Genomic DNA, 124,549 nt, shown 5'->3' with positions numbered 1-124,549 from the left:
TGGGTCCGGGACCTCCACGTGCCTATCCGGACCCCCGTGAACTCTCGGCTAATCTAGCTGCTCAGTAGGGGTCCGGAGCCGCCACGTGTCCCGCAGACGCGGGCGCGGGCTTAAGCCTTCCGCTGGAAGCTCCCTCACCCACCCGCATTAAGTACGAGTGGTTGAGGCAGGCTCTGCTGCCTCTGGGCACGGGGCAGCTTTTGTCAGTCCACACTATGGATCGCCAGTTACCGAGGTGGCTCGTCAGTTACCAAGACAAGCATTAAAGACTCAGCGCCGTGCGCATGGGCGACGAGTCATGATGACCAGCTACTGACTGGAGCAACAGTGCACGCTGCTACAGTGGACTGAGTCAGTAGTTCGGCGCTTCATCATGACCTCGACGCGCGGCTGCAGAGGCTAGACTCTACTCTGACTGGACAACTCAAGACCATCCCTGGTCAGAAGCTACGCACGGAAGGCGATGACAAGATCTCCGGATTTGAGGCATAGAAGGCCAAAGTGTAGTTTATAATACATCGCCGGGTCCACATGTCGGGGCCCCGTTCAGTGTACGTGCTCTCATTGGACATATAAAAGGGAGAGCACGCCCGCTAGAACACATATACACACAGATCCTTAGACTCTCTCGAGACTCAGCTGAGGATACACACAAGCTCACCCAGACTCAAGCAATACAACACACAGTGGACGTAGGGTATTACGCTCCGGCGGCCCGAACCACTCTAAACCGACTGTGTTCATCGTGTTCTTCCAGGTGATCGAACTAGTCCTAGCTAACCCCCGAGTACTAACCCTCTGGGCTTAGGCGGGTGCATTCCGCCACCCGGCTGTGGTTTACCACTCCCCGACATTTGGCGCGCCAGGTAGGGGGCTTTAGCTAGTTTTAGCTCATCTCTTGCCCATCTCCATGGCTCGGGTGGTTGAGCACTCCCACAACGACGACGACGTGGAGATGACGGAGGGTGTGGCGTCATCCGCGCCACACGCCTCTCGCCTTCATGCGCCAGGGGCAACCGTGCCCGTGGAGCAGCCACCGTCGGCAGCGACACGCGCTGCACGTCGGCAAGAGTCAGGCGCCCGTCAAGGGCCCCCTCACAAGCTGCGAGCGGCGGAGCGATAAATCCCAGCTCGCAGCATACCTAACTCATGTGAGGAAGCCCGCTCTGGCGGAAAGCCGACTCCGGTCGCACCAAGCCCGCTCCGGCGGAAAGCCGACTCCGGTCGCACCAAAGCCGCTCCGGCGGAAAGCCGACTCCGGTCGCACCAAGCCGCTCCGGCGGAAAGCCGACTCCGGTCGCACCAAGCCCGCTCCGGCGGAAAGCCGACTCCGGTCGCACCAAGCCCGCTCCGGCGGAAAGCCGACTTCGGTCGCACCAAAGCCCGCTCCGGCGGAAAGCCGACTCCGGTCGAACCAAAGCCGCTCTGGCGGAAAGCCGACTCCGGTCACACCAAGTCCGCTTCGGCGGAAAGCCCACTCCGGTCGCACTAAGCCGACTCTGGTGGCTCTCTCCGGTGGAAAACCGACTCCGGTCGCACCCCCGACTCTACATCTCTGTAAGTCCTACTCTTAGAGGCCCAGCAGGGAATAAAACCTTTTCCTTTGTAACTAGGTAGTACTTCCGTGTGGTCCAGTCCGGTGAGCCTCCCCCGTGGAGGGGTCCGGACCTCTGCGAACTAGGTTCAGGGAAGCGTACTCACCCTCCGGGGAGGTCCGGAGCCGTGTAGCCGCTTAGCCTGGTTCCGTACCCTAAGCCTGCATGCTCTATCTCCCTAGAGCGAGTACCGTAGTACCTAAGACTGGGGGCCCGGAGGTCCGGACAGCTCCGGCCTCATAAACCCGTGTTCTGGCTTACATCTCATGTACATCTAGTTATAAAAGAAAAGTTTATTCTCAGTTCGCCTCTAAGGATGTTACATTCCAATTTCAATCTACGCATTCTGTTTGCGCTAACCCCCACGTGGCTTCTTACTCTTGTGCGGTGATTGTGGTCCGAATTGAGTTGGCTAGTTAGTGACTTAGCTCGAGACCCCTCATGGAAGAGAGGGGTTCGGACCCATGGGAACTTGCAGGTTCAGGGAAGCGCACTCATTCTCCGGGGAGGTCCGGAACCGTGTAGCCGCTTAGCCTGGTTCCGTACCCTAAGCCTGCACGCACCACCTCCTGTGAATGAGTGCCGTAGTACCTAGGACTGGGAACCTGGAGGTTCGGGCTTTCTCTTAACCTAAAGGTCGGCCCCTTGAGCTCCGTTCACTGAACCTAGCTGTCTATCTCAAAGGATTACAGCCAACAGGATTTGGGACCCGTGGACACGCTACTAAGCATCTACCTTGAGTCATGTGCAGGTCCAAACGTGATGATGCAGCAGGTGACCCAAAGGATGGACGACGCAGGACAAGACCCTTGCGGCGCGCACCGCTGGGCGCCAGAAGCAGCCAAGTTGCTCACAGTAGTGGCCCCACCTGCGAGTTCGTTGCCTCTCCCGAGGCGGGCTCGGGGGCCTCTGTCGGTACCCTGCAACTGGGGTACCCACTCTTACTGTGACAAGACTCGCGTAGTTATCCGTAACTACGCCCTAAGGAGCTGAGCAGCCGGACCCCTGGGGTCCGACTCCATCTCACCGGACCAACGGTCCCGGACCCGCTTCCCGCTCGGGGACGGGTCCGGTGTCACCACGTGTCCTAGAGGTGGAAATGCTCAGCACCTATGACCGCGGACCCAGACCCCCGCAGGTGGGTCCGGGACCTCCACGTGCCTATCCGGACCCCCGTGAGCTCTCGGCTAATCTAGCTGCTCAGGAGGGGTCCGGAGCCGCCACGTGTCCCGCAGACGCGGGCGCGGGCGCAAGCCTTCCGCTGGAAGCTCCCTCACCCACCCGCATTAAGTACGAGTGGTTGAGGCAAGCTCTACTGCCTCTGGGCACGGGGCAGCTTTTGTCAGTCCACACTGTGGATCGCCAGTTACCGAGGTGGCTCGTCAGTTACCAAGACAAGCATTAAAGACTGAGCGCCGTGCGCATGGGCGACGAGTCATGATGACCAGCTACTGACTGGAGCAACAGTGCACGCTGCTACAGTGGACTGAGTCAGTAGTTCGGCGCTTCATCATGACCTCGACGCGCGGCTGCAGAGGCTAGACTCTACTCTGACTGGACAGCTCAAGGCCATTCCTGGTCAGAAGCTACGCACGGAAGCCGACGACAAGATCTCCGGATCTGAGGCATAGAAGACCAAAGTGTAGTTTATAATACATCGCCGGGTCCACATGTCGGGGCCCGCTCAGTGTACGTGCTCCCATTGGACATATAAAAGGGAGAGCACGCCCGCTAGAACACATATACACACAGATCCTTAGACTCTCTCGAGACTCAGCTGAGGATACACACAAGCTCACCCAGACTCAAGCAATACAGCACACAGTGGACGTAGGGTATTACGCTCCGGCGGCCCGAACCACTCTAAACCGACTGTGTTCATCGTGTTCTTCCAGGAGATCGAACTAGTCCTAGCTAACCCCCGAGTACTCACCCTCTGGGCTTAGGCGGGTGCATTCCGCCACCCGGCTGTGGTTTATCACACCCCGACAGTCTGTGTAGGTTTGTACTTCATGCATCTATTGGACTTACGTATAATTTTATAGTTAGTTTTAGATTCAGGAACAAAAATTTGTGCTTATGTATATAATAGTGATGGAAAATTAATTATTCTGAGTCATTGGATCTGCAGCCTATTATAGATAATTATTTGTCCATGTGTATTGTTATAGTTTTAGGTTCGGTGAAAATGTGCAAACCATGACTTATATTGCTTTCTTGAAGATTCAAATGATGATTTGATTTTTATTCTTTTTCTTAATACTTCTGTAGCATCTAATAAATATTTTTCCACCCGTGATTGGTTGGGATTGCTAATTGTTTTGTCCGTTGCAATGGAACGCACGGGCACGAACCTAGTCATGAAATAATCAGCTTGTACTTGGAAGACATAAGTGTGATAGAAGACAAGCCAGCTTCAATTGCAAAGCTTTCCTTTGATATTAGGCCTACTGTATCATGCTAATCGTGATACTGAATCAAAACAACATTTTTTGATGGCAGAGGTGCCCACCTGGTTCCTTGTCGATGGGCAGGGAGGGCGGGGCGCAGCGGCGGGGGAGGCTACCAGCGGTCGGGGCGGAGGAGGGGGGTGGTGCCGGAGGCGGCGAGCCGGCACTTGATAGAATCGGCAAGCGCCAGGGAGGCAGAGGCAGCGACGGCGGCGGCGGCAGGTCGCCCTGCTGGCGGCGTGGTTGGCGGCGCCGCCAAGAGGCACCAGCAACAGCAACAGTTCGTGGCGGGGGGGGGGGGGGGGCGACGACGAGTACGCCTCCTCGCCGCGAATGCTGACGTGGGGGCGGTCGCTGGCACGACGGATGAGGCTTCTGTAACATCCCAAAAATCTAACAAAAATAAATCACGCGCTAATCCTTGTTTTGTCGTTGAGCTCGATCCCTTCTTGTTTCATCTTCCGCCTGACTTCCCGATACCCCGAGGAACCGAGCCGGCACCCAAATCTTCCGCTGTCCCATCCCTGTTTGGCCCTCGGCCTGCGCGTCGCACGCGGCTGACACACGCGTGGCCGACCGCGGCCGTGATCAGCGCCGACGCGCTCGCCCCCTCTCTCTCTTTATTTCTCTCCCCTCCTTTTCTTTTTCTTTTTCTTTTTCCCATTTTCTTTCTCTTTTCTTTTCTTTTCCTCCTTTTCTTTCTTTTCTTCTCCCCTCTCCTTCCCTCTTCTCTCTCCCCTTCCTTTCTTCTCTGCCGCTCGCGCCTGGCCCGCGCCTTCTCCTCCTGCCCCCCCTTGCTCCACCCGGCCGCGTCCTCCACCGGGGCACGCCGCCCCTGGACCCCGCTCTCGGCCGCCGCTGCGCTCGGCCCGACCCCGCCCGCACGCCGCTCCAGCACCGCCCATCCTCCCCACGCGCGCGCCCTGCTCCGCACGCCCGGTCCCGAGCGCCGCTCGCCACGCGTGCCCGCTCACCCCGCCTGCCCGAGCGCGCGCACACGCGCACGAACGCGGCACGCCACGCCACGCCGTCGCCTGAGCACCCCTCTGCTCCGCTCGGCCGTGCGCCCGCCTGCTCAGCCCGTGCGCGCGCCCACACCACGCGCACGCGGCCGCGCCGCGACCAGCGCGCCCGCACACGCCACGCCCTGCCCCCCCTCGTGCCCCACGCCGCTGCTGCCCGCCGTTGACCCCCGAACAGCGCCGCCTATGCCGGACGCCGCCTCGTCGACGCGTCACGTCCCGCCTCGCAGCGCACGCCGCCGCCCTGTGCGCGCACGGCGCCGGCGACCCTTCTACAGCGCCGCCGTTGACGCCGCCGCTGCCCTGCTCCCCGCTCCACCGCCTTGGCCGCCTATAAAGGAGGCCGCAGAGCCCCTGAGCTTCACACCCACCACCTCCAGCCGCGCCGCCACCCCACGCCCCCTCTCCCCAGCCCTGCAGCCCCGCCGCCGCCGTCGATCCAGTGGAGCGGACCCCTCGCTCCTTTCTAGCCCGAGCCAAGGTGGGTAATCCAACCCCCACACCACCCTCTCCCTTTTCCCCCGCCGACACCCGCCTCTGGCCGCCCCTACCGCGCCGCCCACGGCCGCCGCCGACCCACCACGGCCATGGCCGCCGCACTCCTCCCCGCGGGCCCTCTCCTCTGAAATTGAGGAGGGGAATCGAACCCCAGCGTCGCCCTCACCCTTTTCCCCTATTTCCCGGCCGTCCCCGAGGCCCAGGGCCGCCGGCCGAGCGCCGCCGACGCCCTGGGCGGCCTCCCCTGCTTCCCAGCGTGGGGGGAGGAGGAAGAAGGGGCACATTTGCCCCTAGGCCCTCCCCTTCCCTCCTAATTGTTTAAGAATCCTTCCACCTTTAGGGCCTTTTGCACATAAAGCCCTATCCTTTATTATATTTCCAAAACAAACCCCCACCATATGAACTTAATTACAAATAAAACCCTGACCCTTTTAGATTAACCCAAGAAACTTTTAAAATATAAACCAAGCCCTTGCTTACTTAATTTTAATTACAATTAGGTCCCTGAACCCCTGTTTAGGGCCTAAACGCTCCCCTGACCTATCATTTTATGTGCCTAACGACCCTGGCTTAACCTAAAATTTTACCCCGCCTCTCCTAACTCAGTTTTGGCCATACCATTCAGAAACCATTCAAAAATAACAATCTATGCTCTATATTTCATGTGTTCCCGTTTCGAGCTCGACGACAAATCTTTGTTTTGATTGAATGTTTGTTTGTGTGCGCTGTAGACCACAGAGTGAACGAAGGAGAACCCGTTGACGAGCAGTGCTGTGAGCAGGTGGACGAGGACCCGTTCCGCGACCCCGAGCCCGAAGGACAGGACTTTCCCGAAGGCTTTGAAGACGGCAAGTTCAATCCCATCCTTTGACGCATGTTTCTGTCCTAGTTTTATAAACACAACCCAATGGCCTGTTTTATAAATTGCATATGTCTTACTTGCATGAAAACACGGTTGGATAGCCACCCCTTGATTTGTGACGACCATTCCTTGACCACCTAGATTAATGTCTGATTTTGTTTGGACGTTAATCGATATTAGAATGCTTAGGACTTTACTCATAATACTATTGGATTTATAAAGAAAATGTGTGCGTGTGGGAAGGGATAAAATGTGGATTTTCGAAAGATGAGTATGGGCGAGATGGACGGCATTTCTGTGCGATTTGCCGATTGGTGTGCTTATGCCTGTGTGGCAGGGCAAAGAAGGGAGATATCCATCTTGTCGCGTCTAAGGACCGAGTTGGTGTGTCATCTCACCTAACTCCACTATCGTGCAAACCACTCGACCGTTGTATGGGCAACGGCGTAGCATAAACCCCACTAGTTGGTGTGATAGCCGTCAGGAGAGCTGAGAGCAGCGGGTGACTAAGGAGAAGGGATAAGCCCCGAGTGACTTATGCCCGGTTATACCTAAGTGAACGGTCAATGACCCCTTGGTGCATCCCGTGATGGCTAGTCAGGCTTAGCTATGGTGGGTAATGGCTATGTTAGGATCTACTCCGACACGACGGTGTTCGAGTTGTGGTATCCTACTTGTGGGTAAAGTTGCACACCTCTGCAGAGTTAAGAATCTATTCGAATAGTCCGTGCCCACGGTATTGGGCGAGTTATGGTGTGGTCACATAACTAGTGTTTTTTTGGATGGGCTGGTGTGAGTTGTTTTGGAATTGGTTCCGGCAGTTGTGCCGTGTGCTACGACGGACGGGGAGTCCGGTAGCAGTTTTAAAACCTGAACTCTGTGTTACTGCAAAAACTGATTTCTAAAAGGTTTTTCATAAAATAAACCCCTGCATAAAATGTCATTTTTCTGCAAATTAAACCGTAACCTTATCTTTGATTTACCTATGCATATTATTCTGTTATAACCCCCTCCGTGGGTGTGGTTGGACTTGCTGAGTACGTTTGTACTCACCCCACTCTTACTTTTTACAGAAGAAGACCCGGACTTCGTACCAGACGACGCCGAGTAGGGTTATTGTTCTACACCCAACCTTGCCTGTGGAACCGGCCCTGTTGAGATGCCTCCGCTGTCGCAGTACTCTGAGCCCGTAGTAGACCCTATGTGGTTCGCGGTCTGGTGTTATGTCGTAGCCTGGTTAATTATTATTATCATCTGTATCGAGTGTCCGCCAAGGTTTGTAAGGTTTTGAACCATCTGATGTAATAAATGTGGCATCAGCCTTCTGGGACTGATGTTTTGTATCACATTTAAGTCTTCTCTTATGAGGGGACGCTTCAGGTGGTATCAGAGCCGTAGGTTGGCCGTAGGACGTGACCCTAGGAGCGAAACCCTTTTTCAGGACCTATCACCTTAGGACTTTTCTATCCTTAACCCTTTCCTCACACAAACACTTACCTTTGGTTCTTGCCCTGTTCCAGATGGCTGACAATGGATGGATCGGCGGAATCTGTTTCGCAGAGCCCGGCCTTCCTAAGTTGTTGATACTCAGCCTGGAACGCATTGGAGTTGTGGATCCGCCAGAGTTTCTTTACCGGGAATACGACTCCAAGGGCACTCTTCGGTGTGACCTGATGATCTTCATAGCAAGAAGCACCCGCTATCCTGATGTGGACCCTTGGTTCATCTCCACCACTGGATTCCGTTTCCCGGATACCTATCGGAAAGCCGCCCGCAAAGCCCTACGACGTCTGCGTGTGATCTACAGGCATCACCTCCAGCGGACTCCTATGGGATTTTTCCCGCCGACTGAAGGAAGAGGACGCACATGGATTGCTAGGATGAGAGGACTTGGAAGAGAGGAAGAGGACCTAGAAGACACGGTCTCTCACCTATCCATCTATCTCGCCGGCCTGGATGAGCTCTATCGCGAGCAAGCAGCACAACTGAAACAGCAGGTCCACAGAGCAGAAAAAGCAACCCAGGAGATGGAGGAACAACAGTCGAGGACTTTCCATGCCGAGTATTCCCTAGCCGCCCTCCAAGTCCAAATGGATGAAAAAGAGGAAGAACTGGAAGAACAGCGAGCAAGAGCCACACACGCCGAGGACTCGCTAGCCGCTCTCCAAGCTCGGATGCGGAGGTACGAGGCTCGCTGGGGAATAGGCGGATGGATAGAAGAAGACGCAGAAGAAGAATCCGAAGAGGCTCAATGGGATGTAGGCATTCAGGCCGAAGAGGAAGAGCCCATGGAAACCCATTGGGATGTTGGAACTCAAACTGAAGAAGAAGAACCTGAAGAAACCCACTGGGATAAAGGAACTCAGACCGAGGATGACATGATGGATCAGTATCTCCCACTGAAGAAGCGCCCTTTAGGATCGAGGAAGAGTCTCCATGATAGGAGTTGTCTCCAAGCTAGGACCTTTGCTCTAATAATAATCATGTACCCATGAAGTTGTACCCCCCATGATGCCATAAATAAAAATCATCTACCCCTTTTGTGTACCTCAAATAATCGTGCAAGATCTTCACCCTATCTTTGTTTTCAGATGGCTGAGGAAGGATGGACCCAGGGCAACTGCCAAGCTGCACCTGGCTTCCCCAGTCTCTTGATCAACGCCCTGGAAAGCCTTGGAGTCACGGAACGCCCAAGGTACTACAGCAGAGAGTACGAGCATCATGGCACTCTCCGCTGCAGGGTGATCCTAGTCGTCGCCAGAAGTGACCGCTACCCCGACATCCTGTCATGGCGAGTGACTGCTACAGGGTTTAGGCACCAGGACACCTATCCCCTAGCCGTCAGGAAAGCACTTCGTTATCTGTGCCGGATTTTCGAAGGACACCTCACCCCCACACCAATGAGGTTCTTCCCACCAGCCATCAGGACACCAGTTTGGGAAGCTCGAATGAGAAGCCTGGAACGGCGCCGTCATGAAGAAGTCCTCCTGTACCAAGTAGCTACCTACCTAGCCTCCTTGGATCAGCTCTTTGACGAGCAAGCCAACTTACTGAGGGAACAGACCCATCGAGCCGAGCAAGCAGAGCTCGCGCTAAGACTGCAGCAGATCCGAGCAGTCCAAGCCGAGGCAAGAGCCGCAGCCGCGGTCAGCAGTGAAGCAGTTGCTCAGGAAAGCCTCAGGCAAGCCCGGGACCAGCGTATGCAAGAATGGACTAACAGTGGAACCCCAGTCCCGGCAATAGGAGAAGACTATGTTCTGCTCGGAACGCCCGTCATAGGATGGGGACCACTCGTTGGAAACCCACTAGCCCCACCCGAGAACCCTGGAAGGTCTACGGCCGCCGCCGCAAGAGAAGCCGCAACGCAACCCCGGGAAAACGGAGGTCTAGAGGATGGCGAACCGGGACCACTCGTTTCCCCGGAGGTCGTGTGTTCCCTTCCGAGGGAGGCACCCACTCAAGCCGATGAGTCAGCCTAAAGTGTTAGCGACCGTCAAGGAATGAAGCCGTGTGGTCCGAAGAAGATCAGTGCCCCTTTTCTTTTGTAGTTGTGTACCCGGGCGTGTAGTACGCGTTTGACCTTGCCCCTTGTTGTACCACCCTTGCTGTAATAAAGTTGCTTGTGCTTGTTGTTTGTGATGATTGCTTGTTGATTGTGTGCATGCCGGCAGTAAATAGATACTGCCTTTTCAAAAATACGACTTAACCAACTTAAACATCTTAGTCCCAATCCGCTCGTTCTGCAGATGGTTTCCCGGAGCATCACAAGGGCCTCCCGAGTCAGGGACCCTGCAGCCGCTGATGCAGGAATACACCCTGACGGGCAAAACCATCCTCAGGAGGAACAAGAAGTGAGTCAGGGCAGAGGAGAAAATCATGGTGCACAGCTGCCACCACCACCACCACCACCTTTCGTGGACCTGGCACAAGTAATCCATAACCAGACTCTCATACTGGAGACACTGGCCAATGCTCTAGTGAACAGGCAGCCACGAGAGCAGACCTTTAATGACAAGCTGACAGCTTTTCTGAGGGCCAAGCCACCCACTTTTGCCGGATCCAGCAACCCCTTGGATGCAGATGACTGGCTCCGCGTGATCCAGAGGAAGCTCGAGCCATTTGGGTGCCAGGATCGAGATAAAGTTCTTCTGGCTGCACATCAACTCACCGGGACTGCTTTAGCCTGGTGGGAGAATTACTGCGCTGCTGCCAGAGATGCCTCCACCATCACCTGGAATGAATTCGTGAGGGAGTTCCGCCGTTATCACATCCCCTCGGCCACCATGAAGCGCAAGGCAGATGAGTTCCGCGCACTTCAGCAGGGGAATATGACGGTGGAAGAGTATACACACCAGTTTATGGAGCTGGCTCGATATGCACCCGAAGAAGTGAACGACGACGAAAAGAAACAGGACATGTTCAAGAAGGGACTAAACCCAGAACTCAGGACCTTGCTCACCCCTCAGATCTATCCGGATTTCAACACCTTGATGAATAAGGCAATCCTCACTGAGAAGGCTAAGATTGATGAGAGGAAGGAGAACAAGCGCAAGTTCCTGGAGAGTAAGTCACGCCAGCAGGATTGTTTCCAGAAGCCCAGAAACTTCAGCTACAACGCACCAAAGTCACAAGCTCCAATGCAGTACAGAACTCAATCTCAAGTGACAGGACCACGTGCCCCTAACACCCAGCTCAGAAGCCAGAACACCATGAGGGCCCCTCAGAGTAATGCAAGCCAGGTCACCAACAACAACGGCAACGTGAGGGCCTGTTTCAACTGTCGTGAGACGGGTCATTTCATCGCCGACTGCCCCTATGCTAAGAACAAGCCGGCTACATCAGCTTTTTCCAACACAGTGAATGGACCCAAACCAGTTCTGACCGGTGCCAACCGAGTGCCCCTCCGCGGCAACAGCAACAACAACAACAGCCAGCAGAGGCAGCCCCAGCAATCTTTTGGACGAGCCCGCGTCAACCACATCGACGCACATGAAGCTCAAGGAGCCCAGGGCGTAGTACTCGGTGAGTACCTAGTTAGCTCAACTCTTGCAATAGTACTGTTTGATTCTGGAGCATCACACTCATTCATATCCTCAAGTTTTGTGGAGAAACATAAAATACCTACAGTACTACTAAAAACACCCCTATTAACCCGGACGCCCGGAGGAGACATCAGGTGTCAACTGGGTTGTCTACGGGTAAGGATCAATTTAAGTGGGGTAGAGTTCTTAACAGACCTAGTAGTACTTAAGTCAGAGGGGATAGATGTGATCCTCGGAATGGACTGGCTAAGCAAACACAATGGCCTCATAGGTTGTTCGGACAAGGTAGTGCATCTAACAAACCCAGAGGGAGTCCGAGTGACCTGTCACACCCGGGAGAGTGGTGCAGACCCGATGGTGTTTAACATGGAAGCCAAGTCCTTGGAAGAAGTCCCAGTAGTGAATGAATATCCCGATGTCTTTCCCGAAGACCTTCCCGGTATGCCACCAGATAGGGACATAGAATTTGTCATTGACCTTGTCCCTGGGACTGCCCCTATAGCCAAGAGACCTTATAGGATGGCAGCCACCGAGTTGGCAGAATTAAAGAAGCAATTAGAGGAACTACAACAAATTGGCTTCATCAGGCCAAGTTCGTCTCCTTGGGGAGCCCCGGTTCTATTCGTCAAGAAGAAGGACGGAAGTATGAGGCTATGTGTCGATTATCGGGCACTAAACGAGGTCACTATCAAGAATAAGTACCCCCTTCCCAGGATCGATGATCTTTTCAATCAATTAAAAGGAGGCAAGTACTTTTCCAAGATTGACCTAAGGTCCGGATATTTTCGGCTCAAGATTAGGGAAAGCGACATCCCGAAGACAGCCTTTGTCACCCGATACGGACAGTTTGAGTTCACAGTGATGTCTTTTGGACTGACAAATGCACCTGCCTATTTCATGAACCTCATGAACAAAGTGTTTATGGACGAGCTAGATAAGTTTGTCGTAGTCTTCATTGACGACATACTTATTTACTCGAAGAGCATTCAGGAGCACGAGCAGCACCTGAGGGTAGTTTTGGAAAAACTGAGAGTGCATAGGCTATACGCCAAATTCAGCAAGTGTGAATTTTGGCTGGAGAAAGTAGCCTTCTTTGGTCATATTTTGACCGCAGAAGGAGTGGCAGTAGACCCCGAGAAGGTCGAAGCAGTATCCAACTGGCAGCCGCCGACCAATGTGAGTGAGATCAGGAGTTTTCTTGGATTAGCTGGGTATTATCGGAGATTCATTGAAGGGTTTTCTAAAATAGCCCGGCCCATGACAGAGCTGCTCAAGAAAGAAAAGAAGTTCACCTGGACGGAGTCGTGCGAAAGGAGCTTCCAGGAGTTGAAGCGAAGATTGACGACAGCCCCAGTGCTAACCCTGCCGGATATTCATCGGGATTTCGTCATCTATTGTGATGCGTCCCGACAAGGATTGGGTTGTGTACTGATGCAAGATGGGAAAGTCGTTGCATATGCTTCCCGTCAGCTTAGGACTCATGAGCAAAATTACCCGACCCATGACCTAGAACTTGCAGCCGTAGTGCACGCACTTAAGATCTGGAGGCATTATTTGATTGGAAATAAGTGTGAAATCTTCACCGACCATAAAAGTCTGAAGTATATCTTCACCCAGCCGGACTTGAACTTGAGGCAAAGAAGATGGCTAGAATTAGTCAAAGATTATAATTTGGAAATTCATTATCACCCAGGGAAAGCAAATGTAGTAGCTGATGCTCTAAGTCGGAAGTCTTACGGGCCTAAGAATGACCATTTACAAGAAGAAATGGCACGATTAAATGTGCACATTGTCCCTCAAGGCTCCAGCCAAGTGCTGAACGTTCAATCCACTCTGGAGGAAAGAATCAGGAAAGCCCAAAGATCGGACAAAGGACTGATGGAAATCCGGAGGCAAACCGGAGAAAATAAGGCCCCAGACTTTCGAGTTGATAATAAGGGAACGTTGTGGTATAAAGACAGAATTTGTGTGCCCCAGAAAGGAGATTTCAGGCAGATGATCATGGATGAAGCCCATAACTCGGCCTACTCAATTCACCCAGGATCCACCAAAATGTACATGGACATAAAACAGAAGTATTGGTGGAATGGGATGAAGGCAGATATTGCACGATTTGTCGCCCGTTGTGATACTTGCCAGAGAATCAAAGCTGAACACCAGAAGCCGGCAGGATTACTGCAACCCCTACCCATCCCGGTGTGAAAATGGGATGAAGTAGGAATGGACTTTGTGGTGGGCTTGCCCAGAACCCAGAAAGGACATGACTCCATATGGGTAATAGTGGATCGCCTTACTAAATCAGCTCACTTCATACCCGTACGGACCAACTATGACGGGGAGAAGCTAGCTAAGCTCTATATAGAGAACATAGTGAAATTGCATGGTGTGCCCAGCCGAATCGTCTCAGATAGAGGGACCCAGTTCACCTCTAGATTTTGGAAAAGTTTGCATAAAGCTATGGGCACCAAGCTAGAATTTAGCTCCGCTTATCACCCACAGACAGATGGTCAGACAGAAAGGGTGAATCAGATCATGGAGGATATGCTGAGAGCATGTGTCCTCACTTATGGCAAGGATTGGGAGCAGAGTCTACCCTACGCCGAGTTCTCATACAACAACGGGTACCAAGCAAGCTTGGGCATGTCACCGTTTGAAGCTCTCTATGGAAGAAAATGCAGAACCCCTCTGATGTGGTCAGAAGTTGGAGAACGTGCCCTAGTCGGCCCCGCACTCATAAAAGAAGCCGAAGAAAGAGTCGCCGAGATTCGAGAAAAGCTAAAAGCAGCCCAGTCCCGACAAAAGAGCTATGCGGACAAGAAAAGACGGGAAATAAGTTTCAACCCAGGAGATTTCGTGTATCTCAAGGTATCGCCTATTCGAGGAACCCGAAGATTCCAAGTACAAGGAAAATTGGCCCCTCGGTATATTGGACCATACCGAGTTTTGAAGAAAGTTGGAGCGGTAGCATACCGTTTGGAGCTACCAGAAGAAATGTCGGATATCCACCCAGTATTCCATGTCTCGCAGTTGAGAAGGTGTTTGAGGATACCCGAAGTAGAGCATGTGCCGGTTGAAACGATAGATCTGCAGCCAGACCTGCGATATCAGGAAATACCGGTGAAGATCCTAGACACCGTCACCAGGAGGACCAGAAACTCCGAAGTACGAATTTGCAGAGTTCAGTGGAGCAGACACGGAGTAAAAGAAGCTACGTGGGAACGCGAAGATGCTCTGAAGAAGGAATTTCCCCACCTATTTAAGGATCAGTCGAATCTCGAGGACGAGATTCATTTTAAGTGGGGTAGGTTTGTAACATCCCAAAAATCTAACAAAAATAAATCACGCGCTAATCCTTGTTTTGTCGTTGAGCTCGATCCCTTCTTGTTTCATCTTCCGCCTGACTTCCCGATACCCCGAGGAACCGAGCCGGCACCCAAATCTTCCGCTGTCGCATCCCTGTTTGGCCCTCGGCCTGCGCGTCGCACGCGGCCGACACACGCGTGGCCGACCGCGGCCGCGATCAGCGCCGACGCGCTCGCCCCCTCTCTCTCTTTATTTCTCTCCCCTCCTTTTCTTTTTCTTTTCTTTTTCCCATTTTCTTTCTCTTTTCTTTTCTTTTCCTCCTTTTCTTTCTTTTCTTCTCCCCTCTCCTTCCCTCTTCTCTCTCCCCTTACTTTCTTCTCTGCCGCTCGCGCCTGGCCCGCGCCTTCTCCTCCTGCCCCCCCTTGCTCCACCCGGCCGCGCCCTCCACCGGGGCACGCCGCCCCTGGACCCCGCTCTCGGCCGCCGCTGCGCTCGGCCCGACCCCGCCCGCACGCCGCTCCAGCACCGCCCATCCTCCCCACGCGCGCGCCCTGCTCCGCACGCCCGGTCCCGAGCGCCGCTCGCCACGCGTGCCCGCTCACCCCGCCTGCCCGAGCGCGCGCACACGCGCACGAACGCGGCACGCCACGCCACGCCGTCGCCTGAGCACCCCTCTGCTCCGCTCGGCCGTGCGCCCGCCTGCTCAGCCCGTGCGCGCGCCCACACCACGCGCACGCGGCCGCGCCGCGACCAGCGCGCCCGCACACGCCACGCCCTGCCCCCCCTCGTGCCCCACGCCGCTGCTGCCCGCCGTTGACCCCCGAACAGCGCCGCCTACGCCGGACGCCGCCTCCTCGACGCGTCACGTCCCGCCTCGCAGCGCACGCCGCCGCCCTGTGCGCGCACGGCGCCGGCGACCCTTCTACAGCGCCGCCGTTGACGCCGCCGCTGCCCTGCTCCCCGCTCCACCGCCTTGGCCGCCTATAAAGGAGGCCGCAGAGCCCCTGAGCTTCACACCCACCACCTCCAGCCGCGCCGCCACCCCACGCCCCCTCTCCCCAGCCCTGCAGCCCCGCCGCCGCCGTCGATCCAGTGGAGCGGACCCCTCGCTCCTTTCTAGCCCGAGCCAAGGTGGGTAATCCAACCCCCACACCACCCTCTCCCTTTTCCCCCGCCGACACCCGCCTCTGGCCGCCCCTACCGCGCCGCCCACGGCCGCCGCCGACCCACCACGGCCATGGCCGCCGCACTCCTCCCCGCGGGCCCTCTCCTCTGAAATTGAGGAGGGGAATCGAACCCCAGCGTCGCCCTCACCCTTTTCCCCTATTTCCCGGCCGTCCCCGAGGCCCAGGGCCGCCGGCCGAGCGCCGCCGACGCCCTGGGCGGCCTCCCCTGCTTCCCAGCGTGGGGGGAGGAGGAAGAAGGGGCACATTTGCCCCTAGGCCCTCCCCTTCCCTCCTAATTGTTTAAGAATCCTTCCACCTTTAGGGCCTTTTGCACATAAAGCCCTATCCTTTATTATATTTCCAAAACAAACCCCCACCATATGAACTTAATTACAAATAAAACCCTGACCCTTTTAGATTAACCCAAGAAACTTTTAAAATATAAACCAAGCCCTTGCTTACTTAATTTTAATTACAATTAGGTCCCTGAACCCCTGTTTAGGGCCTAAACGCTCCCCTGACCTATCATTTTATGTGCCTAACGACCCCGGCTTAACCTAAAATTTTACCCCGCCTCTCCTAACTCAGTTTTGGCCATACCATTCAGAAACCATTCAAAAATAACAATCTATGCTCTATATTTCATGTGTTCCCGTTTCGAGCTCGACGACAAATCTTTGTTTTGATTGAATGTTTGTTTGTGTGCGCTGTAGACCACGGAGTGAACGAAGGAGAACCCGTTGACGAGCAGTGCTGTGAGCAGGTGGACGAGGACCCGTTCCGCGACCCCGAGCCCGAAGGACAGGACTTTCCCGAAGGCTTTGAAGACGGCAAGTTCAATCCCATCCTTTGACGCATGTTTCTGTCCTAGTTTTATAAACACAACCCAATGGCCTGTTTTATAAATTGCATATGTCTTACTTGCATGAAAACACGGTTGGATAGCCACCCCTTGATTTGTGACGACCATTCCTTGACCACCTAGATTAATGTCTGATTTTGTTTGGACGTTAATCGATATTAGAATGCTTAGGACTTTACTCATAATACTATTGGATTTATAAAGAAAATGTGTGCGTGTGGGAAGGGATAAAATGTGGATTTTCGAAAGATGAGTATGGGCGAGATGGACGGCATTTCTGTGCGATTTGCCGATTGGTGTGCTTATGCCTGTGTGGCAGGGCAAAGAAGGGAGATATCCATCTTGTCGCGTCTAAGGACCGAGTTGGTGTGTCATCTCACCTAACTCCACTATCGTGCAAACCACTCGACCGTTGTATGGGCAACGGCGTAGCATAAACCCCACTAGTTGGTGTGATAGCCGTCAGGAGAGCTGAGAGCAGCGGGTGACTAAGGAGAAGGGATAAGCCCCGAGTGACTTATGCCCGGTTATACCTAAGTGAACGGTCAATGACCCCTTGGTGCATCCCGTGATGGCTAGTCAGGCTTAGCTATGGTGGGTAATGGCTATGTTAGGATCTACTCCGACACGACGGTGTTCGAGTTGTGGTATCCTACTTGTGGGTAAAGTTGCACACCTCTGCAGAGTTAAGAATCTATTCGAATAGTCCGTGCCCACGGTATTGGGCGAGTTATGGTGTGGTCACATAACTAGTGTTTCTTTGGGATGGGCTGGTGTGAGTTGTTTTGGAATTGGTTCCGGCAGTTGTGCCGTGTGCTACGACGGACGGGGAGTCCGGTAGCAGTTTTAAAACCTGAACTCTGTGTTACTGCAAAAACTGATTTCTAAAAGGTTTTTCATAAAATAAACCCCTGCATAAAATGTCGTTTTTCTGCAAATTAAACCGTAACCTTATCCTTGATTTACCTATGCATATTATTCTGTTATAACCCCCTCCGTGGGTGTGGTTGGACTTGCTGAGTACGTTTGTACTCACCCCACTCTTACTTTTTACAGAAGAAGACCCGGACTTCGTACCAGACGACGCCGAGTAGGGTTATCGTTCTACACCCAACCTTGCCTGTGGAACCGGCCCTGTTGAGATGCCTCCGCTGTCGCAGTACTCTGAGCCCGTAGTAGACCCTATGTGGTTCGCGGTCTGGTGTTATGTCGTAGCCTGGTTAATTATTATTATCATCTGTATCGAGTGTCCGCCAAGGTTTGTAAGGTTTTGAACCATCTGATGTAATAAATGTGGCATCAGCCTCCTGGGACTGATGTTTTGTATCACATTTAAGTCTTCTCTTATGAGGGGACGCTTCAGCTTCTGTGGCGGGGCGGCGGCGGGAGGGAGGACCGGTTGCTGGAGGACGCGGCGGCGGAGGTGGGAACGACGAGTGGGAGAGAGGTGGGTGGGTTGCTGAAGGGATGGTGGGGTCCAGTTGTCAGTTGGAAAAATGGAAGTCCAATTTACTCAGTCTGTTGGAGTGGAGATTCATATTTGGGTGAGTAAAATTTAGAAGTGGGTTTCTAAATGGGTTTTTACTCGCCCAAATTTAACAGTCCTACTAGAGTTGCTCTAAACATAATAAGCTGGGCTGGGCTGAGTTGCAACTGATTTAATAGTATTCTATGAAGCAGAATACTCTCTTGGTCCTCAAAATAAATCATCTTGGGATTTAAAATTTATCCTCAAATATAAGACATTCTAGGTTGATAGTGGACTCAGCCATCTTAATTATGTATTATTTTCGGATATTTTCTAGTAGAAAGATGTGTATGCAATCATGTATGAAGAGGTACATATGGGGAAGGTGCATAGAAAAAAATACTAGTTTAATTAGCACATTTTCATTGCTTAATAATTAGGAATAGGAAGATCTTTTCTACACAACTGGCAACCTGCGGAGAACTGGAGAAGCCAGTGAAGCCGGCAAGCGGCGGTGCACCGCGGCGGCGCACGAGCGGCCGAGAGGCGAGCAGGCGGTGGCGAAGTGCACAGCACGACAGCGCGTGAGCAGTTAATGGTGGGTGGGTGTCCATCGAAATACCGTATGACATGTCACTCTCTTCGGCTGGCGTGACTGGTGTCTGCTGTTTAATTTGCTGTAAAAAAAATACTGACTGGTGGCTGATACTAACGCCTCCTCCATTGGGCGGCGATATCGTCGGCCTGGTCTCACGTGGTGAGGAGAGAGAGTGCAAAACCTCTTGCGCTGTTGTTTGCTCGCTAGCGTATAGCACGTTAGCCAAAGCCACCATAGAGCATGTTTACCGGATCCACGGGTATCGAGGAGCATTGATATAAGTTTTTTCATTGTTTATTGTCTCTGAGTTTCACATCGGTCGGCGACCACCGCGTTGGGTAGTCTGGAGCTTGAGGCTGGAGGCTGGAGCTGGAATAGGGTGACAAAAAAATACTATTGGGCTAGCTGGAGCTGGAGCTGGTGGCTGGAGTGGTGCGAGAGAAAATTACTGTAGCGCTGGAGGAGTCGTCAAGCTTACTGGAGGCTGCCTAAGGGCAAGGGCAATGATTCTGGTCGGTGACGTTGTCAAGCTTACTGAGGCTGTCTAAGGGCAAGGGCAATGATTCCGCCGGCTAGCGGGCGAAATAAAGCTCCAGCGTGTCTAGGCCTTGTTTGGTTGGAATTGCATGGAATTTTTTTTTCACCTTTGATCACTAATTTAGAGTATTAAATAAAGTCTAATTACAAAATCACCTCTACAACCCCCGTGTAAATCGCGAGACGAATCTAATGAGGTCTTTGGCTGCGGCATTAGAGGATGGTTACTGTAGCATCACTGTAGCAAATCATCAATTAATTACCATCACTAGATTCGTCTCGAAAAGTTACACCCATTCCTGAAAAATTTTTGTAAATATACTTTATTTAGTACTCCATGCAAGCAAAATTCTTTTGTAGAAAAATATGCGCGAAAATAACCAAACACGGACTAGGTAGCAGCATTGAGAGCTGTATAGCAGTACATGCAACTAGCGAGAAGAAGCTCTGCAGCGCATACGGCCAATGGGAAAGCTGTTCGCCCGCTTCAAACCGGCGTTCGCTCGGCATTCTCTCTTTTTTCCTATGTGTCAGTAGGGATTCAGCCTAGTCATAATACTTACTCTAATTTGTTGAGACAAAAGCAGCTACAAGTTGACAGCAGAAGAGAGTGTGTTCGCCGCGCATCTAACTTCCACGCGTCCGTCCCAGGAGCTCGGGCATCACTCAATGCAAAGGGCCCCCCACCTGGTCAATGGGAGCGACCCGGCTCTTCTGCTTCCTGGGGGTGGGAATCAGAAGGAAAAGAACCCCGGCCTTCTCCTCGAGTGCTCCGCAGCACTAGGTTCCTCGACCTCGAGTGCTCCCACCGGAGCCCCGCAGCACTAGGCCACCCACAGGTCGAGCTCTTCCTCTCCAATCAATTCAAGAATACAGGCGCATTCATCTAGAAGGCGATCCGCCGATCCGGCTGGCGATATCCGTTTCGCCACGTCCCGGACGACCGGGTTCTTGTGGGTGGACTGTTCCCCGTCTCCTGGTGCCTTCTTATGCACAAGTAGTATTGTTCATTTTACTATAAAAAATAAGTATTGTTCATTTTTCCCCTAGACTCTAGAGTTAGGGTTCTTGATAAGCTTCGGTCTTTTGTTTGAGTGATTTCTTGAAGATTTCTCCTTTTTTTCATGGGGTTTTGATTTCAAGCAACCCGTCTTGTTTCAGTGCTCTTGCTCTGGTACTTTCCCTCTCATGTCTAGGTGACCCATATTTCTGGTGGCTTCATTGGTTGATCAGGGGAGGTAACAGAATCTGATTGCTGGTTGGAGTTTCAGAGGATGAGCGGTGCTAGTGCTACTCCTGACAAGGCATGCGGGAAGCGGCCGAGGAATCACGACCGCGCCATGATGAAGATTCAAAGTGATGACAATGAGGAGGGAAAGAAAATGAGGGGTGGTGTCAGTGAGGTGAAGAACCGGAAGACATCCATAGCTGCCTTCTTGGAGAAGGGGAAGCAAAAGGAAGGGAGAACCAGCAGCAACAAGAATGTGATGGCTGATGACCGGGAGAAGGAAGAGAGGATTATATGGAATGGTCACAATAAGGTGAAGAGTATGAAGAAGGTGTCCCCTGCATCCCTTGAGAAGATGAAGAAGCAGCAAAAACTTCGCAATGCCAACAAGAAGAAAATGCAAATTGATGTTGACGAGGAGGGAAAGCATAGGCATCATGGGGACCATAAGTTGGCGAACAGGAAGGAGTCCCCCACATTATATGAGAAGGAGAAGAATAAGGAAAAGATGAACAAAACACACAAAGAGAAGATGGGGGCTGCTTACCGCAAGGAGAGGAAGATACTGAGCCACCACAATAGGGTAAAGAGCAGGGAGGTGTCCACTGCATTCTTTGGGAAGGAAAAGAAAGGAAAAAAGTTGAATAAGGCCAACAATGAGAAGCTGCAGAACGATGAAGATGAAGAAAACGCACCATTCACACCTGCTGTTAAGGAGAAGAGAATGAGGCCCAGTGAGAGCACGGAGGCAATGTTGTGCCATGACAAACCAGATAGGAGAAGTGTGCCATCTATTGTATCCAAAGAGAAGAAGATCGATACATCAAGTGGTTCTAAATATAAGAAAAGGAAGATGGATCACACATTACTGCAAAAAGGAAAGAGGAGTGATAATAAGATTCATAGTGATAGGGTGCAGGAAAAGAAGATATGCGGTGGTGACAAGGAAAAAAATAAGCATACTCCCTTTGCATTCTTGAAGTTCATATACAACAGGTTCGAGGAATTTCTGGTAAGTTTCTGTTTCTTTCTGTTTTGCTCAAGAGCTTATCATTTTTCTTGACGTTTGGGTTAGTAGTAGTATCTTTTCTTTTTTGTTTGTGTGTTATGTCATGGTGCCTATATTAAACATCACGAACCTGTGTATGTTTCTGCAGCTCATACCACCAGCTGTTGCACACAAGTTGGCAGATTTGACTAATCAACATGTCTATCTTAAAGATTCAGAGCAAAGACTTTCAAAGGTGAGGCTATCTGTGGTGAACGATTCCCTCGCTTTTCATCAGGGATGGAATATTTTTGTTTCAGACCATTCGATTAAATGGGGGGAGTTTCTTATGTTTGAGTACACTGGTAGGAATACATTTTCTGTGAGGATTTTTGGCATGAACTCTCATGAAAGGTCGAATTTCAAAAAAGACCCAAAAAGAGTTGGACATGGGGTTGGGTCTGGACCAGCGCCACTAGATAACAATAATGAAAATGATGCATGCATGCACAGCCAAAGAAAAACAGTAATTATGATTTTGGATTCAGGAGCTTCAACACATAATGAGGATGTAGTGAATCTCACAACTTCAGATGCAGATTCAACACATCATGTGACTATTAATACCAACGAAGACATTGAAAGAGTTGAAAGTGGCGTTGGCAATTTGCCTGATGGAGAGTGTGGAACCAAGTGTATTTCAGCAGCATGCAGTGAAGGAAAAACAAGTTCTGAAAAAGTTGTAAATGATGCAGCTCCCTTAACGCATGAAAATGATGCTAGAGTGGGGCATGAATTACAAGTTCACGATTTGGATGAAGATTTATTAAGGAAACAAGGGATAAGTTGCATTCCTTTAGGTTCTATCATAGCTGTGGAGAAACATCAGATACATAACAATATCAATATCAGCCAAAACTTCTGCAGAAAATATGCAGTTCCTGGAGGTTTTCGATGCTTGGAGAAGTGGTGGAGGGCGGGTATTGTGAACATTCGAGCAGCTCTTGATGGCTTTGTGCTGATTGAACCTGAAAACACAAAAAAAACTGACAGTAAATTGGTTGATAGTTATGGTTCAATTGGGTTAAACACTGTGAATTGTTCTGAGGGCAATCATACACATGTCCCACCAGTATTCACCATGACTGTCAAAGAACCCTTAGGTGCTGACAGAGTATCCAAATGCAGACTTGTTGAAAATGATATCGACCATAGTATCAATGAGAAATGTGGAGGTATGCTTCAAATCGTAATTTTCTATAATTGCTGCTGGTATCTGTTGTCAAAAGTTTTTGTACTGTTTCATTAAAAAAAGAGTATATTGTGGAAGTAAGTGATTATTATGTCATGTATTGATGTCTATTTTATAGGAGCTGCTGTTCAAATTGAAACACAAGGGGAACAACTGAAACCCGTGGGAAGCATTGTAAATAGCCAAAGCAATAATATCCCTGTGTCTGCTAATGCTGTAGTTCCGGGCAAGTACAGTGCAATAGGACTAAACCCTGTTGGACCAGAAGTAACTCGTACCTTTGCCGAACCAATGCTCACAGTGCCCATTGAGAAAGCCTCGACTCCTGATGAAATATCCAAATATGGAAGTAGCAAGACAGAGATTGATCATAATGTCAGTGGACAAGGTGGCATTTTACTCTTTAACTTCTCTAGTACCACTGCAACATATTTTCTTTTGTAAAATCACTTGGCTATCTATTGTGAAGATACTTGTTATATGTAGAATATAATGAATCTATATTTGGTAGGAACTGTTGTTCAACTTGAAACAAAAATGGATCAAGTGGAGCCAGTGGGGAGCAGTGTATGTAGCCAAAGTAGCAACAATGCTGTGTATGGCAACCATGTGGCTGCACAAGTGTCCGGTGAGCTCATTTTATCTAATTTTGTTTGAATATAAAATTAAAAGGAGCGGTTTTCCAGTTGGATAGTGCATCCCTAATTAGGTTGTTGGATTCTCCCATGCAGAAAAATGTTTCTCCAAACAGGAAGGTAGAAAGTTTATTGATTGTGTGGTCCCAGAGTCTTTGTTGCCTATGAAAGACAAAATTATGGAGTCGGATGATCATTCTCTACTAAAGTTCAACTTGCAACTTTGCATTCCTGATACCACTCGGAAATGGCTTGTGAGTTGTGTAGGCTCTGTAAATAGTCCTCTTTCACTACTGTTCTTTAACACATTGTGTTACTATATACATCTTTTCTATTGGCTTAATCAAAAGCATCCTTGCAAAAGGAACAAAAATATAAAATTATGAAGGAAGAAGTCCATTTTTGGCCATCGAACTATTGTCCGAGTTCGGTTTTGACCATTGAACTCCAAAACCGGGTATCCTTGACCACTCAACTCTGCAAACCGTTTACATTTGACCATCCGGCTGTTTTGAAGGGTGGTTTCGCTGGCGTGGTTGACACATGGCGGTGGGGCCCACATGTCAGCCCTCATCTCTCCTCTCCCTCCCTTCTCTCCTCTCCTCTCACCCTGCGCCAGCCGCCGCCCTCCCTCCGCACCTCTCCAGCTCGCACGGCCAGCCGCGCTGGCCCGTGGTGGAATTCCAGCTCGCTGGCCCGGCGGCGCGGGCCCGCGGCGGAGCTCGAGCTCGAGGGCCGGCTGCGCTGGCCCTCGGCAGACCTGCAGCTCGCCCGGCTGACGGCGCTAGCCCGCAACGGAGCAGCAGCTCGCTTTCCCGCCGGCGCTGGCCCGCAGCGAAGCTTGAGCTCGCCCGGATATCGATGGCGCACTCCCGCCCATGCCCTGCCATCCCCTCCTCCAGCATCACGATCGCGCCCAGCCTCGCGGTCGCCGCCTCCCGCACCGCGGCCACGACCCCAACCGCCGATCTCCTTCCCCTCGGCCGTGGCTTCTCTTCCCTCCCGCCGGGATCCCTCTCCCACGCCGCCTAGCTCTGCCCTTGTCATGGTTCTTAAGGCGTCGCCTAGGCGTCGCCTAGTCGTCCAGGCGCTCAAAAATCCAAGGCGTCCGCCGACGCCATGCCAAAAGAGAAGCAAACTGAGAGGGAGGGTGAGGGAGGAGGGAGAGGAAGAGGAGGGGAAGGATTTCGACGATCTGCGGGGGAAGGGGAACAAGAGGGAGGGGGTGGCGGCCTACTTGGGCATGGTGAGGAAGGTGGGAGAGGGAGCGCCGACGAGCTTCGGCGGCGCGAGGGCCTGGCGACGGCGCGCGGGTCCGGTAGTGGTGTCGCGCGGGGCCGGCGGCGGCGTCTGGCGGAGCAGCAAGGGCGGGCCGGCGGCGGCGTCGGGCGGAGGAGCGGCGGCGGGCCGGTGGCGCGAAGGGAGAGGGAGAGCTGAGAGGGCAGAGTGCTGGGCAGAGGGAGAGCTGAGAGGGCCGGCGGCGGCGGCGGGATGAGGAGCCATCGAGTGGGAGAGGGTTGAGGGTGGAGATGCTATTGTTGGGCTGGGCCTAACTGTTGGGCTGGGCAGCAGCCTTACCTTGCCCTCTTCTTTGCCTTTTTTACTCTTTTTATTTCCTATTTCTTTTCATTTCCTCCCTGTGGCATATGGGTAAGGCGTCGCCTTGCTCGCCTAGGCGTCCGCCTAGGCGTCGCCTCGCCTTGCAGACGGGGTCGCTCGCCGTGCCTCGCCTTAACGCTTTAAGAACAGAGGCCCCTGTGCCGCCAAGCTCACGCCTGAGCTCCGCCTCCGCACCATCTGAGCTTCCCTCCCCTGCTCCCGCCACCTGAGCGCTGTCCCTGCTCTGCACGCGAGCGCCGCCCCTTCAGATGGCCGGCGGTGGGCTGACCGAGGCGCTGCGGCCAGCGGGCGGAGCAGGGACCGGCGGGAGGGCGGCCGGTGAGTTGGCGTCGAGGCCGTTGTGGTGCCGCACGGCAGCCTGACAACGGCGGCGGCGGCGGGCTTGAGCAGTGGCCGGTGCACGAGCGGCGGCGGGCTTGAGTAGCGGCCGGTGCAGGGGCCGCGCGAATCGAGCAGCGGGGACTGCGCGGAGCCGTCACGGTGGCCGGGGCTGGGTGCCGTGGTGCCCGAGTGGCCGCTGGGCCCCGCAAAGCCGGCGCGGCGGCTGGGGTTGGGGTGGCGTAGGCGCAGCGGCTCGCCGGATGAGCGGAGCCACGCGGACCGCGGCGCAGTGGCTCGGCGGAGGAGCGGGGCAAGGCGAGGCGAGGCGGAGGTGCGGGGCCTGCGACGGAGACAGGGGAGGGCGGCGGCGGTGGCCGGAGCTGCGCGGCACGCGGATTGGGGAGAAGGGGAATGGAGCTTGACGTGTGGGACCCATCTTAGTCAGCATGCTGACATGGCTAGTAGATCCAGCGTGGCAGTGAAAACCGGGGTCAAAACCACTTAAGAGGGGGTAAATGGCTATTTGTAAACAGTTTGCAGAGTTGAGTGATCAAGGATACCCGGTTTTGGAGTTCGATGGCCAAAACCAAACTCGGGCAATAGTTCGATGGCCAAACATGGACTTTATCCAATTATGAATGCCCGGGCAAAGATTGTTGATCCCACTTTATGCCACTATTCTAGATGCATATCAGATTTTTTTTTCAGTTTTAGCAGGTAACTAGCATTAAGCATACCCTCCCATCTAGATATGTAGGGCCTCACAAATGTTGAATGACACATTTATATACACAACTGAAGTGATTAAATGTACCACTTTGCATTGAGGACAAATAAATTCCCGATTCAATCAATATAAGAAAATTCCAAGAAGTATTTTCATCAATTGCGAGAAAAAGGGAAAGATCTAAACTACTTGCTTTAACCGATAAAATATATTACTATATTAGCTAGATATAAATAGTATAGTTGTTAAAAATTGTCCAGCAAACACAATCTGTTTGCGATCATCCTGATTAGAATGTTGTAAAGCAAATAAAATTGTATCAGTAGGTGATTCAGATAGTGTTGTGAACTTTTACTAACCATGGATGATTGGTTCAGCAATATATTACTACCATAAATTGTACTGTAATACTGTTTAAACTTTAGAAAAATCTCCTTGCCTGATAGTACTTAGTGTTTCAGGCCTGGAGTTCATGTTCTTTCTAGTTACCTTAATCTTCATTAGGTTATTGTATAAACATGTCCGTCTGCTCAGATTTAGCGTGGACTTATGTAGCACTGAACTTCAGTTTTAATGTTGCCAATAGAGAGTATGTTGTGGTAAGTATCAATATGTAACAATAGTAGATATATTTCTTTAAATATTTTTTTGAGATGAACAGAAGGGGCAAGCCCCTACTGCTTATATATTAAAAGGAAAGAAGTCCAACGAAAAACTCGACAACAAAGAGAAAAGAAAGAAAAATAAAAGGGGGAAAGAAAAGTAGAACTAAGCCAAGGAGGAGAAAAACTAATCCTAGGAAAGAACGGGTCTTCTCAGGGACCAAATGCATCCTAGTTATTTGTCGAGGCTATTAGATTAATTTGATTTGATCCCTTCTCGACCTCGTTCACATGTTCATAGTTTTTACTTAAGTGAAATTTCTGGTCTCCGTGCTAAAAAGTAGTTTATGATTAATATCACATACCATTAAGCTCTTGTTCTTTTGATCCTATTCTAGGGGCTGCCGAAGTCACTTCCCAATGCTATTAAACAGAAAAGGCATGCGTCTGACCGGAACGTTAACATTATACTGCTGAAGGATCCCATGAAGAGATTATGGCCGGTTCTTTACCAAGAGAACCCGGTATTCGTGGGCTTCACCGCGGGCTGGAGGCATTTTGTCGCAGCAAACAACCTTCAGGCGGGGGATCTCTGCAACCTCATCGAGGAGCCAGATGATGACGAGCCGGTGTACTCCGTTCTCATCACACGACAGTGATCTGCGATGTGTGCATGGTGTATATCATCTTTTGCAAAATCCTAAAGTCCGCCCCATCCGTGCACTTCTCTTAGGTGGGATCGCACGCCATGGTTTAACCTTTTTTACCTATCATTCGATTGATACTATAGCTGACTCTTCTTTCCCAAACCCTGTGCAGGCATCCGCAAGCATGCTTCAATTGATTATGTGAAAACCGTGTGGATCTGCCGTTTGGGATCTACATCGTACCGCCGCCGTGGACAGTGATTGGTGGACTTTTGACGATCTGCATCCTAGAAATATAGAACTCAGGCTGAAGTATATATAGGCTGAAGGTTACATGTATCAGACACTGGAACTAGTATCATGAGTTCATGACGCTGCAGCAGCGGTAAGAAGTGCGCTGACCATGTTGCGTCTTCCGCAGTGCCACTTGATCCTGGTAATATTTGCCTGAACTGGGGTAAAGATTTCAACATAATGTGCTGGCAGTGTTGCTCTCGCCTTTATTCGTCAATGGCATCGAGTCTGTTTGCACTATACGATCCTTTCCTTTGTGCATAGAGAGCAAGCACGTTCGCGTCTGAAGGAGACCTTGTCAGTTGGACTTACCTTTTCCCCTTTTACCTTTTCACCTCCCGGTCACCTTTTAAGAACCTGGCTTGCAGATTGCAAACAGAACAAAAACCCTCTGAATCGCCCAATCAGGACGGAGGTGCCCGAAGAGCAAGCAGCCATAGCTCAAGCCACGCCACTCTTTTTTTTTTTTTGGCTGTTGACAAGCCACGCCTTGACTTGGCGCTGACCGTCACGTCACGGCGACGTGGCCATGGATCGCGAGACCAAAAGCCCAATCGTAGCCCTTGTTCCCCTTGTTCCCTCGTGCTCTCGCTCTCGGTGTCTCCGTCCGCCGCGGCGCCGGCGCTCGCCCAACACCCCCCTGGCCCGGACACCCCCGCTGGCCCGCCGCGCGGATCCCAGCCCACCACCTGCCCGGATTGAAGCCGCGTCTTTTTTATTTTTATATTTTTTAAAATCATTTTTTACAGAAATATATTTTCGATTTTATAATTTACAGTTTTGTACCCCTACCGCCTGTCTGCGGGGCGGCAGGGTACCTGCCGTCAACTGGCGGGGCGATAGGGACCTGAATGTAAATAAAATTTATTTTTAATCGCATTTTGACCCCTGGGGGAGCCTGCCGCCCCCCTGCCGGGCGGCAGGGTGCCTACCGCCAACTGGCGGGGCGGTAGGCAAGGCAAAAAATTATTTTCTTTTTAGTTTCCAAAACAGTGAATTTCTAAATTCAATTAAAAATTATAGAAAAATCAAAAAAATTCAAACTAAATTTTGTTAGGTTTATTAAATCAAGATCTACAGATAAAAAATACTCATGCATGTGAAATGTCAATTTTGCCCCTCTAAAATTTTAGGTTGTGTTTAATCTAGTTTATTTTTTTATCTGTTGTTATGTTTGTCTAAAAATCTTGAAAATTTTGTGGTAGCCTAATTTTTGCATGTGTATTTCCCTGGAAAATTTTCAGGTGCATAGCCTAGGTGCATGTTTGTGGATCTATTATTCTACTGCTAAATGATGGAAATCCAACAATAATAGATCCACAAATATGTAATTAGGCTATGCATCTGAAAATTTTCCAGTGGAATACACATGAAAAGAGTAGGCTATCACAAAATTTTCAGGATTTTTAGACAAACAGAACAACAGATACAAAATAAACTAGATTAAACACAACCTAAAATTTTAATAGGGGCAAAATTGACATTTCACATGCATGAGTATTTTTTCTCAGTAGATCTTGATTTAATAAACCTAACAAAATTTAGTTTGTATTTTTTTGATTTTTCTATAATTTTTAATTGAATTTAGAAGTTCACTGTTCTGGAAACTAAAAAGAAAATAATTTTTTGCCTGGCCTACCGCCCCGCCGCCCCGCCAGTTGGCGGTAGGTACCCTGCCGCCCGGCAGGGGGGCGGCAGGCTCCCCCAGGGGTCAAAATGTGATTAAAAATAAATTTTATTTACATTCAGGTCCCTACCGCCCCGCCAGTTGGCGACAGGTACCCTGTCGCCCCGCAGCCGGGCGGTAGGGGTACAAAACTGTAAATTATGAAACCGAAAATATATTTCTGTAAAAAATGATTTTAAAAAATATAAAAATAAAAAAGCCGCAAGCCGAGTGGTTTGAATGCCGCGTGGCCCGGCACGGCGACGGCCCCAGGCAGCGTGGCGCGCCGCGTGCCCGCGACCCTTTCCCGTTCGCGAACCAACGGACCAGACCAAAAACGGGGCTTGCTCAGGTTGTTGTCTGTCACCAGTCACCACCGCGACTGCACCCGGACCCGTGTTCCGCAGGCGCCGGGCGCCGGCTCTGCTCGCCGTCCGGCCACCGGCCGGGCCGTGCCATGCCGGGGCAATTAAGAGGGGAGGCGTTGGCATCTCCGCCAGCCACCCGCGACTACCGCCTCCAACGCCGCCTTTAATTTTAGCTCATCAAACTTCAAACCCCAGCGCCCCCGCCCTCCCCTGCCCGTCGTCTCCTTCCGTCAAGGCCTTCGCGGCAAGTCAGCAGCGCGCGGCCAGCAGTGCAGGACGCTGCTCCCGGCGCACCGTGGACTCCGACCCGGATCTGCTGCCGCCGCGCCACGCCCAATGGCAAACCGATCCCCTTGCGTGCCCACGACCCATCTCGAGTCGCCGTGGAACTTGTTGTTGGGGTGAGCCCATACCAAACACGCAAACGGTTTCGTGGATAGGTGTTAAAAGTAACATGGGTAAAGAGTGTGGATGGACTTGGCTTTGAAATTGAAATCCCCTGCCGTGTGCATGAATCCGTCATCCGTCTCATCTAAAGATTGCTCCTTGGGCTTACTTTGAGCAGACTCCACTAGCATATTCAGGCCCCGTTTGGTAAAACGTCGCGGCAAGATTTCACAAAAGACGAACTTCCGCATGAACTACTAAATGTAGTTTATTTGTAAAACCTTTTCAGGGACGGATGTAACTTTTTGAGATGAATCTAATGATGGTAATTAATTGACGATTTGCTACAGTGATGCTACAGTAACCATCCTATAATCACGCGGTCAAAGACCTCATTAGATTCGTCTCGCGATTTACATGAGGGATTGTGGAGGTGGTTTTGTAATTAGACTTCATTTAATACTCTAAATTAGTGGTCAAAGAGCTAAAAAAATTTCGCGAACTTTTTTTCAGCCTTAACCAAACACGGCCTCGATGCCCCGGTTGGTTATGCGAAAATGCTCCACGGAGCGGCTGCGGCAGCCTCTCCAAGAAGCGAGGCAACAGGCATCCGGGTGCGTTATTGCGGTTTTCTAACCTCAACGGGTTTCCTACTCCGACCAAACATGGTGACAAGACACCACAATCAAGGAGAAGACAAGAGTGTGGTCAAAGAAGCGAACTGCCCTGCTTCGTTTCGATCCAGAAAGAAATGTCGCAACATACTGACAAAGGCGTAGCAGCCTGTTAGTTGCCGTTTGGCTCATTCAGGATTAAATCTGAGTTTCCAAGAGCAAAATTAAGTAGAGTCGCTACATTTAGCGAGAACAGTGATGACATTTTTTTATAAAAAATAATTGGATGAACCACGTAGAAATTGGCTGCAAGATGCCCAACCAAAATATGTTGTGTTCTCATGTCCACCAACCAGGTACTTCTTTTTTTAGGAGTGCATTTCATTAATTTGATAAAAGGTTTACAATCAAGGCTTACAAGCTCATGAACACAAGAAACATCCTTCAAGTTCAAGGAGAAGAAACATAATCGTTCACAGCAATGGCATCATATTGATTGTGGTGGTGGTGTGGGTGCCCATGTGGTTTGAGAAAACTACCAACACAAATGAGTTTCAAAGAAAACATCGTTCAAGTTCAAGGAGAAGAAACATAATCGTTCACAGTAATAGCATCAGCATATTGATTGTGGTGGTGTTGTGGGTGCCCATGTGGATTGAGAAAACTACCAACACAAATGAGTTTCAAAGAAGTGTAGCCGAATGGCTCGTGTACATCTGGTTACCAAGTATCAATAAACTTTTTTGCAAGTGAGAAATATTATTGGCCCATCAAAAAAAATAAATATTATTAGTGATACTTTGAAAACTAAATATATGAGCCATTTTAATAGACTTTCGTCTTTCAAAAAAAATAGTGGAAGAAATGCTAAATTATGGTAAAATGTTTGTGGATTTTACCCAGGTACCAATGTTTCTCACTGGATTTTTCAGAAAAAAAAATCGTACGAGATAAGAAAACACAAAGCCGAATACAATCGGAAACTTGTTATGCCCAAACAAGATGATCCTGGAATCCGATTGCAACTGTTCATGGACACGGCTAACTCGAACGCCGTATTTAGTTCCAAAAAACAAAATTCCAATTTTTTTTCCGGCATCTGCATGAAAATTTAAATCTAGACGAAATAAAAAACGCATTGCGACTGCTGCCTGTAAATCGCGAGACGAATCTAATGAACCTAATTAGGCTGTAATTAGACGCTAAATTGCTACATTAATGCTACAGTAAATAACCTCTAATGATGAATTAATTAGGCTCACTAGATTCATCTCGCGATTTACAGACGAGATCTGTAATTATTTTTGTGATTAGTCTATGTTTAGTATTTCAAATATAAAAATATATCTTTTCAAAAACTTTACGGAAGGCAACTAAATATGGCCCAATATTCGGTTCGTGTTCGGTTAGTCTTGGTACACCAGTTCTACCCACCGCTGGAAAACGCCCACCCCCCTCTATAAGTCCCCGGCTCGGCGGCACAGCACGGGCACCGCATCGCATCGAGCCACTCGCTGCTCCTAGTCCCCCCAGCCCCCCGAATCCGGCGACGCCATGGCCGGCACGTGCGCCCACGTCGAGTTCCTCCGCGCGCAGCCGGCCTGGGCGCTGGCGCTGGCCGCCGTGGGCCTCCTCGTGGCCGTCCGCGCCGCCGTCCGCCTCGCGCTCTGGGTCTACGCCGCGTTCCTCCGCCCCGGCAAGCCCCTCCGCCGCCGCTACGGCGCCTGGGCCGTCGTCACCGGCGCCACCGACGGCATCGGCCGCGCCATCGCGTTCCGCCTCGCCGCCGCCGGGCTCGGGCTCGTCCTCGTCGGCCGCAACCCGGAGAAGCTGGCCGCCGTGGCCGCCGAGATCAAGGCCAAGCACCCCAAGGTCCCCGAGGTGCGCACCTTCGTGCTCGACTTCGCCTCCGAGGAGCTCGCCGCGGGCGTGGAGGCGCTCAAGGAGGCCATCCGGGGCCTCGACGTGGGCGTGCTCGTCAACAACGCCGGGCTGTCCTACCCGTACGCGCGCTACTTCCACGAGGTGGACGAGGAGCTGATGCGCAGCCTGATCCGGGTCAACGTCGAGGGCGTCACGCGGGTCACCCACGCCGTGCTCCCCGGCATGGTCGAGAGGAAGCGCGGCGCCATCGTCAACATCGGCTCCGGCTCCGCCTCCGTCGTGCCATCTGATCCGATGTACTCCGTCTACGCCGCCACCAAAGCGTGAGTTCCTCGTGTTCTTGCTCACGGATTACTGCTTTGCTTCGTTTCCATTGTTGATTACTGTCGCAGTCGCACATATTATAGCTTGAATTGGCTCGATTTTAGGATAGATGGCGTTTGTGGAAGTAAAATTGACTGACTAAGAACAAAGAAACACGCCTTTGTTACCTGTCTGTACTTGCTTATCCATTTTAAGGTGTTTGTTAGGATCTGGAACTATTCTAGTAAGGCTGTAATCTGAGGAAGCGTCTTTGGTGTGAGTATTGAATTAGCTGGGCGCTGAAATGCCATCAGGTAGACTACTTCAGATCTGCAGTTTGTTCAGATCTGACATTCTGACGGCTGGTCACTCTATTAGGAGGGAATGAAAAGATAGTTAAGTAGTGAGTTACTTGTAAGCAAGAAACTTAGGACTACTTGCTTTTATATGCATGATAACTGAAAACTTTTGATGAGAGTCCCTTCAGCTTGCAACCCATAAACACTGAGGTATAGTTATGTGACATACTATACTTTGAGATAAGCAATTGGTGCATTTCTTGCATCTGTTCTCTCTCTCTCTCTCTCTCTCTCTCTCTCTCTCTCTCTCTCTCTCTCACCGGAAAAATACAAACATAATCTATTCTGTAACCTTCTTTAGGAAATTAAATACTATACAGATATGCACAATCCCTTCAACTTAGCAAGTGCATGCTAAATGTTATTTTATCTTTAATTCTCAGGTATGTTGATCAATTCTCAAGATGTCTTTATGTTGAATACAAGAGCAAGGGTATTGATGTGCAGTGTCAGGTAACAACTATTCTCTCTATGCAATAGATGTATCTTGCTTCTCTGTTGAACCGAATTGTACCTATTTTCAGTCTTTGCTGGTTGATCAATTTTGAATTCGTTGATTTTACTAATGCTGCATATATCCCGTTAGTGATTTTGTATTATATATGAACTTCTGCGCTCATAGCTTGTCTTCTTCAATCTATACAGGTGCCTCTGTATGTGGCAACAAAGATGGCATCTATCAGGAAATCCTCCTTCATGGTTCCATCTGCGGACACCTACGCTCGTGCTGCTGTTCGCCACATTGGCTACGAGCCTAGGTGCACACCGTATTGGCCACACTCCGTCATGTGGTTCGTGATCTCCATTCTTCCCGAGTCCCTCATCGACAACTTCCGCCTAGGCATGTGCATCAAGATCCGCAAGAAGGGGCTAGCCAAAGACGCCAAGAAGAAGTCTCTGTGATGTTTCAAATATTTGCTGGACACATGTTGCGATTCACACTATTTCTTCATCACCTTTATTGGACATGTGCTTCTAGCTTCATTGTAGTCACTTTATTTAGCTACAGTTACCTCCTGAATCTGTTAAAAACGAGAATATTGTTGTTCCTTACACAATTGTGAAGCGAAACCATGTGGTTCTTCATTTCAGAATGTAACACTAATGCGGTTAAGGATGGAATGGATTAACTTGAAAAGTTGTTTGTGTAATTCTTGTTCTCTAGTTTCTTTGCCTCCAAATAATTTGAGATATATTTTGTTTCTCTAGACGGGGATGTATATAACTGAACTTCATGATGTTCCTTCTCAGCTCCTCAATCTCAAGAGAATTCCAATGCGTTTTTCTGTCAGATCATTTTTGATTGGCAAATATAACGCAAGTACTGAAGTGCCAAGTAACAGGAACTGAGAATGCTCGTCAGACATCCAGTTCAGTGAGCACGAACCAGCATATCTAACTGGTAGTACGAGTCACGAGTGAGAAACTGGCAATGAATCTCTGCTTTTCTAATGCAGGGCGTTACTGTATGTCTAGACAGTCCAAAACAACTTGTCCAGAATGATTGAGGCTAACTCTTCATACAGCAGAGTCGGCTCTTTCTTCAAATCAGCAAAACTAGGTCAGAAAAAATAGCTATAGAGAACTTAGCTTCAATAACTTTTTTTAGTTGAATACGGTTTCAGATTTATCATGCAGTGTGAGCATCACTTGTCAACTGGGCCCCATAATCATCAAAACAAACAGCTCGTCCAGGACCAGGAGGGACTGCGGCAGACTGACTGCTATCCATCATCCTCGGCAAGACCTTCTGCGAGCGCCTTCATGAGGGTGTCGAAACGGTATTCGGATGTAGGGTAGCTTGATATCAACTTTGTGATTCCTTCATTCCTTGCAACCTTGCAGTAGAATCAACAGAATCAGAAAGGGCTCATTTTGTTTAGTAACTGAAAAGCAGCAGTGAATGGAAGTACCTTCGAGCAAAATGCAGGAGAGAGTTTATGTAGTAACTTCAAACTGTTTTCTTCTCGTGTGCTTTTATATAATTATATATGCTTACCAGGAACAAGTTCCAATGAATAATTCGTTGCTACTGCTCAAGTACGCTCATCATATCAAACCAGAATAAGACATGCATAATCACAAAATGCTAGTGAGCGCTTGTGGAAATATAGGAAAATTAATCATTTATTGCTTGTTTTGTGAAAAAAATAATACACACAACACCACACCAATCTGTAAGAAAAAATAGCTCAGAATACAACAGTCTTCTTCAGTTCATATGGTAAGACGCGGAGCTCGCAGTATGACTTAATAGCCTCTGCTAGGCACTGCTTCTCAAGGTTCTCAGACTTCACTACAAAACTCCATAGTGTGTCTCTGTGAGAAACTCGTTCAACCTGTATAGCAGCAAAAACAAAGACAGAAAGACTAAATTTTCAACTGCCTTCTAGAAATTGCCAAGACTAAAAAGAAATTGCTCTACTATATTTTCACACGTGTGAATCTTCACAACACAATAAATGGTGCACGATTCTGATGTGAAAGTGGTCAGGCATGATAGCAGGGTTCAATGAAGGCCAATGCTAATTAAGTCCCTAGGGGTTACAGTTACACTAAAATAAAGGGGATTTGAACAACCAACTGCTTGCCAAACATCAACAACCAATTTCAATTGATGATGTGATCTATCAATTCGATACTTAGGTCAAATGTTATGTGAAAAGTATGAATACCATCTGCTCAATGATTGGCCCAGCATCAAGTTCGGTAGTGACAAAATGGCTAGTTGCACCGATCAACTTTACCCCAGCATTGAAGGCCTGAAAGGTGGTACTTATTAGCATTTGATATTAGGTTCACAAATAAAATCTGGTAACTTCGATACCTGTCTGGAAGGATGGCCCCCCTTAAACGAGGGAAGAAGTCCATGATGAATGTTAATAATATCTTTACCATATGATTTTAAAAAGCTTTCTGACAGTATCTGCGAGAAAAATGATGTGTCACAGATATATATAGGTGACAAAAGTTTGTAATAAATGTTAATCTTACGAAGTCTATGCACTGGATGATCAGACAGTCCATAGAAAGGACAGTGATATATCTTAAAATTTGCATAGCTTATTATCAGCTCTATTGCAAAACTGAGTTCTGATTGCATCAGTTCAGAGAGGAGTAGACATAAATGAAACAGACAAGTCTCAACAGCAAGCTAGATTTTAATACTGTGCCACAAAATATGAAGACAGAAGTCTAGAGAATATATAAGTGTCAGTCTCAGCTTTGTATGCGTTATGACATGCTAACACTCGTTCCTGGTCAATTTTTTTGCCATTCTTAAGATGAAGTAAGGAGGGGAAAAAAGAAGATAGTGAAAAACAATAAGTTTACCTGCATATATCTTGCCAGCACAACAAAATCTGTGCCTTCAATCAATTCTAGTATCTCTTGCTCTCGTTTGTTCCCAGATGTGGTTGGTAAGTAGTGATATGGAATTCCATGCCTCTCAAGAAATCTTCGCACATGATTATCTTCTGGCCTATCGTGGTTGCTGTAGAGGAAAAAAAGAAGGATGCGTGACTGAGTGACGCTTTTTTTCTTATTTATTATAAGAAGGAAATAGGGACCTGATATTGTCGTCACCTTATGACACAATTAATGTCAACTGGAAGCCTGCCTTCTTGCCATCTATACAATAAGTCAAACAAACAATGGTCCTAGAAGGAGAGGGGAAGATAAGATACTTTGATACTACTATACTATCAAAACAAAAGAACATGAGGCAACATGCATATATAGTTTGGAACGTGGTATTGAATCCCGAGCAGTTTCTCAGCAGCTGCTAAACTGTACCAAAGGCAACGATGCGAAATCGACAGACCTGCTTTGAAGCGAGGACTGAGATCTTGTATTTGGGGTCAAGATCAGGCACTCGTACGGTCGACCTCTGCGCACTAAAGCAGTGTGACAGGTTGAGGAAATCCTTGTGCAGCTCGTCACGCGGCCAGAGCCTTGGGTTGTAGGTGAATTCACTGGAAAAGCTACGCACGGTTTAGGCAACCGAAGAAGGGCGTTCTGGCACGTTCTGCAGAACAGAATCCGACTGAGAGGAGGAGTGAAAGGACCTGCGGGAGTAGAAGACGCGCTTGTCGTCGGGGACGAAGACGTCGACGCTGTGGATGTTGCCGCCGCGGGACGCGATGCACTCGGACAGCTTGGCGACGATGCCCACGGTGTCCTGGCCGTTTCAATTCGGCCGCGGTCAGTCGAGGCGGCGGCGGCGGCCCCAGATGGAGCGGCGGGAACGGGGATGAGGTGGGGAGGAACTGAGGAAGGAAAAGGAGAGACGGGCGTACGGGGCACTGGAAGAGGTGGATGCCGAGGAGGTTGCCGGCGGGCACGGCGGTGGAGAGCGGCCGCCGCACCATGGACAGCATCTGCCGATGAGCCGATCGATCTTCTCTATCTATCTATCCTTTCCTGCTGCGAGGATGGATGGATGGGGTGTCCATCGGTGGGCGGGGCGGAGCAGATGGAGATGAGCAGACGATGCCAACCGATTCCCATCTCCTCCTGACCGAATCACGCGCGCCGCGGTTGGTGGAGTGACGTCGGTTGGCTCTCGCCTCCTGCGCCGCACCGCACTGGACGGCGAGCTCGGTGATTTTACAAATGCTGCCTCTCAACTGCCACTAGCCAGTGATGTACTAGGCAAAGAACATTTGCACCTGAACGTGGCGACAAAGATGGCATCGATCAGGAGATCCTCCTCCATGATTCCAGGCTTCTCAGCCCTCAGGATTGTTAAGGTTTTTCTGCTCATGTGGAAACTGAAGACAGCTGAGGCCTAAGGCAGGCTACTATGATCATTTCATGGGCAAACACAACGAACGGCAAACATGCAACAGCACCTAGTCGCAGGAATTGAAAAACATGCTCGTCAGGCGTCCAGTTCGGCAAGAATGAATGCAACGTGCACACCTTACTTGGTGGTAAAGTGAGAATGAGTGTTTCCTTTCTAATACAAAACAGCTAATCCAAGAGAATTATCGGGGTCAACCCTTCATACAGCAGCGTCAGCTCTTTCTACGAAGTTAGCAAAAATAGCCCGGAAAGGGCATAGGAGAAAGCTTCTCTTTCCACTAATTTTTCAGTTGAAATCTTTTTCTTCCCCCAAAACGTCATTCAGTGTTAACATCACTTGTCAGCTGGGCCTCATGATCATCGCCTCGGATGCCTGTTGTTTTCCCTTGTGATCTCTGGCTAAGCATCCGGACAATACCGCTTCTCACCTTCCGGACTCGAGATCCATTGGCAGACTGACTGCCACCCATAGTACTAGCAAGTTCCTCCGAGAGCGCCTTCACAAGGACATCGAAACGCCGCTTGGATGTAGGGTACCTTGACATTGACTTTGTGATTCCTTGCAACCTTGCAGTAGGATCAGCAGATTCAACAAGGGATTGCACAGGCTTTAGTAATTGAAAAGAAAATTATGAACGGAAGTACCTTCGGGCAAATGCTTCTATTTCTGCTTGTTTTTGCTCGCTTAACGATGGCAGCCGAATGAGATTCTCCTTGACACGCTTTGGATCACTGATCAAGAGTACATGCTTCTCAAGGTATGCTTCCTCTTCTTCTGTGAAGTTCTCAGCTTTGATTTGATCTTTGATGACCATCAGAGGGTCGAAAAACCACTCGAAAAGTTTACTTCTAGGCCTATTGTCAGATGTTATCTCAGAGCCATCACCTGCATATTACACATGAAAGTCTCGAAGGTCAAGAAAAGTGACCATAAACCTTTTTAGTGATGAAGAAAGGCACTCTTACTCACTTAGAACCAAACCATCAGAATTAGCTCTTGCAGATCGGAGGAGTGCTTTAAGAATAACATATGCCGGTAAACCAACATTAAGTACCCCAGTGCTGACTTTGTCTGCCTTTGTTCCTTCTATATCTTTTGGGGTTATCACTCCTTCAGCGACCAGATCCTTGCCATGGTGATTACACTCTATGAACAAGAGATCTAGCAACTAAACAACACTTTTAAATCAGTTATACTGCACAAATTTTCAAATACCAAAGGATCATAGCAAGCTTTCAAATTCTAAATAAGATCATAAAATATCCTACTATAATCCCTAAATTGTAAATGGAGCGTCAGTATTGAGAATTCTTATTTACTGGGAACCAGTGAAATTTCAGTTTTCCAGAAAAAGATAACCTTGAATGGATTGAACTCATCAAAGCTACTTTTAAATGATGTAACACGCTGCGGCGCTTTCTTTACATCATGATTGTCCTTGAATGAAGTGGGCCTCGAGAGTGAACCACCATGTGAAGAAGCTTCATCTTTTCGGTATTTAAACCTAGTCATGGAAAGTGAAATTTTGGATAACTTGCATATTGCATTCCCAAAATGTACAGTTTAAGGACAGCATTTCAATACAGAATACATCAGTTATACCTAGGAAAGCAAGATCCCGGTGCCATGTCAAGCACATCATTTGTATATTCATCAAAGATGGATACTGATGATACTACGTAAGACAGTCCCAAGGAAAGTGAGGATTCCTGGCACAGGAACAAGATTGCCACTGTAAGCTTCATGTCTCCACATCTAAGGAGTTAAATCAGGTAACCTTTTATCATAATATTAGTTTAGGCTAGAAATGAAAATTCCCATTGCCAGTCCAAAAAGATTGTTGATACCTGATAAACCACCACAGCAGCATATGCGCCAAAAGGAGCACTGCAGATAATGGAGGCTAGAAAAGCTCCTATAACTGCAAATGGCCAGAGGAGAATAGCAAGACCAGCGAACGGAACACAAGCTGTCTCAAGGAAAGGTCCTTCTCTGCCGACAAGATCTTCAATCAACCGCTTCCATCCTTTGAAAAGCATAACAGGGAACTTGTACAAGGCAATTAATGTGAACATTAATGCATCCACTACAAGTCCACAAGCAGCAGCAAGTATTGCACCAGGAATGTGGAGCAATCTGGGGATGTAAGTTATTATTTTCATTGTTAATACAGAATTATCAACTAGAATAAAATTACTACAATGGTGTTTAAATATTAGTGATAATATCAGGATTTAAAACATAGTGAACTTCACTTTACACGGGGCAGTCCCGCATATCATTTCTTTCCTAAGCAAGTTCACAAGTATGAAATAATTGTGTATTTCATTGTTAACCTGAGTTGTTTTAGGTTAAGAAAAGATAACCAAGATAACAAACAAACAAAATGTTCCATTTTAGATAGTTACATCAACTCATAATTAGGGTCTAACACTTATCAGGAAGAATGGAAAAGGGTGAACAATAACAGAAATAGACCTTATTTCATATGGCTTTCCATCTGGAGGTGCATGAAGATGAACTTCATCCATGATTGAAAAATATGAATGCAACAGCATGTCTTTCACGTCCCTGACTACTGTACAGCTTCCTGTGATAGTGCTCCATGTTCCATCCTGCGTTTCAAGTTATCTAACCATGTTAAACAGGTAAAATAAGAATGAAGCCAATATCAAAGTGAAACCATTGCAGGTAAGTTGTACCAGAAAACAGTGAAGAAGTAGCTTTTCTTTTCCTTCCCCAACTGCATCAAACGTAGCCATTGCTGGTGCCAAAAAGCCGTAAGCCAAACCAGCGAAGATGCTTCCCATGATGCCAATTATTAGCCATAGAACCAAAATCACAGTTACAGCAATAAGCAGCAGCAGCTTTATGATGGGTCCAAACATCTTGGTTCTGCTTTCATAATAAGGTGATCAGCATTATCCAAATACACCACATTGCATTACTTCTCTCTTTAAGACTGTAAAACTGCAAACACTACCTGATGATGCAGTAATATGTCCAAATCACATGCATAGGCCACAAGCCCAGAATGAGTGCAGAAATTCCAATTGTCATGATGAGCCATGCCCATGGGCCAAACAAAGCACCTGAATTGGCAAAATTAGCATGAATCTAAAGACAATAAGAACAGAGATCAACAAAATTACCAGGTACTAAACCAATCCATCAAATGTAGCCAAGGTATTAATATTTACCATCAGAACACAATGGATTTCTAGTATTAGCAGACATTTAATTTTCTCAATAACTTCCAAAATCTCATGCACCCACATTTCATTACATGACTAGAAATTATGGTTGCAACTACTGCAGAAATCAGTTTACACCACACATGAAGCAGGACTGTACAACTAATAAGTAAAAGATATGGCATGAAACAAATCTGTAAATGCAAAAAAATGACATGTACATCAACTCATACAAGGAAGGAAAAATTCATTAGTGATATTAGCACTCATGCAACCATACTCCAAGGCACCTGATTTCTTTTTCTTTTTTTTGAAAAGGAACCAAGGCACCTGATTTCATCATTACTGAAGCCTACAGCAATGGTTTAAAGGAGCAACCAAGCAACAGTGCAAGCATCAAGCATTTTCGAGACAAAGATCAGTACAAGCACCCATTCTTACACAGCAAACTAGCAAATGCAGCACAGAACATGAACTGATTGATTGAATATGTGAAACAAACCATCCTCCAAAACAATTCCAGACCATACTTCTATTGCACAAAAAGGGGAGAATGCACTAAAACAGCAAGCGATCTGTCCACCTTTGATGATTCCCAGGAGGAGAAGCGCAAAGAAGAAAGGCAGGAACTTGAAGAAGCTCCAAACAGATATCCAAATCCCAGCCGCCATTGAAAACCTTGGTCAAAGAACCTCACAATCTCAGTCTCTTCCTTCGAATCCACTCAAAGCCGTCCACCCCGGACTGTGCAAAACGGGAAGAGAACCATGTGAATGCTCCTCATCAAACCCAGAGCCAGAGAGGGGGACTGAAACTGGCACCAAATAGGAACCCAGAACAGCCAAGAACCGGGCCTGGAGATTAGATTGCCGGTGGTTATGGGCTGTTAACTAAACAAAGGGACGCAAGAAAAGTAACCAAGAAAAAGCAGACCTGACTGGGCAACCGCCTTGCGCTGTCAATTGCTGCGTGGGCTTGGGACCTGACTCCGTAGAACGAACTTGCGGGAGGCCGGTGGTGGAGCGAGGTTGCTTGCGCGATTGTTTATTCAGAGATTTGGGGAAGTGAAAAGGAGCTCGCTTTGCTGGTGGAGTGGAGGTCGGCGTTGCTGGCGAGCGGAGCGGAGCAGAGCCGGGGGCTCTGCAGCTGCCGCAGGCGGGGCAGGCAGGAGAGGAGGAGGAGCGGAATGAGCCAGACAGCCAGCGGTCGGCATTGGCCAGCTGTGTTCTTCACTTGTGTGGCACTCTGGCCTCGTGGAACACATGGCACTGGGAAGGAGACAGAGGGAGGGACGAGGGAGATGACCGGTGTTCGGCACTGGGAAGGGTACTAGGCTGTAGCTGAGTACCTGTAGCAAATGGACTCAGAATATTTCTAGATCTGGACTCGGTTCAAATTTTTTCTCGAGCACGTTTTTTCAGAAGATAAGTGGATAAGAGTCTGTTCAAATATCCAATTGCAAATAAAATTTTAGGTTTCACAGGTAAATTCGTATGAACTCCAGCTGAATAGACTATGATTCAACTGAATTTGAGTGCACTGTGATTTTATTTGAGCAGGGTCAGAACTCAGAAAGTGCCGGATGAGCGGTACTCTGAAAGAGCAGTACCTTTTTTCAGAAAATGAGTTTTACTTTAGTGTCATGCGCTTTTTTTAAAAAAGAACAACTTCAGATGATGGTTGAATTGAAAACCTATAGATCACTTCAAGGTACGTCAGGGTGTGTTTGGGGTGTTCCACATGAATTATAAACATTTTTTAAAGGCAAACCGTCCTGATTGGCTGCCTCTTCTGCTCATGATTTCTAGTGCATTTGAAGGCCAATTTAAGTGGGAGTTTTATGGACACAGATATCTAGACTGAGAACTAGATAACCGTGCCAGATGAGTTTTATGGTGATAAAACTCTTCTCAAATCCCATGAAACTTCATCCTTCTCCCTTCTTACCATGTCAGCAAAATTGATGATATTTAATGTCATGAAACCCTCCATGAAACCCCACTGAGATTGGGCTAATAGTTACATTGGTGCCCTCAACCAAGATGTCAAATTGGGAGCACTGTTATGTCACCAATTCCTTTTTTGGAAGGAGATCATCTCCGCTTTTATTGAAAGCAATTAATTTGAAATAGGTGAATATCAGTCTGCACATGCACAGAGGCACAGCACGCACAACAGCACAATAGTCCAACAAAAGCCAAGCCATGCTAACCCCTGCATTTCTACAATCTCCGTGTTCGCCTGGCAGTTCTTCTTCCCTTCTCCAGTAGAATGCGCCAAGCGCCATTTATGCAGGAATGAAATACCAGAGTAGATCGCTAGGAAATCATTTCCTGGATGGCCATTTTGATTTTGTTGCGCATCTGCTGCCGGCCTCGCAGAAATAGCAAAAAGAGAGAGACCCCAAATTTGCTGGGCAAGCAAAACTTGGCCCCCCACAAGTTGGTTCGAGAAGTTGGGAAACCATACCAAACAGAGAGAAAGAGACGATAATGGGCTTTCCTGGATGGCTGTTAATGGGCTTTCTCTCCAACAGATGTTGGGCAGACCGACGACTGCGTCTGGCTCAAGGCCCAAATGAGGTGGGCAGGTGACGGCGTGCAGTCCCCTACCTTCCCCTCGCCGCCGGGGCACGCCGGCCTCCCGCCTCCGTGTTGCCGCCACACGCGCAGGCGGAGAGGCGCGCCGCGTGCGGCCGCGCGTCCCTGGCTCGGGCCGACGAGGTGACGAGGAGAAGGAGACCACCACGGATCACGCATTCACGCGTGCGGGTGCGGCGCGCTGCTCCATGCAGATGCGCGTGATCGTTGCTCCAGCGGTAGTCGCGAAAGGAAGTCAAGCCGCAGGGCCTTGCAAGTTATCAGAACGCGCAGCCTCCTCGAAAGGTCAGAAAGGGCGGCGGCGTGCGCGCCGACTGCCGAGGGATCAATCGATCATGGCTCCTGTCAGACAGACCAGCTCGTCGCTCTTTGAAGAAGCATGGTCCTGGTTTTGGGTCTTGTTAGTTGCGTAAATTTTGAATATAAAATACTGTAGTATTTTCGTTTGTATTTGATAATTATTATCCGATCATGAATTAATTAGGCTCAAAAGATTCGTCTCGCAAATCACAGACAAACTGTGTAATTAGTTATTTTATTTAACTACATTTAATATTTCATGTGTTTAAAAATTCGATGTGACGGAGAACCTTATAAAATTTTTGGAATTTTGGGTGTAGCCTTGGTCTGAGTCTGATCATACCAATGATGATGGGCTTTTTGCTGCGTCAACAACTTCTGCGTTGGGAGACCGAACTTGAACTACTGCAGTGGCAGACAGTTGAGCACTACAAGGATGTCAGAGTTTCCTGTCTACAGTACACCTTCATCATGGGTCCAGGACTACGCAAAGCGCCTCGTATCAAAAGAACACATCCTTTCACTTTCAGTTGTCAGATAATGTCCTCTGATGCGAATAGACATGACACTAACTGTCTACTTCCTCATGGCCTATTCGTCGCCCAAAGTGCTGGCTGCCTGGCTCTGCTGGCATTTTTTTACCATTTGGATTTGCAAGCATCAGGCCCTGTACGAGTTCCTTTCTTGCGAAGCCAAACAGCCTTTGCGCTTTGCCTTGATGCTGACAATCCAAGCACCAAAGGAGGTGAGTGCGAGCAAGCAGGTGCAGGTTGCCACTGTCCGCGAATGGGGAACAAACCGGCGACCGATTTGTACTCTTTGGCTCGCTGCAGTCCGCAGCTCCTGATCTGAAATCTCAACCACCAACGACCCTAGCACATGAGATCAGAGGCGCAGTTACAAAAAAGGGAAAAATGGACTCAAACTGTTCCCATCATAAAGTTGCTTTCCTTGAATCTGAAGCGTCACAATGATTCACTCTCTATGCGGACAGACATCACAGTCACATGTAGGTAGAGTGGGGGCTGCTACAGTTAGACGAGCTGACAAAAGGATTACTGAACTGTTGACTGTATGCATTCGATCCTAACTCTGGAGTCTAGATCTTCAGTAAGATAACCAATCTTGTTTGTCAGTTTGTCACTGCCCTTTTCTTCAGAAACCTTCAGTTTCAAAAGCACATCTACCATCTCGCTGTTACTTCGTCGTGGCATCTGGACTTGTAAGTTGCAGGCATGAATTCAGCTCATCTCTTGATCCTTTATTCAGTTGTGACGCAGATATGGTTAAGCATGGAGTACTAATCCCTTCGTTCTGAAGCCAAACACCTTTTTCTACCTGCAATCTGCATTGATAATGACAAGCATGCAGGTGAAGGGTGCCGCTGTCTGTAAATGGGGAACACATCAGCGACCAAACTGTACTCTCAGCTCACTTCCACTGCAGTCCAAAAGGGCTTGATACGAGGCACTGTTTAGTTGGTGAAAAGTTGTTGATTTTGATACTGTAACACATTTTGTTGTTACTTGACAAATAATATTCAATCATGGATTAATTAGGCTTAAAAGATTCATCTCGTGCTAATTAGTTAGATTGTGTAATTAGTTAAAGTATTTTTTAACTGCATTTAGTGCTCTATGCATGTATCCGAATATTCGATGTGATGGATACTGTAGAATTTTTTTTTGAGAACTAAACAGGGCCGAGCGCCAACCACCATGTTATCCACTGCACAACCATGGCACAGTCACAAAAAGAATGGATCAAAAAAAAAAGAATGGATCACATTGTACTGTCCACCCTTATTGCCAAGATCGTGCACATCTTAGGTTCCTTTTCTTGAATCTGACGCATCAATATGATTCGTTCTCCATGCAGACATGGCAACCACACCCTCAAAGATCAACAAAAGGAGGAAATTCCATCATGGAAAAGGGACACACGCTTGGTTTCATCCATTCATTGGGAACAGGAACACAAGATACATACAATCTTTCTCATTCCTATCCATGACCCATGCTGGATTTGTTGGAATGAGAAATGACCAAAGTAGTAGGGACCATAAAAAAAGCCCAACACCAGGCTTAACATCACATCACAAGTTCACAACCAACATGGCTGGCTCTTGTAACTAACTACATGATTAAAAAGGCTCTCTCACTCTCACCTTCAGGGATCCATAGCCCTTCCATGGAGCGGCACTAAGAGTGGACTAAGAGGGGTTTGGAGAACAAATCCCTCGGATTCCGGATATAAAAAACCTTCCAGAAATTAAAATTACCTTCACGATGGACTAAATAGTACGGTACATGATCTAGTAAGTAGTAGTGACAGTTAGAACAACGCCGGGCCAGGCGGACTACACTTGGATAAAAGGCTGGCACGGGCTCTGCACGACTTGGCTGCGAGAGCCTGGAGCTTCATGTCCTTGAGGGCAGGGTCCTCAAGAAGAAGCACCTTGTCCTTGTCCCTCACCCCGACCATGTGGAGGTGGTCGGTGTCCTCCCTCTCCTTGCCCCTGAATAGCAGCCTCTGCTCCCTGGGCTCTAGACCAGTCACCATGGACAGCATTAGCTTCAGCTCCCCTGAAATTTCAGAAAGAAGTTTGTTAAGTGCTGGAGTAGAGTACAACCAAGGAATATTATAAAATGGAATTGCAAACTTCAGTGCACAGATCATTTAGAAAACGATGGAAAAGAAAATCGATGAAGGTTCCAAGTTTCCAACATGTGTGCAGTATTGGCTGATTCTCAGGCCTGTTGACAGATGGTAGATGCCTGCAATTGCTTGTATGAGCATGAGCTGGCAGTGCCGGTGGCAGCCATTAATAAGTAATGAGCGTGTACGCCCATGTTAGGGTGTAGGATTTTCAAGTGTCTTCGCGTCAGCATTGCTTGTACAGTCGTACAGATACGGAATTTGGAATCGAGACTATTTTGGTTTCGTTCTGAACTTTTATGGCCATGTGAGGAGTAAATTTGGGAGCAGAGCTGTCCATAGACAAATAGACGAATTTTGCATAGAAGTCGGTCAAATACAGGGACACTGCTGTACATGACAGTTCACACAGGTCATGGGTTATCTTAACTGCATCCAACGACTACCAAACAACTGCACTCCCTAATGTGAGGGAAGAAGTGAAGTTTTCCTTGTTCTTCTTCTGCTCCTGACCTCCTTTTCCTTTTTTTTTTAAATTCCTAGGATTTAGGGGAAAGTTAAATAAACCTATGTGCCTATGTGATGGAAACTAGAGAGAAAAAATTCTAGAAGTAAAAGCAACAGACATATCACTGGATGCTAGAGTGATGGAAACTCTGTCAACAAGAAAACTATGCCAAACCAGGTTCCAGGATCATCAAACCGCTAATCTATCAACAACGACAAAACAAATCACATAGAAGAACCATCAGATTCAAGAAACGCGTACTCACCAAAAGTGGAGGTGGCTCCGATGGACACATCATGCCAGGAGTAGCCGGTGGACACCCTGACCACGATCACCTCCTCGCCGCCCTTCCCGTCCCTCTTCTGCACCAGCATCCCCCCCGGCCTCACCTCCCACTCAATCTCCCCAGCTCCACCGCCGGCGCCGGCCGCGCCGCCATTGCTGCCGCCGCCGCAAGCGGCCGCCTGCTTCGACGAGGGGCTCCTCTTGAAGAGCCTCTTGGAGTACCTCAGCTTGATCATGGTTGCACAAGTGGGAGCAGCTGCAAGTTTCTCGCTTCAATGGCCGTGCTTGGCTAGCTCCTCCTAGTAGTTGCAGTTCTTGTACCAAGGCTTGTGAATGGGTATGCGTGTGAATATATAGGACGAGGAGGAGAGGCCGTTGCAGAGGGCTGGCTGGCTGGCACTGGCAGGCAGGCTGGCTGGCTTTACAAGCGTGCGCCTGTTCAAAGTTAAGGACATCCGAGGAGCCCGGCGACGAGGCATGCCAATGCAGCAATGCAATCTCTGCAAAGTCCAAAGTGTAGGACCCAAATCTCTCTCTCTTTTTTTTAAAAAAAGTTGCCATTACAGTACTGCTGCAGCGGCCAATCTTTGAAATGTTTTGAAAGTTGCATTGCGTGGAGGTTTATTTGGGGCGCACATGGGAGGGTTGGCGCCAAAAATGATGAGCCTTCGATGGTGATGACGGTAGGATTGGGCGGAGGACATGATCATTGGGGGTGGTCGGCCATCAGTGATCAGCCGGCCGGCCTGCCGATTAGACTGTTGATGGGCGATTCGGCAATTGGCCGGCGTCGCGGTCGCCCACCGCTAGTTTATCGTTTGTTTTAGGTGTGGCTCGATCGGGGCCCTGCCATTGGTTGCTGCCCTTGTTTTGAACGCAAGGTAAGATTGAAAGATGACGACGACGATGATGGTGAGAGTTGTACGTGCACAGTGTGCGCATGTTTTGAGTAGGACCGAAGGTATGCGTGGGTTCAGTTTTGGTGGCTTCAAGGGTGGTTAAGGTGTCCTCCGCACTTATCTTCCCGCTGCCTCGCTGTTACAAGTCTCGTCACTTGTATTACTATTTCTGTGTGCACGTTGCGCCGACCACTCCACGCTTGAAAGCTTAAGCCAGTGCGTGCGAGGACGGCACAAGCAGTATCCAATGGTTTAATTTATTCTACTCAACCATGGCTAGCTGACAGGTGATTAAAGAAAACTGGAGAAGTGTGAGTACTGCTCCCATTCTAGTGACTCATTCACACGATGATAAGGCCGGCCTGACGCCGACGCCAATGATGGCGGATCGAGTCGGCGGCTGGAGCGCAGAAAAGAATCTGATCGCGCGTGCGCGCACCCAATTGTTTTTCTGTCACTGTTTAGTTCACACCCCATAAACGCAAAGAAAACGTCACATCGAATGTTTCGACACATGTATGGAGTACTAAATAAAGTCTATTTACATAGTTTTTTTTTCATAGATGGGCTGTAAATCGCGAGACGAATCTAATGATGCTAATTAATCCATTAATTAGCATCATTAGATTCGTCTCGCAATTTACAACTCATCTGTGCAAAAAGTTTTATAAATAGACATCATTTAGTACTTTAAATTAGTAAGATGCCAACACACATTTTTTTTTGCACTGGAACTAAACATGGCCTTATTAAATCCGGAGAAATTTCCCTGCATCCGCGGGCGTCGCGCCATGTCGTCGCGGCGGAACGTGCGCGGCGGCGAGCATTTCGCGTCGGCGCCGCCATTATTCTCGCACGCGCCGGAGGCCAACCCGTTGGTGACAGCGGAGGCCCCCGGCCACATGGCGCCGTCGTCGCCGCTAGGATCGCGATCTCCCCGGCGAGCGGCGCTGCGACAATCTGGGGTATCCGGCGGATCGCGGCTTTGGATCGATGCCCTCGCCCGGCATGTTAGGGCCGGGGCTCGGATCGCGCGGTGGTGACACGTATCTGTGTGGATACCGGATCAGGCCGTTAGCGTTGGCTGCAGGTGGCGGTTGCTTAGCCTGAACATGGCTCATCAGCATGCATGTGCTTGCTGCTTCATTGCTTGGGGTTTGTCCGATCCTTTCGCGACACTGTTTGTTTATTGTTGTTTGATGGCCAATCTCAGCTTGCCAGGTCAAGAGCGAGAGAGGGTAGTCAGGCCCTGTTTGGTTGCGTGTAGCACAAGTATCACAAAAATTTTGACCAATAATTAGGGGTACTAAATAAAGTCAATTTACAAAACTAACTCCACAACCCTGCGCTACTTCGCGAGACGAACCTAATGAGGCCTCTGACCGCACGATTAGAGGATGGTTACTGTAGCATCAATGTAGTCAATCATCGATTAATTACTGTCATTAGATTCGTCGTGAAAAATTACACTCATCCATGAAAATGTTTTGCAAATAAACTTCGTTTAGTACTCCATACATGTGAGATTCTTTTCTCGAGAAATGTGTGTGCTACTCATGCTACAAAACCAAACACGGCCTCAGTCTCACTGGTCGGTCACCGCCGTGCACTGGAGTACCCGATTGTTATTAAATCCGGAGAACTTTCCCTGCATCCGCGGGCGTCGCGCCATGTCGTCGCGCGGCAGAACGTGCGCGGCGAGCATTTCGCGTCGGCGCCGCCATTATTCTCTCGCGCCGGAGGCCAACCCGTTGGTGACAGCGGAGACCCCCGGCAATAGGGCGCCGTCGTCGCCGCTAGGATCGCGATCTCCCCGGCGAGCGGAGGACAAGAAGAATTTTGCTAGCGACAAAGGTGGAGACGACGAATTCTCCCGGTGGAGAACGTCTTCTTCATCTTCGGAGGGCCGACGACGAACATGACCTCCCGGCAGCGCAAGCGTGAGTGCCGGAAAGTCTTCTCCGTCACCAAGGCCACGCCATCCTATCTCGACTGGTCGAAGGACACTATTTCCTTCGGTCGCGAGGACCACCCCGACTACGTCCCACATCCGGGACGATACCCGCTTGTTATCGACCCCATCATCGGCAACACTCGCTTCTCCAAGGTGTTTATGGACGGAGGCAGCAGCCTCAACATCATGTACGCTCACACCTTGGAGCTCATGGGGATCGGATTGGACAAGCTCCGCCCCAGCAAGTCGCCATTCCATGGCGTTGCGCCGGGAAGCGAGTCCAACCCCTCGGCCAGATCGACCTACCTGTCTACTTCTGTAACACCCCGGGGGTTTGCACAGTAATTAAAAAGGTGTCTGCACAGTAGTTGTGTATGTTTGCTTTGCGTCATGTGCTAGAATTGCTTGAAAAGGATCTTTTTGTAATTATGAAAGGTTATATGTGTAATTATGATTTTATGCAAGGTCCTTTATATAGTTATTTGTGAATATAGCTTTTGTGGAGGATGTTTTTGTAAAATTTGCAGTGCATTTAATGCATGGCAGCCAATTTTGTTTTTAAGTCTAATTTTGAAGTGAATTTGCATTGAAAAAGACAAAATTCCTAGAATTTAAAATCCCTCTTGTGTTTTCAAATTTAGCTCTCTATCCTTTGGTCAAATAAATTTTTGCACAACATCAAAGTTGTAGATTTTGAAAAATTGAACAACTTTCATGTTGGGCACTTTTCCATTTGAGTTTCAGTTTAAAAGTTATTGCTTGTTTACAGTTTAGTCCCTTGAAGTTTTGGAAATTTCAAATCGACCCTTATCTCCTTCTCCCACCTCCCTGCTATGTTCCGCGCCGCCGCCCACCGACGGCACCGACGCCGCCGTCGTGGAGAGGCTTCCCGGCCGCCTTTTTCCGTCGCGCTGGCACCCACGCGTCGCGGACGACCTCCTCCACCGCCCTCTAGCCTCGCGCTGGAGCCTTCCCGGCCGTGCCACGCGCCCCGCCGCTTCCAGAGCCGTCCCACCGGCTGCCACCTCGCCGCCGCCGTGGAGAGCCCAAACCAGAGGCCCAGCTCTCGATCTTTCGCGCGCCTGAGCACTACAAGAAGCCCCGCGCGCTATTCCTCTCTTCTTTTCGCCAGTTCCCTAACCCCACACCCCAGAACGCCGCAGCCGCCCCGCTTGAACCCCGGCGAGCTCACCCCCGCCGCGGAGCCGCTCCTCCACCCGCTCTGACCCCCTAGCAAGCACCGCCTCGCCCTCGCGCAACTTCCCGACCACTTTCCCTCGCCCAAACCTCACCGGAGCTACCCCGCCGCCGTGCTCCGAGCCCGCAAGCCGCCGCTCGCCGTCGACACTCCATCTCCGACCACCCTAGCCTCGATTCCAAGCACCCAGAGGTGCGCCTTGGACTCCTTTAGCCCCCACTCCTGTTTCCCCTCGCCGCCGGCGACCCCCTCGTCGGGAAACGGCCGGTCAACCGCCGCCTCCCCTCTCTGACCCGGCCAAGGGCGTCGGTGTTTGAATTTGAAAAACCCCAAGGGGTTATCTGCGTAGACAGTGACTCATAGGAATAGTGTCCGCAGGGACTTGTTTGTAATAGTTTGCTGTGATTTTTGAAATTCAATATCAATTCGTACAAAATTCGTAAAATAGCAAATCTTGATGTTTTGGAATCCTCTTGAAGAGATCTATGAAGTAGAACCATAATATGTTAGGCTTTAGTTGCAAGTTTTTTCTGTAGATTTTGATTTGTGTTACTAGTGCTTAAATATTAGTTGTTTTCATCTTTTTCTTAACTACTGCATAAAGCCATATCTTGCAGTGAAACTTTTATGGTAGTTCACTCTTTTAACACTTGTTTTTCTATAAAAATTTCATGATCAGTTCTTTGGTGTAGCTATTTATTTGATTTAATCCTTGTTTAATAGACTTTATTTATGATAAATAGTTTATGTTCTTGATAAATCCTGATTTTATTCCTGAGTGTTCATATGGAGTATATTAGCTTGTCTAGGAAGTTTGAGCTTCAGTTCATGAGTATAACAGGAGCTAAAATTTAATCTTGCTAAACTGATGTTTATTTTGTTTATTTTCTCAGAGTTATTTCGTTGTAGATAAAATCATGAAAAATTCTCTGTAGTTAGTTATTTTCTGTATCAATCTCCTGTTAAATTTTGAGCTTCTGTTTTGCTTTATTTTGACCTGTATAATTCAAGTTTGTTCTATGTGCTGCCTGCATGAATGATTTGTTGTGATTATTTGACTGCAAGTCTTGGCATGATTTTTGCAGGCTAGCTTAGTCTGTTCATGTTCTGTTTAGGGTAATTTTTGCTAAATTTATTGTTGCTTGTGATCTGAGTTGTTGATTTAATTAGCAAACCTTGAGTTAAATGCTATAGGAACCAAACACCACTCATTTTAGGAAGTTAGTCAACTTCTTTTGTGCTGTTGATCATGATGCCTTGTGTAGTTAGTTTTGTTATTTAACTACTCTACAAACAATTGCCCATGTGTGCTTATAATACTGTTCTTGCATTACATGTAGACACGACTGCCTTATCGGACGGGACGTACGAGCTGATTCCGGAATCTGACGGAGGTGATATCGAAGCTCAAGTAAACACTGCGGAACTAACTGAAGCCCCGGACCAAAGTTCGGAAGAGCCTAGGGCTGAAATAGTTAGCAACTACCGAGAAGGCAAGCCACGGACATAACCTATATTTCAAATTAATATCATTTATTGTATTACTTACTTGTGCATTTACAGTTCTTAGGATTTGAATTGAAACCCTAGATGCATGATCCTAGGAACCTATGTACTGAACACTAGACTTGAGTTCGACTACTTGCTAAGCTTATAGGACCGGTAAAAGTCGAGTGATTGCCTGTCACTCGCGAGCTTTATAGGAATTGCCTGTTTACTTCCTGTTAACAATATAAGGACGACGGACGGGGTTGTGATCGATATCATAACTTCAGGTGAGACCCCGTCTGTGTTAATGAACTTACTAAGGTCGCGGTGTGTGGTAGCGTTGGTTAAGTCTTTGAAAGTACTAGCCACATGCCGTCAATATGGTACGCGGCAAGCCTAGTAGCCGATTGGACCGGGGAGTGGATATACCTGATACTCTCTCTTAGGGATAGGTTTTATTTTTATGTTGCGCAACACTGCGACTTCAAGGGACAAGGGTGGACCTCGTAGAAGGGTGGACCTTGGAGCCCTGTAGTCGGGGAGAGTGTTCCTATCCACAAGCCGGAAAGAAAGGTCAACGGTTGTTTGGGAATGACCCAACGGTGTTCCAGACGTGTGTACTAGGTTACCATTGCAAGGTTGAATTTCGATTCAGAATCGTCCGCCTCTCACGATGAAATGAGACTGCTTGATCTCTTTGCCACACAGAGTAAGAAGAGCAACAATACTTTAATCAATCTTGATGTTTGCTTAGATTTCTACCATGTTTGGATAGTAGTTGCTTACATAGAATGGTTAATCAACTAGAATCTTGAAAGCTAAAACTTGAAAGTAAGGACATACTCTTTATTGCTTTTCAGCAAAAGGAAAACCAGAGCCTCACAAAACCTTGCATAGTCTAGTTAAAGTGGGCTACTTATACTCGTTGGCGGTTAAGTCTTGCTGAGTATTAGAATGCTCAGCCTTGCTGTTGGAACCCTTTTTCAGGTATGAGTTTTGAGGATCAGATCGCTAGCTTGACCTATCCTTGCTCGTTGCCTCCTGGCTGGTCCGTAGAGTGGGGTACGTCTTCGGCCGGCAATGACTATGACGAGTGATACCATGCTTGGGCTAGCCTGGTATCCTTTTTTTTCGATGTGTTGTAGCCGTCGTGTTTTACCTTCCGCTGTTTAAACTCTGAACTTACCCTTATGATTTGTATAACTGTTTTACTTAAGTTGGCTTTGTAAATAATGTTTTGAACTGGCTTGTAATCTTTACTATGCCTGTGTTGTAAAGTTATGGTTGTAATATCTCTGAACTCGCCTTCGTGCGGGGTATGCTTGTTCGATCCGAGAATCGGTGGTTGTATCGGGACGTTACCCGACAGACCAAAAATTGTTCCGTTTGAAGTGCATTTAAGCTAATGTTGCCTTTATGGTGATGGCCTGCGCACTTGAGCCGGGATAATTTAGGCGGTTCTGCCACAACTTCGGCACGGCAGCCAACTTCCACAAGGGAGTGCTCCCCTTCGAGGTGGTGGGGTTTCGGGGAGCCTACCACGCCATCCTTGGCCGTCCCTTCTACGCCAAGTTCATGGTCGTCCCTGCTACGCCAAGTTCATGGCCATCCCCAACTATACCTACCTCAAGCTGAAGATGCCAGGTCCGAAAGGTGTCATCACCGTCGGCTCCTCGTTCGAGCACGTCTACGAGGGCGACGTCGAGTGCGTCAAGCACGCGGAGGCTCAAGCGGAGGACGAGGCCCTCGCAGCCACCCTCGACAAGATGGCAAGCGAGGCCTTGAACTCCACGCACCGGCACGCGGGCAGCTTCAAACCCGCCGAAGGTATCAAGAAGGTGCCCCTCAACCCGAATCACCCCGACGACAAGGCGTTGTAGGTCAGCGCCACCCTCGACAACAAATAGGAAGTGGTGCTCATTGACTTTCTCCGCGCCAACGCAGACATCTTTGCGTGGAGCCTCTTGGACATGCCGGGCATACCGAGGGAGGTCGCCGAGCACTCCCTTGACATCCGACCCAACTCCAAGCCCGTGAAACAGTGCCTGCGACGCTTCGACGAGCTCAAGCGATGGGCGATCGGCGATGAGCTGCAGAAACTTCTGGTGGCCGGATTCATCAAGGAGGTATTCCATCCCGAATGGCTAGCTAATCCTGTATTAGTGAAGAAAAATAATGGAAGTTGGAGGATGCGCGTAGATTACACTAGTTTAAACAAAGCATGTCCGAAGGTTCCCTTTCCTTTGCCACGTATTGATCAAATCGTTGATTCAACTGCGGGATGCGAACTTTTATCCTTTCTTGATGCTTATTCTGGTTACCACCAAATCAAGATGAAGGAGTCCGACCAGCTCGCGACCTCTTTTATCACACCATTCGGCATGTATTGCTATGTCACGATGTCTTTTGGCCTCAGAAACGCCGGAGCTACATACCAGCGGTGTATGCTCCACGTGTTCGGGGACCATATCGGGTGGAACGTAGAGGCATACGTCGATGACATCGTTGTAAAATCCAGGAAGGCGGACGACCTGGTCGCTGATGTTAGGATCGTGTTCGATTGCCTAAGGGCCAAAGGGGTAAAACTCAATTCGGAGAAATGCGTCTTCGGGGTACCTCGAGGCATGCTCTTGGGCTTCATTGTCTCCCAGCGGGGCATTGAACCCAACCCTAAGAAAGTCTCGGCCATCACTCGGATGGGACCGATCCGGGGCCTAAAGGGGGTACAGAGGGTCATGGGATGCCTGGCGTCCTTTAGCCGATTCATCTCGCGCCTCGGCGAGAAAGACTTGCCTCTGTACCGACTCCTGAGGAAAACTGAGTGCTTCACATGGACCCCCGAAGCTCAAGAAGCCCTCGACAGGCTGAAGGCATCGCTCACTCATGCCCCCATTCTCACACCACCCATAGACGGCGAGCCCCTCTACCTGTACGTAGCTGCTATGACCCAAGTGGTCAGCGCGGTGATCATTGTCGAAAGACAAGAGGAGGGTCATGCTCTACCTGTCCAATGGCCGGTGTAGTACATCAGCGAAGTGTTGTCCGAAACCAAGACACGCTATCCGCAGATCTAGAAGCTGTTATACGCGGTGGTCTTGGCTCGGCGCAAGCTGCGCCACTACTTCGAGGCCCATCCCGTCACCGTGGTCTCGTCTTTCCCTCTGGGAGAGATAGTCCGCAACAAGAAAGCCGAGGATAGAATCGTCAAGTGGTCCGTGGAGCTGATGGGAGAAACTCTCACCTACGCACCTCGCAAGGTGATCAAGTCCCAAATCTTGGCCGACTTCGTCGCTGAGTGGACGGACACTCAGCTGCCCCCACCGCAAATCCACGCTGAATGCTGGACCATGTACTTCGATGGGTCGGTGATGAAAACTAGCGCCGACGCCGGCCTCCTCTTCATCTCACCCCTCGGAAAGCACATGCGCTACGTAATTCGCCTATACTTCCCTGCATCCAACAACATGGCGGAGTATGAGGCCCTCCTCAGTGGTCTCCGTATCACCATCGAGCTCGGCATCAAGCGCCTCGACGTACGCGGTGACTCTCAGCTTGTCGGGTACCATGATTAGGGGCACAATAATCAGGGGACTAAAATCGCCCTAAAAACGCAAATACATGTTAGGCAACCGGGCCCACGAAGGCCTACAGCCTCCTTCCAATCCGGAAGAAAGGAAAGGACTCAAATAAACCCAGTACACGGCCACGTACACAGTGTGGCCCATCCAAACCTCCTCGAACCCGTGGGGCGATCTCCGCCTCGCTCAAGGGCTCCCCGCCGAGACCCTCGACCGCGCCTCGCGTCTCCGCCTCTCTCGAGGGTAGCGAGCCTACCCTCGAGAGAGCAGACCGACTCCGCCTCGCTCAAGGCCACCCCTCGACGGAAAGGACGAACGGCCCTTCCGCTCACCCGCCCGCCGTACGGAGGCATTAAACGCCAACTACTCCTCCACAGCGCCCGGGTCAGACGGTGTCAGGCCGCCATTCCCCACAGTGACTGTGACCGGAGTCCCGTCCGCCAACTTCGGTCACTGCTCCGCCATTCCGGAAGCTGTGGCGACACTGTGGGAACCTGCGATGCAGTGCAAGACGTGCTCGGCGCTGCTCCGACCACTGTGCTGCCAACTCCTCATACCTCCTTCATACTTTCCTCTCCGCTGAGCCCTTGAACGGCATGGGCACGACCCTCGGAAGCGGCTCCGACCCCCAGGCCGGGACAAGACCCTGGCCTGCAGGACCCTCGGGACGTCGCCACGCCGCCCGCTGAAGCTACAAGGACGCCGGCGCGATCTCCGCAAGACCAAGGACAATGCCCAGGACAGCCACCATGCCCGGCGCCACGCTCTCCAGTGCGGCACAGTGTACTTTCTACAGTAGTCACCCACTGCGCGCCCCCAATCCAGGGAAGAACGACGACTTTAGATCTCCCCGTACATGTACTCTGCCCCTCCTTGTGACTATAAAAGGAGGAGGCGGGCACCGTCTTCTGGATGACCGGATCCTTCACACGCACGTAACTCGCAGAACACGCACACCCGCTCCCCAGAGCACGATATTGGCACTCGCCTCAATCAACTCATCCTCTAACAAGGACCTGGGAGCTTCCCTCCATCTCCCGCCTCGCTTGTACTCCCTACTACAGGCACCCCCGGTGCAAGACAATACAGTGCCCTCGCACACCCCTTTGCTGGACGTACGGCCACACGGCTGGAACCAGGATAAACCCATGCGTTACTGTGTTGCCTCTTGTATCAACCATCTGGGACGAGGAACACGCAACATCATTACTAATTGGTGCCGGACCCCCGGGTCAGGACACCGACACATATCAAAACTAACCGCCTGTGGCAAATAAATGAGGATATATAATTTTTTCACGATACTGCTAATTTGAAAAAAAAAGAAGCACTATGAGACGAGTACTGATATAGTAGATGTAGCAGGTTGTTTGCTTGCCGGCTGCAGGTTTTGATTTTTAGCTTGTTCTCTCTAGTGCAATGTTCCACAAGGCGCTATTCCGCGCTCGCCTGAAAGGCCCTTGTTTGGTTTTGGTAATTGAGTGACAACTTATGTGGACTAATAAGTGTTTATGTTGAGATACACAGGAGATTAGTCCACACAAAGACACTAGTATGAGCAACATGTGCCATGGAGGAGAAATGGCTAAGTGTTGATGCTATGCTCATATAGTGTGATCGAGGAGCTCATTGCATATGAGACATGATATGGAGTTATGTGACCAAAGTGGAGAAGATCAAGACAAGGCTTGGCTTGATGGACCGGTTGCAATGGAGAAGGGCAAGTCAAGGCTTTGAAGCGAGGGACCGCGAGGCGGTGAAGCTTGGGCAAGATTTGGCGCCGATGGACCGAGGCAACGGTGAAGAACGAGCAAGGTCAAGATCGATGGACCAAAGAGGTCATGTGATGATATGGAGTGGATCATATCATTTAAGAAAGATCAAGCCAAGTGTTGACTCATAATGATGATCAAAAGGCTTGATGGAGTTTGGTGCTTGTGTGGCATCAACATTTGGGAAGATGAAATGGAATGCGCAAGGCAAAGGTATGACTTGTAGGACATTTCATTTCACCGGTCAAAGGTTGTGTAGAGAAGTGCATGACCGGATTTAGGATAGATGGCCGTACTATCAAGAGGGGCAAACTTGTTTGCATATCGGTCATCTAGTGCCACTTGAGCGATCTAACATTGCGATGTTGCTAGGATCGAGTGGCGTGGTGAGATCAAGTGAAAATCCTTTGAAAATGATTGTGAAATGCTAACACACATGCACATGGTGTTGTTCACGTGGTGGTGTTGGCACATTTGCAAAGGAGAAAGAGTTGGAGTTGATGTTGATCAACTTTGGGAAGCAAGAAAGGTCTTTTGGTTTTCTCCGAAAATTAGGTTGTCTCTTGGAGTGGAATACTGCTTTGATCCATTGTGTTTTGGATCAAGAATTCAGTTGGGTTGTGTAGCCCTCTGAATTAGCTTTCCATAGAGTCCAAGATCACCTAATTTGGACATCGGAGCTAAGAGTTATGGCCGTTTTACCGAGGTACATTTCTGCTGGAAATAGACCTGCGGACGGTCCGCCCTTGAGGGGCGGACGGTCCGCCGTTATCTCGGTTGAGCTCAAACAGAACCGTTTTTGGCTCTGTGGGTGGTCCAAAATGACCTGCGGACCGTCCGGTCTATGGGGGCGGACGGTCCGCCTTTAAAAGCTGAAACGGGCGCAGAAACTTGGTTGTTCTGTCTTGGGTGCCCAAAATGACCTGCGGACCGTCCGGTCCTTGGGGGCGGACGGTCCGCCTCCTACTGAAATTTCTGGGACAGAAACACTACGGTTTCTCTGTGTGCTCACGTTTTGAACTGCGGACAGTCCGCCCCTGGGGAGCGGACAGTCCGCCGGTAACTTCCAGATTTAGTCAGAGACGTTTGCAAATCGGTTGGTTCAAAGTTTTGAACCGCGGACAGTCCGCCCCAGGGGCGCGGACAGTCCGCCCGGGGCTCTAACGGTCGACTCTGACACATAATCATTGCAGTTCTAGCCGTTGGTTTTAAATGGCGGACGGTCCGGTTTTTGTGAGGCGGACAGTCCGCGAAAACTCAGTTTTCACAAGATTTGAGTGTAACGGCTAGTTTGGGGCCTCCCTCTATAAATAGAGGGTGTGGCCGGCCATTTGAGTGGTGAGAGCACCTTGGGGACTTAGTGTCCATGTGTGAGAGTGCTTGAGAGCCCTCTACTCACTCTAACTTGATAGTAATCATCCGATCGAGTGAGAGAGCGATTCTAGTGCGATTGCTTTGAGAGATTGCATCGAGTGGCACTAGGTGATCGTGTTGCAAGCCGGTGTGCTTGTTACTCTTGGAGGTTGCCACCTCCTAGACGGCTTGGTGGCAAGAGGCTCCGTTGAAGCCCGCAAGAAGATTGTGCGGTGCTCCGGAGAAGAGATTGTGAGGGGTATTGTGCTCACCCCGCGGGAGCCGCGAAGAGCAACTCTAGTTGAGCGAGACGTGAAGAGCAACAAGTGGTTCGGCCGGATCATGTGCTAGAGCTCGGTGTGAGCACTCCACGTGGGAGAGTGTGACTTGAGAGTCACCACTAGCAAGAGGATCGGCGGCAACCTTGGAGCTTGTCTCAACGGGGATTAGCTTGGTGGTAACCAAGTGAACCTCGGGATAAAAATCACCGTGTCAACTTTGTCTACTCTTCTCGGTGGTTTGCATTCTCCAAATCACAAGCATTGTATTTACATTCATATATATCTTGTGCTTGTGTAGTTGCTCTCTAGTGATTAGTTAGCTTGTGTAGCTTGCAAATCATCTTCTTGCTTGTGTAGCTAGAAGTAGAGATCCTAGTGTAACTAGTTAGCTTGTGTAGCTTAATTAGTTGCTCTTGCTTAGATTGTGTTGTTAAGCAAGTTGAGCTCTTGGATTTGGATTGTGTATCCTTATCCTTGAAGCATCTAGTGAGTTTAGGTTTTGGCTTTGTGCTTTTGCTCATTAGAATTGTGTAGGAGCTCCCCCGGTTTGTGAAGTACTAGTGCTTAGGCTTGTATGACTTGGCATTAGAATTATTAGGAGAGCTCTTACTAGCTTGGCACTCCATTTGCTTTGTGTAGGATCTTTTTGGAGGTGCCTTAGAGTCATAGTTAGAGGGGTGAAGTCTTGGCTAAGCGAATAGTTTCAATTCCGCATAAGTTTCGGTTAGCCGGCGTAATTAGTTTTTAGAAAGGACTATTCACCCCCCTCTAGTCCGCCATCTCGACCCTACATCGCCTAGGCGCGCTTATGCGCTAGGCGGCGGGCTACCGCCTCATCTAGGGAGTAGGCGGACCCCTAGGCGGGCGGAGCACCTCCGCCGGTCTCCCTCCGCACAGGGCTGTCGCTCTCCTCTGCGCGGGACTGCTGCTCCCACCGGCCGCTCCCCTCCGTGCGGCGCTGGCGAGGGAGGAGGCAGAGCAGAGAGCGCCAGCGGCGGTGGCGGAGGAGGAGGAGGCAGGGATGGGCGCCGGCGGAGGAGGAGAAAGTAGGGGACGGGCGGCTGCGGCGGCGGCAGAGGAGGAGGCAAGGGCAGGCGTGGGGGATGAGGAGGAAGGGTGGAAGCAGAGGCGAGGAGGAGGCAGGGCGGCGGCGGCGGGAATGAGAGGCGAGGCAGGGGCGTTGGGAAGGGGAATGAGAGGAGAGGAGGAGAGGGGATAAGGTTGCTGCTGGTGTTGGGCTGCTGGGCTGTTGAGCTGCTTTGATGGGCTTTGATGGGCCTATTTTTCAATTTAGGATTTAGTGGTCCTTTGTTTTTCTTTTCTTTTAGAGGTATACGATGTATATAACAAATATATAAGTATGTATATGGCACCGCCTAGCAAACCACCTTGAAACGCCTAGGCTCTAGGCGGTGGGTCACCGCCTAGAGAACCGCCTAGCGCCTAGCCTAACATTGCTCTAGTGTTTCATTCAATTTCAATTCCATTTATACCATAATACTTCTTAGAATTTTATTAACGGAATGAGATACAATATACCTATATTTTCATTTTTTTTCTAAATTTCAATATTTTAGATATTTTATTTCAACATTTTTAGATATACCATTTCAACATTCTAGATGCACTATTTCAATATTACCAAAAACTGTTGAAATGATTCATTTGAAATGTTGAACTTTCTTTTATAAAAAAGTTGAATTTATTATTTCAAAATGTTGAATATGACCTTTTTCTTGAAAAGGAATGTTGACTATCACTGCTGTTAGCAAAATTAGCATAGTGTTTTAGATATAAATGAGAGTCAGAAAAAAATAATAAAAAGTTGATAACGTACCCACACCACATGATGATGGTCTTGTTTAGTTCGCGAATTTTTTTGAATTTTAGTACTGTAGTACTTTCGTTGTTATTTGATAATTAATGTCTAATTATAGACTAATTAGGTTTAAAAAATTTGTCTCGTCGTTTACAGTTAAACTGTATAATGAGTTATTTTTTCAACTGCATTTAATACTTTATGCATATATTTAAAAATTCGATGTGATAGGTACCATTGGAAAATTTTTGGCAACTAAACATGTCCTGAGGCTTTGCTTTTATATTAGCTAGAGCAGTCCATATGATTCTGTAGCATTTATATGCGCCTACGGTTGTTGCCCTACAGTATGATTCTGTACTCCTGTTTTATTTTGTTCAAGCAAACAGGTGTGCGTGAACGGAAAATAAAGCTCCAGATGAATAAAGTTTGTGGGTTGTTTTTAGACCTGTTACGTTGGGCTGTTACGCGGTATCCAAGATATTATACTTTAGGCTAATCTCAATAGGTGGTTTCATTATATTGTTTCCAAAAGAGCCACATCAACAAAACAAAATACAAATAAAATTATAGATGAAACTCATCAATAGTTGAAACTATGCATACATATTTTTTCTATGAAACCTATTTCATCTCTCGTCTCGTTCATTCAATACTACTTCATCTAAATTGTAATATGACATCCTATTTATTGTATATAAAAACTTTAATGAACTAATTTCATCTAAAATGGTGATATGCTACTCTATTTATTATACATGAAACTCTAATGAATAATAGCCTCACAAATAAAATTGGGACCCCCGAAAAAGCAGCCCCCCGCCCGCGTATTTCACGCGGTTGGAATATACTCGGTGTCTTCGTCTTTATCCTTCCATTCCGCCCATACTTTATTGAGTGGAGCAAGACAAGGCCGTGGACCTGCTGCTGCGGAAGTCGTTGGCCCGCCCGGCGCCCGCGTATGTACACGCGTTGGGAATATCCTTATACTCGGTGTCTTCGTCTTTATCCTTCCATCCCGCCTGTACTTTTTTTTGGAGTTGAGCAAAAGAAGGAGCCGTGGACCTGCTGCTGCGGTCTGCGGAAGTCGTCGGCGTCCATGGCCGGAGTCGGAGAGGCGCTCGTGTCCGCGGTGCTCAAGGAGGTGCTGCGCAAGCTGGGGTCCGCCGTCGGGGCTCAGATCACGGCGCGATGGAAGCTGAGGCAAGACATGGAGAGCATCAAGAGCACGCTGGAGCTGGTGCAGGCAGTGCTCAGGGATGCCGAGAGGCGGTCCGTGAGGGAGGAAGCAGTCGGCCTCTGGCTCAAGATGCTCAAGAACGCCGCCTACGACATCTCCGACATGTTCGACGACTTCGAGGTCAAACTGTCGCAGGTAAATCCGTAAATCTTCTTCCTCGTGCTCTAGAGGAAGATTTGTTCCTAATAGCAATTGCATATATGAACATATGGTGATATCGAACAAGTGGCATATGCGAAAGGGCACGTAGCCTGGTGGTTACAAGAGGCTTGGTATCACCTCAGATTCTGGGTTCGACTGTCTATGAGAGTAAATATTTTAGAATTTAACGGCGTTGTTCATTGCTCATAGGGTAGGGTTGCGTACGTGTGTTCATAAGGGTGTGAGTGTGCGTGCGTTGTGAGTATCTGAGTTGTACTGTATAATCTAAACAAAGAACAAGTGGGATATGTTTTCTTATAATTAAGACCTCTTTTATAAGATAGCAAAATTTTGATCCCCGAAGGACGCGCTGTTTTAATATAAATATATTGGCTGTATATTCTTCTGCTGAGAATATATTGCGCCAGTTATTTAGGAAATTTGTTTTTGTCCCCTTTTGAAACTGATACCGAATTTCAATTTCGCATTGAACAGGGGAAGATCTCTAGCTCTGTTGCCAAGTTTTCTATGGGTACAAAGCTGAAGAATTTGAGGGAAAAGTTAACAAACATAGCAGCACAGCGGTCGCAGTTCGGATTCACGGTACACACCTGTTCAACTTCAACAGACCATGAAGAGATCAAGAAGAGAGAAACGACATCAAAGATCAATAGAGAAACTATCGTCGGAAGGCAGAAAGAGAAACTGGAGATAGTAACACTGCTAGCATCAAATCGTGAACAGAAAACGTTGGTAATCCCGATTTTTGGGTTTGGGGGCATTGGTAAGACTACACTAGCTAAATTGGTTTTCAATGATGACCAGATGCAAAATTTTGATCTGCGAGCATGGGTTTATGTGTCTCCACATTTTGATCTAAAAATGATCGGCAAAAGTATAATTTCACAAATCAAAGGACAGGTTGAAGGTTTACATGACCTACAGTCTGTAAGTAATTCTCTTGAAGAGATAATGTGCGGTAGAAGCTGCCTGATTGTTTTGGATGACCTATGGGAGAGCAGTTGCTCTCAACTAACTGATTTATTGCAGATGCTAAGCAACTTTAAGAAGGAAAGCATGATTAGAATTATTGTAACAACACGAACTGAAGAAGTTGCAGGGAAGATAGGTACAGTTACACCATACAAGCTGGAACCATTGTCTGATGATCAGTGCTGGGCATTGTTCAAAAATATTTCTTTTCTACCTGGTTGCCCATTAGGAGAAGATGAAAAGAATGTGATGGAAAACATCGGGAGGGATATTGCAAACAAGTGTCAAGGAGTGCCTATGGCAGCGCAAGCTCTTGGGTTTATGTTGCGCAACAAAGCTGTTGGAGAGTGGAAAAATGTGAGAGATAGTGATATTTGGAGCGGATCCTCTACCACAGATGATGTGATGCCATCGCTGAAGCTTAGTTATTATCAGATGTCTCCTTACTTGAAGCTATGCTTTTCCTATTGCTCAGTATTTCCTAAAGGTTTTGAAGTGCACAGGGGACATCTAATTCAACAATGGATATCTCTTGGGTTCATCCCACCCAGCCCCGACAAGCACATAACACTTGAGAAGGTTGGAGAAAACTATGTAAATGAGCTTTTGGGAATGTCATTTGTCCAATACTCAACGCTAACTTCCTTGGTAAGTGATAAGTACTTTGCAGCAATAGTTCACTGACTAGACTCGCTTGTATAGATCTCTCTCCCTCCCCCTCCCTCCCTCCCTCCCTCCCTCCCTCCGTACCTCTCTCGCTCTCTCTCCCTCCCTCCCTCTGTAAAACTTTTTCTTTACCTTTAATATATAAACAACAGGGGCTTGTCCCTACTGTTTCATAGAAAAAGAACTTCATTTGTAAGTCATACATATATGTGGTTATCTTTTTCCTTATCTATATGAATTAAAATGCAGAGCAGCATTTTGTGATAAGCTGAAATAATATAACCTACACATTTTTCAGAGTACAAGGGAGGACACAAAGAACTCTATGCTGCTTAGAATGCATGACTTGATGCATGATCTCGGTAGATCTGTTATCGGTGATGAATTACTTCTCGTGGATGGTGAAAAGGAATACAGTTCTAGCAATGGCAACTACCGGTATGCATTGGTACTGAATCATGAGGGTCAAATGGCTGTCTGCAATGATGAGCCTGCTAAGTTAAGAGCTATACATTTTTCTGAATGTCCTGAGATTCAGCTGTCCTTGTTGCATAAATCGTTGCGTATCTTGGATTTAGGCAAGTGTCCCAGAGGAAATTTACCAGCATCTATCGGTAAATTGAAGCAGCTGAGGTACCTTAGTGCTCCTGACATGCTACATAAAAAGGTTCCTAAGCTTGTTACTAGCCTTTCAAAGCTAATCCACTTGAATATGAGTGGCTCTATCAAAATCTCAACGCTGCCAGACTCAATAGGCAAACTTATAAGCTTGTTACATCTAGACCTATCTGGGTGCTGTAAACTTCATTCATTACCAGAATCATTTGGTGGCTTGACAAACCTCGCCCATCTAAACCTGGCAAATTGTTCTCTTCTCGAAACTTTGCCCAAGTCAGTGGGCAAACTCAGAAGCTTGCTACATTTAGACCTATCTGGGTGCCGTAACCTCTCTTCATTGCCAGAATCATTAGGTGACTTGATGAACCTCTCACATCTAAACCTCTCAAATTGTTCTCTTCTCAATACTTTGCCCGAGTCAGTGGAAACACTCAGAAACTTGCTACATCTAGAACTCTGTGGTTGTACTGGCCTTTGTTCATTATCAGAATCATTTGGTGAGCTGGTAAATTTATCATATTTGGATATGAAAAATTGCTATGATCTTCGTTCTTTGCCCAAGTCTTTTGGAAGGCTATGTGAACTTCAGTATTTGAACTTGTCAGGTTGCTTGAAACTAAATCTAAAGGTTGATATTGAGACTATCTGTTGTCTTACTAAGCTACAGTACCTAAACCTGTCCTGTTGTCCAAGTCTCATGCATATACCTGAATCTGTCAACAATCTAAAAAATCTCCATACTTTGGATCTCTCTAGATGTAACTGGATTGAGAGATTTCCAAAAAGACTACGCGGTATGACCAGCCTCAAGTTTCTGCTAATACAAGGATGCTCACCCTGGTTGCAACAGCGTGTTAGGGAGTCTCAGTTTAAGAATGATATGCTAACATTACCCAAGTTTATCGTTCAAAGAACAGCTTCAGGCATCTGCATGTCCAGCAACATTTCCCTCCTCCATGCTGTACATGCCGCAGAGCTTGAAATCGAATGCCTTGAAAATGTGACTAGTATTGAAGAAGCGGCTGCAGTAAATTTGGCAGACAAATCAGTACTTGTCAAATTGGTATTGGCGTGGACACCAGCCGTTGGCCGTGTTGTGGAGGATGAGGGTTTACTCCGAGAACTCCATCCTCCTGGAAATCTAAAGTTTTTAAAAGTACAAGGCTATATGGGAACTTCCTTTTCTGGATGGATGATGAACATGGCATCATGTCTACTGCATCTTGTTTGCATTGAGATGGTAGATTTACCGAGATGTGAGCATTTACCACCGTTTGGGCAATTAAAAAATCTAGAGCAATTGACTCTAAAGAGACTGCCTATCTTCAGGAAATTGGGAACTGAATTTTGTGGAGGAAGTGGAGCATTTAAGAAATTAAGAGAGTTCACACTGATAGATCTTGAAACCCTGGAGGAATGGGTCACCAAGGCTTCAGCAAATGGTGAGTTCATGTTCCCCAATCTTCACAAGCTGGAAATCTGTCGCTGCCCTAGACTAAGGTTGAAACCATGTCTTCCTAGAGCAACCGAGTGGAGAATTCAAGCGAGCCATGAAATTATTGCAACAAAATATGCCGTAGGCACATCATTCTCTTTGACGCTATCAAAACTGCATGTTACAGAATGCCTCCTGCTATCCGAAGAATGGGCACTTTTCGAATACCTCCCTGCTCTTGAGATACTAGAAATTTCAAATTATCAAAAGAAAAAACTGCCAGACAGCTTGGTTTTCCTTGTATCACTGCGGTCACTGAAGATAGATATCTCCACTAATAACAGTCAAGAAGAACTATGCGATTGGTTAGTATTTCTTGCTGCAATTTCTGATGACCGGAGGCTTGCGGTTTTCCCATCACCGAACCTTACTGCATTGGAGAATTTGGAAATCAGTCTTAATGATGAATCGCAAAGGTGGTGCAAGAAGCATGATAGATGGACCTTGCAGAACGTCAAAAACAAGGTAATTTTTTTAGCAGTTTTCCCACATGTAGGTACACCCTCTTTCTGTACAGTAGCGACTGTACGGTACTTAAGGTTCACAACAGTGTCGAATGGTAGCTGGATAATAATTACTCGCTCCGTTCTTAAATGTTCATCAATATTGATTTTTGAGCACAATTTAGCATATTTTTTTACCATTCGTCTTATTCAAAAAGTTCAGTGCAAATATGTAAAAATATAAGTCAGGCTTAAAATAGCTTTAATGATAAAACAATAAAAAGTGATATTTACATAATTTTTTGAATAGTGAAACAGATGGTCAAACATTGGGTCTTAAAGTCAACAGTGAAACATTTGGGAATGAGGGAGTATTACTTTTCACTCCATGATAAACTTCAAAGTGGTAGGAATGGCAAACATAGAGCCTGCGGATACATGAAGTCCTACCCGCTGATTTTAAGCGCATGCAGTACTGTAACTCCTAATACATGTATTAAAAGCGTGATGTTACTAACAATGTCCATTTTAATATATGTGAAGTGCGCTGTATAAAAATGTATACCAGTAAGCTCTAAGCATGCGCCTTTTTTTACCATATCCTTATGAATATATAATTTGGTTGGAGCTGAAAACAGCCTAATTTTCGCAAATTGCTCATAAATTATAGCTAGAGGCTAGAAAAAAAATGCATTCCAGGTCAGGGAATTGTTTACATCCTTTTAAAATATCAACAACAAACTGTGAGAAACAAAAAGGATTTTTTTTTGCCGGAATAGGTGTGAACACCCCATTCTCCTTTTGTGCTGACTCCATCTTGCAGTAATCTCTCTGGCAGTGGGAAACGGCCGCTGGTGACCTGTTGACTGTTGTTAACGATTTTTAGTGGTTTGGTTAATTAAGAGAAGTGTATATAAGTATATTAGATCATTGAATCCAATTGACTTATTTTTTAGCAGCCAACAACTTTCTTCGAACGACAAGTAGCCAACATCCAGAAGAAGGTAGGCCAATCCCTCATCAGCTACATCCATGCAATCAAGCAGCTCGCGGAAAGGTTGGCTGTCATCGGGCTCGGGCAGACCCTTCGCGATGAAGAAATCATCAGGCTCATCCTCGACCACCGCCTCGGTTCTGAGGACCGCACCCTCGTCATGTCAATCACCAGCTGCACCGATGATATCACACTTAACTATCTCTATGCTCATCTGAGACGTGTGAATGGATTTTCACTCTCTGACACCAGTCAGGTCTCTGACACATTGAATTCACCGACTTCTGACAATGAAAGCTACCACGGGTCAGATTGAACGTAAGACTCAGGAGGCCTTCAGCAGTTCGGCCGCATCATCATCAGCGACCTCAGGGAGATGAGCATCGGAGAGAAATTTGCCGGGATTTTGCAAACTGCAAGTGGGTCAGGTATGCGCATTTTTCCATGTTGGCCATAGTCAGTCGATTACCTATTCCTATGTCTTCAAGAACGTTCTGCATGTGCGGATGGCTGTTGGCACTCCAGTAGCCTTTTCCCCGTTCTGAAACCATTGTTTTATTGATTGCCTTGAGTTTCATTGAAGTTTCTTTCTTTTTTTTTAAAGGATTGAACAACGAAGGAGCCGCCTCTTGGATGAGAGTGCAAGGGCGGCCACAACTCCTTTCCATATAGCGATAAATCCAAGCATGTCTGCATCACTAATGTCGAGTTGTTGCCCAAGGAATGGTGTTGGGAATCCATCCTCTGAATTCTCATACTGGCCATCGAGCTCATGCCTGGTTATGCATGTTACACGGCTGGCATACATGCCTCACCCACTGCCACATAGGGCCTCACAGTACAGTAACTATTCGAATTGTGAGGACATTTGAAGAAGACATGCTAATGAAGACATAATCCCCCCGTTGCTCCTTCCTCCATGTTAATGCGGCTTCAGCCATGGACCAGGCATGACACATTGTGACGCGTGCTACAGTTCGCTTAGACCCCGTCGGGATCGTAACGCTAAACTTTAGCCTTTTAATTTGGATGTCAAAAGGAAGGACTAAACATGAAGTACGACATATATTTAGAGCTAAACTTTAATCATCCTTCAGCCCATCCTTGGGGTAGACAGGTTCGTTTTTAAGAAAAATAGTAAATGAGATGAGAGCATGACGCAGGCTTTGCATGTGGGCGAGCGTGGGGGCTCTCCTATCTATCTTCTTGAAGATGGGTAAGCCATCTATTTTTAAAGCTCACTTTGACTTAATTATCTGATGAAAATATGTTCAACACTTTAATAGGATTAACTCAACATTGTTAAATATGTTCAACATGTGCTTTCAAAATGTTGAAACAGTGGAGATGAAATGTGGAAATTGATGACATAAAATGTTAAAAATACTAAAATGAAAAGATTGAACAGAGCTTCTTTGGCAAGCAGGACGCTTCTTCTCCGCCGGCGGCGGCCACTCGACGGCGGACCCGCGGGGCGCGATGGGCGGGGCGGAGCGGCGGCGCTAGCGGGGTGGGGTGCAGCGGGAGTGTGGGCGGGCGGCGGGGCAGAGCGGCGGCGCGCCGGCGGGGTGGGCGCTGCGGCGCGCGGGCGGGCGGCGGGTCGGAGCCAGGGTTAACCGAACCGTCGGTAACCGGTCCGGTTTGACTGGTTACCGGTCAAACCGGTCCGGCCCGGTACCGGTTCGGTCCGGTATGAAACCGGTCCAAATTCAAAATTTAAATTTGAATTCAAAAAAATGAAAAATTCCTAAAAATACTTCAATGTGCAATGAATCTAATAGTGTCAAATTTTCTCCAAAATTCGTTCATTTAGTATGGTTTACGGAATTTATAAGTTAAATAAAAAAAGAAAAAAAGCCGCGGCCCATTAAGGGCCCATCGCGTTGCAGCGTTCATTTAACCTGGCGTCCGAGAACCAGAAGGCTCACTCGCGTCTCCCTCATCCGCTCCCCCTCAGTGAGTCCAGTCCGCCGCCAGAAATCGCCGACCGCCGCCCTTCGCCGGCTAGCCGCCCTCAGCTCCCGGCTAACCGGTCTCCCCCACCGGTAAGCCGGACCGGTAGCAGATCTACCGGTCCCGTCCGGTTAGCCGCCCGGGGAGGCCGGTTTACCGGCCTGGAGAGGCGGTAAACCGCCAATTAGCGGCGGTAAGCCGCGGTCAGGTTAGGTATTTTTTTTCCTAGGATTTAGGTGTATTTAGATGTTTTTTTAGGATTTAGGTGTATGACTTAGGTATATTTAGAATTTAGGGAAGATTTATTTATATTACATGATTTTTTGCACTATGTAGTAGGTTTTAGCTAGATTTAATTTAGGTGTATTAGATGATTTTTGACACTATAACTTAGGTAGGAGTAAGAATATTAGATGATATATTTTTGTTGTGCATGTATGCAGATAGACAATGGCAAGCAGAGATGTTGTATGAGAACACGGTGAAAATCTTTATCCCGGATGGTGATGTAACTATTGTCGTACGCAGAAAGGAGGAGGTGGTGCGACTAGATTGAAACAACATTTGGCTGGGCGCGGGGCAGAGGTGATCCATTGCAGGAATGTGCCACCTGATGTGCGGGACTTCTTTCAGCGTGAGTTGGATAGGGCAAAGAAGGCAACTGCTGACCGGGCCCGAGAGAGGTTGAGACGGGAGAAGGCTGCAGCAGAGGGAAACTATCCCGGTGATGAAGAAGATGAGAAGGCTCAGGTGCAGCGTGCCATGGATCTATCGAGAGCGGAAGCAGAGTTCCGACGGGGGGTGGAACAGAGAGGAGGTGCATATGAGCGTGGAGGGGGTAGTGGTTCGACGAGGGGGAATGTTATGCAGAGGATGTTTCGAAAGTCCACTTCGTAGAGGGAGAGTCCTGTGGTGGAGGACTATAACTTGGCAGCTGGTGGGAGAAGAGGAATGACGCAACCAAGGATTGATACAGGCTCCTGGACGCAGAAGGGTAAGAACGCAAAGGAAGCTATTGGTAAAGCTTGGTCAAAGTTTTTCCATATTACAGGAGTACCTGGAAGACAGGCTGACAGTGCATACTTTATCAGCGCGGTCAGGGAGACACAGAAGTGGGGTAAGTTTTCTTTTATTGCAATGATACCTATAAGCTTACATTTTTGTATCTTATGATTTTCATATGGTTGCAGGTGAAGGTATCGCATCACCCACTAGACGGGATATTGATGGCAAGTACCTTGATCAGAATGAGCAAGACTTGAAGACGAGGTACGTAAAGTTTCAGAAAGACTGGCCCTTATTTGGCATCACGTTGATGTGTGATTCATGGACTGGTCCGACGAGGATGAGTGTCATCAACTTTTTGATATATTGCAATGGGGTCATATGGTTCCATAAGTCTATTGATGCGACTGGAAGAACTCAAGATACTGCATATTTGTTCAAGGTAGTCCCTCAACATGTTCCATTCACATTGTGTATATTTTGTCATGTTACTAAACAATCCGTCTTCCATTGCAGGAGATTCGAAAGGTGGTGGAAGAGATTGGACCGGAGAATGTCGTGCACGTAGTCACCGACAAACGGCTCGAACTACAAAAAAGCATGCAATGAACTACTAAGTGACGTGTATGACCACATAGCTTGGACACCTTGTCTAGCACACACCGTCAATTTGATATTGAAGGATATAGCTCGAAGGCCTGAACATGGTGTTATCATCAAGCAGTGCAAGCGAATTTCAAATTGGTTACACAATCATGGTCAGCTGAATACAATGATGAGGAATGCAATCGGTGGTGAGTTGGTCAAGTGGAATGCCACTCGATTTGGAACCAACTACATGTTCCTAGAGAGCATCTATCGAAAACGTGATCGTTTCATGCAGTGGATGGCATCTACTAAGTTCCAACACAGCAAATGGGCGAATACCGAAGATGGTAGATTTACTCATGCAAGTTTTTCAAGTATGGAGTGGTGGGATGCATTGAAATATATCATCGACACGGTTCAACCAATATATAAGTTCCTCCGCTTCGCTGATCAGGACAAGAAGCCGAACATGTGCGAAGTCGTGATGGCCTACCAGACTATGAAACATGAGCTGAAGTCTTTCTTTGGAACAAATGTTTCCACACTGAAAGAGTATGTTGAGGTGGTGGACGAGAGGTTGGGTGACGTGTTCATAGGCACGTATGTGGGTCCAGGTAAGCACACATCAGTCGTCTATTTTTAAACTCTATTGAAATAATGCTTATTTGAAGTGATTTATATTTTGCAGCTGCTGTCCTAAATCCGAGGTATGCATATACGATGGATCCAACTCAACAAATATTTCGTGGACTTAAGGATACATTTCAGCGCATGACGGATCTCCAGAGCGCCGTCCAGGCATTGCAGGAGTTTGACGTGTTTCGACAGAAAATTGGCGAGTATAGCAGTGATATGGCAATGCGGATGGCGATGGACCCAAAGACATCCCCATGTAAGAGTTATTCCGTATGAAATTGTTATTTTCTCTATTTGAAAATATTGCTTCCATACTCGGTTGCACATGCAGCGTCCTGGTGGATGATGTTCGGATCAAGTACTCCAAAACTGCAGTACCTTGCCATGAGGCTTGTTTCACAATGTTGTTCGTCCAGTGGATGCGAGCGGAACTGGAGTACTTTTGCCTTGCTGCATACAAAGGTTCGCAATCGGTTGTCGCACAAGAAACTTAATAAGCTTGTCTATGTCAACTACAATCTTCGTCTCCGACTTGAGGAGGTCTCCGGCCCACTGATGCGTGAAGAAGGTGATTTCATTGACCAGCTAGCCCATCTTTCTTTCTATGATGAGAAAAATCCGGTGCGGGAATGGATGGAATATGGTAGATCTAACCGAGCTCCAGTTCTGGACGAGGATGATGATGACGGTGACATCCCTCTCCCGTCCCATATTATCAGAGATCAAATAAACGTGTCAGATCTACGTGAGGTTACGGGGAATGATTCCATCAGCGATTGGGCACGTCAAAATATAGGTGACACTCACCTAGGGAAGAGAAAGTTGCACAATGGGCCTAAGAAGGGTGACTCGAAGCGTCGAAAAGGCAAAGGAACAGCAAAACCAGTGGGCAGCGACACCGAGACTGATGATGGCGAAGGTGAGCGTAGTCCTCCGTATCAGGAGTCCGAGGATAGCAGCTCGGCCGATGATGGTGATGATGGTGACGGTGCTGAGCCTGATGCTGGTGGTGGTGGTAGTGGTGCTGATGCTGCTGCTGGTGGTAGTGGTCGTGCTCGTGGTGTTCATTTCACAGGTATATATTGCACATACAAATACACACATATTTCTGACTATTGACTACTAATTATGAAATATGGTTGATTGCAGGGGAAACTCAGTTCACACATGCTACTCAGGACACCGACCATGGAGCACCGCAATCGCAGAGGAGAACAGGTGGACCGACGGACTATGACAGTCCACAGAACTCTTCTTCCTCCTACAGCGATTCGATGCACTCTTTTCACTATCTCATTCCTGACATCAGCATGCAGCCACCGACGAGATGGGTGTACGAATGAGAAGACCCCCATTTTTACATTATGTTAGTTCAGGAATGGCAGACAACATCGGCGTGGACGGGCCAAACTTGGCAACACTACAAGGCTGAGCTGCTTAGAGTGCGAGGTATCGCTTTGATGTCCACCGCTGAATACCAAACCGCATCACAAATGGGGGTCTTCCCATTCCTACGTTGAACTTTCATTTCATGTGTATAGTTGTATGACTCCGTATTTGTATGCACGTTTATTATTATTGTATTTGTATGCATGATTATAACTCATTGTTTTTGTAGGGTCATTTACATTAAAATGTGCATAGCCCATGTCGAAATTTTCTTTTATTTCACACCGGGGATCCATTTTTCAAGCGTCGGAAAAATACTCTAAACTATCGGTATACCGGTCAAACCGGCCGGTATACCGGTGTAACCGGTCGGTTCACCGTTTAAAACCGGACCGCCGAAAACACCGGTATACCGACCAAACCGGCCGGTATACCGGACTATCCTACCGGAATACCGGTACGTACCGATTTAACTGCAGAATTCAAATTCAAATTTTCTTTTGTCCGGTTCCGACCGGTATCCGGCCTAACCGGACCGGTAAACCGGTACCGGAGCCCGGCGGTTAGGCCGGTCCGGTCGGGAATGGAAACCCTGGTCGGAGCTCGCGGCGTAGCTCATGAGGCAGCGACGGCCATGGTGAGGAAGGAGGAGGCAGGAGGAGGAGGGAGATTAAGGTTGAGTAGACCTAATGGACGAGATTTCTTACACGGATCTCAAACAGTGAAAGGTGAAGAAAAAAATCTCGTAGAAGATGTATACAATTCCTGGGCGAGCGTCCGCTCGGCGCTGGGCCACACGGAGTCGCGCACGGCGACATTGTTTGTTTGAACCCAGCGGGCCGGGCGTATCGCGTGGCCGGGCTGACGTTTTACGATGCGCCGGGGCGGTGACCATTGGCAGTTGGCACCGCGGATCCACCGGCGCTCGGGCCAATCAATCGACGCTGGGCCTTTTATACTGGGCCTGCAACAGTCCAGACCGAAACAGAACATTTGAAAAATTGCTAATGCACTAATGAAGACGTATTTCTGCCGACGCACCTTCCTCCTTGTAACACGTGTGTGCCCGTGCCTCGCTGTCCACCGAGTAAGAAAGCATCGATACGCATCGCCCTTGAGTAGAAAGATTCTTTTTAAATGACATGGCAAATTCGCATGGATACGCATCATCCTTCCTTTCAAAAAGAGAAGATTTTTTTTTGAAAAGAAAATAGTAATGAGAGTATGACGTTTTTCGTGCTGTAGCATCAACATCCACTATCCTTCATTAAAGAATTTTTGCTTTTCAGCATTCATGGCTCTGGAACTCGTCTAAACAGAAATGATAACCAACCTCACTTCGAGCAAATCCTGGTGTTCTTTTTTTTAAAAAAAAAATGTGATCAGAGATGGTGTTAGTTGTTTGATCCGACCAAGCGACTGGTTCATTTTGCCCTTTTCTCTCCTGGACAAGTTGTTTTGACACATCGTCGGATAAATTTCTCTGCAAATAGCTCCATGCATCCTTGATCCATCATCGTCAGAACTTTAATAGCCTCAAGAGTCGAGAGGGGAACGGTTGTAAAAGGTGATTTTATTTTAATACTATATATAAAGGTATACGGTAATCACTAAATAAAATCAACAATCAACAATTTACATAAAGGTACCCCAATCGCTATTTTAATTGGGATGCCCACTAAAATTTGCATAAATTTAGTACATAAATTTACAATACTGCAGAAAAGATTTCTCTCCAAGGTCGCTTTTGGTAACCTCCATCTTCATCAAGAGTCAAGACGCAGGCTTTGCCGCTTTGGTCCTGGTTGTTGGGATGCCCACTATCATTCCGGGGGGAGTATCAAACAGTGACCGAGTGGTGGAGCCCGACGACGCTGACGTGGCATCTACCCGCGCGTCTATAAATACGGGAGCGACGCCTTCTCGACGCCCTTTCAGAACTAACTTCCCAGGCCCGACACCTCGCCGCCGCTCCGCGCCCCGCCCCGCGCCCCGCCCCCTCACCCGGACACCCGGTCCCCGACCCCGAGGCTGCCAACGCCGCGGCCTGCGAGGATCGGATGAACCAACCCATCGGATAAATCCGAGTACGGCAATCGGACTGTTCCTCGCTCGATTCCGTTCGATTTCGGTGCTCCACGCTGCCCCCCTGATTTTCCTCCCCGCAATTTGGTCTTCTGGGGATTTTTGTGTGCGGGATACAGTGGGGGATAACGAGTTTTGGGGGGAATCTGATGGAATCGGATCGGTTTCCGGCCGCGCCGGGTCGATCGGGTGGGAAAGGAGTCTTCTTTGCATGGCTTGTGGGGATCTGTTGGTTCCGTTGGTTCTTCTCCGGCGGCGATGGCCGATGGCGGCGTGCGGGGTTGGGGATTTGGGTGCTGGACAGGGGAATCGACATGTTTGGTGTCTTAAAGGATGGGATTTTGGCGATCTGACCATCTGGGTGTCGATTGTGTGGGTTGAACTTTGGCCTGCGTTGTGAACTGTGATTTGATCACGGATCATCTTTGTTTCGCTTCGGGGTTTTCCCCACGAGCTTATGCGCTGAATCGGAGATGGTCAGTGTAAAACCCTGTCGTTGGGGACTGATCTGCGTCCATCTTGATTTCGTGGTGCAATCTGCTTTCAATCGATAGATTTGTTTTTATTTTCTCCTTATTCTGTCCTCAGCCTGTCTTTTGCAGAAAACGACTTCGAACAATCAGAAACTGTGAATGTGGTCATCGAATTATTTGTTGTTTGTGTTGTTCTCCTTCCAGTTGGTCTTAACTTCTTCATTAATCATCTCTGCACTTTCACTTAAGTGTGAAGTTGATATGCTGCTTAATCTGTATGTCAAGTGTCCAACTGGCTAACTGACATTTGCCTTTTCTAATCAGACTGACTTCTTTGCTCCCATTCATCTGTACTACATTGCAACAGCACTGCAAGAATCATGCAGTGCCCCATGGACGCTGCTGCTAGTGGATCCTCACCAGTGATGCAATGTCATAGCATTGCTGATGAGTCGACCTCCCATTCATCTCCTTTGCCAACAGTTCTGGAACGTTCGCAGCGCCATTGCTATGGAGATGGAACCCCAGGTGAATTCCCACTAGCTGTCAGCCCCTCCATTGTCCTCCATGTGCTTTCGGCCTGTGATCTGGACCCGAAAGATCTCGTCGCTCTGGAGGCAAGTCATACCACCACACTCAGTGCTTTGTTTAAACAGACGCTGCTACTGATGAGTTGAGTCTCTCTGTCTTGTCAGGCTACATGTACATTTTTCAGTAAACCTGCAAATTTTGCACCCAACTTTGCACTGTCGCTTCCAGAGCTAGCAGCATTTGATATGTGCCAAAAAAGGACCATGTTTAAGCTGATGACTCAAGAAGAAAAGGAGTGTCTGAAACAACAGTGTGGAGGCTCCTGGAAGCATGTTCTTAGCTACATTTTGGTTAGAGAGAAGAATTGTTCTCAGGTCATTGCTGGGCCAGGCCATAGTATAGTTATAACAAGAAGTGGAGATGTATATTCGTTTGGGGCCAACTGCTCCGGTCAGCTTGGCCTTGGGGATTCAGAAGACCGGTTCAAGCCATGTCTTATCAGGTAATATTTCGTTTTTTTCCTGAAATGGGACTATTTTAGTATTTACCAGTGTCATAGCTGGCATCTCCTTGCTAGGTCTCTACAAGGAGTCAGAATCACACAAGCTGCAGTTGGATCAAGACGGACAATGCTTGTGAGTGACACAGGAAGGGTCTATGCATTTGGCAAGGATAGTTTCAGCGGTGCGGAATCAGTTGAGGCTGCTCATACTGATCAGATTACAACTCCTAAGATAGTGGTGTCACTGAAGGGTGTGTTTGTAGTTCAAGCTGTTATAGGGGGTTACTTCTCTGCAGTTCTGTCTAGAGAGGGACGAGTTTACACTTTCTCGTGGGGCAAAAGCGAGAGGCTTGGCCATAATTCAGAACCTTCAGATGTGGAGCCTCGTCTTCTCTCTGAACTTGAGGATGTCCCTGTTGCATATATCTCTGCAGGAAATTGCTACCTCCTTATGTTGGCATACCAACCAAATGGAATGTAAGGTCCTCCTCCTTTGTCCATTTTTCTAAAATGACAGTATATGTTACTGACTACTAAGTCTTTTTTTTTCTTTATGGGAAGAAGGTATTTTTCTTCAAATTTGGAGATTTTGCTCTGTAGTTTTCATAAAACTTAACATGTGGTTGATCATGAAACGTGTCATGCTTGGAGGTTTTCAAGTGTATGGAAGTTCTAACAGTATCCCGAATATACGCAGGTCTGTGTATTCTGTAGGTTGTGGTTTAGGGGGCAAGCTTGGGCGTGGATGCAAAAATAATAAGGGCATGCCCAAGTTGATCGAACACTTTCAGTCCTTGAGCTTTAAGCCGGTTTCAATATCAGCTGGCACTTGGCATGCCGCTGCCCTTGGTGCTGACGGGCGTGTGTGCACCTGGGGTTGGGGACACACTGGTTGTTTGGGGCATGGTGATGAGGAATACAAGGCTGTTCCCACAGTGGTAGAAGGATTACGCAACGTAAAGCCCGTTCATCTCTCCACTGGTGAATACACGACTTTTGTTGTCACAGATAACGGGGACGTGTACTCCTGTGGATCTGGCGAATCCTTGAATTTAGCTTTTCAGGTGGGTTCATTCTTTCTTGCTTATATTTGAAAATATAGCAATTGTATGTCAAGTAGTAAATGGGCTGGCTACTAATACTAAAAAACCATGATCTTGGTAGATTCATGTTGATTATGCACACTGATGTCATGTTTCATGTCCATCAGTGTTTTGATATACCTACCGTTTGTTCTCAGGGGGGATGATGAGGCGGAGGAGGAGGGTCCAGATTTCTCGACCCCGAGCATCGTAGAGTCGCTCAAGGCGCTGAACAAGAAGGTCGCGCAGGTCTGCCCGACGAACGCCTCCTACTGGCTGAACTCGGAGATGGGGCACCCGCACACATTTGCGGTGATGGAGTCCGGCGAGCTGTGCGCGTTTGGGGGAGGGGCCAGAGGCCAACTCGGCGTGAAGCTCCTTGAGGGCGTGGAGAGAGTGAGCGTCCCCATGCATGTTCCAATTGACCTCAGCTGAGCCCACTCCAGTTCCAGCCACATTCTGGTTGCTCCTCATTCAGAGCAGTGGTAAGCTTAGACATGGTAGGTTGTAAATATTAGGGAGGCTTTTGTTTGGTTTATCTTAACTCCTTTGGCTATTGGTGCTGGATTGAAGCTTACCTAATCTGCAATCGCTCTGTCACCCAACTCGGTGGCCGTGTCACTAAATCAGTGTCCATGTTCTGTGCTGTTCGATCATATATTAGTGCTAGGCCTAGTTAAGAAAGAGGTGATTACTTACTGATTACAGCCTGAGTTGCAGAATTGGCTAACAGGAAAATGAGCACGTTGTGCCGGTGCCGCCTGCTCCACGGCACGGCTTGGTCAGAACCGTGCCCCGTGGAGGCTGGCGCTGACGGCCGTGCAAACGAGCCATCCATTCGCAAGCACACAGGTTTGCAACCCCAGCTTGTTTGAGGCCTCGGCACTGCCATGCTGTTCCCCGCGGCAGGGCGTGGCGGCATTAACACATGGGACGATTGACGGCCAAGGAGTAACCCAACACCATATCACCGGGAAAGAACATCGTAAATGAATCAACATGTAGTAGCAACGCCCATCCCTAGAAACAACAGCGTTGACGCTACAAATTACAACGCACCACAAGTTAGCAAAGATTATATAGTGCATTAGTACAAAGCCGTTGCCAGGCTACCGGCATCTAACAGAGCAATGAAGAGATATATAGATGCAATGTGGGTCTATCTATGAGCACTTTGGTTTGTACAACTCGTGCAGCGACTGCAAGGCTTCTACTGGATCTCTCGTCAGGCCGCCTCGACTGTCAGTCTCCTCATTGTTGCAGGAGACGTGCAGGCGATTGTTGATTGCATGTGGGGTGACAATTTGTGATGTCCAGCTTGACGATTTTCCCTCCTGTTTAATGCATCCGGGTTCTATTCAATACATCCCTTTGAAAACAGGATTTGTTCGGCAGATGCTTGCGCCGTACTCTTCATATTCTGCTTTTGTGTGGCAAGCCTGGTTGCAGAGAAGAGTTGACATAATTAGTTGAAACTCAGATACTGAAAAGGAGTGTCACAACACCCTACTAGCCAACAATACTTTCACATTTTTCAAAAGAATTGATAAAGCTGTAGCACAATTAACATGCGTAAGTAGATAAGTTCGCATTTCAGAAATTTCAGGTGTTCTGCGGTTCTCTTTCAGAAAACTAACATGCAATGCTTGATGACTCAGTCTATGCAGTACAAGCTGATACCTCGTAGAATTCTGCGGTAGAAGCAAGAACAGAACCGCCAAACCATACTGCATATCTTTGAATAGGATGACTGACCACATTCACTTCTATAGGTTGGGCCTGAAAATCAATAGAATTTAGGTGTAAATAAAAAGCCATAACAAACATTCTTGGTTGGTTCAGTGCTTTTTTCCCACTCAGAAGGTGTTTAAGAGTAAATAAGGAAGTTTTTTACCTTCGGATCTCCACTAATAAGCCGAGTATTAGATGCACGGACCCGTGCATCCACTATCTTTTTTAGGTCCCGTTGTAATCTCCGATGAAAATCCTTAAACATAGTCGATCCTCCAGACAAGACAATATTCTGTGCCAGTGGGAATAAATTCAAACTTGTGTAATGTCTTAGAACGGAAAAAAACATCGTTCTGAATGTCTTAGAACAAAAAAAACATCGTTCTGATCAGATATACCTTATATAGAGCCCTTCTTGTGTCTATTGGGGATGATTGGATGCACCTGTCAATAACAACTTGTAAAGGAGTGGTAAAGTCACTGTTGTATATCTCTGGGTTGAAGAATATCTGCAGACATTTTACAGTACTATGAGAAGGTTGAATTAAAATGAGCAGTGATATCAAAATGTATTGGAAAAAAATGTTTCAGGGTTCTTCAACAAAAGTTAGCATTGCAGTTACATTCATGACCTTAAAGCTTGAACTCAAACTAGTTATCCTATGAAGCCAACCTAAACTCAGGTACAAGACAAATAAAGCGAACGAAATTAACAAGAGGGAGTAGTTCTACATGTCATGGTCTACCTTGAATCAACTAAAAGAATTTTCTTTTAAGCCTGAAACAGACATAGAAATTTACTACATATTGTATATTCATTAATTACAATCAACTACCTCAGGCCCCAAGAATCGCTCATATCCAATGTCGCATGTGTATTTTGCACCAGTTTTCGGTTTGATGCCAGTCCAGCGTTTAATGTACTTCGAGGGCTCTCTGTCATACTTATTGAATTCCTGAAATAACAAGAACGAGGTAGATCATGAATATTTTCCCCTTCTGAGCCATATCTTTCATTATAAACTCCGTGGCAGGAAGCGGATAGAACTGAGACATCATATTTAAAGGAAAACAATCACCAGTGGAAAAATATGAAACAATAAAATGCATATTTATTATTTAGCACAAAATATGTTTAGAATATCTTTACTCATTTGGATTTTAGTCAGTAAAGGTGTTAAATGTTTTAGGCAATTGTTCAACTAGGTGGCCCTATACTAGCACTGAAAACCAACTGTGCCACCATGAAGAAGCAAAAGAGAACCTCCTCCTAATCATCACCCATCTTCTTCAGAATCAAAATATGTGTGTTATGTAAGAAGGCAGTTAATGTAATCAATACCTTCACAATGTCTGAAGAAGTATAGCAGTACATTTCTTTAACCCTCCTCGCTACATCAAAAGATTCTTCTGGTGGAATATTCTCACCTCTTTCCTGGATGCAAGAATAGGGAGATCAGTGACTATACATATGCTGCAGTTATTCGGGGTCATTTTCTACAAGAAGATGGTATCAAGCTATCTATGAAACAGATTTTGTGCATCTTGCATGTATATATCAAATTTACATGCAGGTTAAATGACAATAAAATATAGTTTAGAATTCATCTTATGTGCCCATCTAGTCAGAAAGGCCTAAGCAGCTGTTATCTTCATTATAAAACTACAGTTAGTTGGCTCACAGAGTTAGAAAGTATTCGCAAAAATAAACGTATGGACTAAATTTGAGACAACCTAACACATTTATGCAATATCACAAAAAATAAGAAGATATAATTATATTGTGTGTTGCAGCTATCCTCAAAATGTTTGAGAAATTTATTGTGTGACACTGATATATTGTCACAGGGGGGAACAGACCAATGTGATCGATGATTATCCTCCAAAGCTCGATTTACACATTATAGTTACTCTAGAAAAGTTGAGTAAAAGGTACCACCAGCTTGTGACGATCAACAAGAAAGCAGAGGAAGCTACCTTCATAAGTTGCTGGACAAACTGGGTAACATCCTTGCCTGTAAGCGGAATAGATCTGATACTGCTCCCAATGACATAACCATCCGCAACAGGAACAATGTGGGTAGCTCCATCACCCACATCAACTACAACACCTGTCATTTCACACTGAAAGCAAAGCATGAAGTTTCTCATAAATATCAAGAATGTGATAATCGCTCAACAGCGAAGAAAGGAAAATAGAAATGAATACTGGATGCATTTTCAACCATTTTTCTCTATATAAAGGACTGAATCATCACCTTCATAACAATCTATTTTTAGCCTAAGACATGCATGTGCTGTGCTCAGGAAACCACAAGACTAGCTAGGCTCCAGACGACTAACCTTGGTGGTAGTGTACCCAGCAGCGAGCGCAAGGACCGACAAGACTAGCTAGGCTCCAGACGACTAACCTTGGTGGTAGTGTACCCAGCAGCGAGCGCAAGGACCGGTTGCACTGCAATATAGAGGCCAGGCACATTGAACGTCTCGAACATGATCTCTCCGGTGTACTCCCGGGTCTCAGGAGCAGTCAGAGGGCTCTCGGTTAGAAGAAAGTAATGGTCTTCCGGATCGCACCGCAGGTAATTGAAGATGCACTGTTGCCAGAACCTCTCCATAGTATCCCAATTCTCCACCTGCAGAAAGAGTCCATTTCACACCACATCAATCCAGCGAAGGTCAGGAAAAAACGAGACAGCAGCAATTGCACAAGGCAGTACAGAGGCGCAGCAGCACCCACCTGGCCATTACGGATGGGGTAGCTGAGGCTGTAGGTGCTGCTGGCGCGGGACCGCGCCAGCGCCTCCTCCCCGATGTAGAAGTCGAGGTCGGCCATGACCCCGGCGCTGTGCTGCGCGAGCCAGTTCCCCTTGGCGGGGCCGCCCCTGGGCGCCGGCTGCGCGGAGGCGGCGAAGGAGTCGTTGACGGCGACGGCGGTGGGGTTGATGAAGCAGGGCTCCACGTTCCCCGCGAACCCCATCTTCGTGTACCTGCCGCGGGAGCCCGGTTGGTCAGAGACTCAGATCAGCAGCGCGCCTCGCCGCCGCCGCGCAGATCTAGCGAGAAGGGAAGGGGGGAGCGTACGTACCCGGTGCCGTTGTCGATGACGACGGCGGGGCGGGACAGGGCGTCCATGGCCGGCGCCGAGCGGGGCGGGGCCGTCGTCCGTCCGTCCGTCCGTCAGCGGCGGCAATCGAGGCGGGGCCGGGCCGAGTCGGGCGAGCGGCGGGCCGCTTCGAGCAGCGGCAGGCGGGCGGCAGCGGTCGCCGTCGCGGCGGGCATCCCAGCGGCAGCACCACACCACCCACCGCCACTGGCAACCACCGGCACCCGCGCGGGGGCAGCAACGCTCGTCCGTCTGTCTCCGGGGGGACGAGACGAAGACGAAGCTTCGGGAGGAAGGGAGGTATATCTCGGGGTTGGCGGGCGGTGGAGACTGGAGACTGGAGAGCGAGCGGAGCGGGGTGGGAGCTCGAGCGCCTCCGCTTTGGCTTTGCTTTGGGCCGCGGCCTTTCTGCCTGGATTTGTCCTGGCGCGCGTCGCGTGCTGACTAACTCCAGCTCCAACCTCCAGCCACCAGTCAGGCAACAGTGTTTTTCTCTCACACAACTCCAGTTCCAGCCTCTAGCTCCAGCCTGCCGAACAGGGTGAACGCTGCGGCGTGCGGCGCGTTCGAGTGCCGGCGTGTCCGTTGGTGTCGGGTTGGTACGGTGGTGGCGTGCGGGATGATGGCGACACCGCCACCGACGCCTCCGTGCCTGTCCTTCTGCTTCCTCCCCACTACTCCAGTCTCCAGGCCCTCCGCTGACGTACCACCAGCAGCGCTGCGCGCTGACAGCTGGGCCCGAATCTCGGTGACTGCAAAAAGACTTTTGAAGGCGTCAATGGGCGTGCAAAATGGGCCGGCCTGAAGCATAATTTTGAGCACGGCCCTAGAATAGCGTTGCCCCTTGGGCCGACGGGAACCATCCATCGGGCCGTGCACGGTCCGCTACCTAGCTGGCGGACCGGCACTCCAGCGACCAATACAAATTTTAATAGACAACGGCTATTAAGACAGTTACAAACACCACCAATCAGGCGACCTCAACATGAACAACAAGAATGAGCTCCAGTTTCCTTCAACGACTCGATAGTTTCCTTCCCTTCGGCCTTTGCTGCGTCTCCCCGCTCTAAACCCTTGGCAGGTCCCAGTCAAGCTGCCTCCAAGAGCCCGAGACTCCACCACGACCACTTGCGCCTGCCCCTACGCAATGCCCATCTTCACCACCCGTTGGTTGCTTCCCCGACCAAATTAGACGCATCCTAGGGACGTTGGGACCAAATTGACACCACCTTGGGCATTCAGGCCGAGCCGCGTCTCCTCCACCTTCCCTTATCGTCGTCCCATCATACAACAAGAACTAAACACTTCCGCTCGGCTCTGACGAGCCAATGCGCCACATCACCAACAATTGGACCGAGTCGAGGCCACATGAGCTTCTCCTCACAGACCGCAACTCCGCCACTGCTCCTTGTCGCCAATCGATCGATGGACCACTGTCGCCCACGGAGCAGACTAGAGAAGCGACACCCTCCTCTTGTTTGCAGCTGATTCCACGCGTCCTCGCCATGGGGTAAGCCATCAAATGGAACCCCTTTAATCTCCTCTCCCCCTCCCAACACACACACTTTTCATGGCCCTTAGGCCACCGGAACGCTAGCGAGAAGAGCTGCCAGAGACTATACGACTTAGGCCTGTTTGGATCTCAATTTTTTTCAAAAGTCCCTATCACATCAAAAGGAATCTTACTATTTTATAGTATTAAATAAAATCTGTTTATAAATGATTTTTGACAGCTGAGTGCTTTTTCGCGAGACGAATCTAATGAGCCTAATTAATTCATAATTTGCTACAGTGATGCTACAGTAACCATTCGCTAATCATGGATTAAGATACTCATTAGATTCGTCTCGCAGTTTAGCCCCAGGATTCTACAGTTAGTTTTATAATTAACATTTATTTAATACTTCTAAATACTAAAAAGTCACTGTGACTTTTTTTAAGTCCCTATTCCAAAACACCCCTATTCTTGTAGCCTTCTCATGCTTTGGCTGATTCACGTAAAAACTCCTAAAACTATTAGAAGCTTTTAGTCCAGCCCAAGTCGAACTCCTTTTCATATCGAACTCCAAATTTTGCCTATTTCGCGAGCACAATCTTATTGACCAAGCATCATACATGCATATTTTGTTGTAGTGTCATGATACTTCAATCTTGTTCACACGGTTATAAATATTCTATAGATAGACGAACATAATTTTTTGTTAACATGGGAACCTGAAAATCTCAAACTATGTGGGAAAGATGTTGAATTAAACATTTAATACTAGTGCGTGTGTTCTATAAATATGATACATGTCATTCGTAGTTTCTTTTAAACACGTGTGTGCCGTACTTCATCTCTTTTATCTTTTAGTAGTACAAGAAAAGTTGTATTTAAATTTCAACCCAAAAACCCAAAATTCGTTTGTGAAATTACTATAAACTCTACCATTCCCACCGTCCACCGGCTCGGTAACTTCTCTTCCACACCACACCGCCCAAAACCCCCAAACCCCCGAGAAGCCCGAACGGGCCGTTCGGTTCCTTCTCGTGCACACCACACCAAAACCCATCGATCCCCCCTCGTCTTTCCCTACCGGGTCAGTTCCTTCTCGCGCACACCAAACCGCACCGCCCAAAACCCCCAAACCCATCGATCCCCTTTCGTCCCGCCCCCCACCACCGAGCTCCGGCGGTCGGCTTGCCTGCCATGGCCTCGCCGGCGCCGGCGCCGGCGAGCGCCGGCCATCGGCGCGGCTCCCGACCGCTCTCACCGACGGCCTCCTCGGTGGGATCCTCGCCCGCATTCCCACCCCAAAAGAGGCGCCGGTCCGGGCGTCCGCCTCCCTTCCTCGGGCTGGCCTGCGACGACGGCTTCTACCCCGCCCTGGAGCCCCACCCATCCGCCAAGCGCGCCATCGCCCTCGCTCGCAAGGCCGATTTCGAGTACTATTTCGTGCCGTTTGTGCCGGAGGGGAAAGCCTGGGGCTGGTTCCCCCTGGACGCCCGCGACGGCCGTGTCCTCATCCAGTCCAAGTACTTCCCCGATGACTCCCCCCGCGCTCGCTTCATGAACTACGCCGTGTGCGATCCCCTGTTCAAGCGATACGTGCTGCTCCCACCTATACCTGACGACCTAACCGTCAATGAGGGGAGCCTTCTTGATTTTGGGCTCTGCCTTGCTCCCTCCCAAGAGGATGAGGCGGATACAGCATTCAGGGTGATATGCGTGGCGCGGTACAAAACCAAGCTGGTCGTGCTCGTCTTCTCTTCTGTGACCAGGCAATGGGGAATCGCTACATCTTCAAACTGGAGTTCTTTGGGCACAGAAGAGCCTCCTAACTTGTATGGCCTGGGGAGCTTCGACTGTGTTGATGGCTGCTTCTACTGGACAGTGCCTTCGCCGGACAAAATTCTCGTGCTTGATGCCCTCAAGATGGAGTTATCTGTTATCAACTATGCTCATCGTGTGGAGGACGGCTTTCGGGCTTGCATTGCAGTTGATAGAGAAGGAACCCCTGGGATGCTCACTGTTGGTGAATACTTGGGGAATCGACAGTTTCGCTTCTCTCGCATCGCTAAACAAAGTGACCATGAATCTCCCAATGAACGCCTGTCGGAGAATATTATACAATTGCCCTGCGACCATAATGAGTACTTCACTTTAGGTGCAGCTGAGGGATTTATTTTCCTTCGAGGCGTTCCAGAAGATGAGGAAGTTGAAGACCCTTCATCAGAGGATCTTTACATGGAACCTGAAGAAGTGGATTATTATTCACTGAATGTCAAGACTGCTGAATTTGAGATGGTCTGCGCGATGGACATGGACAAGTGTTACTTTAGTGTTTGCCCATACTTCCGCTTTTCACCACCATCGGCAAAAAGATGCGTTTGAAGTGGTAAGCTTGAGGTCATAATGCTTATCAATGCGTGGTTCTTTCATAGTATTTATTGTTTGCATACGCTAGCAGTAGTTTGTTGTCTAGTTCATGTAGAAGTAAGCTACTTATTTTGGGGGCACTCAGTTTATCTCATCAATGCTGCAATGTAGCTTGTATGCTGCTGCCTGTCTGGCAAGCAAATTGTCGGTGGTATATATTTTCACTTTTAGATGGTCCTCTAGCTGTTAATCATCCTGTTGTATTTTTAAGGTAGTATTTATTTTGGGATAACATGCTCCCAAGTTTTGGCAATTATCTGGAGAATGAATATTTTGTATCCAGAAAATGCTTGAAGATAAAATTAAGTATAACAACTAGAAAACTTTGTTAATGTCCTGAAGGACCTGAGCTTGGATCTTTAACTGGGAAACTTTGTTCTTGTAAAGTATAACAACTAGAAAACTTCTGCAGTTATGCTTGCTGTTCAGTATCTGCCTCGTTTGTAAGTTAACTACAAATGTTGGAAGTTTATCTTAGGTTGCATTGCCATCCCCCCCCCCCCCCACCACACACACACACCCCACACACACACACACAAAAAAACTCTTTGTTTCAGATTATAACATGTAATGTGCAGCCTTTTTCGACGATTTCACCCATTTTATTTTGGTCTATCTTTTGTTCCTTCTTTCTTCTAACACCTTTTATTGCCTATCTTTTGTGAGCTCCACATTTGTCAATTTGATCAATGGGGGCCTTTGTTATGTGCAATGAGTGTGTTAGCTGGTTAGAAGCAAAGGATATGGTTTGAGCTTGTAGTTTGGTTCTAACTTATGGAACAAATCTGGTTTGTTCACAACTAAATCGGTGTATGAGCGCCTTTCCCATTCTGAAAATGGCAAGAACTACAAATATATTTGGAAGGCCAAACTGCCTTACAAAATTACAATCTTCTTCTGGTTATTAGAACTGAATGCTGTCTTGACCAAAGAAGATATGATTAAAAAAAATTGGGTTGGAGACCCTTCTTGCTATTTCTGCTCTGAGGTGGAAACTACTGATCACCTCTTCTTCCTTTGCCCGATCACGAAGGTTGTCTGGGGCATTGTTGCCCAATGCTTAGGGGCCAGAAAAGTCCCATAAAACCTACAACAATATAAAATGTGGATCAAGAACATTCTTCCGGGAGGGGATCCAGTTTACTCCTTTGGCCTTGCTCTGCCATATGCTGGGAGATATGGAAATGTCGAAATAGAGCCTGTTTTGACAAGAAAGTCATTAAAAATCCTGCTGAAATTGTCGTTCATGCTTGTGCTCTTATGTCGTATTGGGCAGGTTTACTTCCAGGTGCGGCTGTTGGATGGGGTCAAGGCGTGTGCACACAAGGTGCTTGCCCAGCAGATAGGGAGGATGAAGATGACGAGTGACGCTGTTTGAGTGGAAGTGCTTTTGCTGTGCTCCCGTTCTGCCTTTTGTGCTTAGTTTGTATCAGACTTTAAAGCTGTAGTCCGCCTGAAGCAGGTCATGTAGTTTGTCGTAGACTTTGGTCTTGGTCCTCTCTCTGTCTTTGCTACCTTCGTATTTCTGGGATAAGCTTGTATTCCATTCTACTAATGGAAATGGCCAAATGGGGTATCGCCTCATATCCTGCACTGAATGTAGCCAGTATCGTTTCAAAGCCTGGAGTATTCATGAGTCAATTGTTTTAGTTTTCGTAGCTTTGCCATGCCGTCTCAAGTTGAATTGCGAAAAACTTGGGAGCATAACGCAGGGCTCGTATTCTTTGTGCATGTTATTGCTGTCTGGAAAATTTTATTCTGATTCTAATACGAGCAAGAAGCCTTGCTTAGTAGTGAATGGTTTTTGATCGACGGTTGTAATGCTCTGTTTGAGTGGCTACTACTTAAGAGCCACTGAAATCTTCAAGCTATATCGCGCAGCTGGAGTTCTTCTGCACCGAGGCGCCGGACACCATAAAGAGCACGCGCACATCGCTGGCGCTGCTCACCATCGCGCTGGGGAGCTACCTGGGCCTGGTTTTTTTTCCTTTTTCTGCGATCGTGTCTGAGTATATTTTTCATTAAGAGGGAAATAAACCGTTACAGAGTTAGTTTCAGACACATGGTGACATCTGTGCCACCTGAAAGTCGACCTAAAACACCTGCAGCTACTTTTAGGCGCCTAAAACCTACCTGGTAGCAAACAACAATCTCGTCGCAATTCTAACTAATACATCTTGAATTGTTTGCACTCAACAATCGAAGGTCCTATTATTCCTTTCTTTCCACAGAAGCCAGCAGACCAGATTGGTTGGCTGCATGCAGCTCAACCAGGCTCGTCGGATGCAGGCTCCGCGCATTTGGTTTTCTGGTCCCCTCCCTCAACCAGGCTGCACGCTGCTCCTCTCGGCCAGGCTCCAGAGGAACGAGAGAATCGACCGTTTCCCTGGAGCCAGGCTCCGCTGGTGCAAGCGTGAGCGCATGGGCATGTACATGGGAGAACGTGCAGACACAGAAAATCACTTTTGCACTGGATGAGCCAGCAACCAAACAGCGTCTGAACCCCGCCTGTGTACATGCGTACGCAAACCAATCAAGCAGTTCTGTCACCCGGCGAGCCTGGCCACAGCAGGCCTGTACGCAGCATGCGAGCCAAGCTCTGGCTATCCGCAAACCAATCAGGCCGATCTACGCCGTCGTGGCGGCGTTCACGGCCACGGCAGGCAGCCCCGGTTGGATCTGCGACGACCTCAACCGGGGACACCTCGACTACTTCCTCTGGACCATGGCCGCCATGTGCACGCTCAACTTCGTTGTGTACAGCGGCTTCGCCAAGAACTATGCATTGCTGGCTGCACATAATTAACCGCCAATTGGTGTCGGGTGAGGGAGGGGCAATTAGCAAGCGCTGGGCTGCTGGCTCAAAGGCTAGTACATAGGAAACGTACGGCACCACAGTAGGAACAAAATGCACAGACTTATGCGGCAGCAACAATTTTTGTTGTTTTTTCTTTTGTAACTTTTGTTTTTGTTTTTTTTTTCCATACAGTTGGGGCGTGATTGGTTCTCGTTTGGGCAGAGCCTGGCCTGTACCAGCGAACCAGGCCTCGGCTGCCCAGGCTCAACGCATGCAACACGACGCTGATTGGACATACTGCATTTAACTAGCCTAGCTGCTGCCGGATGCTGATTGGTTACCTGTATTTGCACGCGCACAAGCTTTTTCACCTCACACCACGCGGGTTCACGAGCATCACGAGCAGGTCACCCTCTTGCCGCATCTGGCCTCGTATTGTATGTCTAGGTGCAACCACCTTGGGCTGCTGCGGCGTGGTTATAGATAGCATCGGGTAAAATTCGTGTGAGTATATCCTTTAGATACATGTATCCGCGAGCTAAAACTCAGGCCTGCATCCGCTACCCGCCACGACAAGAGAATCACACTCGTACATGCTATCTGTGGATATCACATGCCCGCCGTCATACCTGTGTATCCGCAAACTTAAGGAAATTAAATACACAAAAACTCGTCGAGTGACATCATCTTTAGGAGTAGCACGAATCAGAGGAGTGGACGAGGGCGCCGAGGACAACCCCACGGTGGCAGAGGTCGGTCTAGGCCTCCATGGGCGGTGATCACTACTACAGAAACCTTGATTTGTCCCGGTTAGGAACTCTTTTGTCCCGGGTCTGGCAACCGGGACAAAAGACACCCTTTTGTCCCGATTGGTAACACCAATCGGGACAAAAAGGGCTTTTTTAGCGTCCCCCGCCGGAGCTCCGCACCACCGGCTCCTCCCTCCTCGAGCTCCAATTCCATCACTCCATCACAAAAACATGCTCAACTCCCTCACAAAGATACAATCACACTTGAAAAAAAAAATTCAGATTGAAGCTAGAAACATTCTTATCTTACATGGTCATCACACATCACACAAGTAAAATAGCAAAAATCTAATTCACAATACAAGAGACTGATTTGATTCATCATACAAGAATTGGCCACCACAGTCACAAACAAAAAAAAACAAAACAAAAAACATATGCCGCCCTCACAGGCCCACGGCGGCGGGCGTGCCCGCCCCTGCGCATGGCCGCGCGTGGCAGCGACGGCTTGCTGGGCCGCGCCCCGTCCCCGTCAGCGTCGCTGTGGCTCCTGGCCGCGCGCGACGGCGGCAGCTGGCCGGCTCGCCGGCCCGCACCCGGGCGCGCCCGCCCCCACCAGTGCCTGGCCGCGCGCGCTTCCCGCGGCTCGCCGCCCCCGCATCCCGTCCCCGCCGGCATGGCCGCGCGCTGCGGCGGCGGCGGCTCGCCGGCCCACGCCCACCCCACCGGCGCCTGGCCGTGGCTGCTGGCCCGATGCCGCGCGCTTCCCGCCGGCGCCTGGCGCGGCTCGCCGCCCCCGGCTGCGCCTGAGAGGGAGGAAGGACCGGATCGAGGAGGGAGGGGAGGAGGAGGAAAGCTCGAGGGAGAGAGATGCCAGGGAGAAGAAGAGTCGAAGAGATAATAGAGGGGACAGAGTTAAATAAATGAGAGGTAGGTGGAGGCCACGCCCGTGAAACTCTTTTATCCCGGTTGGAGTCACCCACCAGGACTAAATCCTTTAGTCCCGATGGGTGACTCCAACCGGGACTAAAGGATACTATTTTATTCCGGTGGAAGTCTTCAACCGGGATAAAAGGTCTCTTTCTACTCTTTATTGGCTGCTAGACTTTAGACCCGGGACTAAAGCTTTCATTTGTCCCGGGTCCAATAACGACCGGGACAAATGTGCAGGAACAAAGCCCTGTTCTGTAGTGGATGGTGAGGACGACCCATGACGGTATGGCGGCGTCGACGTTCAGTCTAGGGTGGCGAGGCCCCGCACGACGGCGGCCGGTCTAATGCACGAGGCCTCGCACGGTGGTGGTTGGTCCGGGGGGGGAGAGTACCGAGTGATAGCACGCTTAGCGGCGACGAGATGGCGCCTAGCGACAAAACGAGAGTGAGGGCGCGAGAAGGGGGCATCAGGGCCACCAGTCGAGCGACCAGAGGGAGGGGGCGGGTCTGGCGCACCGCCGGCGGCGGCGCGGTGCCATTCCCTGTGGAGCCGGGGATGGGGGCTGGGGGAGTGGGGCGGATGGGCCCTGGCGGCGCGCAGAGAGAGAGAGAGGGGAGGGGCAGTCAGGCCTGGCGGCGCGTGGAGGTAGGAGTGAAGAAAACCCTAACAAGAGTATATTAAGAGTTATGGTTCACATGGCCGCTATTGAAGCGGGTATGGCAGTTTGCTGGTGAGGATATCAATTTTTCATACCCGCAGAGATAGATACCCATTGGGTTTTAAGTCGTACCCACGGGTATAAACTTAGACCCGTATTCGTGCCCGTCAGGTTTAATGTCCGCGGGTATGTGAATATTTCCTATCTGTTGCTATTTTAAGGTGCGGTGCGTCCTTCTACTGATGCCGCTCCAGATGAACAACTAGTTATTGGGTGATCTTGTTTTTTCTTTTTTTGAAGTTAGCTGATCTTGGGTTGCTTGGAAAGGGGATGTGAGATTTAAGGAATGTTGATGGTGGTGGTAGATTGCATGAGCAACGCGCCAAGATGTGGGAAATCGAAATGTCATCGGCCGCTGGGTAGCGAGATTAACTCATAAGTTGGCTTTGCAACGGGAAAATTGACGTACTCCCTCCGAAGACAAGTAGAAGCACATAATTTATGCTGGAAACCACAATAATTATTTGAAATTGAGGAAGTAGATTACTACGTGTTAATGGTTTGGACTTTGGAAACCATGCCAAAATCATAATAAACTATTTTATTATTAACACACTTAGAAACCAAACCAACTCTACCCACTCACTATTTCATCTAAATCAACCTAAATTATTTGTTCTTTTCTCTCAAATCAAACCAAATCAATAGTTTCAGCCATCTTCAAACCGATTTTCAATTACTAGTTCATCAATAACCTATACTAAAGCGCCAGGATTCGGCGCGCTCTCGTGAGCCGTGGCCCCACGTGGGGCCGGAGGTACTGTTCATGCGGGCCCGGGAGCACTGTTCATGTGGCCCCGGGATACTGTTCATAATAGAAAATAATAAAAGCTACTGTTTATGTGGGCCCAGGTACTGTTCATAATTAAAAAATAATTAAAAATAATTTATAATATAAAACTAAACCATGTGGGACCCACATGTTTAAATGTTTAGTTATTTTTTATACACAAAAATAATAAAAAAAATTATATACTATATTTATCCTCTATTATTTATTGGATTTTGTTTTCACTTCGTGAACTCGCAAAATATAATTGAGTCATCCATTCATTTCTAATCTTATCATTTTTTCTATCAAATAAAATTACTAAACTTATCTTTAACGCTACCAAAATCAATAATAAATGTAAATCACTCCACCAACCGTACCTACTAACATAAAACAAAATTATTAAAAATATATATATCCATACATTTAGCGTGCTCTCGGACTTTAAACTACTATACCTATATCCTGTAACTTTCAGACTTCATCCAATACATCAACACATTGTTAAAATATATCAACACGATATTACTTTAACTGTAGCACACGATACATCAACACGTTGTTAAAATACATCAATATGATATTGCTTTAACTGTAGCACATGATAATATATTTCTATTATTATTTTAGATCAAACATTTTGATACAGGCGCGCAAAGCGCGCCAACCTGCCTAGTTAATCCAATTGTGGTTGAGGATGGTGGAACAGGCACGGAAGTGGCACATGGGCTGCTGGGGCCTCCTATATCAGAATATCCAATACAAGTCTCCTTCACACGGCTCGCCCATTTCTCTCGTCTCCTTCGTCGTCTCTGTTTCTTCCCACGTTCCTCTCTCTCTCTCTCTCTCTCTCTCTCTCGCGGCCACCCCTTTCCTGCCGGCGACGACCGCCGCCACGTCTACGCCGGGCCCTTTGCCGGCGACGAGCCCCGAAAAGGTATGCCCGCCCCTTCTCCTCCTTTCCTGCTGCGCGTAGCGGAGCGCCCCAAACCCTAAGCTATTCGTATTCGGATCTGACCCAGTAAACACACTAATTTCGAATTCGTTTGCAAAATTTGTCGGGCGTGCATGCGTAGATCGACTCTTTTATGAGTCCACAAGGCACCCAGGATGAAGTTTTTAGAACACACCCCCTTCGACAGGTAAGCACGGCATTCCCTGCTGCTGCCGACGCCCTCTTGGTAGGATTCGGTTCAACCCCCCTCCCCGGTTTACTAATTCTGCGCTTCTGCTTGTCTTCGTCCAGCATAAATCTGTTCCTCGACCAACTCAACCTCGGCGATTGTGCAATCAGAGGAAACCTTGAAGCCTTCTCATGTAAGAGCCTAGGAGCATGCTCCGTTTCGTCTCGTTGTTTAGCATGGGGGTACATGCTTTTGATAACATAGTATGCTTTTGCAGGCAAGCACACTGCGACAGACCGCCGGCTTTCAATTAGCCTAGAACATGAGGTACATGCAGTTAGCATAGCCATGAATTGTATAATCATTGAGATATTTTTCCTTCCAACAACGACATGAATCAGCGCATGTAATGTTGTCCTCTCTTTGGAATCAGATACTGTGAAATAGAGTATTGTGGTTAGTACATACTTTCAGATAGTCCTTTGAGCCCTGGTTGTGTGCACTCATCTTTTGGCTTCTATGCTTCCCCTCACTTTGCTTCTAGATATGGTTCGTTTGTTCACAGTATATAACACAGCATGTAGTCTCCTGTGCTGTGTTAAGTCAAAATAACATATAAATAGGTGGAACATAGTTGTAAATGCCTTTTGTAGTATATGTTAATTTGTATGCCATTAGTTTAGATGTCTCCTTTCATGTGTGCAATTGATACTCTGCAAGCATAGCAAGTTTTGTAGATATCCTCTTCCACAAATTGTAAGAAAATGGAACGATTCTTGTGTGATTTTGTTGCTTAATGCCACACTACTTGAATCTGCAGTCTTATGTTATTTTCCACCTGTCATTTTAGGCTTGTAGGCTGTTTGGGTCGTCATTTTTTTTTTTGTAAATCAATGGTAAGAGTGTTTGACTTAGCTATCTGATTGATCATCAGAAGCCAAATAATGTTTCTAACTAACATGAAATTTACTTAATGTCGCGAATGGTGTATCACAATTGAAGTTTGTATTTTGCTGTTTCGTGTAATGTATCTCCCCGGTAACTGTGAAGCATTTTACTGAGAGATGCAACATTTCATTCCAACTATTGTTGTTTATATAACAGCACCGAATTGGTATTGCTTTCAGATTCTTGATTACTTAGGAAAGTCCTCTGACAGTGACCCTTCTTCACCAGTGGAGCACCTATCCTCCAGATCAAGGTTAGGATGTGTCGATTAGCTTCATTATGCGTGTTTACTTTTTGGCCAGCCTAACTTCTTTTTGTTTTTTGATGTTTGTCCAGCCGGAAGACATTGATATATCTAGTTCTTACTCTTGGGCACATGTATCCAGATTATGATTTCAGGTAAGTTTGTCTTCATAGTGAGTGTGTTCTAATATAATCTGGAAGGAAGGATATTTGGGTAATGTCATAGTCAGCTTTTTTGGGGCGATATGGCAAACCCGCTTTTTGTCCTTTCCTACCAGCGTAAAGGGGGTGTTGTCAGATGGTATGACAGACGGATTAATAACCGTTGCTCTTTGAGCTGAGAGTTCAATTCTCTCCATTTCCCTTGGTCTTTGGTATTTGATGCTTCTAACTTTCTTAAGGTCTCCTGGCTGTCATGCCACACATGCATGATAGCACGACCTTTAGATTAAATTTAACATTCTTTTGTAAACATTTTGTTCACATATCAGTGCTGTTCGGGCACACTTGTTCTTCCAAGAAGAGGAGATGGAAAGTTTCAAGCAGATGATAGACACCTACTTATCTGATGCTTCTAGGGTATGCTTTATTGTTTCTCTTTTATCTTGTGGTTTGAATTTTTTTTTTGGTTCTCTACATATAAGTAGATTACTTTAGTAAGACTGCAATTTCCGAAAAGGAAAAACAATCACAAGGCATGATATCACCTAGTTATTTTAAAATGATCATGAGGCTTAACTAATTCAAAATGATCCTGAGGCTTTATGTTTTGCCTTTCTCACTAATTTGATAACCTGACATTGGACTTCTGTTCAGCAATGGGCAGCAACAAATGAGGGCAGTTCTCTTCTGGACAGTATGACTAAAGCTATTGATGAGGTCATGATTCATTCATAATGTTTGGATTGGGAGTTGTATAGTCCTTCGATTTTATGTTTACACCTTATGTTTCAGGTTATCAAAATCAGAGAGTGTGACATCTACAGCTATAACCCAGACTCTGATGGAGATCCAGTTCAAGAGAAAGGGGCCATGTATGTTCAAGGGAACTAAGCTACAAACGTGATGTTTAGCTTATGCAATAAAATTGACACGCTAATATCGATACGATTTTCTCCTTGTAGATGGTCATTCTACTACTTCTTCTACAATAGGAAGCTAAAGCGAGTTGTGAGCTTTCGATGTCACTGCACTAGGTAGGTGCTTGCTCCAATCTGCAAGGTTCTTACAGGGAACACAACATAACTATTTACAAATTAATTGCATATTCTTCTTTTACCGCAGCAAATTATCAGCAGATGACTTCCTAACTGGTGTGGCGTCTGATGGTGAAGAGGAAGATGCCTTGATTGACATGGACATATGACTGACCGCGTTCTGCTCAGAACCTGTTGTGTGTGTGTAATATATAGCGTATATGCCCTATTCCCGTTAGGAAGCTTTTAATATAACTTCCCTTTTATCGTAGCCTGCGGAAGCTATGGCTCTTGTTAGCGTTGTATATGCGGATTGGAGATTTGGTAGCGGCAAACTTTTAATCCCTGAGGTTTGAACTGTCACGCTATGTTCGTACTCTAGTGCTTGCTGGAACTGAATTCTATGTCCTGCTTAGTTAAAGAATAAAATATTTCAGACAATTGTGTAATCAAATTTGCTCTACTGTTCATTGACTGGTGTTTATGGAACTCCCATCTTTGTTGCAAAAAAGAAAAGGGGTTCGGTTGGCGTTTTTTGAAGGAGTGTTTCTTGATATCCAGTTCAATTTCTACACATGACATCATGCTTGTGATATTCTCTGATGGGAAAATGGCATGCTCAAGGAGTTATCTGTGCAAAACTTGGGTCTTCTTTATGCAGTAAACTTGGGTTAATGTACAGTAAAGTAGGTAGCAAAGCTTGCCAAAAATTTTGGCCACAAAGGGAGCATTCTAGCTTGTTCGGCTGGCTCGTCAGCCAACTAGCCACATGTTGTTTCTACAAAAGCCAGTAATGGGATAATATTTGAGAAAACAGGACATCGCATATTTTTCGACAATCGAGCTGCATGAAAACCATCTAAGTTCGCACAACGCTTGGCAGGCCTTCGAGGAAAAGCCAAGCTGGGAGTCATCGGAAACAAGCAGCTCGACCAAAGGTATGGTAAACGTCAAAACGAAGCAGTCCTTCATTGGCATGGCTTCAACTCTAGATAATTCGTGGAGTCTTGAAGCTGCTCATACCCACCTCCAGAAATTCTTAGAGCTAGAACTATAAATAAATCAAGGATATTTTTACTGAGTCATTATACTTTTATTTTAGATTTAATAAAATTGTTATAAAATATATTAATATATTCTGCAAACTTCAGCTCCATCGTAGAGAGCCATACCAAACATGCCGTAACTTATCTGGAGATGACCAAAACCATGGTCTCCCATTGCGTGCGGATGCACGCCATGTGGCTGGCTGGCTCCTTGGCTATCCTCCGAATCTGATTTGAGACGTCGTCGCATTGTCTGATACAGTACTTGAAAACTGGGAGCTATGCCCAAGTAGCAACCGCGATGGAGACCTTGGGTTCAGGCAACCGATGAGGCCGATGAGCTCCGGAAACAAGAGATTCTTCGCAGGACATCGGAGTTCTTGGGAGACTAGTTTTAAGCCCGATCGAGGCAGGGAAAGGCGAGACGTGAGCGGCCAGAGGCGTTGTGCTCACAACTCTGCAGCTGACACAAAAAAAAACACATAAACTTATCTCCTGTCATTTGACCTGTCAACTTCCTGCTGGAATGCTCTGACACGAGACACCCCCCTGCGGGCATTATATACGCGCGCACGCGCGCACGACGCGCGCGAGGGGCTTCAGAGTTCGGAGCACAAGAAGCTACAGAAGGCGCGGCGTGCGGGATGAGGCTCGTCGGCCTCGTGAGCCTGGTCGCTCTCGTCTTCCTCCTCAGCTTCAGGCCCCTGCTCCATCACCAGGTGCTCGTCGGTAAGTGCCCTACCCACCCATTGGGTTAGCTGCGTTTCACTGTGGTCAGCTCAGCTGCTGCTCAGCTCTGTTGCCGAGAGCGCCTGGACTGATGAGAACCTTTCTTTCGTTTCGTAGAAGGAGAAGGCGCAGCAGCAGCAGCAGGAGGAGGAGGGAGCGGGCGCCATGGCAGGAACCAGCAGCAGGGGCGTCAGCACGCCGAGGAGTGGGCCGAGGAGAGGAAGAGGATGCGTTGGTTCATGACGAGGGACTACGCGCGCGCGCGGCGGCACACGCCGAGGAACAACCGGCTGGATCCTTAGCGTCCGCCTGGCGAGCTGCTGCGGCTAGCTGATCGACAAGTTGGTGATCATTCTTGGTCTCCGGTGTGCAGTCTTCTCAACGCAGGCACACAAATTTTGTCTCCCCCTGACCATAGTAGGACATAGACAGTAGTGGTATGAGTGGAGTTACATAGAAGTAAAAATATTTTCTTTCAGCTGAATCATGTAAGGAGAATCGAGGTGTTGTGGTTTTAAATCTGTGAAGCCAGCTTCTGTGCTCTGATAGCTCGGTGAACAATTTAGTTTGGTATCTCTCGTTTCTTCCCTTTCTGAACTCTGAACTCTGAAGCGAGACGGTTTCAGGTTGAAAGTTCAGAGTTCAGATTTCATAGCCCGTTAGCGCTTGGGGCAGCTCGATTAGTGGAAATGTCGATCAGAATGAAATTCAGAATGGATCAATGGACTATGAATTGCCTCACTGTTTCTTCCGGTTCACATGTAGGCCCTCCTACGGTCGCAGTGTCGCACTGTGAAACCCAAGAAGCGGCATTGATCATAGTGAAACTCACATGGCTTATCTAGGGCTCCGTGGTAGACTAGTGTCAAGCAAGTGATTAGGACTTTGACCACAAATTAACGTAACACACACTACTTGTTTTTATGTCCTGATGGTACGTAGCCTGAGGCTGTCTGCTGTCTCTTCTGGTTGAAAACTGGGGTTCAGAGCTGCTGCTCCAGGTAGACACTCTCTAACATCCGTTTCAAATGCGTATCCCACGCATATCACTAGCTTGCTGAGTATCACCTTAGCTGAACTAGCAGAAAGAGTGGCCGGTGAACAAGTATGGACCCGCGTACAGCAGCTGCCACGAGGTCATTCTTCAGTAAGTCTGCAGAAAAAAAAGGTTCACCAAATCGGCCAATTCTTATTCAGAAGTCGTTGAAGGCGCTCTTCTTTCAGACCGGGAAAGTCGGTGGCGTTTCTGTTTGGCGTGCATAACACGAGGCTTGTGCTGGCCGACGCGTCGTCTGTCTCCGAAAGATGCTGTCATGCTGCTTTGTTCTCTACGCCGTGGTCCTTGATCGTTGCCCGAACTGTGTTCGGTGTTGGCAAACCCGGATGCTTTTGCACTGGCCTCCAAGTCAAACGAGGTAGCTTGCTTGCCTTCGCCGCACACCTTGAAAAGAGCAACTTCAGAATGCAAGAAACGCATTGGACCGTGGTTGGCTGTGGTGACTGGCCGGTGGTTGGTGCTGATTCGGTGTGAGAAAAAAGCATTGCTGGCTGGTTAGCTGACAGGCCAGCAGAACAGAGTATAACTTACATTTCCTTTTTTATATTTGAAATCATGAATGAATATGAATGTATCATTGGTACAAGTTGAACTCTGGCGCTATCCCAACAGTGTCACAAGGATGCCACATAATATGCAGGCATCAGGCTTGTTTGGCCACTCGTAGATGCAGCGTGTAATTTAAGTGTTCCTCCCCCAAAAAATACAGAAGGAATACTTCCAAAGCATACCCAGATTGCGTTGGCTTTCTGCAGAACTATTTCCTCCATCTTCTTCCCTTTTTATCTGAATCTGGCAGCTCTACGGCTGCTGTATTTAGCCCATGACTTCTTCACAACCTCTGGTACCTCCCTGCTGGCCAGAGCAGACATCACCCTAGCCCTGGTCACCTTCTTCACCAGAAGCTTCCATGTCTTGTCCACTCCCTCTTCCTGCAACTTGGCCTTCAGGTTGCTGGAACAAGAAACAAAAATTACTTCAGGTCTGAGCAAGCGGGTTTTTTGGGAGAAAAACAGCACTTGCACAGTTGTGGTAAATATGTACTCCCTCCATCCAAAAAGAATATAAATCTCGCATCTCGAGAAGTCGAACAATTTTAAATTTAACCAAATTTACAAAAAAAATTACTAACATTTATGTTTTTCAAATAAATTTAATATAAAAATATAATATATAATTAATCCAATGATATTTATTTTGTAATACAAATATTAATACTATTTTCTATAAATTTAGTCAAACTTAAGATTGTTTGACTTCTCATATGCGAGATTTATATTCTTTTTTGGGACGGAGAGAGTAAGGTTAGGTGAATACCCGAATACCATCTAACACATGCATCTTGGATGCATGCACTTTCAGGAATAGTCAGATGGTCCTTCAGATCTCATTTTCTTTCATGCCATTCATTTGCAAGTTGCAAACGTGACTGAAAACTACATCTTCGGTAGGGACAACAGATAGGACACTTGCAACCACAAAGCCGATCACTGTTCCCGCGTGCTACACTGCTACTACCAACTGGCCCTACAGCGTCGTTCACACGCACAGCCAAAAATGGAGAAGGGAATCAAAATTTTCACACGACGCTGCCGTGGGATAGTTCATCTGCGATGAATTTACCTGCACAAGGGAACCTTGCACGGCTCGCCGCCGCCGGCGCGGTCGTCCTCGCAGACGGAGGCGTGGAGCCGGAGGAGCTGGAGCGCGCGGCTGCAGCGCGGGCAGGCGGCGGCGGGCTTCCTGGCCCGGCCGCCGCACGCCGCGAAGTGCCGCTTGAGCTGCTCGAGGCCCCGGCGCGCGCCGTCGGTCTCGCACGGCGAAGCTTCCGCGCGCACTTCGCCGGCGCCGTCGGCTGCGAAGATGCGGTCCAGCAAGGCCATGGCATCGCTGAGCTGCCGGTACACGTGCTGCGCCGCCCGCTCCCTCTCCCGCCTCTTCTTTCTCTGTCAGAAAAGAAAAATTGGTTGAGACCGACGTGTCCGTGTCAAGAAATGGGAAGAGATTTTTGGAATCGTGGTGCTCGTGGTCGTGGTCGATTTGGATTCATTCCGGTGGTTGCTAGGAGTCTAGGACTTTTGCAAACTCTTGCGTCAAACTGAATACTTGATTTTTTGAGGGTTGGTAAGTGATAAGCTAGTGGGGTGTGGCATTGATAATGAGATGACAGTGTATCTGCCTACGATCCATGTGATCTTGTTTGCAATCACCAATGACTTCAAATGGCGGTTAAAGATGAACCATGCACATGCAGATATGAACAAATCGTATGCAGCTTACCGTATCAAAGGTTGATCTAAAAAAATGGCGGTTAAAGATGAACCATGCACATGCAGATATGAACAAATCTGACAGTGCCATGACTAGGCTGCTTGTTTCTGTAAGTGTCGTAACAGCTGGCCGACGGAGGCGAGGCGAGCCACGCACCTGGTCGGCGTCGTGGAGGAGCTGGAGCAGCTCGGCCAGGAGCGCGGCCTCGTGGCGGGCCGCGAACCGCCACCCCTCGGAGCGCTCGACGGCGGCCAGGTCCTTGCCGGCGAGGCGCGCGCACGCCAGGTACAGCCGCGGGGCGTCGCAGAGCGCCGCCAGCTTCAGCGCGTCCACCGCGCGCTCCGCGGTCAGCCGCGCCGCCACGGCCGCCTCCGCGCGCCGCTTCAGCCACGGGACGCGGTACGCGTGCGCCAGCGCCAGCAGCACCGCCCCGTGCGCGCCCACCGCGCCCTCCGCCCACTCCTCCTCCTCCTCCGCCGCCGCCGCCGTCCCCCTGGCGCCGGGGTAGCGGTAGAGGAAGCGGAGGAAGGCGGCGACGGCGTCGGAGGGCGCGCCGAGGACGCGGACGACGGTGCAGCCAGCATCCCACCCGCGCCGCGCGCCCAGGATCATCTGCTCCAGCACCGGCGACGCCGCGGCCTTGGGTCCGCCACCGAATTCCCAAAGCAACAGCGGAATCGTATCAGCGGGGGGGAATTCACCATGCATCCTTCCACACAAGAAAATTGACGAAGAAACTGGACTCACAAGAACGGAGGAGTGCGCGGCGATGCTGCTCCCGTCGGAGGCGACGACCCGCACGTCGGCCGGCGACGCCCGGAGCGCGGAGAAATCCGCGCACGGCGCCATTGCAAGTTTAAAGATCTTTGCTGCAGGCAGATCCCTGCGCCGCTGCTCTTGGGATGATACAGCGAAATTCAAGAACACCGTGATCTAAATGACCTGAAAGGATTTACCTTAGAGAGAAAAGCTGCGCTAGAAAAGAATGTGTGAAAGAAGGCAAAATTTGATCAGGGACACCGTTAGAAGTGTGTCTTTGCTGGAAACCGTACATAATAGGGCTTTAGTCCCGGTTGCCAATAGCCTTTTATCCCGGTTTTTCAACCGGGATTGAGCATCCGGGATAAATGACCTTTGTCCATTTGTCCCGGCAGCTCACGACCCGGGACAAATGATATTTTTGCAAAATAAAAAAAATCTCGCAGGCCCGACCTCGCCTGCGGTTCGCCCACATGCAGGCTCCCACTTTTCCAAATCTTTTATTCTCAGTGACAAAATCATTCACGAACCCAATCACAATCGAAATCCACAAACAAATCATGCGTATAATCCATACCAAATCATTCACATAATTTCAATTTCAATCCCAGAATCATTGATGAAAAAAAAAGAAAACAAAGAGAAACCCCGTAGCCCAGCGCCGCCTCCACTCGCCGCAGCCCAGTGCCGCAACCTGAGCTCGCCGCGGCCCCGCGCCATGGCCACCGGGCATTGCTCGCCGGATCCCGCGCCGCCGTGTCGTCCCAGCGCCACGGCCGCTACTCCGCCGCGGCCCCGCGCCGCCACGGGCCAGCGGGCGCTGCTCCGCCGCGGCCTTGCGCCGCCGCGGCCGGGCGCTGCTCGCCACGAGCCAGCGGGCGCAGCTCGCCGTCGCTGGCCGAGGTGCGGACCCAAGCCGCCCCCGCTGGGCCTGGACGCGCCGGCAACCGCGCGCCCCCGCCGGGCCGAGCTTGTGCCCGCCGCCGGGGCCTGGCCGCGCCCTAGCTGCGGCTCGCCGGCCCCGCCCGCACCGGGGAGGGAGCTGAGGGCCGGAGGGAGGGAGGAGAGAAGGCAGCTGAGGAAGGGGGCGGGAGGAAGAAGATAAGGCAGAGAGAGAGGAGAGGGAGAGAAATGAGAGGAGAGAGCAGCCAGCGACTTAGAAAATATCGGCAGGGGGGAGACGTCGATCGCTTTTTGTCCCGGGTGCTGGCTCCACCCGGGATAAAAGGCTCCCTTTTGTCCCGGGTGGTGGCTCCACCCGGGGCAAAAAGGCCACGGGGTCTTTTGTCTCGGTTGGAGCCACCACCCGAGACAAAAAGCTACTTTTTTTATCCCGGTTGGTGCCTACAACCGGGATAAAAGACCTCTATCTCCCCGCTGGCCCGGCTAGTCGTTGGACCCGGGACAAAAGCCACATATTGTCCCTGATCCAAAGACAGCCGGGACAAATGGCCTGGAATAAAGGCCTGTTCTGTAGTAGTGTTTACATCTATGCTGAAGGACGCAGTTAAACGGGCCATGCTAGTCCGCGCGCGCCAGGAGGCTCCGACAGCAGCAATCTTTTTTTTTGAAAAGTTTTTTTTCTGTATTTTTCTACTTTTGGAAATTTATAATTTGTAAATATAAATTTTTAGTATAACTTTTGCGCGTCTTCATTGGAGAATAATCATCATAACTTTTTATGATATACATAACTTTTACGTATAATTTTTTTCTAACAACTTGAGGAATAATTTCTTAGTACAACTTGTACTTAACTTTTAGCATAACTTGTAGAATATTATCTTTATCAAGGAGACTTCTCGTACAAATTCTTTTACACAAGTTCATTATACAACTTTTTACGCATGAAATTCATCATACAACTTTTGAGTACAATAGTCAACAATTTTTATAAAAAAAAGTTATCAAGAGAGCTTCAACACATAATAGAACATAAAAAAAAATAGAACAACTGAAAAGGAAAAATTCTCATCATAACTTTTTATGATGTACATAACTTTTACATACAACTCTTTCGTAATAACTTGAAATACAATTTTTAGCACAACTTTCATGATATATATATATAACTTAATGTATATTTTTATAAATATAACTTACAGAGGACAACTTTTTAGCATAAATTGTATAAAGATGTTATCTGGAAGATTTCTCGTATAACTTTTTACGCTCAAATTTATCATACAATTTCGAAACACAAGTCTCGGTATAATCTTTTAGTATGATTTTCATGCAAAAGTTGTCAATGGAATGTGAAGGAAAAAATAGAAATGAAAAAAGAAAATAAATACCTCGACCGTCACATCACTCACTCACGTGGGTGAGTGCAGCTCCGCGGCAGCTATAGCATCGCGCGCTAGGAAGGTTGGCAACGCGCGCTTGCTGTTTTGGATTCGCCCAGTTAAAGGTTGGCAGCGCGCTTGCTGTTTTGGATTCGCCCAGTTAAACTAGGTGCATTTGCTCAAAGACACCGTTAGCACTACTTTAATTGATTTAATTGGACAGCCATAGGAAATGACAGTTTTGCCCCTTGGTGCCTTATCCTCCCACGGGTATTTCTTTTCTTCTCCCGCAGGAAGCGCTCACAAGTCGCGAGGTCCTCGCGGCCGGCGGCGCGGACTGCCGCCCTTCCGGTAGCAGCCGCGCCGGCGGCAGGTCTGCTCGGCGCGCGGCCCTCACCCGCGCAGCCCGCGAGGTCCTCACGGCCGGCGGCGCGGCGCTCAACCCCGCCCACCCCCGCCTGCTGCTCCTCCCAGTAGCAGCCACGCCGGCGGCAGGCCTGCTTGCTGTGCAGCCCTCCCCGCGCAGCCCTCTCGTCCCCTCCGCCGAGTGCAGGTGCTTCACTCCAGCGGCGCCCCTTCCGGTGGCAAATCCTTGCGGCCGTTGCGCAAGATGGAGGCTCTAAGATGATGGGTAGGGATATTCTTGTCCAGATTTATATGCCTTGTGATTTGTTTATGGTGGAATTCTTATTATATGAGCTATAATATCTTTCAGCAAATGAGTGTGTATTTATAATGGTTTTCAACAAAGACACATTTTCTTAGTGGTTTTTAGCAAAGACATATTTCTAACAGTGTCCTAGAGCAAATTTTGCCGTGAAAGAATGAAAGAACTGGGATTCTAGGACTACGCGGAACGAAAAAAACGGGGGAGCACGAGCGCAGCTAGAACGAGTTTTTATATAGGAAGTACAAGGGTGGGTTCACGCGGTCGGAAAGCGACGGGAAGCTTTTCGAAGCGCTATCGGCTATCTGAAAACCAAAGGGCCATTCCACGGTGCCAACAGACACGGGCCCTTGAATTTGAAAATTTCAAAAAAAAACAATTTTTAATGGAAGACTTCCAAAAACTCAAACGCGTAAAATAACTGAACAAGGGCGATACGTCTGAATATAACAATTTGTTAGAGGGATGGACAGGCAGTCTTCTCCTTTCTCGCGGCATCGGTATTGTTTCTTTTCCCCCTCAAAATAGTGTCATGCCATTCAAAAGACTGGCGCTGACCTTTCTTAGCCCGGAAATAGAAAAGTAAATCTTATCAGAGAAGAAAGCCGGTGTGTGTTCATACTTCATTTCCAATCAATTAAAAATTACCTATTTCCGTGCAGTGGAGTCATATGAGGTAGTATAAACAAATAAAGAGTTCTTATTTTGGGCCTTTGGATAGTTGGATCGCAAAATTTCCTTGTTTTCAAGTAAATAAAGGGCTGCTATGTAATTTTTGCAAAAGGTGTGGTTCGAGCATCTGCTCGTCTCGCTTTTGTTAGATTTAGTTCCATATTGAAAATTGAAGGTGTGAGAGTAACAATTCACCTATTAGTCTAGTCTTTTGAGCTAAGTCTTGTTGCGAGCTGAGTTCGGTAAACCCTAGCTCTGGTCGGATGACACCTCGTGGGTATAGCTTCCGAGGAGAGCATCGTATGATCCCTAGTGCATCTGCGTACAAAAACATTTTAAACCACGCGATGAGCTCACATACATTTTCTCCGAGCTTATGTTGTCTATGCGCATATAGAATCTTTCGCGGTGCACATACATAATGCTATGGATCTAAACAACCCATGTTCACGATATTGGGAGGGCATGTACGACAATAAGGCAGCAAATTACTAGTTATAGTTTAGGCGATTTTAATCATGCTTGGAATTGGCAAATGAGGTGGCCAGCAGGTGCTGTGTCAGCAACAGATCGACCAGGAAAAGTTTGGGTTTCGTGGTAGGAGATTGCTGACTCGGATCCACGCAGCAACCGAGTTTTCTGTACGACTGCACCGATGGAGTCATGGAGAGAATGACAGATATATCTAGAGGGTGCAAGTGCAACTCTTGCCGTTTTCAAGATATTTTTTTATGTGCATTGACAATTTCTTTCGCAGTACGTATATATTTGTCCCTTTGGCCTATGTAGGGAGACGACGACAAAATGATAAGGTTCCTCTAGCCTCCTCCTCGCCACTAATTTGTTATTTTAATTATTAAAATAAAATATTATGTTATGAGGAGTGTAATAAATTCTAGCTAGTACTCCTACACGAAAATGATGAAACTAGCTGGTTTGTTATCATATCACCGAGAAGGTACTCCATACTGTGTTTGATCCATTTGGAGTGGTGGAGCAAGTGCATGTGTGCTTGATGGATCAGATTGTGTGCTGGATCGAGTGGTGTTCCATTCCAAGAATGATGCAGCAGATGCTTTTGGGGAGCTGCATGGCCGGTATTTGTATACAGGTTGCTGTCAGCTAGACATGGGCTATCCCAAGAGTGTGAAGCTACCATGGAGAAGAACCACCTAGACACCATGGCGAGCTCATCGTCAGATATGCTTCAGGCTTCTATGTCACCCACTAGTGACAAGGAGCACACCCCTGACACCGGCCTTGCTGCTGTTGCTGTGATGGCCACCGATGTTCCTGGCATCATCAACATCGATCAGCCCACAAACTGTTCATCGCCGGTACCCGACATCGACATAAGCATCAACTGCATTACGGCCACGTTCCTGCAAGTGGAGACCATGTCTGAGGACGTTCCAACACCGGAGCAGTCCATGCAGAACTACCGACGCTTGTCACTAACCTCAACTTCAACACTGATGTGTACTCCACGTGTTCGATGGAATGCCTGCGCTTTGGCCTTGAAGCCCCAGCATCAGCGGATGTTCGTCTTGCTCCCGAAGCAGTATTCTCTAGCTCTCTACTGATTAGTGTTCATGGGCCAAGTGGTGGCTTGGAGATGATGGGGAGCGTCTTTACTGCTAGTCCTGCTTTATCCTTGAGCAATTCATTATTCAGCAGCAAGGTGTTTTCTCAAGAGTTCTTGCTTGGTGTTGAGTCTCACATAACCATTTTCTCCATGGATAAGGGAAGTGCAGTATCCCTATGGCGACTATTGGTGAAGAGGCCTAGATGGCAACCATGGCTACTGACTAAGAAACTGAAAAATGATATGTGGTAGTGCTGATCTGCGACCAATACCATGGCCATCCTTCATGATTGATGGAGGATCTGTGAGCTGGTTGAAGGACCGAAGGGGCGACCAGGGGGGGTGAATGGGAGCCGATTAAAATCCTTGCAAATAGAAGCTTCGGTTTTGTCCCAAGTGTACACCCAAATCCTCGAGTCCTAGGTGAAGTGTGGAATAGCTATGGAAGAGCTAAACCAACACAAAATAACCCTAGAACCAAACGAGAACGATCACGGAAGCAAACAGCGAGAAAGAGCAGCTGAAAGCACGCAAGGTATGCTTCACCGGTTGATCCGACACTTTACTTTGAACGGCGTCGGTTCAACCGATGAACAGAGCCTGCAGCACAGAAACAAGAGCACCGGTTAAACCGGTGTAAACAAAATCCTACCCGTCGGTGCAACGGGAAAAATGCCGGTGCAGTTCACCCGAGGAGCCACCAAGACAGAAACCAAAGGACCGGTTGAACCGATGCAAACTCCGGCATGCACCGGTTTAACCGATGTATATGCGCCGGTGCAATGGAGACGCGCCGGTGTAGTTGTCCAGAGAGGGGCAGAAATCGTGGGCAAGAAGACACCGGTTGAACCGAAGCTCAACTCTTTCAAAGCGCCGGTGCAACGACAAACAAAGGAAAACCCTAACCCGCGAAATCCTACTCAGCGGTTGAACTGACGCTTACCATTTCAAAGCGTCGGTTCATCTGGTGCTGGGACGAACAAAGCCCAGAAACCCTTTTCAGCCCGCGTTTGTTGGAAAACCCGATGATCGAGTGGGCAAATCAAGTCCAAATCTTACCAAAATTTGCAGGCATGATCACAAGGGACTTGTGAACACATCCACAGAAGGAATCGACGAATTACTCCATGGTTTGGGAGAAATCAACGAAATCCGAGGCAAGATTGGGGTTTTCTCAAGAACACCAAAACCTCAATTCAAAGGAACTCGTGAATCCGAGGGTTTTAGAACTAGGATAGAAGGGTTAGAAGCACCCCCAAGGAATCACGAAAACGTCAAGAATTAACTTGTCAACTCGTGCTCAAGATCCGACCAAGGAAAATCGAATTCATCCAAAAACAAAAGACAAAGTGTGCGAGATTAACTTGCTTCCAAAACCCTGGAGGGCACAAGGAGGATTGGGCCTCCTTTCCCGATCAATCTCAGTACAAGAACTCAAAAATTCATCCCCAACATCCTTGGCCTAGAGAGGAGAGGGAGGAACAGAGAAGTGAGGAAGGAGATGGCACCTGGGAGAAGGAGTGCTGCGTCTGGGTGCTGTCTCCAGGGGCGACGTGAGTAGGTTCCCCCTCTCCTCTTTTAACCCCACTAACCCTCTAACCAAAGAGACTAAACTACCCCTAGAGCTGAACTTTAAACTAGAAGGCCCGTAGGGGCAAAACTGGAAAAGATACAATGGACTCATCCGACGGCCGAGATTCTTTCTTCGAGTCGAAGTCTTCTCCGCGATGCCGCCATTCGATGAAGATCCGGTTCGCGGTTTTTGGGGGGTCCGCGAAACCCGGGTCGTTGGCCGGTTTTGAGAAAACCGCCAAAACTCCACGCGCGGGAAGATTCCCATCTCCACACCGTGGCCCTAGACGCTGTTCCCGCCTCGGCCTTCTGACGGCCCTAGACGCCGCCCGACGCCCGTCTCCTCCTCGCCCTCGGCGAGGCCCTAGACGCCGTCGACGCCCGTCGCCTCCGTCAGTCCCGAGACCGACGCCCGTGCCTCCACGACTTGGCGTCTTCAACCGCCGTCCACCTCCTTGGTTTTGTGGCGCAAACCAAGAAACCCGCCTTCCGTCGCCGCTTGCACCTTCGATCCAGGAGTGGACGCCATAGCTGCCGCCCGGCCCGAGCTCCTCCACAGCAACTCTCCGTCGACACTCGACGCCCGTGTACCTGGAATCCAAAGACCAAGCGCACGATCACACCGCACGGTTGACAATTTACTCATCACAAGCAGGATAGAGTACTCAACATTTCTCAATCTCTCCTTGATGAGTGCATTGTCAACACACCACCTGTAACCAGAGAAGTGATAAAAAGAGAAGCAAGAAAGTGAAGAACTCAAGCAAGTGACAAAAAGCTCAGAAAGTCAAGAACAGTCACTCATTCAAGCAAAGATCGATTCCCTAAGACAAGGGCAACGGCTCGACGCAATCGATCAAAAGTCAAAACATGACCCCTCAAAGACAGAGGTAACGCTCGACGCAGTCATGCTGAAAGTGGAGGCAAAATGAGGAAACCAGGAACCAAACAAAGCAGAAACTCCCCCTGAAATGCATTCCCCCCTCACAAGTGCAACTCTCACCGCATGTATGCACTCTCAAAGCCCTGTGCGCAACAAGTTTTTCAAAAATCAAACAGGTCTCCCCTTTGTTCGATCACTTATCCCAAAATTCTCCCCCTTGTTGGCACATACACACATCAAACCTAAAGGATGCCTAAACCTCCCCCTGAAATCATGCTATGCAATGAATGTCGTGCAGAGGGTGTACGTGAAACACTCAGGCATACACAGATATGATCAACTAGTGACAGGCATGTGTGCTTCATAAACAGGAACTGAATCTAGCTCAACAGGGTATATCAATCAAGTCTAGAGCTAGCAAGTTCAGTTCAGCAAAAATAAAAGCATCACCCATGATCTAGCAACAGCAAGTAGGAGAAAGAAAGCAGTGCTAGTCGAACTCATACCAGGTGATCCAAGGCAGCCAAAATATGTTATCATGAATTAATTTTGCATATCAAAACTTATCAAGAAAGTGATTCTGCCAGGGGTTGAAAGCTTGTCATGCTTTACTTAGCAACGAGGCCAAGCCTATGCCAAAGGCAGTCAGAAGCTTAAGGCACTCGCTTCAGTCATGCACAGCCTTGCCCGGGTTCTCACTAGTGCTATGTGAGCCGTCCCGAAAGCTCGATCAGAGCGATAAGCAATCCCATCTGGATCTTTTCATTCCATTTCAGACAAATATTTGAACAAATTTAACAATTTTAGCTCATGTAAAAAATTACAAGCCACACTAGCATGAATGAGATAGCAAAGCACATCAATACATCCTATCATGCTAGTAGCCAAACAGGGTGACCATGTTTTCAGATTTTCAAATCAAAATAGCTTAACTCAGATGATATGACATATACTGTGGAGCAAGCTATACATGATCAAGTCTACGAAACTACACTAGCAAGCACTCGAGGATCATAGCAATGTATACAAGAATGCCAGTGCAGTGAAGCAATGCAAAAATGCAGAAATGTACAATGCATATGCACAATGCGACTACCAAACCTAGAAAACGAAGAGAAGGACAAATAAAACCTACAAAACTAACCAAAGAAAAGTCAGCTATCAGAAGAGGTAACAAACCCCAAGCTCCCCTCGTAAGCGAGCAAAGGTGTCCTGCTCAAGCGGTTTGGTTAGGATATCTGCGGTTTGCCTCTCTGAAGGGACATGGATCAAGTCTATGTGTCCTTTCTCATGGTTATCTCGCAGGAAATGGAATCTGATATCTATGTGTTTGGTTCTGGAGTGTAGGACAGGGTTCTTTGCAATGCTAATAGCTGACATGTTGTCTACAAATATGGGAACTCTATCAAAACTCAAGCCATAATCCTGCAAGGTTTGTTTCATCCAAAGTATCTGGGAGCAGTAGCTAGCAGCGGCAACATACTCAGCCTCTGTGGAAGAAAGCGTTACGCTAGCCTGCTTGTGAGAGGACCAAGACACCAAAGATGTACCGAGAAATTGACAAGTGCCGGATGTCGACTTGCGATCCAACCGACACCCACCGAAATCGGCATCAGAAAAGCCCACCAATACCAGAGAAGAATCCGCAGAGTACCAAAGACCAAATTCAGGGGTAAATTTCAGATACCAGAAGATGCGTTTCACCACCTGCCTGTGGGAGGTGCGCGGCGAAGCCTGGTATCACGCACAGAGGCCTACCTCGAACTGAATGTCCGGCCGGGTCGCCGTCAGGTACAGGAGCGAGCCGATCATGCTCTTGTACTCCTTCTTTTAGCACAAAGCACCAGCAACCGAAAACTCTGAGATGGTCAACATGGGGCTGGCGTCAAAACTGCAACTCATAAGAAGTCTTGTGCATGAAAGCACGCAAGAAAATGCGGTTGGACACGTAACAAGCGGTGTTGACAGCCTCAGCCCAGTACTTACGAGGAGTCCTATGCTCGTCGAGCATCGTCCTCGCCATCTCAACCAGCGTTCGATTCTTCCGCTCTACAACTCCATTCTGCTGTGGAGTGTGAGGGGAAGAGTACTGGTGTTCAAGCCCTTGATCACTGCAAAAGGCGTCAAAACGAGTGTTTTTGAATTCTGTGCCATTATCACTGCGGATCGCTCTCATGGCCTGGGGTAACTCGTTCTTCAACCTCAAGATCAAGTCTTAAACAAACTCGAAAGCCTCATCCTTGGTTCTCATGAAAAAGACCCAAGAATAGCGAGAAAAGTCGTCCACGATCACAAGAACGTACCACTTCCCACCAACTGACATCACCCGAGAAGGACCGACAGTGTCCATATGAAGTAATTCTCCAGGGTGAGAGGTCATCACCTGAGTGACACGCGGATGAGAAGCGGCAACCATCTTCCCATGGCGACATGGATGGCAAACAAGATCCTTCTCAAACTTCAAATGGGGCAATCCTCGGATTAGACCAAGTGAGCTCAGTCTCGACAATAAGTCAAAGCTCAAATGTCCAGTCTCCTATGCCACTTCCACAGGTCTAAAGAAGGACCAGCCAACAAGCAACAAGAAGGGCCAAGAGGAGTTCCAGAGAAGTCAACCAAGAAAACCCGATCGCGAGGTATAATCCGGCAAACCAAATCTCCTCTGGAATATATGACACGAGAACAACCCTCCTTGAAGCGAACCTCAAACCCCTCATCAAGAAGTTGCGAAACAGAGAGCAAATTGAACCCAAGGTTCGAAACCAAAGTAACCTCTCTCAGGGTAAAGCGATCAGAAACTCGAACAGCGCCAAGTCCACGTACCTTTCCTCTTCCATTGTCCCCGAACACAATGTATTCTTTTGTACGCATCGTGGTGAGGCTGGGGAACCATTTGTCATTCTCGATCATATGGCGCAAACAACCGGAGTCCATGATCCACCTGTTCTCCAAGCCTCCAACCTGCAGATCAGTAGTGAGACAAAGGGTGAGCAAATGTCTCAACACTGGGGTTAGCAAAGTGAGAAGCAAACCAGTGTCGAGCCATTTGCTCTACAGAAGGGTTAGCAAAACCAGGCAAAACGTATCTCCCATCCTGTCTACCACGTGACTGACGAACACCACCGCGAGGAAAGCGTGGTGCCTCGAAACCTCCTCCAAAACCTCGGTCTCGTGGTCCATAGCCGTACTGAAAACGACTAGGAGCACGGCCGGCAAAGCGACCACCCGCTGGAGCACGGTGTAAGCATCTAGGCCCTCAAGGTATGTTTCGGTGATTAATGACAACCATTATTGTAACTAATGAGTTTGTGCAGCTTAATAGATCATTATCGCTCATTTGGTCATATGTCAAAAGAGGCCCCTAAATTTCATTATTCAAAAAGGCGATCTCGGTATTCAACTCAATTATATGTCAAGACTAAGGATCTTTCTAGTCCTAAGTGTCATAAGGTTGAGAAGGACACTTAGGTTAGTATAGGTTTTATAGTTTTGTAGTGATCGCACTATTAAGAGGGGTTTAGGCCAAGTAACTTGAGCATGGACATGGTCAATCAAAAATGGATGTACACTATGGTCACTCAGGTTCCTAGAAGTTCAAATAAGTGGCTTTCAACTTATATCTCAAGAATATTTGGATTTCATTCAAGACTCAAATCAGAAAAGGCAAAATCAGAAAAAGTCTTTAACACCGGTTTAACCGACGCTCTCCCTTTTCTATACGTCGGTTAAACGAAGTCAGCAGAGTCTGGACAAGTCAATACACCGGTTAAACCGACGTGTTTGAAGTTAACATCGGTGCATTAGTCCAGAGTTGGTTTTTCCAGGGGATTTCAAGTTCTATACACCGGTTAAACCGACGCTGTTTGAAATGGGACGTCGGTGCAATTGACCAGTGAGATGGTTTTTCCAAGGATTTCAGAAGTTGTACTCACCGGTTAAACCGACGATAGGTTTGAGTTAACGTCGGTGCAGTTGTCCAGAGACTTGGTTTTTCAGTTGATCAGTGGACAACTACACTCACCGGTTAAACCGATGATACGTCGGTTAATCTGCTCAAGTTGTAACAGCTAGTTTTCAGAAGAGGCAGTTTACATTCATCGGTTAAACCGACGCTGACTATTGGAGGTACGTCGGATTAACCGGCGCTACGCAGTTTTCTGGCAGCTTTTCTCCAACGGCTCTATTCGTGTGAGCTGCCTATATATACCCCTCCAATGGGTCATTTTGCCACTCTTGACACCAGGCAACATCCAAACACTCATACTATAGTCAAGAGCCACCTTGAGCTTCATCTTTCACATACTTGTTCATTCAATCAATCAAGAAGCAAGATTAAGGACTTGAGTAGAGAGAAGCTTGTGTGCATCCGTTCTTGGTGATCGGTTCTTGCTCAAGTGAAGGCCTTAGCTTGTTACTCTTGGTGATTGGCATCACCTAGGCGAGCTTGGTGATCGAGGTGTTTCTCGCGGAGCTTGCCAAGGATTGTGGGAGCCCGGAGAAGAAGATTGTACGTGGCTTGAGCTCCACCACGCCGGGATGGTGAACGGAGACTCAGCCCAAGTCTCGGTGACATGGGAGGTGACAAGACTCTTAGTGAGTGTCACAACGTGGATTAGGGGTGTGTGCCAACACATCGACACCACGGGAAAAAATCCGGTTGTCTCTTGCACTCTCTCTCTTTTCAAGCACTTACTTTCATGCAATCTTTCATGTGCTTGACCTTAGAGATCATAGCTTAGCTCTACCTTGCTTAGTTTCATATCTTAGTTAGCTTGTGTAGTTTGCTTTGTTTAGCCGGTTGGTGAATTGAGCCTTACTAGCTTTGCATAGGTTAAGGTTGTTTTAACTATCTTAGAAATTTGAAAAAGGCCCAATTCACCCCCCTCTTGGTCCATCGATCCTTACACACGGTAAGCACCACCGTCTCCCTGACCTCCACCTACACGGCGCGCCCTAGCATCTTGCCTATCACTACGCCGAGGAGGACCATGCACCCGAGAAGAGTACATGTCCGTGTTCCGTCTCTCCTGCTCTCGCCTCACAGCCCGCTTCCTCCTGAAGCAAAATTCCTCCAGGTGACCTTCTCTGTCACAGAACTCACAGTGGTACCTCACCTCTTTCTTGGGAGGTGGAGGCCTAGCCTACGGAGGGGAAGGAGCCGCCCCCTTCTTCTTCTGGGCAACCTGGGCTACGACAGCAGGGAGCGTGTCGAGGGGATTCCTCAGCTCATTGGGCTTTGGAACCCAAACCTGCTTCTGTGGAGGTGCTTTTTGTGTCTCTTTCAGCACACCATCTACGGGGTCAACAAGCGAAGGCTGCGTGCTCGTACTAGCAGTGTTTAGAGCAGCTTTGCCGGTCTTACCATACAACTTGTCAAAATCTGACTTCGTGTATGTGTATCCGACCCCAAAGCCATCACCACGCTTGAACTGCTTGATCATCATGCCCAACTGCGGCTCACTGCTAGAAACCCAACTCAGAATCGCCCTAAGATAGGTATTCTCATTCTCCAAGTTGGCTTTCTCTACCGCAAGACTATCAAGATCATAGATCAAACCAGGGCAAACAGAGCAGTCAATAGGTGGGCTAGACTCCATGACCTTAGTCTTCCCTAAAGACTTAACTAAGGCATTCTTCTCATCTAGCTCCGACCTAAGCGTGGGACAAAGCTTGCAAGCACCAAGCAAAACTGGCCTAGACTTCATCTCCTCTAGCTCGCACACAACAGTAGCAAACTTAGACTGCAACGAAGCTAGATCGGACTTAAAGATAGGACACTCATCACATTCAAGCACATCACTAACAATGGGAGCGTCCTTAACCAGTTCTAGTTCATGCTTGGCCTTAGCGAGCTCATGAGACACGTCAGCAAATGAAGTCTTAGCAACATCTAAGTTCGCGACGTTCTCATCATGCTTGGCACGAAGAGCAACAAGATCATTCATGTGAGATATGCAGTCAGCGCACTCATCCTCACTAGATTTCTCCCTAGCACAAGCCAGCTCAGCCCTAAGCTTTCTACGCTCTCTAGCTGCTTCCTTAAGTAGCCTCTTCTGGTTGTCGAGAGCGGCGTACAACTCCCTAACCTCTATATCTAGCAGGTCAATCGTGGAGTTTACCTCTGAATCACTCTCGGATCCAGGAGAAGAGTCGACGTGCATCGGTGTAGCATGTCCACCCGAAGACGCACGAGCACCATCGGCTTCGCCCGCCATGGTGCAAAAACCCTTGTGCCGACCGGTCGCCAAGCACAGGCCGATGAAGCCGGTGGCTTCCTTGTCCCACTTCTTCTTCTTTTTGTCATCATCGTCGGAGGTCGGTGAAGAAGAGCGGTCGGTGTCGGAGCTCTTGTCGAGGTCGCTGAGCTGCGCCAGGAAGGCCTTCTCCCGCTTCTTGGCCTTGTACTGGAAGCGCTTCTTGAGTGATTCCTTGTCGAAGCGTCCTTCCCGGTCACGACTGCGATGCTTGTGGCGCCGACGCACCTTGTTGGAGCCTCCCTCGTCACGGTCGCGGTGGCGGTAGTAGTCGAAGGAGTTGTTCTGGCCACCGCCGGATTTCTTGGGGCAATCGGCGATGAAGTGGTTCAGGTCGCCGCAGTTGTAGCACCCGGGGTTCTTCTTCATCTGCTTGTTGTGGTAGACGCGCTGGAACTTGCTGATGAGGAGACACAATTCATCGTCGCCCAGCGTCTCCAGCTGCTCATCTAAAACAGAAGGCAAAGAGGCAAGAGAAAAGCCAAGAGCAGAGTTAGCGTTAGAGCTCGATCCACCTGGGCCAGTCAGGGAGGGGCACCATTGAGCTGGGCTCGTGTCTGGTTATCCACCTCCGTGGCCTTGAGCTTACTGAAAAGCTCATTCACGGTCAGAGTCTCATAGCTTGTAGAGTCGATGATCGTGTTCACCTTGAGATCCCACACAGAACGATCAAGTACGTAGAGCAACTTGAGGGCCTTCTCGCGCTCTATGTAGACAAGGGTTTCAGCAGATCTGTTCGCACTGACTTTATTCACAATCGATTGAAACCGACTGAACATGTCGCCAATGCTCTCACCCGGCCCCTGTGTGAAGTTCTCGTATTCACGCCGGTGAGTCTTGAACAATCTCGCCTTCACCTGAGGTGTGCCCTCATGGTAGTTCTCAAGGTACGTCCAAACTTTGTGGGCTTCCTGAAAACCCTAGACGCGTGAGAACTCCGCACGAGAAACGCCAGCGAACAAGGCATTGACGGCCTTGGTGTTAGCCTCGTGCTGGGTCACCTGAAGAGGTGTGGTCCGAACAGCAAGCACCTCGTAAAGCTGGTTCGTGGTAATTTCCCAGACATCGGCTCCCATGCTTTGCAAGAAGGCTCGCATGCGAACCTTCCAATAGGCATAGTCCTCGCCGGAAAACACCGGGATCTTACCAAGACTCGCCATGGTCGCCAAGTGGTTTTTGAACCGGTAAAGGTACTGAAAACCTCAACCAAGCTCTGATACCAATTGAGGGACCGAAGGGGCGACCAGAGAGGGGGGTGAATGGGAGCCGATTAAAATCCTTGCAAATAGAAGCTTCGGCTTTGTCCCAATTGTACACCCAAATCCTCGAGTCCTAGGTGAAGTGTGGAATAGCTATGAAAGAGCTAAACCAACACAAAACAACCCTAGAACCAAACAAGAATGATCACGGAAGCAAACAGCGAGAAAGAGCAGCTGAAAGCACACAAGGTATACTTCACCGGTTGATCCGACGCTTTACTTTGAACGGCGTCGGTTCAACCGATGAACAGTGCCTGCAGCACAGAAACAAGAGCACCGGTTAAACCGGTGTAAACAAAATCCTACCCGTCAGTGCAACGGGAAAAACGCCGGTGCAGTTCACCCAAAGAGCCACCAAGACAGAAACCAAAGCACTGGTTGAACTGATGCAAACTCCGGCATGCACCGGTTTAACCGACGTATATGCGCCGGTGCAATGGAGACGCGCCGGTGTAGTTGTCCAGAGAGGGGCAGAAATCGTGGGCAAGAAGACACCGGTTGAACCGACGCTCAACTCTTTCAAAGCGCCGGTGCAACGACAAACGGAGGAAAACCCTAACCCGTGAAATCCTACTCACCGGTTGAACCGATGCATACCATTTCAAAGCGTCGGTTCATCCGGTGCTGGGACGAACAAAGCCCAGAAACCCTTTTCAGCCCGCGTTTGTTGGAAAACCCGATGATCGAGTGGGCAAATCAAGTCCAAATCTTACCAAAATTTGCAGGCATGATCACAAGGGACTTGTGAACACATCCACAGAAGGAATCGATGAATTACTCCATGGTTTGGGAGAAATCGACGAAATCCGAGGCAAGATTGGGGTTTTCTCAAGAACACCAAAGCCTCAATTCGAAGGAACTCGTGAATCCGAGGGTTTTAGAACTAGGATAGAAGGGTTAGAAGCACCCCAAGGAATCACGAAAATGTCAAGAATTAACTTGTCAACTCATGCTCAAGATCCGACCAAGGAAAATCGAATTCATCCAAAAACAAAAGACAAAGTGTGCGAGATTGACTTGCTTCCAAAACCCCGGAGGGCACAAGGAGGATTGGGGCTCCTTTCCCGATCAATCTCAGTACACGAACTCAAAAATTCATCCCCAACATCCTTGGCCTAGAGAGGAGAGGGAGGAACAGAGAAGTGAGGAAGGAGATGGCGCTTGGGAGGAGTGCTGCATCTGGGTGCTGTCTCCAGGGGCGACGTGAGCAGGTGCCCCCTCTCCTCTTTTAACCCCACTAACCCTCTAACCAAAGAGACTAAACTACCCATAGAGCTGAACTTTAAACTAGAAGGCCCGTATGGGCAAAACTGGAAAAGATACAATGGACTCATCCGACGACCGAGATTCTTTCTTCGAGTCGAAGTCTTCTCCGCGATGCCGCCAGTCGATGAAGATCCGGTTCGCGGTTTTTGGGGGGTCCGCGAAACCCGGGTAGTTGGCCGGTTTTGAGAAAACCGCCAAAACTCCACGCGCGGGAAGATTCCCGCCTCCACGCCGGGGCCCTAGACGCTATTCCCGCCTCGGCCTTCTGACGGCCCTAGACGCCGCCCGACGCCCGTCTCCTCCTCGCCCGCGGTGAGGCCCTAGACGCCGTCGACACCCGTCGCCTCCGTCAGTCCCGAGACCGACGCCCGTGCCTCCACGACTTGGCATCTTCAACTGCCGTCCACCTCCTTGGTTTTGTGGCGCAAACCAAGAAACCCGCCTTCCGTCGCCGCTTGCACCTTCGATCCAGGAGTGGACGCCACAGCTGCCGCCCGGCCCGAGCTCCTCCACGGCAACTCTCCGTCGACACTCGACGCCCGTGTACCTGCAATCCAAAGACCAAGCGCACGATCACACTGCACGGTTGACAATTCACTCATCACAAACAGGATAGAGTACTCAACATTTCTCACTGGTGTTATAGGTCTCTTTGTAAGTCACCATGGCCACCTGCAGTTCAACTAAATCTCAGGTGTGTGCTTGCCGAGCTATTGCAGATTGCACTAATGAAGATCGTGAGTGATCTAGGGCAAGAAACATGGGGGATTTGTTTCTTATCAAGGCAGACCCATGCTCCAATGTGCTCCAAGTTTGAAAATTCTGCAGTGGTAGGTTGTTGGACTAATGCAATTGCAACTTGTGCTAGTTTGTTGAGAAACTACAAGTTGGGTTCAGCTTTCACAAGAGAGGATGAAAAGTGTCCGAATAGCTTTGAGAAGAAACATGCTACAAGTGTTCAGTGGCCTAGCTTCTTTATATTTCTGCAGCACAAGCATGGTGATGGGGTGCAAGAAATGGTTCAGGTGAGGATTGGTTCAGTGACTTCACTTTACATCAATGCTCTAGGTGGGGCCATCTAATCAGCGAGCACGCGATCTCGGACAGTGCCACGTTTGTCCTTTTTAGGTAATGTTTATCATCTTCAACTTTCTTGTTTTGGAAACTTATAACTTATTATACATAAAAGTTTTGTGTATAATATTTTTCCAAACTACTGCTCAGGGAATATTTTTTCATCAAAATTTCGCGATACACAAAATTTTTACGTATGACTTCTTTCAATCAACTTCGCGGAAGATATTCTTTAGCATAACTTTTTCATGATATACAATTTACATGTATAACTTTTTTTAGAAAACTTATCGGAGGATTTTTAGCACAACTCCCACGATAGTATTATCAGATAAACTTCTTGCACAACTTTTACACATAAGTCCACTTTATCCAACTTTCCATATTTTTTAGCATAATTTCAATGAAATATTTATCAAATAAAAACTTCTCAAGAGATAACATAACAGAATGAAAAAATTATGGTAAAGGAAACTTAGTTTAACCGAATTCAAAGGAACACTTTAGAAAGAAAAGAAAAAAAATGTAAGTAATACGTGTGCACGAGAGTCTCGCGTACAGACTTAAGCTAGACAGTAAGCCTCTGTCTCATAGATAGACATACACGGACATACTCGCATAGGCAGATTGGGTTGTTGTCTCGTCGTGCGCTAGGAAACCTACTAACGCGTGCTTGTTGAATTGGATTTCCGGCTCTAGGTGCAGCTGCTTGTATGAATCTCATCCAAGAATATGTTGTTTATAACTGTATGAAGAACACATTGTTGCTCTCCACAACACATCATTTGCTATGGGATCAAGGAGGTTCAGAGTTTACTGTGACCATCGTACATTGCAGAACGATGTTCAAGAAAAAAATGAATCTTACTAGCATTGATCCAAGTGGTTTCAGTATAGCGGCTTGGAGGCAAGTTGCTTTTCAAGGAGGGAGGAATGTTAGGAGCTGGGCCAAGTCATGGGACAAGTGCTGGTCGCGGGCCCAAATAATTTGGTGGCCTTCCTTACAAAAGACAGCAGCAGCTACACGGGTCGGGATGCAAGTGGGTACCCATTGGTGTTTTTGGGTTTCTCATTCTAATTCATTATTTCTTCCAAATTAATTATATAGTATGTCATTCTAGTTCATTTTATCAAATTTTGGGTTGACCCAATGACCCAAAAAAGATGGGACTTGCATCCCTATACACGGGGGACATCAAACAAATTATCAGAACATTACTGTTCCTCTTCTTCAGGTCACTCTACTGTTCTGATGTATTTCTGATCCATCCCAATCCCTTCTCGCTATCCTATCCCGAACTCTATTCCTCTCGTGATTGTATTCTAAACTCAGCTACTACTATAGCAGACCCATCACCTGTGTTCTGTTCGAGTAGGAAAGGAGTTGCTCAGGGGCGGAGTCAATGGTGGGTCTGGACACCGTTGGACTCATGGAGTCCCTTCTAAGCTCCTCCTACATTTTTTTTGTCATGAATGCACTATAGATAGAGGGTGAAGTTGTCTACAAGTGAAAATAAGCTCCTCCTAAAAATCTTCTTGAATCCGGTTGCTAACACAAAGCTAACACAAAACTAGCATGTCATGCTCTCATTCGGGCATATGGATTGGGAATTAACAACGTTGAGCATATGGGGTTTGTTGTTGTTTGTGTTTGTGGCTGATCACGGGAACGAGGCGAGACACTGGAGTTGATAGTAGTAGCAAGATTGTGACACTCCTTGTCAGGACTACTCGAGTGCAATTTCTGAGGATTTCTTCATCGACGGTGTGAACTTTTTGAAGACCTAAACTAGTTATCCTGCTCATTCTATATAATGCGAATAAATTGGCAACCCTGAACTTGCTCTTTTACTCTCTTTTTTAAGGGTAGTACCACTTTTTTATTGCTCGTTTATGGGTACAAAACTTTTGAAGAAAATATGGGTACAAAATTACAAATGACTTCAGCGGTGAAAGAAACCAACTGTCGCGGCGGCGCTTGTACCTGCAGCTAGCAGCAGCAGTACAGAAGCGCCGCCGCCGCTCCCACCGCCAGAGGAATGCCGACCCCTACGCCAATGAGAATCTCCTTGGGGTCGACGTCGGCGGCGGGAGGGCCTGTCCGGGTCATGTTGGAGAGATCGAGCGAGTGAGCGGGGAAGATCGGGAAAGGGAGAGAGTGAATGAAGTGAGCGAGCGGGGGAAGCATCATATATATATATATATATATATATATATATATATATATATATATATATATGAGGAAACAGGCTCTCCTTGCAGTCTCCACGCCGATGATCGATGCTGGAGCATCCAACGCCCACAAGCCCACCTGGACTGGTTCCATCTGCGCTCGGCTTGGCTTCACCAAGAAGACAAGAACTCGGCTGGTAGGGTTGGCTCGCTCGCTCGTCTCAGCGTGGTTAAGAATGTGACGGTCTGCATCCCTCGACACGTCGGTTGAGCAATCGCATTGAGAGTCTGGACTTGCTGTGAGCCGCCATGTCGCTAGATGAATCGTCGCACGAGTCAGGCCTTGTGTGACAGCGCACTGGGCAAGCTAGCCGAGCTTCCTGTGCGGTAATAGGTACGCACGTGGGCTAGCCGAGCCCGTTTCTGTTTCCTTCTCAGGCGCGCGTTCGATTCACACAAAGCAAGACGCGTCGAGCATCGGCTCCGGGACTGCACGGAGCGGCCTTTTGAAGCCCGCCCACCTAATTGTTTTTCCCTTATGGAAGCCATAACTCGATCTGCAATGACAAATTGGAAGAAGCATGGCGGTTACACATCAATTCTGTGTCCCGGTTAGGTGGAAGTGAAGACCCGACCTGCTCTTAAAGCTTTGCTCAACCCAAAGAAGTAAACAACCCAAGAACATAACCATCTCGCACTCCACTTCCCTGCACAAGAATACCTTTCCCCGATGCAGGGGCGGATCTAGCATGGGGGCAGGGGGGCTCAAGCCCCCCCTTACCCCAGAAACTCCATGGAAAGTAGAGGCAAGGAGGGAGAAGAAAGGGAAAGAAAGGAGGGAGGAAGAAGAAGGGGGGGGCTGGAGGAAGAAGAAGGGAGATGAGCTCCCCCAAAGAGCAAATCCTGGATTCGCCACTGCCCCGATGCCGATGACCCAGATGCAACCTGCACGAGAGGCTCGTTGCTTTCCAGGCAAACTGACAAATGGTAGGTGCGAGAGACATCATTGCTCTAGGCCTCTGAAGCGTCCCCTCATAAGAGAAGACTTAAATGTGATACAAAGCACCAGTCCCAGGAGGCTGATGCCACATTTATTACATCAGATGGTTCAAAACCGTACAAACCTTGGAGGACACTCGATACAGAAGATAATAATAATTAACCAGGCTACGACATAACACCAGACCGCGAACCACATAGGGTCTACCACGGGCTCAGAGTACTGCGACAGCGGAGGCATCTCGACAGGGCCGGTTCCACAGGCAAGGTTGGATGTAGAACGATAACCCTACTCGGCGTCGTCTGGCACGAAGTCTGGATCTTCTTCTGTAAAAAGTAAGAGTGGGGTGAGTACAAACGTACTCAGCAAGTCCAACCACACCCACGGAGGGGGGTTATATCAGAATAATATGCATAGGTAAATCAAGGATAAGGTTACGGTTTAATTTGCGGAAAAACGATATTTTATGCAGGAGTTTATTTTACGGAAAATCTTTTTAGAAATCAGTTTTTGCAGTAACACAGAGTTCAGGTTTTAAAACTGCTACCGGACTCCCCGTCCGTCGTAGCACACGGCACAACTGCCGGACACAATTCCAAAACAACTCACAACAGCCCATCCCAAAGAAACACTAGTTATGTGACCACACCGTAACTCGCCCAATACCGTGGGCACGGACTATTCGAATAGATTCTTAACTCTGCAGAGGTGTGCAACTTTACCCACAAGTAGGATACCACAACTCGAACACCGTCGTGTCGGTGTAGATCCTAACATAGCCATTACCCACCATAGCTAAGCCTGACTAGCCATCACGGGATGCACCAAGGGGTCATTGACCGTTCACTTAGGTATAACCGGGCATAAATCACTCGGGGCTTATCCCTTTTCCTTGGTCACCCGTTGCTCTCAGCTCTCCTGATGGCTATCACACC

The 124,549-nt window shown here is 48.2% G+C and overlaps 11 protein-coding genes and 1 pseudogene across 17 annotated transcripts; 7 read left to right on the top strand and 5 right to left on the bottom strand.

The window, feature by feature from the left end:
• The first annotated feature begins 20,065 nt into the window (after positions 1-20,065).
• Positions 20,066-27,928, top strand: LOC120707421 (B3 domain-containing protein Os02g0598200-like). 4 transcript variants are annotated; one of them, XM_039992345.1, is made up of 8 exons: positions 20,066-20,356; positions 20,675-21,643; positions 21,789-22,854; positions 22,990-23,259; positions 23,383-23,499; positions 23,603-23,760; positions 27,175-27,509; positions 27,596-27,928. In XM_039992345.1, exons 2-7 carry the CDS (start codon positions 20,678-20,680, stop codon positions 27,433-27,435), a joined length of 2,838 nt encoding a protein of 945 aa, XP_039848279.1. In that variant the 5' UTR covers positions 20,066-20,356; positions 20,675-20,677; the 3' UTR covers positions 27,436-27,509; positions 27,596-27,928. The 4 variants fall into 4 exon arrangements, with proteins under 4 accessions (XP_039848279.1, XP_039848274.1, XP_039848267.1 ...); XM_039992340.1 differs by having other exon boundaries at positions 20,067-20,356; positions 20,565-21,643; XM_039992333.1 differs by having other exon boundaries at positions 20,067-20,382; positions 20,565-21,643.
• Positions 27,929-32,241: 4,313 nt separating this feature from the next.
• On the top strand, positions 32,242-34,462 carry LOC120707404 (very-long-chain 3-oxoacyl-CoA reductase 1-like). Its single transcript, XM_039992303.1, has 3 exons — positions 32,242-32,959; positions 33,682-33,751; positions 33,944-34,462. The coding sequence occupies exons 1-3, from the start codon at positions 32,307-32,309 to the stop codon at positions 34,199-34,201; spliced, it is 981 nt and encodes a 326-aa protein (XP_039848237.1). The 5' UTR covers positions 32,242-32,306; the 3' UTR covers positions 34,202-34,462.
• Positions 34,463-34,725: 263 nt separating this feature from the next.
• Positions 34,726-37,972, bottom strand: LOC120707414 (formyltetrahydrofolate deformylase 2, mitochondrial-like). 2 transcript variants are annotated; one of them, XR_005688993.1, is made up of 9 exons: positions 37,597-37,972; positions 37,366-37,478; positions 37,122-37,272; positions 36,884-36,957; positions 36,632-36,791; positions 36,126-36,224; positions 35,974-36,060; positions 35,212-35,637; positions 34,726-35,136 (listed from the first exon to the last, which is right to left on the bottom strand). XR_005688993.1 is itself a non-coding variant. In XM_039992313.1 (8 exons), exons 1-8 carry the CDS (start codon positions 37,675-37,677, stop codon positions 35,491-35,493), a joined length of 912 nt encoding a protein of 303 aa, XP_039848247.1. In that variant the 5' UTR covers positions 37,678-37,972; the 3' UTR covers positions 34,726-35,490. The 2 variants fall into 2 exon arrangements, 1 of the variants encoding a protein (XP_039848247.1); XM_039992313.1 differs by having other exon boundaries at positions 34,726-35,637.
• Positions 37,973-38,193: 221 nt separating this feature from the next.
• On the bottom strand, positions 38,194-42,555 carry LOC120707393 (uncharacterized membrane protein At3g27390-like). Of its 2 annotated transcripts, none has more exons than XM_039992285.1 (11): positions 42,233-42,555; positions 41,883-42,153; positions 41,089-41,197; positions 40,808-41,000; positions 40,584-40,720; positions 39,953-40,241; positions 39,708-39,814; positions 39,465-39,609; positions 39,075-39,273; positions 38,750-38,990; positions 38,194-38,671 (listed from the first exon to the last, which is right to left on the bottom strand). In XM_039992285.1, exons 2-11 carry the CDS (start codon positions 41,968-41,970, stop codon positions 38,422-38,424), a joined length of 1,758 nt encoding a protein of 585 aa, XP_039848219.1. In that variant the 5' UTR covers positions 41,971-42,153; positions 42,233-42,555; the 3' UTR covers positions 38,194-38,421. The 2 variants fall into 2 exon arrangements, with proteins under 2 accessions (XP_039848219.1, XP_039848224.1); XM_039992290.1 differs by having other exon boundaries at positions 41,883-42,043.
• Positions 42,556-46,123: 3,568 nt separating this feature from the next.
• Positions 46,124-48,064, bottom strand: LOC120707384 (annotated as a pseudogene).
• Positions 48,065-62,864: 14,800 nt separating this feature from the next.
• LOC120707374 (putative disease resistance protein RGA3) lies at positions 62,865-69,606 on the top strand. Its single transcript, XM_039992269.1, has 5 exons — positions 62,865-63,367; positions 63,869-65,014; positions 65,331-67,610; positions 68,548-69,010; positions 69,187-69,606. Exons 1-4 carry the CDS (start codon positions 62,954-62,956, stop codon positions 68,896-68,898), a joined length of 4,191 nt encoding a protein of 1,396 aa, XP_039848203.1. The 5' UTR covers positions 62,865-62,953; the 3' UTR covers positions 68,899-69,010; positions 69,187-69,606.
• Positions 69,607-72,473: 2,867 nt separating this feature from the next.
• Positions 72,474-73,127, top strand: LOC120657063. Its single transcript, XM_039935310.1, has 2 exons — positions 72,474-72,742; positions 72,817-73,127. The coding sequence occupies exons 1-2, from the start codon at positions 72,505-72,507 to the stop codon at positions 73,038-73,040; spliced, it is 462 nt and encodes a 153-aa protein (XP_039791244.1). The 5' UTR covers positions 72,474-72,504; the 3' UTR covers positions 73,041-73,127.
• A 2,954-nt stretch (positions 73,128-76,081) lies between these two features.
• Positions 76,082-79,472, top strand: LOC120707350 (ultraviolet-B receptor UVR8-like). 2 transcript variants are annotated; one of them, XM_039992251.1, is made up of 6 exons: positions 76,082-76,240; positions 77,079-77,328; positions 77,407-77,744; positions 77,820-78,221; positions 78,442-78,808; positions 78,986-79,472. In XM_039992251.1, exons 2-6 carry the CDS (start codon positions 77,092-77,094, stop codon positions 79,259-79,261), a joined length of 1,620 nt encoding a protein of 539 aa, XP_039848185.1. In that variant the 5' UTR covers positions 76,082-76,240; positions 77,079-77,091; the 3' UTR covers positions 79,262-79,472. The 2 variants fall into 2 exon arrangements, with proteins under 2 accessions (XP_039848185.1, XP_039848176.1); XM_039992242.1 differs by having other exon boundaries at positions 76,110-76,240; positions 77,036-77,328.
• A 321-nt stretch (positions 79,473-79,793) lies between these two features.
• Positions 79,794-84,083, bottom strand: LOC120707363 (actin-related protein 3-like). Its single transcript, XM_039992261.1, has 10 exons — positions 83,646-84,083; positions 83,298-83,547; positions 82,969-83,193; positions 82,535-82,681; positions 81,900-81,992; positions 81,394-81,513; positions 80,956-81,066; positions 80,721-80,849; positions 80,507-80,605; positions 79,794-80,265 (listed from the first exon to the last, which is right to left on the bottom strand). Exons 1-10 carry the CDS (start codon positions 83,690-83,692, stop codon positions 80,185-80,187), a joined length of 1,302 nt encoding a protein of 433 aa, XP_039848195.1. The 5' UTR covers positions 83,693-84,083; the 3' UTR covers positions 79,794-80,184.
• Positions 84,084-86,236: 2,153 nt separating this feature from the next.
• LOC120707345 lies at positions 86,237-89,211 on the top strand. The gene is made up of 2 exons (XM_039992227.1): positions 86,237-87,541; positions 88,859-89,211. Exon 1 carries the CDS (start codon positions 86,353-86,355, stop codon positions 87,535-87,537), a length of 1,185 nt encoding a protein of 394 aa, XP_039848161.1. The 5' UTR covers positions 86,237-86,352; the 3' UTR covers positions 87,538-87,541; positions 88,859-89,211.
• A 5,117-nt stretch (positions 89,212-94,328) lies between these two features.
• LOC120707335 (repressor of RNA polymerase III transcription MAF1 homolog) lies at positions 94,329-97,533 on the top strand. The gene is made up of 11 exons (XM_039992216.1): positions 94,329-94,489; positions 94,629-94,694; positions 94,799-94,869; positions 94,954-95,003; positions 95,804-95,877; positions 95,961-96,023; positions 96,359-96,446; positions 96,684-96,746; positions 96,822-96,901; positions 96,992-97,063; positions 97,152-97,533. Exons 2-11 carry the CDS (start codon positions 94,663-94,665, stop codon positions 97,231-97,233), a joined length of 675 nt encoding a protein of 224 aa, XP_039848150.1. The 5' UTR covers positions 94,329-94,489; positions 94,629-94,662; the 3' UTR covers positions 97,234-97,533.
• Positions 97,534-100,413: 2,880 nt separating this feature from the next.
• LOC120707328 (BTB/POZ and TAZ domain-containing protein 1-like) lies at positions 100,414-103,232 on the bottom strand. Its single transcript, XM_039992204.1, has 4 exons — positions 102,914-103,232; positions 102,323-102,805; positions 101,519-101,841; positions 100,414-100,849 (listed from the first exon to the last, which is right to left on the bottom strand). The coding sequence occupies exons 1-4, from the start codon at positions 103,013-103,015 to the stop codon at positions 100,678-100,680; spliced, it is 1,080 nt and encodes a 359-aa protein (XP_039848138.1). The 5' UTR covers positions 103,016-103,232; the 3' UTR covers positions 100,414-100,677.
• Positions 103,233-124,549: the final 21,317 nt, after the last annotated feature.

This window comes from Panicum virgatum, chromosome 1K (assembly GCF_016808335.1).
Source record: "Panicum virgatum strain AP13 chromosome 1K, P.virgatum_v5, whole genome shotgun sequence".
In the NCBI taxonomy this organism is placed as follows: domain Eukaryota; kingdom Viridiplantae; phylum Streptophyta; class Magnoliopsida; order Poales; family Poaceae; genus Panicum; species Panicum virgatum.
This window is presented reverse-complemented; position numbering and strand designations above follow the sequence as displayed.

What these genes read in the sequence shown, in the direction of transcription:
- LOC120707421 (XM_039992345.1), top strand. Translation starts at nt 20,678, where the DNA reads ATGAGCGGTGCTAGTGCTACTCCTGACAAGGCATGCGGGAAGCGGCCG. An exon ending in TATCAATGAGAAATGTGGAG is followed by an intron (nt 22,855 to 22,989) that starts GTATGCTTCAAA and finishes TCTATTTTATAG; the next exon opens with GAGCTGCTGTTCAAATTGAA. An exon ending in TGTGGCTGCACAAGTGTCCG is followed by an intron (nt 23,500 to 23,602) that starts GTGAGCTCATTT and finishes TCTCCCATGCAG; the next exon opens with AAAAATGTTTCTCCAAACAG.
- LOC120707404 (XM_039992303.1), top strand. Translation starts at nt 32,307, where the DNA reads ATGGCCGGCACGTGCGCCCACGTCGAGTTCCTCCGCGCGCAGCCGGCC. An exon ending in GTCTACGCCGCCACCAAAGC is followed by an intron (nt 32,960 to 33,681) that starts GTGAGTTCCTCG and finishes TTTAATTCTCAG; the next exon opens with GTATGTTGATCAATTCTCAA. An exon ending in GTATTGATGTGCAGTGTCAG is followed by an intron (nt 33,752 to 33,943) that starts GTAACAACTATT and finishes CAATCTATACAG; the next exon opens with GTGCCTCTGTATGTGGCAAC.
- LOC120707414 (XM_039992313.1), bottom strand. Translation starts at nt 37,677, where the DNA reads ATGCTGTCCATGGTGCGGCGGCCGCTCTCCACCGCCGTGCCCGCCGGC. An exon ending in GACATTAATTGTGTCATAAG is followed by an intron (nt 36,792 to 36,883) that starts GTGACGACAATA and finishes TTTCCTCTACAG; the next exon opens with CAACCACGATAGGCCAGAAG. An exon ending in TGCTGGCAAGATATATGCAG is followed by an intron (nt 36,225 to 36,631) that starts GTAAACTTATTG and finishes TTTTTCTCGCAG; the next exon opens with ATACTGTCAGAAAGCTTTTT.
- LOC120707393 (XM_039992285.1), bottom strand. Translation starts at nt 41,970, where the DNA reads ATGGCGGCTGGGATTTGGATATCTGTTTGGAGCTTCTTCAAGTTCCTG. An exon ending in CCGGGATCTTGCTTTCCTAG is followed by an intron (nt 39,610 to 39,707) that starts GTATAACTGATG and finishes TTCCATGACTAG; the next exon opens with GTTTAAATACCGAAAAGATG. An exon ending in TTCTGATGGTTTGGTTCTAA is followed by an intron (nt 38,991 to 39,074) that starts GTGAGTAAGAGT and finishes TGTAATATGCAG; the next exon opens with GTGATGGCTCTGAGATAACA.
- LOC120707374 (XM_039992269.1), top strand. Translation starts at nt 62,954, where the DNA reads ATGTACACGCGTTGGGAATATCCTTATACTCGGTGTCTTCGTCTTTAT. An exon ending in TCGAGGTCAAACTGTCGCAG is followed by an intron (nt 63,368 to 63,868) that starts GTAAATCCGTAA and finishes CGCATTGAACAG; the next exon opens with GGGAAGATCTCTAGCTCTGT. An exon ending in TGCAGAACGTCAAAAACAAG is followed by an intron (nt 67,611 to 68,547) that starts GTAATTTTTTTA and finishes ATTTTTTAGCAG; the next exon opens with CCAACAACTTTCTTCGAACG.
- LOC120657063 (XM_039935310.1), top strand. Translation starts at nt 72,505, where the DNA reads ATGGAGTGGTGGGATGCATTGAAATATATCATCGACACGGTTCAACCA. An exon ending in AGGCACGTATGTGGGTCCAG is followed by an intron (nt 72,743 to 72,816) that starts GTAAGCACACAT and finishes TATATTTTGCAG; the next exon opens with CTGCTGTCCTAAATCCGAGG.
- LOC120707350 (XM_039992251.1), top strand. Translation starts at nt 77,092, where the DNA reads ATGCAGTGCCCCATGGACGCTGCTGCTAGTGGATCCTCACCAGTGATG. An exon ending in AAGATCTCGTCGCTCTGGAG is followed by an intron (nt 77,329 to 77,406) that starts GCAAGTCATACC and finishes CTGTCTTGTCAG; the next exon opens with GCTACATGTACATTTTTCAG. An exon ending in CCTTGAATTTAGCTTTTCAG is followed by an intron (nt 78,809 to 78,985) that starts GTGGGTTCATTC and finishes TTTGTTCTCAGG; the next exon opens with GGGGATGATGAGGCGGAGGA.
- LOC120707363 (XM_039992261.1), bottom strand. Translation starts at nt 83,692, where the DNA reads ATGGACGCCCTGTCCCGCCCCGCCGTCGTCATCGACAACGGCACCGG. An exon ending in CTGGGTACACTACCACCAAG is followed by an intron (nt 82,682 to 82,968) that starts GTTAGTCGTCTG and finishes CTTTGCTTTCAG; the next exon opens with TGTGAAATGACAGGTGTTGT. An exon ending in TTGTCCAGCAACTTATGAAG is followed by an intron (nt 81,993 to 82,534) that starts GTAGCTTCCTCT and finishes TCTTGCATCCAG; the next exon opens with GAAAGAGGTGAGAATATTCC.
- LOC120707345 (XM_039992227.1), top strand. Translation starts at nt 86,353, where the DNA reads ATGGCCTCGCCGGCGCCGGCGCCGGCGAGCGCCGGCCATCGGCGCGGC.
- LOC120707335 (XM_039992216.1), top strand. Translation starts at nt 94,663, where the DNA reads ATGAAGTTTTTAGAACACACCCCCTTCGACAG. An exon ending in CACCTATCCTCCAGATCAAG is followed by an intron (nt 95,878 to 95,960) that starts GTTAGGATGTGT and finishes ATGTTTGTCCAG; the next exon opens with CCGGAAGACATTGATATATC. An exon ending in TATCCAGATTATGATTTCAG is followed by an intron (nt 96,024 to 96,358) that starts GTAAGTTTGTCT and finishes TTCACATATCAG; the next exon opens with TGCTGTTCGGGCACACTTGT.
- LOC120707328 (XM_039992204.1), bottom strand. Translation starts at nt 103,015, where the DNA reads ATGGCGCCGTGCGCGGATTTCTCCGCGCTCCGGGCGTCGCCGGCCGAC. An exon ending in CCGCGCACTCCTCCGTTCTT is followed by an intron (nt 102,806 to 102,913) that starts GTGAGTCCAGTT and finishes GGCGGACCCAAG; the next exon opens with GCCGCGGCGTCGCCGGTGCT. An exon ending in TCCTCCACGACGCCGACCAG is followed by an intron (nt 101,842 to 102,322) that starts GTGCGTGGCTCG and finishes CTTTTCTGACAG; the next exon opens with AGAAAGAAGAGGCGGGAGAG.